Source organism: Rhamphochromis sp. 'chilingali', assembly GCF_963969265.1.
Source record: "Rhamphochromis sp. 'chilingali' genome assembly, chromosome: 4".
Taxonomy (NCBI): domain Eukaryota; kingdom Metazoa; phylum Chordata; class Actinopteri; order Cichliformes; family Cichlidae; genus Rhamphochromis; species Rhamphochromis sp. 'chilingali'.
The window spans coordinates 20,014,276-20,128,909 of record NC_137948.1 but is presented as its reverse complement, the minus strand read 5'-3'; the positions used below and the strand labels follow the sequence as shown (position 1 = coordinate 20,128,909).

Below are 114,634 nucleotides of genomic sequence, written 5' to 3'. Positions count from 1 at the left end.
ACACATAAATATAAGTACAGACATACTCTTGCTCCCTCCTTTTGTCCTTTGCAAAGTGGTGGTAGCCCCTCCTCTTATGCCCCCATGTTCCCCAGGGGAGGCCAAACCTGCTGTGCCATCAGAAGCTCATCCCATCCCTTTTCACCCCCCCCCCCATCCCTCCTCAGCCCTAATCTCATCATATCTCATGCACTTGTCTCCCCATCTCGCCTCTCCTCCCCACTGCCACACCACCAGGATTAGGAATATTAAAGGTATTCTCTTGATTTCAGGGCTGTGACCTTCCTCAGAAGTCCTCCCTTTTTCTTCAGACAGCCCTATTAATCCTTTTTCCTTCTTACTTCTCTCACTTTTTCCCACTGACTCCTCAGACGTGATGCTCGCTGTCCTGTCAGAAATTCTGCATAGGAATCAAGCTGGGTGTTTTTCGTGCCAAAGCGAGGTCATTTCAATGGCAATATTGCTGCCGGCGTCTTTATTTGGACAAGAACACTCTGTGAGATCTCGCATCTCCTGTTTCCTATTTCCTCTCCGTGTGGCTGTAGAGCATTTTGAAACACAAAGAAACACCAGTTTCAGATCAAACAAATACATTTCATTTGCAGCACTTCCACAGTTTACTGTCCATGAAAATAAATTGCATCCTGAATTTTGATCCCAGCTCCAAGTCAAATAAGAACCTGAAATAAATGCAAATGAGTTTTTTTCTCCTTTATTATGATTTCTTGCCGAGTGCGCACTGCCTGACTGTATCTCAATATGAATCCATGAAGAAGGCTACTGCCTTCCCAAAACCTGAGGGGAATTCAGCATCACATCTTGACAGCAATTAGTGGCACAATCTGTTTCATGCTTGCTGATATAACTAGGCTCTGGACAGATCTCATACTGAAGTGTTACAATGTTCTGTACATCTTAATATTATTCAACTGTGGAAGAGGAGTAATACACACGACTCAGCCTACAAAAATCAACTGTGCTTTTTAAGCAGATGTTTCAATCAAAAAAAAAGAAAAAAAGAAAAAAAGAATAGATACATAATTTTTCACCTTACTGTGGCCTTTCGTGTAACAATCTGGAGTTTTTTTTGTGTCCATGACTTCCTATCTGGGGTTTTGAAGAGATATTTATATCTGTGACATTTTGGTCCAAATAAAATAAAATAAAATATGAATTTAAATAAAATGAACAAACAAAAGACAAAAAGGCAAAAATTTAATTCGGGTCCAACGATTCAGTGTGTTCTATTCTTCAACATTAAAATGGGACAAAAAAGATAACATATCTGTAACATTCACCAAAGCCTGTGATGCCTGTTTTAAAGGACAAACTCTTGTACAAAAACCATATGAAATAGAAGAAAAAGAGTTACAAACACAAAAACGAAGACGAGAAATGCCTTCAAATATTCTAGAGGGGAGGATTAAAAAAAAAAAAAAGTAAAAAGAAATGCTTCTTTAAGAAAACCTGTATGTTTTTTATTCAATTTTCTAGTAGTTGCAAACAAAACTTGGTGTTTTTTCTCTTTGTGTGTTGTGTGTTGTCTTAATATTTGAATGTATTTTACTGCAGTGCGAATTTGCCAAAGATATCATATCACTTGATTTTTCTTCTTTTTATCTTTTCTTCACTTTTTGTTTGTTAGTTTATTTTGTTCCTGAACTGCGATCAGTTTTGTTCAGAAAACTGAAAGTAAATGGTGAATTTGATATTATGCTTATTTTTTATATTTTTATTGTTAATATTATTGTTATTTTATTTCATGGCTTTGAGTTTACTGTGAAATATTAAATTGCAGTTTGCTCGATGCATTTCTTCATACTCAGTCTGTGTACCTGTCCATCCGTCCACCTGAGTGACTGTTGTTGGTGAATTATTCCATTTATGTACCTGTAATGTGAAACTAAGAAGTAATTATTTGTAAATATTTGCCATAATTTTATTGGTCATTCAGAATAAAAATAATTTTTTGGAATTTAAAGCTTCTGAGTGAGTGTTTAGCTGCTCGTTTACTTGATTTTTGATACACAAACTCACACAAATTAAACAGTTGTTTCTGGCATAAATACCACATTCCTGTACATTCAGCCTCAGTCATGGACAGTAGACGCTGCTGACAGAGCTGGTGGCTGTTTGTGTCTCATTGTGACCCCACAGAGCTGCTTTCATCCTGGGGGACACACATCTCATCTCACCCCCTCCCTCTTCTCACCTCACCAATCTTAGTGAATGGAGTGTCCCAGTGCTGCAGTCTTGGCTGCTGGCCGAGTCCAGAAGGGGGCAGAGGTGTGTGTGTGTGTGTGCGTGTGTGTGTGTGTGTGAGAGAGAGAGGAGGAGAAAGGGGGAGAGGGGTGATAATAGGACACAAGCCACGACATGGCGACAACACGCCACACACACAGAAAACAGCACATACCCAGCTTGAGACACAGGCCAGGCTGTCCACAGTTTGGGTGTCTGCCCAGGACACCAGAACTGCAAGAAGTGTGTGTGTGTGTGTGTGTGTGTGTGTGTGTGTGTGTGTGTGTGTGTGTGTGTGTGTGTGTGTGTGTGTGTGTGTGTGTGTGTGTTTATTCTAGTTCCATGCCAACCAAAGGCAACCCTTTAATGTTGTGTAAAAATGCATCATACGGTAAAGGATTAACACTGGAGTGAAAGTTAACAAGCGCTGTTTTATTGCCGCTATCGAGGTTGGACGAATTCCTAGGCAAGATTAAATCTGGTGCTTCCATGTACATTTCTCCAGCCTTCATTTTTCTCTTCTATTCATCTGAATCCTAAAAGACCACTGAGGGCTTTTCTCACCTTCTTTTGGGTTTCTTTGCAGTTGTTTTTGTGGTATTCATATACAACCGTTGGCATTTTTCCTGGTGTATAGTAGCAGATAACCAGATATTCTCTGCAGATATTTGGGGGTTATTGCTCAGACTTAAAAATGCATTTGTGGTTGAATCTGTGATGGTATGGATATGGCTCAAAACTGTACGCTACAATACTGCTCCCACTGAAATTAGTCAAAAGAGCTCTGTTAAATTATAGACTGTATCTTAAAGATGGACATGGCATCTAGGGCTGAAAAATAAAGCCATTTATTCAATAAAACTTAATGTTTCTAATGAGCAGTGCTGTGGTTGGGAGAAAAAGCAGACTCTACAGAAGTCTACAAGAAAATATTCACTCGAGATTCTCTAAGTCTCTTTATTAATACACCGTGATGCGCTCTCTCTCTCTCTCTCTCTCTCTCTCTCTCTCTCTCTCTCGATATTGTCCTAGTTAGAAACAGGCAGTAAAGATGTTAAAGATGTTAGATGTCCTAGGTCATGGCTACCTTAAAGATACTTTCAAGCCCCTCCCTTATTCCCTGAGGAATTGCCACAGTGAAGGCCTTATGAAGCCAAGATGGTAAATGTCGAACTCGCCCAGAAGCCATGGCAGTCCATTTGTTTTAAGGTCTACGTGATCAACAGCACTGTGTGTTACTAAAGCAGCTCAGTAAGTTCAATGTAATATTCAGCCAGGAGTTTAGTGCTCTCACAGTTTCTGTGTGCAGTTAAGTGTTTCGCAGGTTTTAAGCTAATGTGTCACAGACACAATTCCAACAATGAATGCAAAGCCATGGCTACAGCAGCCATCCCAGCCTGTCTCAATCAGCTGTGACACAACTACGCACGGTGTGGAGCGGAGAAAATAACCAAAGCTTAGCTTGCTAAAACTACACAATTTAAATTGTACATACTCCACTACGTACTACAGTTTATTAATTGGTGATTGTGAGTAACAGAAAGACAGTAAAATCACATTGCCAATGAGCAATTTCACATTAGGAATTTAAAATCAGGAGACACAGATATTGGTGCTGCTGTTTGTCTGTGCATGTCTAAAAAATGTGCAGTTTCTGGATCTAAAAACTTGTATTAGCAAAAACTAGCCACATATAATTCTACTGTATCTGTTTTTCTTTAGTGAAGTGGCATCCTGAAAGATCTGATAACCTCTTAAGCCCAAAATTTTATTTGCAAATGAGCTAAAGAACAAACACTAGGAAAAATAAATAAATAAATGGGAGATTTATGTTTGCGTAGTCTGAAATCAGAATCAGAATCAGAATACTTTATTGATCCCTGGGGGAAATTATTTTTTGTTACAGTGCTCCATTTTAAACCAACATTAAGACAAGACAGACAATACGCTAACTAAGAATAGTACAATATATACATATATATACATACATACATACATAAGTCACTCATAAATAAATAGTTGGAAAAGAAACATGTGTAGTTGTAGCAGTAAACAGTGTGTTAAGTGGATGCGTTGTACAGGGAGATGGCCACAGGCAGGAATGATTTCCTGTGTCGTTCAGTGGTGCTTTTCGGTAATCTCAGTCTCTCACTGAACGAGCTCCTGTGACTGACCAACATGTCATGGAGTGGGTGGGAGGTGTTATCCAACATTGTCTTTATCTTGGACAGCATCCGCCAGTAGACTACAGATATCTGGGCAAACACTGCCAAACTGCCAGAAACGTTAGCCTGGCAGATAGAGAGCCGATGTGTGACCTGTCAGATCCATGTCTGCCTGCAAAATAAGGGTTTGACAGTACTTAGTTAGAAAGCAGTGCGACACTCCCTGCCTTCTTTACTCTCCTACTAGTGCTTCGGATTACATAACATGACATGTTCTACCTCTTCTTCTCCTCCTCTGGCTTCCTATGCAACGGCAGAAGACAGACAACAGTGGTACTTATGGAGGCCAAGAAGTCATGCAAATTAACGTCAGTCAGCATCGGTATATTTTGGCCCTCCAGAGCCCCTGTAGTGAGGTGGTGCGGGGCCAACTGAGTATAATTGGGCCTCAGATGATTAGTGAAGAGGGGCTCATGCATGAGAGAGGGGGGTTAGGAGAAGAGATGCTGAAGAGGTATTAGGAGTGAGAGAGCAGGGGATTTGAATCAAACAGGAGGAGAAGGCAGCAAGAATATGACAAAACATACAGAGGAAAAGGATGGAGCAGGGGGTGAGCTGTGTGCTGCATATTCATGACTTCTGCTGTGTTTGCATTCCCATCTCTATTTGCTTTCTTTCCATTCATGTCCAGGTGCATTCTCCTTGATTTTTCTGCTATGAGTTTACATCTTGAGACATCTTTGAGGATGGGGAATAGTTAATGCTATGCTATCTCCTGGTTTGTTTCAATTGCATCTTATTTCCATTGATTTGACCGTCTTTTCCAGCTGTGGTTGTGGTCTATCAGCAGGCAAGAACACTGGTGATGGAAAAGTCTGTTAAACACTGGATTGCTTTTAAATTGTCCCCTCCTCAGTAGCTGCAGATGACAATTAATTCAAGTAAGAGAATTGTTGAGGTTCAAGATAGCTCAGTGAAGAGTTAGGGAGACCATAGCATGAATATATAAATATGACTTAGTTGCAACAAATGAAGGAAATAAAGAAGTTTAAATCATCACCCCTCCACTGCCGTGCTTGGCAGTTGGCATCAGGTGTTCATGCTGAGTTTTGCAAACATGGTGCTATGCATTACGACTAAACAAATTTACTTAATCTACAAAGAACATTGTTCCAGAAGTCTTTTAATTTGATCAAATGAAACTTTGCAAATCTGAGCTGTGCACCCATGTTTTTTACGAGATATTAAGCTTTGTATTTAACATCTCAACTGAGGCCTGTAGAGACTGAAATGTGTTTCTCTGAATATTGGATGGTCTGACCCTAGGGTGAATTTGCATGGAAGTCCACTCCTGGGATGACTCTGATGTTGTGTTATCACACATCTGAATGGTGCAACAACACCTGGCTGCTACTTGGCCTCTTAATTCCTATGGAAGCATAAGGGTGTACTTTGTTTTTCACGTGATTGTATTCTAATATGATGGACTACTAGTGCCCGTCATACCTTCTAATTTCGTTTTTTTTTTTTCTATTTTTGAGAAAATAATTCAGTCCCAGCAAGATTACCGTATTTCCCGGACTACAAAGCGCACCTGAATATTAGCCGCACAAGCTAAAATCAGGGGGAAATCCTGTTTTGTACATACATTAGCCGCACCTGACTAAAAGCCGCAGGTGTTTCAATGTTGACTTATCATATGTAAGAGAATATGCACAAAGCGAATTGTCAGGAAAGAGATGGCTGTTTGTACCCATAACTTGAAAAACAAGTTATGGGTACATATTTGCACATGTAGTACATAACAGTAACCTACAGCACACCAGAAAAATAGATTCGGACTACCTTTTAGGCTCAGGTGCAGTGACACGGCTTTAACAAGAAGAAAAGTCAGTCATTCACCACCATCTTTCTCTTCTTCCTGCGCACTAAAACCACCAAAGTCCTCTTCTCCAGTGTCGGATACAAACAGGCTCAGGATGGCTTCGTCATCCACTCTCCGCTTCTCTCCTTCGTTGTCACTTTCAAAACCAAAGAAATCCTCATTGTCAGTGTCAGAGTCCTCCTCTCCATCATGCAGCAGTCCAGCCCTTCAAAATCCGGTGGTGATCGTGGATGTTTTCACACTTTTCCACGCTGTCAGAATCCACCGGTGGAGTTGAGCATAACTTGCTTTTCGCAAGTTTATCGCCGCTCATCATCCACGACTCCCGCTGAACGCGTAGCGCTACTTTGAAGTTTGTTTTTCGCGCTACTTGTACGGCACTACGTTGCCTGGCGGATGGACATGTGACTAACATACCACTCTTGAACCCCGATCCTTCCGCCAGGCAACGTAGTGCCGTACAACAGCGGAACAAACAAAACAAATCGTCTTACGATATGACAAAAATCATGGACAATCCATAGAAAAGCCGCACCTGACTAAAAGCCGCAGGGTTCAAAGCTTGTGCAAAAAGTAGCGGCTTATAGCCCGACAATTACGGTATATATAATGACTTCTGACTTAACCGGACATGCTTAAGCCCTAAATAATCCTGAATGAATCCTGGAAACATTTTTATCATGTCACCAGACACACCTTCATTATTAAAGGTCACAAGCTAAAAAGGTTGGGAGCAGTCGAGTCCAGGGATCCTTAAAGTGTTTGTCTTACTTGAACCTGTGTTACAAATGTCATACAAGCACTTTCTATGTGTACCTTTTATCGCTCGGTTTTATTACCGCCTAAGTCAAGCAAATCTCAAGAAGAAGAAGAAAGCTGCTCTGACTGCTGGCCCATCAAATCAGGAGAGAAGAGAAACTCTCTGACACACTTACAGTGGAAAAAATCTTGTTTGACCTTATCAAAGCAGACATTTGGACCTCTCACAATGAAGCTCTACATGTTTCTCTTTGCCCTTTACAACAGCGATCATGTTAACACACATACGCACGCGTCCGCTCACACACTGAAGTCTCAGAAATGCAATACACAGTGACACTGGTAAAAATGAGCAGGGTTGTAGAAAGTCTTTATATGCTGTGTTTTGCTCATTAAGGCTCTCCGGACACCAGAAATGACAGACACTCAGCTCCATGTAAAGTTTTTTTTTTCCACCCCCCACACTCAACCCGTCACTCACAATCACTCTCTCACAGATACTACATGTAACAAATGTCAGACGTGAGAATAGTGTGTGCGTGTGGCTGGATGTTGGACCACTGACAGGCATGGAAGCAGCTTGTTGAACTAATAGCCTAACTAATGTGTCTACATTCCCTCCCTCTTTACCTCCCTCACCCCCACTTCCCTTTGCAAAACTGACATCTACGTACCGAGCAGAGAGACGAGGGAGAGGGGGAAGTAAAGAGGGAGGGGGAAAAGAGGAGAGAAGTGGGTTGACAAGCGGCAGACCCTATCGCCCTCCCGTCTGACTCTGTCTATCTCCCCGTTGCTCCCTGAGGGTTTGTCTCTGAGGATAGTGCTATGATGAATAGGCCTGTCTAAGCAAACCTAGCGGAGACCAATTAGAGAGAGTGAGAAGAAAAAGAAGAACGATAGAAACAGAAAAACAATGAGAGAAATGGAAGCAAAGGGAGAGCGGGAGACAGAGAGGGAAGAGAAGGGCAGATGCATTAAAAGGAGGTAGGAGGACTGGGGTAAAGTGGAAAGTTTAAGGCAGTGCGTGTTGTCTGTGAGCGTGTGTGTGCCTCAGTGAGCTGTCAGTGCTGAGGGAGACGCCGTATGAGAGGGCCCGGCCTCCTAAGTCTTAACCTCGTCTGCTACTGCAGGAGAGGCTTTGACAGCAGAGACACACAAACAGGACTGACCCTCGCAAAAACATTTCCTCCTCCTCCTTTAGAAAAGCCTTTCAGTGCTATCCTACTTCCTCTGTGTTCCTCCTCCCTCCTTCATCCAACTAATTTTTCTCCAGTCGAGCAAGCATATTACGTTTATTCAGATTATGTTGACATCTTTTATGTGAATAAATGCCATTATTTTATTTTTTTTAATTGGGTTTTCACTGGATTTTATCTCAGGAAACTGGCAAATATTCACACTGTGATGGTCAGAGGTGTAGTCCACGTACAAGAACAGAAAAAGCTATAACAAAGCTACAAGTGCTAAAAACTAAAGAATCCAAATGAAGAACCTATTTCAGTGGGTCCTAATCCCGAACGCGCTGACCCTGTTGTGGAAAGCAGGTTCAGTAAAATCTGACTTGATTAACTCTGAGTTTCTAGATCATAATTTTCTCTTCAATCAAGCTATAATACCATAATTTACCATAGAAAAGGGCAAGAAAAGAGCAGAGCCTCCAATTTATTTCAGTAGTCTGAGGAATAAAAATGACATAGTGTGCATCTCATTATTCAACAATAATATGACAGGGACAAAATACAGGCAACAGTAACTGCAGGTTGAAGAATAAATCCAAGATAAGATAGTTTAGTAATGGACGTATAAATTATTAACTGATTTTGGTCATTTGCAGGGAAAAAAATTATGAGTTCAAGGTGCTCCAATTTGCTAATCAGAATTTGGTCATAGGGGGTTTTTTTTCACCTGTGAAATAAGCAAAGATTACTCACTGAAAGCTCGAGAGACTGTTTGTTTTTTCAGTCCCACCTTCATAACGTCTTTTCCCATCCTCCGCCTCAGCAGCTTTTTGGCTTTTGTAGTTTCTTTGCCATGTTCCTGTCATTCATCCATTTTCTTATGCTTATCAAATTCATGGCCTTTCATTGGGTGAGACACCGGGTACAACCTGGACGCCAATCTATCGAAGGGCTAAAAAATAAACATCTATGGTCAATTTAGAACATCAGTTTTAGACAAACAGTTTTAATTTAGACTGTTGGACTTACCTGACTTACACTTCTGTATGTTAGCCCTTAACATACAGAAGTGTCTGTCAAACAAAAGTATTTCGGACACTATCTTAAGTCTATTTTGCAATACAATCAGATTTAATCATTTGGATATGAACTATATTGTCTAGTATATCATTTCTGACCCCCATTTGCTCAATCATGTAATCCCCATATGAATCTGAAACATTTGTAAGTCTTAAACATGAAACATTTCTACTTTCTATAATGTGAGCACTGAATTATGTTGGAGATTTAAACAACTAGGAAAAAGCATCAGCTTGGCCTGGGATCAAATCCAACTAGCACTTCCTCGCCTGCGTCTGCCAAGCTAATTTTCCTCCTTCAAACAAACATTTGATAAATGGCTTCCCCACTCTCTTCTTACAAAACAGGATAACTCTCCTCGTCCTCTTCCTCTCGACGATCTCTGTCGTCCTTCCCCCTACACACACGCACACACACGAATCTCAGAGACAATTACAAACATCCTGCTTCCCATTTATCACCAACAATTAAACGGCACGGACGCTCGCTACTTCATAAGCAGAGAAGAGAGGGCAAGGAAAGCGGGAGGAGACGAATGCGAGCGGAATGAAGTAGAGTCAACAGTGAGAAAGAGAGAGGAAGGCTGACAGCACAATTAAGGTTTTTAATTCTCTGCTTGAGTGGGCCAGTCCAGTCTTTATGCTAATTAGGATGCCACGGCCATGTAATAAATCTCTATGATCCAGCCTCATTTCCCTTCTGTCTCTCTCTGTCTCTTTCTCGCACGCTTGTACAGACAACAGCACAGAAAGTTCACCGGTTACTTTTTAAACGGCTAAACCCTTCGGCTGCAGTGTTGATCATTTTGATAAGATTGTTATTTCTGTGCAGTTTTAATGCTTCACTGTGATCAGGGAGCCACAGTTTGTCTGCATACGCTGTTTACTTGGTTGGGCAAGCATTTGCCGCCTTGGCTCAACGCCTCCACCACATGCAGTTTCTCTCCCTGTTAACTCGCTTTATTAGTGTTTTTCAGGAATGTGGTTTGCATGTCCTGCACCGCTGGACTCCGCTGCATAAACGTTACGAATGCAGAACATTTTCGGTTCTTCTCATCTCCATTTGACAGACACGTCTAATGATAACATCTGCAGATGGGAAGCAAACAGCACAACAATCCGCAGATAATTGGGGGCCGTGTTTAAAGACGACGAGAGAAAATGAGAGAGACCGATAAGTGGACAACTGCAGGCTCTTTGTTAAAGTAGCAACGAGCAGATATATTTTCACCCTCATTTAGGGCACGAGGACTCACTAGTGCCCTCCTCCCTCCCCTTTTCTTTTTGCTTCCTTGTAAGGTTGTCCCAAACCCAGTAAAAGACAGAAACACAGAATCTATGTAAAAATCAACTAAAAGTTTACTTTCATTAAATAAACAAAGGTAAAAGCAATTAACTAAGGTGGATTTTTATTCACACATCATCATTTTACACAACTCAGCCTTGCTGGACAGCTCTTTTACCAATTATTAGCCTGCTTTTGGTTTGCTGCCCTTCTACGCTCTTCTGTAGGCTTAATACTTTCTCCCTGGGGGTGTCACCGTCAGCCATCTTGTGTTGCCTGACAGCCAAAATGGCTACCGCCCCAGCCACCAGCCCGAGGTGAAGTAGGTAGAGAGAAACATGGAGACCGGTCACCAGCAGAGAGAAGCAGACAGTGGCAACACACCAAGGCCCAGCCAGGATCAGCAGCAAGGAGTGATACCAGGAGCTGAAGACGAGAGCTGGGACGGACAGAAGGAACCTGAGCAACGTGGAGGTCATCCAGGAGTACAGAGACAGAGGCGATAAGAGGAGAGATACTGCTGCCTCACTCATCGATACTGCCTAAAAGATACAAAAGGTGGGCGTTAAATACACACACTATATATTTCTTTATAGCATTATTTATTTTTGTCAACCTACCTCACGAGCATTCATGTGCAAGGTGACACTAGATGTCTGAGTCTTGTGAAGCCCTGAAAAGTTAGCAACATACAGACACAACTTTACTTGGATAAGAGCAAAACACGACTGAATCAAACAAAGCTTTTAAACCTCATCAGTGATGGTTGCATTCTTTAAAAGACATCTACTTACATAGGAAGAGGAGAATGAGACTGACAGCCAGCAATAGCCTCATTTCTCCTACACAGCTTCACACTTACAATCCTGAAATCAACAAACAAAACAATTCAACAGCAACATTAAGCCTTCACTAAGGTTTAATGCCTACACTAGCCTTCACGAGCACTCGCACATGAATCTAGGACAGTGTCTGCATGGCTTAAAAACAACAGCAAGAGTTTAATTTCTCACCCAACACTGCTCCCACTGTGTATCAGCTCACTCCTGCTTCCTTCTGTCACACCGACCTTTATTCAGCAAAGTTTTCAGCTTTACTTAAGTAATCCTCTTGTGGAAGTTATGCAACATTCCCCCTTGTTGTGCCAGTTTTCCAACAAAAAAGAAAAGAAGCATGGCCTGAACCACTCCACACTGACTTTAGGGATGTCAGCGCCACCTGTTTGAGGGGAGGGGTGATATCAAGAATACTTTCACAGCTGAAAGATCACCTAGAGACTCTTTTCTCTGCATGTTTTGTGCATCTTTTGTCCTGTTTCCCACCTTCAACCAGTCACAGCAGATCGCTGCCCCTCCCTGAGCCTGGTTGTGGTTTCTTCCTGTTAAAAGGGAGTTTTTCCTTCCCACTGTCACCAAGTAACTGCACATAGGGGGTCATCTGATTGTTGGGGTTTTCTCTGTATTGTTGCAGTCTTTACCTTCCAATATAAAACACACTGAAGCAACTATAAAACTCAACTGAATTATATGAAACATCAAATTCATGCTTTTGTGCCAAAACACTTAAAAAAATGACTTGAGGCCAGCAGGAGGTATTTACCGTCACTGGAATGTCATAGTATGATGTGACGCTCTCCAACTCCAACCTTCACCCCTGTCTTTAAATGATCGTCCCACCCCCTACCCTCGCACTCCATTAAGGTTAAACCCCTCCTGTTATTATCAGCTCACCCCACCATTACCCTTCTCCTCCCCACTGAGACACCAAGGAGAACCTGCTACAAATAAATGCTGATCAGCTGTAATGTTGTCATGATTAAGTGGCATTCTGTCAGAGTAGGGGGAGAGGGAGGTTTACTCAAAGGGCCGAAGCGCACTAATAGTCTTTATGTTACCATTTAATGTCTTTCACCAGGGTTTGTTTATTTATTAGGTCTGTTCAAAATTGCAGGTAATGTTCATCATGACTTCAGCCTTTCACTTAGTACTAACAATCATGCTCTCACAGGCATTCCTGCCATAAAAATGATAAAAATCATGATACACCAGTTCAAGTTTTTTTTTATTATGTTAACCCAGTGATGCGTGGGCAGTATGTTTATACACCATGTTTTATCTGTGTACTGTACAATGATTACTAACGCTTAAAAATACTGGAAACTATTTTTTTGTTTTGTTTTTGCAGCTTGTAGTAAATGTCGGTTAAAACCACAAGTCTGTTCGCCAGTAGTCTTAAACTCAAAAGTATCTGAGGTGAGAAACGTTACAGACATTTGACACCTTTCACTGCTCATTTCATTTACGGTAGATGTTTAGAAAAACTCGCTAAGATAAACTATCACCATCAATCTTTCTACCAAAGTGAAGTGAAGCCTAGAGGACGAACAGAAGGCTGATGACAAGAGTGTAAAACACACCACTGCTCCATCAACTGCTGAATGAATAAACAACATTTGAAGTTAAGAAAGTAGCTGAATTCATCTCAATCATCTGTCTTCATGAATGCGAAAATCATTTATTTTTGCTGCTTTTGCATTTTCAGAAAAAACATACAGACACCATGTGACACAGAAACCAAGACAGAAAAAAGGACATTTAATATAACCACATAAAAACATGATGAAAGCTGTAAACATGTGTACAGAGAATTAGTCATTCTTTACACTTCATCCTATTCATAAAAATTTTGCATCTACAGGGGAGAACAACAAGAAGAAGACATAAATATGTTAATAAGAAGCTGGAAGGTATAGTGTAAGAAGTCCCGTTTCATTTCAGACACACACCTCAACTCACTTTACATCAATTACATAAAGCTTACTCATTATGAAAATGGAAATTAAAAATTGTTCTACATAAAACAAGACGCACTGTACAGACAGGATCCTGAGACGTGATGCTCATAAATTTAATGTAACATGTATTTTGGGAATTCCGGACTAGCCTACGGACAATATTCCAAACAACAATGAAGGACTGATCATTGTCCATGTATCTGCATCACTCATTGGTTAGTCAGTGGTATTTCTTCAGCAAAGAAAGCCAGTGCGAATTCACTTAGGACTAGTAGATACTGGTAAGAAAGTGCTTTTTTCCCCCCCTTCAAATACTGGATGTGGAGAGAATGTCCTCCACCAGATGCTTGTATACCCAAGCGTCTCCCTTCAGCCTCTGGCGGCGGACCCCAACAACTTCGGGCCTTTGCAGCAAGCACACCTCCAGTTCAAACGCCATCGTCACCTTCCCGAAGTCACCCCAGGTTTGACATTTCAGAGTATACCTGGAGGAAAGGCAATGGGAACAATGTGGAAACATTAACATTTGGTCCAAGAGTGAGCAAACCAGTCAGAAGACAGGGAGGTAACGGGAATTCTTACCCTTTCTGTGTGAAGTCGATGTTTTTCTCCGGCAGGATGGAGAGGATCTGGTTAAGCACCTGGTCTGGATTGGTCTGACTGGTCAGAGTCACGTTGTACTGTGCCTGGTGGAAAACACAGCCAAGCCACTGATCAGAATTTCTATCATTTTGCTGTAAATTAATTGTCTTTGAATTTTTATTTTACTGATGATGGATCTGCTTTGGGGGTTTTCGGCTTTCTATTACCTTAATCTTACGTGGACCATCCCGCAGAGCTCGTCGCTTGTTTGGCGTGAGCATGGTTATCACCTTATCCAGACCTCTCTCCAGGGAACCAAACATCTTTCCCCCTCGTTTCTTCTTCCCACTGTCTCCTGTGACAGCCAAGTCCAGTGACCTGGACCTTAAGAGCACAGAGGAAAAAAAAAAAAAAAAGCCTCACTTTAGCTCAGGAATCCTGAACTGCCCTTCCCATTGGCTTACATGTTACTGGTTTCAAGGACTCAAGAACACATTTATGACCCATTCTTATGACTAAAAGTAAAGAATAAATTCTGTTGAAGGGAAAGCACCATTTAGGGAACCTTTACTCACCTCCGCTCTGGGCTGAAGGCTATGATTTCTACATTTGCAGGATCCTTGTTCTCTGCTGCTCTCTTCTTGTGCTCTTTGGATGAGCCGTCTCCACCTACCAGAAAAAAGTGCATTAAGAAAGTTGAAAACTTACTACCTTGCAAACACAGAACTTCTATACATATTGGTGGATCTGACTGAGAAAGCAAGAAACACCGAATGCTCATTTGGTTGGCTAGCCTAAAGAATACTTTCTTTTATTTGTGTCACTAAGCACAATAAAGACCACAGTTCATGTTTTATTCAGTATGCCTTATCGATTATCGATTTAGGCCATAAACTCATCAGGACTGTCTTCAGTGCCTGCTGAAGTCATGCATCAAGTGAGCACTAGGATTGTTTCACCATAGATTTTACACAGACGTTGTCACCACCCTGTGATGGCTCTGAGAAGGAATCCAGGTTTAATCCAATTTAACAAGCGGCAGAATTTTATAGCAAAATAATTTAACTATAAATATGTGAGTATTTCATTAACCAATAAGGAAAAATCAAACTGAAAATTGATAACTCATGTGAAATTCAGTGTCAAATAAACCCCTCTTATAATACATTTTTGGCTATGACTGTTTTGGTCAGATCGTAGTGTTAGGGAAATAACCGTGAAGCTCCTGAGAAGTATAGTCAGCTTGGGGTTTGAATGTTTCACTCACTGTCACTCAGGAACTCTAGTTTAAATCAAGAGCTGATCAAAGACAACACAAAAAATAAAGCATACCGCTAACACAACATGGATAAAGGTTTGTTTTTTACCAACCCCAAGGTCACTCAACAGGGAGAAGTGTTTGGAATGAGAATAAATTTGAAAACGCTTAGGTAACAGCCCTGTGCTCTTATGCATCGAACTGGCTGGCTTTGACACTGGAGTTGTGAACACAAAGGAATAACGATTTTGACACACGCACACACAAGAGAGCTAGGCTTTAGTGGTAAGAGAACACATGTCACTACAGCCCACGTGGGACAGTGAGCAAAGGAAAGAGACAGCTACACCTGTCACAGCACACGCCTAGGGACAGACACGCATAGACCACTCTGTGTGTGTGTGTGTGTGTGTGTGTGTGTGTGTGTGTGTGTGTGTGTGTGTGTGTGTGTGAGTCAGAGAGAAATATGAGGACAAGTAAGTCACAGGTAGCACGTTTGCACTTTGCTGTAGTTTGCAGAGCAGGAGGCTGTAAAGAGAGCGGGTCTGAGCCGTATTCCGAGGATTCAACATCAACTAGGTCAGCTGCAGCGAGCTGGTGGCTGAATTTATAGAGGCATCTAATGAGGCTGGACATGTGAGCAGACAAGTCGCTATGACAAATAATTAAGACTTTAATGATTCTCCGTTCATATTAGTGTCCTTCATTCACAGATAAGTGAACAGAATTAGCTGCTTCTTGATAATAACCTCACCTTTGAGTTGACAGTGATAGATGTGTGTGTGTGTGTCCATTTTCAGTGGCAAAATGACAGCTAAATCACAGAAATATGAGTGGCTTTGGGATAAAAACAGACCCAATAAATGAGTTTATTACCAGAATACAATTTACTTGCAAATGTTTGGCATGTGGTTGTGGCACTTGTGATTATGAGAGCTGTGTAAGACCAAGCGAGGGATGGATAAATGAAGGGGGGGCAGGGGGTGAGTGGAGGAGAGGGGCAGCTGGTTAATGCGAATCTGATCTAATAGGCACTGCACTTCAAACCCTTGTTGAGAACAACAATTACAGTACAAATAAACTGTACGATGCCCAGAGCTCTGTACTGTCTGTACGGTACTCAATTTTCTGTCTTTGGTTGAGTGACCAAGAATCTATTAAGAAATGATTCTTACCTTTAGGTGTGGCCACACTGGGTTTGGGGCTGTTGATATTAGCATTTTGATTGGGTGTGGTCAACACATTCTTATTGAGGCGTGCATTCCTCTTACTGGATACAGGCGTTCGAGGTGGAGGCAAGGCAAAAATGTCAACGTCTCTGTCTTGGACATCATTATTCTCCTTGTTCTCGCTGGCCTGTTCTCGGTTCCTCTCTCTATGGTAGCGAGGTGTCGCTTTTCGCGCTCTCTCTGGGGTCGGGCTTGAAGGATGTCCTTTTTCCACCGATGGCGATACCAGCCTCTTTAAAAATACCAAAAGACAAATGATGATAATAATAATGGATTAGATTTATATAGCGCTTTTCAAGGCACCCAAAGCGCTTTACAATGCCACTATTCATTCTCTCTCGCATTCACTCACTGGTGGAGGCAAGCTATGGCTGTAGCCACAGCTGCCCTGGGGCAGACTGACAGAAGCGAGGCTGCCATATCACGCCATCAGCCCCTCTGGCCAACACCAGTAAGTGGCAGGGTGAAGTGTCTTGCCCAAGGACACAACGACCAGGAGAGAGAGCCCGGGGATCGAACTGGCAACCTTCCGGTTACAGATACGCTTCCCAACCCCCCTGAGCCACGGTCGCCCCCAAATGTGGTGTCTCAGAAAAAAAGCTGCATTTGGGATTTATCTGAACTGCATTTCAGATAGCCAGAAAGCACCCAAAACCTCATCCCCCTGCTTCTTTCAGGTATCAGCTGGAGAATTTCTTATTCATTCAGTATCTGTAACTTCCCGTTCAGACTGTACTTTCTGACATACGGCAGTAAGAGAGAAATCAGGGATTGGTTGCTCTCTGCTTCGGATTAATTAGGTGGTTATTTGGAATACTTTTCTATGTTTACCACCCTGGCGAGAAAAGTGGGTGTCCTTTCCATTTTTAAACATTTAAACATCTGCCTCCCCTTCCCCACAATGGCTGGTTTGTCACTCTGCCTTAAAGCGTGGCCACTTGGAACGACTAAACGCATCCAGCTTCTGACGTGGTTGGACAGCGTGTCTAAAGAGAAGGCTTTCAATCCGAGTTTACCTTTTTCTTCAGTCTACTCATTTAGACACATGAAAGAAAAGAGAAATCTATACTTATAGCAACTTCCACATACCGTGTCTTTTTTTATGATTCCATCTGGCTGACCTCTGACCCTCTGGGGTGTGTGCTGTGGAACTGAAACCCAGGGGCAATCATCGATGTAGTCTGAGCAAATGTCCAAGGAATCCACAATCAAAGCGTCTTCATCCTCACTGAAGTGCAGAGCTTTTCTGGTCTAACAGAGATAGAATAAAAAAATAAAATCCATAACAGCAAAATGTATCAGTATCAGCTGTAAGCAGCTTTAAAAGAGCAGAGCATCATGGAAGCTCTGGTCCTAAATCTGACCTGTAGTCCCTGATGCAGAGGCGAGCAGGAGTCCTCACAGACAGCTGGCTCAGGGCGCAAGCGGACAGGCTTTCCCCTCTGCTTCTTAGACAGCAGCAGCAGGTAGGTGGCTGTGATGTGGTCATATCGCCACTGTGGGAGATAATTTAAGATGTATTTAAGTAGATGTCTAACAGAAATTAAGTACAAGTTCTAGTATAATATGATAAATACAACATAATGATGCTGAAATATGCATATACAGACACACACCTCCTTCACCAGCGCTGTGGTGCTCTGTCTTGATCGCTTCATGTTTACTGCCATCTCAGTGATACAGTCTTCATCCATGTAGCCAAGCTACAAAAGACAAAACAAAGATTAAACTGTGAACACACAAAGCTACAAACAGACAAATTTTATTATCGTCACCAAGGAGGTTTTTCATTGATTCAGTTTGTTTGTTTGAAGGATTATTCAAAACAGCTGAAGAAGGTTTTGCATCAAAAATGTGTTCACAGAGGTTCAGGCTTGGCCTAATTTAGTACCAATTAACTTTTGGAGTTCATCTGGATCCAAGATTTTTGTTTTGAAGGATTCTTCAGGATTGCAGCAGAGGGCAAAACTGGTCATTTCCTCACAGATCCATATCACAGTCCTATCTTCACACATGCACATCACATAAAAATAAGAAAACTTGGACAAAATCTCAAGAATATATCACAAACTAATCTGGTTCCACATCATGTACAGTGTGGAATTTTCAGCCTTGGTGGAGATGTGCATTTGCAGACTGTTCTTGTTTCATACACTAATCCCGATGAAAAAAAGAAAGTGATGTTAAGGACTATGGTAATGTCACAGAACAATGACTTGTATGCTGACTGGACAATCTAAAAGAAGGGGGAAAAGCCTGAAAAAGGCTGTAAAAGCGATGTCACAGCAAACGCTACCATTTGCAATTATGAGTTTTCTTATGCAGTTTTTTTTTGTGTGTCTGTCCATACCGGCTGCCTGCTGTACCACTCCACAGGGCTGTTGTAGTCTTTCATCACCCAGGGATGGTCCAGCAGCTGTCTGACAGTCAGACGCCGCTTTGGGTCCACCTGCAGGACACATACAGAAACTACAACTCAACCTGCACAAAACTACATAGTCCACAATCTGTAGCAGAAACAGATTTGCCTTCAAATCTTGGAAAATGCTTTTAGGTTTACTGAGAGTAAGAGGTGTTCTGTTATAATAAATTTATGTGGCAAATGCATAATTGCATCTTACTGTAATTCAACCAAAAAAAGAAGATTTGCACCTCAGTTTTAATTAAAAAGAATCAAGTTTTCTAGAGAACAGTAAACAAATGATACATATCACAGGTTGAGAGGCTGACAGGTATACAAAGACAAGAGCAAATAAACTGACTGACCTGTAACATTTGGTTGAGGAGGAGGATACTACCTGGAGAGAGCCACTTTGGGTTATCATATGTACCCCTCTGAAAATAAAGAAGTCATCAAGAAACCCATTAAAAAATAATAATAATAATGATAAGACAACAGCTTGCTGTGAGTTTCCTTGAATGCCCACAAAAATTGAGGAGCAGCACCCAGAACTTAAGGGAAAGGTTTTAAAAATAAGAGTGCTCTTACTGTAATCTTCCTGTAGAGGATCATGCAGTTGTCATCATCAAAGGGCAGGTGTCCACAGAGCAGAGCGAACAGCAGTACTCCCATGCTCCATACATCAGCCTGGGAGGAGGGAGTTACACACCACACAGCGGTATTTCAGCTTCATGCGTTACAGATAACATTTCACAGCTCAGTTGCACTGAATTGCACGCCAGCAAATGTGATCACGACACCATGAAAAACTCGAACCGTGGAACAGGCAGGTATTCATAAATCTTGGTGAAAGCCAAATGCAAATACTGCGACTTCAGAAATTTTTGAATTAAAACCCCAGCATTTCTAAAAGTTGTATTTACCAAAGAACATGTCATACCTCTGATCCAATATACGCTTTTCCCTGGATAAGTTCAGGAGCAGCGTAAGCAGGGCTCCCACAGCAGGTCATCAGCTCATAGCCCAACCCTCCCTACAAGAGGCAACAACATGCTATTTAGGTCATGATTATACACAGCATCGAGTACAGCATGCATACACATGTCTAAGTTTTAGTTATGATGTGCTACACAACAGTGTTCCTTTTATGATTATTTTACTCCCCATGCTTCTGAAAAAATAAAATGGATGTTTGTCTGAGCTTTTTTTCCTCATTGCAACATCCATAAGTATCAGGATACACTAAAGCCTTATCCATAACTAACTACTACATTTTCCAAAGTAGCTAAAAAAAAAAAAAAAAATCCAAACTCACAAACAACCTTTCAGAAAGATATTTAGGACCCTGGGTGGTTTTTCTGTGTTCAATATGATTGGAAAAAAGATATGCCTGGTAATCAAATTTTACATAAGTGCTGCTTTGTCTCACGTCGTGCACCAGTGTAGTGTGTTATGCATGGAACTAGTTTGTACAATAGACTGAGGAGTACCTTGGTAAACAGCAAATGCCTTAAGAACGTTTTTCCCTCGCCCTGATGCTAAATATTTATAATACACACAAAGAGGGAAAAGGAATTTGGTAATATACCTTAGGTTTGGCACACAAGCCAAAGTCTATAAGCTTCAAGTTGTGGTCTCCATCAATCAATAAGTTTTCCTAGAGTTCAAAGAGAAAAACTTTAAGATTCATATTACAGCCACAACTGATCTATGACACTTTTTGGTGGTTGTTTTTGTTTGTTTGTTTTTTACCGGTTTTAGGTCTCTGTGTGCGTATCCTTGGCTGTGGACATAGGCCATTGCTGACACAATTTGCCTAAAAAAGACCCGGGTTTCCTCCTCAGACAGGCGGTCCTTAGCTATGATGTAGTCAAAGAGCTCCCCACCAGGGCAGTACTGAAAGTAAAATGAAAGATTGAGGGAAAGAAGAAAAAAGAATTCAGGATTTTTCTGGTTCAAAGCAGGTTTTGGGGATAATTATCTCAACTAGCCCACATATAGTTGCATCAAAAAAAACTGTGTTGCCTTACCGAAAAGAAATTTGTGGCTTTTCATGTTATTTTAGGTCATTTGATAAGCATAAAAGTCAATATCACTTAAAATAAGTTGATAATGATAACATAGTTTTATTTACCATTATTATTATTATTCAAATTAAATTCTGGGGGAGAGGAGAACCCCAGAAATTGATCTTAAGCTTATATTCATTCTCACATAACACATTGCTTATGCCCTTACCTCCAACACCATAAATATCTGGGTGGAGGTCTCTATGACCTGATACAGTCGACAGATATGTTGGTGACTCAGGTTCTTCATGGCTTCGATCTCCACCTTCACACGGGGTAGGTCATCCTAGGTGAAACACAGGGATTTCTTGTAAATTATTTATACATACAAATACTGTTTACTGCACTGTACACTTTCTTTCTTTTAAAAAAAAAAACAACATTATTCTTTGTTTGTTCTGCCTATTTGAAGACGAGCAAGAGCCGCGAATTGTGCTGAAGCGAAATACTGAGTTATTTCAGAAGAACCACTCCCATACTAATGTTTTCTGAAACCTCTTGTTCTAGACAAGGTCCGGTTTGCAGAGGAAAATGGGGTGTTAGAAAAGCTTCAGCATTACTTGGAAGGTAACAGGACAAATGCCAGGGCGTGACTTTTTCTCCCCAGATTAAAGGTTCAACTCAGGGCGAGGTCATCTTACTCTTATTGTAAACAAATGAATGCTTGAGCAAACATAACAGTTGAATCATTAGTCGGCCAAAAAGATTTGAATTGCAGTTCCAGCACATAGTTATTGAAAAGTGCCAAATGTCAGTTGTTGATTTTTATAAATGATGTGTCATGACTAATTGACCTGCATGCACCTAAACCAAAAGGCCAGTGAAACTGAGTTAACAGTTACAGACATTTAGGAACAAAAGTTAATAACAAATTTAATTCTGATAGAAACACAAATTTATTTTACTGCTTGGTGCGATTGGAAATCACCAGTTTGTTGTCAGACAAACATGAAACAAATTTTATTGGCTGAACAGCTGTTATTGCTGATAAATGGACAACAAATGCAACCAATAACTTTCTGATCTGTGTTCTAGTGGCTGAAATTGCATTAGTGTAAACTCTGAATTTAAGATAATCAGAATACTTTATTAATGCTAAGGACATTATGTGGTTAGTGTTGCTCCAAGACAACAAGAAGAATAACATACTGAACTAAATTAAATATCCAATACATTATCAAAGTTACAAAATAAAGCCAAGAGCTCCAATATATACAAATAGCTCAATCTCCAGAACATTACAGAAATTACATATGATTGACATTTTACTCTAAAATTATTTTTGTAGAGGATGTGGAAAAGGGTGTAACTATGGCAGTGTGTACTGTGCATTAGATGGAGGAGTTTTACAGCCAGGAATGATTCCCTCTGTAGTTCATAGCAGTTTTAATAGTAGTTTAACTGGTACATATTTGTAAATATTTAATCTTTTATTTGTTTACTGCTTGTCACTCCGTTTCACTATCAGATCTAAATAAAGACTGAACTGAACTCTTACAAGTATAGACTAATGGCACCAACATACAACTAGGCTGCCTCACTTTTGAATGCAACAACTTGTGATAATTGTTTCTGACATTTTATACTCTGAGCTATATTTTTGTGTTTGACCCTATTTTTCTATTGCCGGTTTCATTTCTTACCCCAAGATCCTTTTTATTCATGATTTTAATGGCAACCTTCTCTCCTGTCAAGATGTGTCGACCCAGCTTGACTTTAGCGAAACCTCCTGGGGAAAAAACAGAAAGAAAGAAAAAACACACACAGGGTTCAGAGAGGATACGATACAGATAGTAATTGTTTTCTTAAATGCATCAATTAACCCTTGCATTACCTGAGCCGATAGTCTCATAAACCTCATAATATCTTTGGAGCTCGTCCGCTCCGCGATGCTCCGTCCTTTCTATTGGCATCTTCCCTGCTCCGGCGCAAGATGGTAAACTTTCCTGGAGAGGAAAATGCTTAAAATTGGCAACAGACACGAAAAAACTACGTTTGGCACTCACTGGTTATCGGTTTGTGACCGTTCAGCTAGCTTAACGTCAATTACTGCATAACTGTAGCCAACATAAATCATTAATACCGCTTGCAGTTGGTAAAAGTAACTACAATAAACCTTAACTGAACCAAAACAGTACTCGATATTCTGCATTTACCTGAACGAAAACAGAGGAAGACGGCAGCGTCAGTTAACCACACGGTAAAGCCCGAGTCCGGCAGACCGATGTTTTGTTACAGAAGTTTGAATTTCGCACGTTGACGTGACTACATTTCCTGCTTCCGGTTTGCGCTTCGTGCTTCCCCCTGTGGTGAAAAAGAGTACTGCAGCTGTAAAACAAAAAGCACAGTTAGTGCAACTTTGTTTTCATTCTGCAGGCTGGTTCACAATCAGAATTACGTTAATTACCAAGTTGTTTTTTTTATACAAACGAGTCAGGGGTTAAAAAAAAAATCGAACATGGTATTTATATTTGGTGTTATATTTGGTTCACTTTACCAGTCAGAGACAACATTAAAACCCCTGACGGGTTAAATGAATATCATTTTCATCATCTTGTTACAATACATGTTCTGCTTGGAAACCTGTGCTTTATTATTTATGTGTATGTATGATCTATTTGCTAAATGCGTATGCATTTCTATTTTAACTTCCAAATAGGATATAAGAAGGTACAAAACAAACATATTTGCCCCTAAAACCCAGATTAGTAGTTTGACATATAGCTAAATACAGCTAAAGTAGCACAGTAATATATTCTAAATGCATACAAAAACTACAAATACTGGTTAAATATGGTTAAATATTGGAGTACATATAGGAAGGACTAATGGCACTAGTCTGGTCAGATATGTACAATGTGGGTTAATGCATTTCTGTTGGGTTTTACACGGTTCAGTAGTCCAACAAGCCACAAGTTAATACACACCTCCCAGCCAGTCAGAAATCATTTATTTGTTTTGGTATGCATACACTCATCCCTGTAACACTGAAATCTCTTTTTCCTACTACTGTGTAGGTCCCGCTTTTGCTGCCAAAACAGGCCTGACCTATTGAGGCATGCACTCCGCAAGTCCTCTGAAAGCATCCTGTGTTGTCAGGAACAAGATGTTAGTTAAAAAACTGCAAGATAGTGTCTCCACGGATGGTACTCAGACTGGATTTTAGGGAATTGAGGACAAGTCAACAACTTGAATTTGCTAGGTTGCCCAAACCATTCCTAAAGTAGTTTTTTTTTTTCCAGAGAGGCAGACAATAGTGTGGAAGGCTTCTGCAACAATGGAAGGGTCTACCACAATGTTTAAGTAGAGCCCACATAAATGTCAGGACCAGAACACTGTCCAGCGTATGGCACTATACTTCTGCCAGTTTGCCTTCATTTGCCAGTGGATTCTGGTAAAAGTGACACCTGGCTGTCCACATAATGTAGTATAATATAAACTATCACACCAAGCAACCTATTCCCATTGGTCAACCGTATACAAGCGTACACTGGGTAAGACACAGGGTCCACCATTTCCCAGCCCCAGTCAACGAACAGATTCAGACCCACAGACTAATTGCTGCAAGGTCAACGTTTTAACTACTGCATCACTATGCTGCCAGATTTGTTCATCTATTATTCCCATATGGAAAAAGAAATAGAAAAAAAACCTCCTGAGTTTCCCATTACCTCAAATAGTAAATATTTATATTTTATGTATAAGTATTTACACTTAAACCAATATACTGTGGACGAATGATGATACTGGTAATCATGCTTTCATATACAGGTATATTACGACCTGCAGGTAGGAAAGCCTTGTGTGTTTTTTGTAATGTGGAAAGTGTTCTGTTTTGACCCTATAGGTATGTGATTGCAGTGGCTGACCGAAGAGATGTATTTAAGGTGTCAGAAGAGGTGTCTTCAGCTGTGCCTGTCTGAAGTCTGTAATTAGAAACAGGTGAGAGGTGAACTATAAATGCATTTTAGCAGAACCCCATCTTCTGTCTACCACTTGTAATGCAAGCACTTTCACTGCAGATGATGTATAAAGTTATTTCCCCCCTGATTATTTTCCCTGATTATTTTAATTGTAAAGGGACAACCACAAAGCTACGGAGCTATTCAGTGATTAATCAGTGACCATCCTGTATGTCTCGTGGTTGTTAGGAAATGAGTCGGTTGTTAGGGAAGTAATCTGTGGTTAGGGGATGTCCAGGTGTCAGCAGGATGACAGAACCACTCATTTGGTCTGTGCGGCAGCTGGACGGGATGGGACAGAGGCACATCAAATAACCACAGCTGGAAGCAAACAGAGGAGAAAGTGAGTGTGAGGAGACGGGAGAGTGAAAAGAAGAAAAGAGAGCGGAGAGAGCAGCGGTGGAAAGTGGAAAACAGAGGAAAATGGAGACCAGTATGAGGTTTTAAAAAAACAAAATCTCGAACGTCACTATTTTGTCTTTGTGTCATTTGTACTTTGTGGTCAGCATACACACACACACATACACAATCACTTACACACCGACGAAAACATATTTTAAATAGTTACATACGGTTGATTGTCTGGAAAGCAATAGCCGTGTTTTTTTTAACAGATCTCAGCTAGTCTAAAATCTGCATGAGCTCATAGGTTTACTGCAGATTTAAACATATTTTGAATGTATTGTAACGTACTGCAAGGCACAGGGTGTTCCCCCCTCTGGGTCCTTTTATAAGATACAACTCAAAGAATTTAAAAAAAAAATGGTTATAATGCTGTTGAGAGCAAATTTTGTTACGGCAAATGGTTTTAACAGACAGCCCGGGACTGCCAAGGCCATGTCCAGCCAGCAAAGTTTCACATATAAGCATCAGTACATAATCATAACAGTCAGGCAACTAAATGTCATGAACAAAATCCTGGTGTAATTGCACGGAAACTTTTAAAAACAATAAGAAACATCATGTTAGCAGATGTGTGTAATATGCAGGTTGTGCATCCACGTCCTGCATTTGTTTTGGGATATATGCTGCTGTGTGCTGTCATTCAAGCAGATCTCTGCGTTAAGGAGCTGCTGTGTGAAGGTAAACATGTTGCAAAATGTAAGAGCTTGTAAAATGTAAGATTCTACAAGCTCTCACATTTTGCAAGATATTTACCTTCATACATATTTAGCTCCATACTGCTGTACCACCTCCAGCGAGTGTATAATGAGAGATCCTGTAGCAGCTATAAAGGTGTCACAACCAAAAACAGACATTGTGGTCCTAACAGCTTCTGTCTTGTACATCTAGTATCCTCTGACAGATTCTTGGAGGTTCCCAGAATGCCTGTGTCATTAGTCCATGGCTGCTGGGTGTTCACTGCAGGGGACTGGCGTCTTAGACCTGGATGGTTGCCAGAGAGGGTTGAAGTAAAGAAAAAGAGGGGCATGTATGTCCGTGTTTAGATGTACAACATGTGTATGTAGGTGCATGCTATCATAAAGGTTGTGCTGCACTTTGCCTCACTGTCTCCAGTCAGAGGGCTCGTGCTAAACACTCAATAGGAGAGATGTAAAGCTTTGCAGAATAACAGATTTTCGTTCTCACTCAACCTCTTTAAACAGTGGCCCGATTGGCTGTGTACAACAGACATTGCATCACTGCACTTTATCCACACATATGTGTCTCATATATCTTTTTAGAGTCCACACATAAACATGAGCGCATACACAATCACAAAGAAGGGGGCTCTCAGAGAAGTTGGGAAAGTTTTGATCCTGGCAATTTCACACCCATGTTGTGAACAGCTGCAGGGTCAATCGAAGGACAGTCTGTTGGGGGGAAAAAGGTTTTTCAGGTCTGAAATGTTGTCACTCCATTCAGCAACACAGGTAAGACATGTTTTTATCTGCCCCCTACCTCCCGAAGTGGCTCTGTGTCATAAGTTTTGATAGACCTGACTCTCATTGCTCCAATCTACGCAACATGAAACGGTGGAACTAGGCAAGCTTCACTACATTGTGTGTTTACAGGGCAAAAACAGTCCTCTTCCCAGAACTAAAACATTCAGCCAAGGTAATATATTACACCCATATGTGTTTGCACTCCTCCAAATCATTCATGTTCATCCAAAATATTAGCCAAAACTCTCAAACTGAAGACCTTGGGAGTGTGTGACAGTGGGGTTTTGAATGCAGGCCAGTGAATATACAGTAATGTTAAAAGCGATCTGATCATTAAAGGACAGAGCAACATGGTAGTAAACTGAGTCATGATAAGATGGCAAAATAATGCATGTGAATCATTTATTCAGGGAATTTAAATCACCAGGGAACAATGCCACTCAGAAATTCCCCCAAAGAATTTCTAAAGGTCTTTCCCATCATCACTAAAATATAATAAAAACAATAACTCAAAACATAACAAGCCTTATACAGCAAAAAACAAAAAGTGGGTGGAGAAGCAAGAAGTATGCCTCTCTAAAGCCCCACAATCCTGCATGATGATTCAAAGGGAGCAATATTGTCTTTGGACAAGCGTTAGGATACGCTACAGGAGTCTGTCCATTTTTCTCTCTCACAAACACACGCTCTCTGTGAGCTGTCACAGAATTCATACCAAAGAGTAAAGGAGGTGAAATCCACTTAAAAGGACACCTACATTTGTAACGTTCTCTCAGCACGTCTCTTTACATCCTTCCCAAACTGTCCTTTTCCCCTCCCACCCCATAAGCCAACCCCAACTCTCAAACGCACACTCCCCTCATTACAGATGTGCGTCTATGTGAGTGTGTGAGATTGTCCTCCTCTCTCAGTCTCTTCATGGCTGGATTGTGGCAGCAGCCCTGCTATCTGGGGCAGGGTCGAGTTCTGGCTCTGCTGCACTTGATCTGTCTTCTCTCCCCAGCCACAGGTGCTCTTCCTTGGGATAACACAGGTGGCTCGTCCCCTCTGGAGGTAAGACGCCCACACTTTCATTGGGGGGGGGGGGGGGGGGGGGGGGGGTATAGAGTATGAGCTACAAGGGGAAGGCATGGCATGCTAAGTTATATCCTTACTTTGTAATATAGATCGTGCTTGTTCTGATGCAAAATGCAAGTAACAATCTTTTAAGATTGGGGAGGCAGGAGTGGGACTGAGTTTGCCCTCGGGGAGGTGGGGGTGGGGGGGTGTCCTGTTTGTTTTAGATCATCTCTGTTTGTGCCACTCAGGCTGAGAGTAATCACTAACAGACTGAGTAATATCAGACTGTAAATAAAATTTCAAATGCGAAGAACCAGAGAAAATGTTAAAAGAGAGATGACAGGAACGGAGCAGATGAGCCAAACTCATTTGCAAAATAGAGATCTGCACTGTGGAAGATTGGAGAGGAAGACCAGAAAGATTCCCCAATTCAAACCAACTGTTGGACCGAGTGAGCTATGGGATTTCCAGGGAGAGGAGGGAGAGCAAGATACACGAGTGAAAATGAGAGAAAAAGAACAGTAATGTGATCCAGCGGAATCTGTGATTATACTGTTGAAAATAATTCGGGTGATGCTGAAACTATGGTAAAGAGAGTAAGCAGAAAGTGTCTGAACATGTACAAAGGTGCAGTGTTGTGGCTTTGTTTGCATAAAACATGTGCCAGTGTATCTGTTGGCAGCAGTTTGAGGTGGTGAAGGGGAATTTTTCTCGGACTTTCCTTCACGTTGGCTACCATAAGATTGCAGAGATTCCTGCAGGAGCATGCAACATCAGCATCCAGGAGACCAAAAAGAGCCCAAATTATCTGGGTACACACACACACACACACACACACACACACACACACACACACACACACACACACACACACACACACACACACACACACACACACACACATAACCATATCTAATAGCACAAGTATTTCCAGAATGACAAGCACCAATGCAGTAAACAATCGTGGGGATTTTCCAGCTCTGCTCAGCCAACGTGGTGTCTCCATCATCAACGGAAACTGGCTAATCAATAGACCCGGGATCTACGTTGCTCTGGGAACATATCTGACATATCGACGACCCAATGAGATCCGGTCTCGTAATGGAGAGTCCATCACTGCACCGGGGCCGCTGACTGAGGACCTGCACGTCTATGTGAGATGGAAAATGAAAAACACTGATCTGACAAAGTTGCCCATAAAAATTAAAAACAATTTGAGCTTCATTATGAGATACGAGGTTATAAAAGTGCAAATTTAGTTTCTTTACATGTCTGACAAATTATCAGAATTAAAAGTAGCAAATAAATATACCTTCCAAGGAGTCCTATTAAGATTTGCAAATACAAATAGTATAAAAAATACTACTTATTGGATGCCATTCATCTTTTTTTCTTTCTTTTTCACAGCTGATTTACCAACAACCATTTCCTACTGTGCAATATGAATACAGCATGCCTTTAAACCGATACCTAGCTCCTGAGCCCGGTACACCTTCTGCTGTTCTTCCCCTGGGTGAGTAAACTCACTAACATGCATAAGCACACAAGCTGTATTTGAGTTACTCAGTATGGCCACAGCGTCAGTATCTCATTATCAGGACTATGGTTTACCCTCAGACAGCATGTGCCCTTTTTTGGCTTCTCTTTGTGTTTGGTTAAGATCGCACTGCAGGGTGACACCGTTTCGTATCGTTTTCAGCAAAACTGTTCATTTGATCATTTGATTAGGGTTTAATTGACATTTTTGATACAGGTCAAACTTTCTCCTGGCAAAGAGCCCTTTGCCACACACTGAGACAAGATAAGCTGTCACTTATGCCAGATTTGGCCTCAGGCCTCACCTGGCCATGAAACCACTTCTCAGTCAAATGTGTAATATGTTTTGGATCCCCTGAAAATGTGACAGGGTATCAAAATGTCTGTAATTCCTGAACAGTTGATGCAATATTTTCTTAAACCCCGTGAACCAAAGCTGAAAGCCTACACTATTCACATCTTGTTTGATTTAAAACCCACTGTGGTGATGTACAGGGGCAAAATTATGAGCATTGTTTCATTTTATAAATATTTACAGTATGCAGTAAAGCCCCCTTGCACTTGTTGGTTTGACAGCTGTAACCAGATTAAAACTAAGAATAAGGTCATTTTCTGTATATTTTTCAAAATTTGGTTTTAGTTAGTTTTGCAACTACAGTCTTTTTACATCTTTTTCTAGCGTCCAGTTTTTGTTTTTATTTCAGTGAACTAAAGTGTTTCGTTCACACCCAGCTTTAGTTTTAGTCTAGTGTTTGTCCACTGTAATAGCCTACATACAAATTCACACAGTCCTTAAAACAGATCTTAGTAGCCATAATTAATAAAACCACCGGTGTGGCAGCCTTATGGTTGTACTTGTTACATTTTAAGTTATATTATATTTTAAGTTAGCCCACTTCTTCTCTGGCACATGGAACCTCTAAACTCTAACTTTCTTGTAGCTGAGACAGTAGATTTCTCCTATCCAGATGATGATGGCAAGACCAAACAAAGCATCATCAAGGAGGCATGGCATCCCAACCAGGTTCCCTCTTACCCTACTGTGAACTCTGAGTCTCATGTCACCTACACCTGGATGAAAAACGGGCACACAGAGTGCAGCACAACCTGTGGCACTGGTAAGAAGTTAGTTCATAGTTCTCAAATCTTAATCTGATAGTGCTAACAGTATCTACACCTGGGGCCATCGGGAATGGCAAGTTGTAAAGACAAGAAAAGCATATAATAATAGCTTACACAATCAAAGATGGCCACAGTGGGCAGCTCTGCATGTCTGATTTGGCAGATATTATCTCAGGGATTTGTATGTTCTCCCGGGATGAAACCAGGGGTCTCTCACTTGTTTGGTAAATATGTAAACTACTACACCATAGAGCCACTAAAATAAAGAAATCAAGTCGCTAGCTGAAACAGTCTCTAGGACAATGGGCTTCTACATTACTGTGCATAAGCACACATATATTTCACTCTCCTATTTAATTTTTCCCCCTGGGTGTTTGTCTGTGTTTTTGCCAGGCAAGCGTCAGGTGGTCCTGGAGTGTGTTGAGAAGGATTCCCAGACGGCTGTTCCCGCTGACTTTTGTCACCCTGCCATTGAAACAACAAAGTGGGAAGAAGACTGCAACATACAGCCCTGTCCTGCATAGTGAGCAACACCCACAGACACCTGATGTCCTATTCTGCTAGATGTGGCTAATGCACAGACTGAGCTGCATATAAACTACACATGACGCACACAGTATTACTTCCACATGGTGCTGTGACTCTCGGGGTGAACCCTGATCACTTGCACACGTCCTAGCCATAAGTCGGCCAGGAAGTCGCACTAAATCTCTTTGGTGTGGCTTCATTTTTCATGTCGTGCGGTAAATACCACTCTGCTTTACTGCTGCCAAGATGTTAGGACATTAACTTTATGTTTGGTTGTGGGTCTGTCAGATATTTTGCCCACAGTCTCAGTGATCCATGATTGCTGTCATCATGAAATATATGTTTATGTTTTTACTTGGAATGTGGCAGAAACAGAGGGCTATAAAACCAAGACATGAGTAGTAAGAAAAGTAAAGACTTCTGAATTTGTGCAGCACTTTTTGGGCTCCAGCGATAGCCTTTTGTATGATCTGTTTTTCTCTAAAAACAAACACTAACGAGTAACCTTTAAGATGGTGGGGAAGTGGTCACACAAAATTTTAATTTATACAGCGCTGAATCACAATAACAGTCCCCTCAAGGCACTTTATATATTGTAAGGTAAAAAATTTATAGTGACATGAGAGAAAACCCCAGCAATCAACTTCCTATGAGCAAGCACTTGGCAACAGTGGTAAGGAAAAACTCCCTGTTAACAGGAAGAAACCTCCAGCAGAACCAGGCTCATGGAGTGGCTGGTTGGGGGTAAAGGGGAGGAAGATACGCTGTGGAAAAGAGGAACTTAGTAGTTGTGGTCACCAAGAAGACAGAGCTAGGGCAAAGGCAATTTGGTGAAGGTCTTTAGTAAACTTATGCATCAACATTAAAGCACATCATGTCTCTATTCTCTTGGCTAACAGCTGGGACGTAGGTGAGTGGTCAGAGTGCAGTAGAAGGTGTGGACCTGGGACCCAGCATCGCCAGGTCATCTGCCGCCAAGTCACCGACGTTCACGCCAGTGGGACAGAAACTTCAGTTACTGTGAAGTCAGAGATGTGCGGTTCATCTGACATGCCAGTGACCCAGTCTACGTGCCAGCTGAAAATCTGCAGTCAGTGGGATATACGATCAGAGTGGAGCCCTGTGAGAAAACACACATTTCATGAATACTTATGAACAGCTGTAGTATGAGGAGTGTAATTTTATCAGTCGTGGGGGAAGTCTTAAGGTATTTAAGTAATCCAGACAAGTCTCCACTGCTGCTACGTCCTCAGCTCTCTAGAGGAAAAGCGGAGCAATGACAATCATCTAGTATGTGTGGCGAAGGCTGAGGCACAGTTAAAATGTTTTACAACACAAAACACCATAAAAAATGGAAAGAAACAGAAAAAAATGCCAGAACCAACCAAGTGTGGTACATGTGATGTTCGTTTTACTCTAGACTATAGCTAGCCCAGTCTCTAGAGTAGGAAAACCATCCAAAATGGTAATATAACAACTTACAGACCCCCCCCCCCCCAAAAAAAAAGAACAGGACTTCTTAAGGTACGTTTAATTTTAACACACATACCAGCCAACATATAACATGTTATTTTTGCAACAAACATAGAAAACTAGCCAGACAGCTAAAGTCACAGCTGCCTCTTTTAAGCCAGCTGTTGCAATTAGCTGGAGCCTGACTAGAGCACAGGACTGAAGCTTTGAATCAATCAGCAGTGGTGGTGGGCAGGCTGAAGAGCAGGTGCAGAGACCAATCAGGAGAAGTAGAGCATGTGAAACAATTAAATCATACAAGCTGTAAAGAGTGGAAGACCCAAAGGAGTAAAAATAAAAGCACTACCACTAACCAGCAAAGTATAACTAGCTGACAACATTGTGTGTAATGTGTATCTTGTGCCATTCATTTCAGCAATACAGCCATGAATGGGCATTTAGGAAGACAAACATGCATAACTCACAATCTATAGCTGCAGCAAAGGAATTTACATGTCACTGAATAAAAGGAACTCAGTAATTTTCATGAGAAACAAATCTAGATCTCTCATCTTCTCCTCTAGTGTTCAGTACCATGTGGAGTTGGCCAGCGCACCAGGGAGGTGGTGTGTGTGAGCAACCAGGGCGATGTGGATGATGATCAGGAGTGTAACATGAACCTGAAGCCAGACACTATAGAGAACTGTGACATGGGACTTTGTGCACGCAGCTGGTTCACCTCTATCTGGAGCCAGCGGGTAATATTGAAACTGTTTGTGTTAGATATTGTGTTTGAGGAGACTGTGACAGGACGTGCAAATAAAATAATGTTACATTTCAAAATGGGACCAAATAAAATGAAATGTGTGTGTGATGCTCCTTAGTGCTCTGCAGAGTGTGGTAGAGGCAGTCGAACCAGGTCTGTAGTATGCCTGATGGATCATGTGACAAATCTGCCTTTGGATAGCTGTGAAGGGGAACGCCCGCCAGAAGTGACATCATGTGATTCAGGGCCATGCCAAAATCGTCTGGAGTGGTACACAGGACCTTGGAGTCAGGTTATTCACACACACACACACACACACACACACACACACACACACACACACACACACACACACACACACACACACATCATTGCAAACTGTGCAAACAACATCCATTTGAAGACTCACTTATGTGTGTGGGTAATTTAAGTGTTCTGCAGAGTGTGGGAATGGCACACAGACCCGAAGTGTGGCTTGCATTTTAAACAGCGATGGTCAAATGGAAGTTGTGGACCAGTTAAAATGTTCCAGTCTTTCGAAGCCAATCACATCTCAGCCCTGCAGACTGAAGCCATGTGGTGTCCAGTGGTATGTTACGGAGTGGAGTGCGGTAAGTGTACCAAACGTCTAAATCAGTTCTGGCAGCTCCAGATTCAGCATCTTTTATCCAATATATCCACTATTCCTCCTCTGCACACATCCAAACCATCTCAGCCTTGTCTCTCTGACTTTGTCTCCAAACTGCTCAACATGACCTGCCCCTATTATATAATACTTTCTAATTCTGTCAATTCTGGTCACTCCCAATTAAAATCTCACCATCCTCAGTTATATCACCTAAACCTCGGCCTTCTGTCTTTTTGTCATTGCAGCTATCCTTTTGTCACAAATCATCCCTGACATTCATCTTTACCCACTCCACCCTGCCTGCCCTCTTTTCTTCACCTCTCTTATACTCTTTCCTTTGCATGGGATGTTTAATCTCATTTACGTTGACTAACTCTACTCCTTGCAGCTTCACTGTATCCCCTTTAATGTCTTTAAGTCATAGACCACTCTACATTTTTACTGAGACTTTTCCTCATTAAAGATCTGCAGTTATCCCAAGGACAAGATTTCTTTTTTTTAGTGCAACAGGAGACCATTAAAATGCATTTTTCAGTATCTAAAAACATGTGTTTTTTTTAAAAAACAAAACTGAACCAATTTGTGACAAACTGGTTAGTTTGTGTGTAATCTGTCTTCGTCCTATGACCTCAGTGTTCACGGACCTGTAATGCTGGCTTCCGTGTGCGCGAGGTCCGTTGTCTTGCTGACAACATCGTCCCAAGCGATCGCTGTGATCCCAGCTTTATCCTGGAGAGTCGAGAAGAATGCAACAAACAGCCTTGTGTAGCTGAAATAGGTAAGCATGCCAAGCAGTGTTGTACGACAGCAGTTCAGCTGCATACTGAACGGTCAGTGTTAGACCCCTTACATCACAGAGAGCTCAGACGATGAAGATGCTGATCCAGATCCAACTGCCTCAAACAAAAAGAACTCGAACTCGCTTAATGTGGTCCATATACAGTACATTTGATTCTTTTGTCTTGGCGTCTTGTAGGATGATTAAATTAGTCCCACCTCTTCTATCAAGGTTAGCCAGTTTAGTAGTTGCTCCAAGCAGATGACTGCACTAAACAACAGACAGAAAATACAATTATTTAAAATATCTTTACCCTTCCCCCCCCCCCCCCCCTCTTTTCCTTCACAGATCCATTATGCAGTGATAAGTATCATAACTGCATGGTGGTGGTTCAAGCCAGACTGTGTGTTTACTCATATTACAGAAGTGTCTGCTGTGCGTCCTGCTCTCGTGCCCAGGAAACACACCCCAACTCTTTTCAAAACAATCACATACGCAGGTGATGCTGCAGTGAAACTCAAGGAACAAAAAGCTCTGTGATGACATCAACTTACTGTTGAAGACAATGAAGCTTTAAAATTGGGATGCCTGAAACTTTTTTGTCCTCACAACAACACACAGACAAACACACATGCTCTTTCATAGGACGTTCACAATTTTTAAATCTGCAGTCCAAGTGTAACATTAAAGTGGACACATTCAGTGTTTACTTGTATATTTATTCTTAATAAAGTTTCTGTAACTTCTGGTATTCTACTGCTTTGTTCACTTTTTATTAAAGAAATATTACAAAATTAAAGAATATATTAAATAATATATAAAAGTTTAAAGAAACATTATTAAAAAAACTGATCAAATATACCTGCTTTCTATCAAATGTATTCACTTTGTAATAGCTGTTCCCGGTTTAGGTCTGTGACTGGTTGATATCATTAGAGTTAAGTTGTCTCGATAAATAAGGAGCCAGCTGTGACATGATCAGGTGTGAAATGAAGCGCCAGCATGAAAGGACCGCGCAGGCCATCGTTACCTTTTTTTTTTTTTTACTGATCTAATGCTGCTGCACGGCAAAATGTTTGTGCCCAATTCTGGAACCACTGACGAGTTTAGCCATTGAAGGGTCTATAGCAAGAAATTAATCTACAACTGGCAGATTTTGCTCAACATGATTTTCTTTTAACTAAAATGTCCTTAACGTCTGTTAGTAATACTACATAATAATGGCTACATTGAAACATGCTAAATTAGTGGTGGTAACTTTTCATTTTCATAAAGATGGGGTTCTTAATGGTGACGCTCTCTGTGCAAAAGGTTTTGGTAGTTGTACTTTATTTTTGCAGCATGTTGTAGTTCTTATATAGTTTTTTCCCCCTTGTGTTTTCTCCACATGCTTAGGTATCTAATTGACTATCTTAGTTGTCACATCGTCACCCATTCTTTATTTATGTCATACTGTTTTGAACTGGCAGTGTGAAGGGATCTAAACAGAATCCATCCATCCGTCCATCCATTCGCTTCCGCTTATCCTTTTCAGGGTCGCGGGGGGCGCTGGAGCCTATCCCAGCTGTCATAGGGCGTAAACAGAATCCTTAAAACCTAATCGTGATTCCAAAGCCTAACAGTGTGAAAATATTTAAACTGTAACACAGGATCTCAGATAACTTTGCAAGACCTCAGTTTAACTGGAAACTGTTATTTTAGATGGAGTAATGCCTAAGGTTTTTACCATGATGCATTAATGTGGAAGATAAGTAGGTTGAGGTGGACTTTTAATATAAAGTTATGCCTCATATTTTAGAATCTCAGTCTCAGTTACATGCCTTAATTAAAATATCTGCGCCACACCATAACCAATAAATAATGTGGAGTGAAAGTAATGGAGGTGTGAAGTAGAACTACGAGGGAACTCGAGTACATTACATTTGCACTAGAGTAACTAATACTTAAACTGTTACATTTCTGCACTAGTGCAAAGAGCAGACCACAGACTGTTAGCTGAATGCTTAATACTTCAAAGATCTCATCAACCCATTTCTGTATGTGAAAGCAATTTTGTAACTCCAATTTCAATGAAAGAGAAAAAGGTGGACATGTTCTTACTACACATTTAATCTTTGCAATACTCTTTTTCAGCCAAGAGATCACATTAGCTTTGTATCCATTTAAGATAGTAAGACCATTTCTTTAATGGGACAGCTGGGCTGACAGCATGTAAAAGGCTGTAATTCAATCGCATGAACTTCAAGCACAAAAAGAGACATTAAATGAACACTAGTGACAAATGCACATTGCATTCTCAGTTTCTTACAAAACAAATTAAATGTAGCACAGGGATCAAAACTCTTGCATACCCACTCTCCCACTTTTTTTTAGCTATACATATTTATTAGCAATGTTCCCAAGGTGCTCCAGGGTCTTTCGGTGTCCGTGGATGCAAGACTGCACCAGTAAGTCCATGCTTGCAGGCTGTTGAGGATGTGTGACAGGAAAACACTTTCAGATTGAGCCTAGGCCTTTGGCATTGAAGGATGCAAGGTCCACATTCACCAAAAAAAAAAAGTCTTTACTAAATTGCTCGGACACCAGTACCCCAAAAACATTCAAGGCTCTATCCATGCTGATAAACTTTATCCCATAATAATATATAGATATATATTTATATGAACAGAAATGTAGCCACATGTCCTTTTTTTTTTTTTTTTTTTTGCCATTTTCTGCTCTTAATAGGTTTTTTGTTTGTTTTTGCTTTGTCCTTGGCATAAGGGGACCAGACAGTTGGATGTTAACGTTACCGTTTCTATGATAAACTCTCTAAAAACACAAGTTAGCTTACCTGATCCCTACCCTACCTCACCCCCATCCCAACCCCTTATTGTCCAAAACTTGAACAATCACCATTTATACAAGTCAGTTCTGAAAATACTATGGCAAGTGACAGTTTCCACCTCAATGTCATTGTGAACAACAAAGAAAAATATATATAGTTCACTCCTCGTTCGATTTGTTCAGCTTATCAAATGCAATAACTGGTCTGTTATTCTTTGTTGCATCGTACCAACATTCACGGATTTTCAATAATGTAGAAGTTGTACAAAGACATAAATACAGTAGGATACAATACAGTAAAAAATACAAAATAAAGTTGATATAGATTTTTTTCCTTAAATGATAATTTACCAGAGGCAAACCCAGAAATGGATCTTTGACACTAGACAAAAACACCCCCTGAGGTCAAATGATAAAATAATAACCACGTCTCAAAGCTAACTCCCAGATAACTCACTACTTTGTCATTTATACATAGTGTGCTATGTACAGGACTTATAGGCAAAATGTGGGGGTCCTGTGTGGCACAAAGTTAACATGTTTTATGCAAGTGCACTAGTTTGGGTTTTACTTACTAGCGAGACATTAAGCTAAGGAAAACGTGAAGGCACAATTATCTGAGGGAGAGCATACCTCAGGAATCAAACAACAGTTGTGGTGTCAAGAGTCAGATTGAAAAAAAGGAGAACCACGGGAGGAAATAAAAGTGTACAGTTTAAAGGTATGGTTCAGGGTCTTAGAAGGACGAGGCAGTGAATCAAGTTAAGGCCAAATTACTTAAGATCGTCCAATCAGAACGCTCCAACAGTAAAGACGATGTTAGACCTGACAAATCAGAGATTTGAAATACAACATTAGTTTAAAACCAGAACTCTTCTATATTTTGTCATAGCCTGGCTCGCTACACAGGAATTCTTTCCTCAAAGTTAAGTCAATTATATTAAACAAGGCTTTTTTTGCTGTTATTTCAGAAATTGTTATTATGCACAATAATGTATAAATGTATGTTACAAGAATATACATGGGCTTCAGTCTATAATATCTCAGTAAGGAGTACATCCAAGCATTCAGATTGCGGACTTTGGCTTTTAAAAGTTAGTCTACATATGCACAAATATGAAACTCACATAGAAAATGCACCATAGAAAAAATTAACATGGGAACCCCCCCCCAAAACAACATGGAAATGGACTAAATGGCTCACACACTGATCTGTCACACAAACTCTCTCAAAGAGAACCAAGAAAAAACAAAAAGAAATGTTTTCAAGTTTCACCTTTTCATACCCCACACATTTTATCTGCAGTCACAGATTTGTTCAGAGTTGAGAAGAGACAAGAAATACAAAAAGGACCAAAGATTCGGGTTTGGAGGGCTTTTAGGGGTAAGGTTCAAGTTTGTCATTTCTCATGTGCAAGTCAATATAAAAATGCTACTCGTACACTGCTTTTGTCGACAACACAGGTTCGGGGCAGGCCAAACCCCCTGTAGTTTGCTAAATTTTTTAAAAAGGGGCTTGGAAATTGGCAGGCCAGCTTGCTCGTCAATGCAGTTTCCACTGCACTGAATTTTCTTCTCCAGCTCTTTGCCTTCTCAGTTTATCAACTCGTGGGAAGAAGGAAGAGCAACTGTGGGAGTCTGCCATCTTGTGCCTCTTCTCTGTTATGTCTGAAGAGTCATCTCCTTTATGTACTCAGAATCACCACTCCTCACTCTCATTCCTATGACTTCTGCTTAGATTGACTGTTCTGTTCATCTAATTACCCTCCGTATGTCTCTCACTCGCTGTCAGTCTCTAGCTCTGAGTCAGACCACTGCACTGGGCTCAGTTTCCCATTCCGCTGGGCATACTCAATGATTGCTGTGTAGCAGAAATAGTACTGATCCCAGGTCTGGATGCTGAAAGCCCTCTGTGTACGCATCCGCCGCACCGTCTGACAGACATCTACTGTGCCAACATCCTCCAGCTGGGACAGGCAGATGTCCAGTGTGCAGAATGTGCCTAAACAGCCATGAGGGATGAATATCGAGAAGTTACACTTAAAAGAACTCAATTAAAAAGGTTTTTGTTGGACACAAGACAACAGATTAAAACCTAAAAATAAATGCAAAAGTTAGGACTACAGCTCAGCAGAAGGGAAGAGGTAATTCAAGTAAAAGTCATTGTCTAAATAATACAAGGCAAAACGACCTGCATACACAATACCTTACATTTGTTTACCAGATTCACATTTGGTGGGATTTTAATTTTGTATATCAACTGCATGAATTACAATTAGGAAGGCAAGGCAGTGGCACTGATATATAAAGACACAAAAGTGGCTCACACACTGGTGAGGTACTTTTAAAATAACAGGCTGAAGATTGACCAACATGTCCTCCCACTTCAGCTGGCTGCAGGGATTTCCTTTAACTTAAAGAGAAGCCTTTTACACAGTATCAGCCCTCTGAGCTAAACAGGCACTGTAAAAAAATACTTAAGTGTTATGGGACAGATGCAGATTGCTTTACTGTCTTCTGTGCTTTAAACTTAATAACCAATTTCTTGGGCTATTTAAAGGTTAGCTACCATTTATTTAAAGTGGCACCGGCTCCAGGTTCAAATAGTAAAGTAAAACTCTCAGATGAGATTACTTTAAGATGCATAAGAGCGCTATAAATCTATATTTAAAGTATTTAAATCAGATGACGACATCTTTACTAGGATGTGTGCAACTATTCAACTACACAACTAATCATCCCTAGTGTTACTAGTCGGTACCAGACGTGCTAGTAGTGTAATCTAATTGTAAACATTTGAATTGATGCCCAGTGCTGGTAAATTGCTATGTACTAAATGTTATGCAGCCATCTGCCACCAGATGGAGCATCAATATTGAGAAAGACCATAAATATGTTGCTCTAGGTCTGATCTTTTGTTAACACTCTTATTCTTTTAAAAGCAAAAGAATGAGATTGTAGATACAAGCAGCAAAAATGATCTTTAAGGGTGGATGGGCTGTCCCTTAGCGATAGGGTGACGAGTTCAGTCATTCAGGAGGGGCTCAAATTAGAGCCGCAACTCTAACTTGAAAGGTTTATTTTCAGTGTTTTTCCCTCTTCCTTGTCTATTTGGAATACAATGTTCAATGTTGATAATGTTAGGTGCTGCACAGTTAAGCAAGATATATTATTGAAGAACGGGATTAATGATGTCAATGTTTTAATGGTTATCCATTGAAGGGTTCTCAGATTTAACTTGATATCTGAGTGTTTCTTAGTTTTAGATTAGTCAATTTTTTCCCCCTTAATTGGTCGATTAAGAAATTAGCTGCCAAGAGCATCCATAGTTTTTACCTGTACGGCCAATGCCAGCACTGCAATGCACAACCACAGGGGGGCCCCCTGGAGGCCCTCTCCAGGTGGATCCCAAGGTCTGGACTGCAGCTTCCCTCCTTTGCAGAACATGTTCACGGAAGTCCAACATAGCAGAAGCACTCTTGGGCACTCCGAAGTCCGGCCAGCTGACATAGAGGTAGTGGCACACTTCCCGCCTCTCTCCAGACTAAAAGGTCAGACGGTTTCACAGGAGAGCAGATAAAGAGAGAAGATAGTCACTTCTTTCTTGTGAGTTGGCATGTTTAAGCCGTTTTGGAAAATAAGATATGGTGATTTCTACAGTTTCTACTGACAAAGCATTCTCACAATTTAAAGAAACTCTTTAGAAACTCTTAATTGACAAATGAAACTCCTATCTCAGTTTTTCATCTCAAAAGACTTAAACTGAGTTAAAGAAATGTAAACTACACGTGTGCTCTACCTGTGTGTTGTACAGTTCAAGATGGGAAAGTTTGAAGTCCTGAAACACTTGGATGTGTGTATTCCTGACCAAGAAGTATCCATGCTGTTCAGTCCTGCCCTCCTCAAGAGGCCAGTATTGTCCACATTTGACACGTCCACGCTCCACCACCCTGAGAGACACAGTAAATCCATTTTCATCTCATTCACAACACATCAATAATGTGCCATCATTTGTAAAAATCCTTACATTAAAGTTTACATCAGCAATCCAAACTGGAGTCTCACCTGGTGGTCATTACAATGATAAGTACCATCTGTTCCCAAACCATCCTCCAGAAGTCAGCAAAGGTTTTTGGCAAAGGACCTGAGGGACACAAGATGATAATAACGACACATTTTATTTTAGGCGTCTTTCAAAACACTAAAGCTCAACTTACACAGAAGAGTTTAAAAAATGGTAACCAAGGAAGTATCAATGACAATAAAACTATTTTACAATATATAAGCTAATTAAGAACAGAGGGTTCATGTGACAGTTAAAGGTGAATATGCCAGTTTAAAGAAGAGAGTTTTGAGGGGAAATTTTAAAGTGGATTAATGCCAATATTACAGATGTCTGAGAGGGAGTCCAGAGGCACGGTGCAGGATCTGAGAGTAGAAGAGAGGTACTGCAAAGCAAGTTTATGGAACAGCTTAAAAGGCGAGGAGCAGAATCTTGATGAATAAAAGACAAAATTAAATGTGATTTTGTCAATGAAGTTTTACTAAATGACTTATGGAGGGAGTTCTGGTTATGATATGACCACTAGCAATTGGGACCAGATAACATTTGTGGATGGACTTGATAGAGAAACAAAAAAGAAAGACGTTACAGTAATCAATGAGGAACATAAACAAGGAATGATACTGGTTGTGAGCAGAGGGAAGTTTCAAACTAAAAAGGGAACGAAAGTGAGGGAAACGGGAGGAGGAAAATTACAGGAAGTGTTAGTGATCAGCTGCTGGTAAATCTAGTCTATTTTGACATTTTAAAAATAACATCAAAGAATTACAGTAAGAGGGTGGGTAAGGATGAGGCAGCAGAGCCAGGTTATTATGTTCCTGACCATTCAGAAAAGGGTCCTTTGCTCCCTTGACCTGAGCTGATTAGTAGGGGTGCAATGATACACAAAATTCACGGTTCGGTTCGGTTCGATACTTTGGTGTCACGGTTCGATATTTTTTCGATACAAAAAAAAATGTTCATGCCTTTTTAATTTGTCATTTATTAAAATTGTAAATATATATTTTAACACAAAAGTACAGTTTTTAAATTTAACCCTAACCCTTGTGCGTGTTGTTTTTTAGCTCGTCATATTGCAGCCACAGAAATTATTTTGTCCATGAAACCATAAAGCTGCACTTTCTTTTTGCCTTATAGTCTGATTTGTCATAACTTCTCCGTTTTGTGGTAAGCTTTTCTTTGGCTGTCACTTCTTCACCCTGACCTGTCTTATTTGGCTCAGCAGAACTAAAATATATATCTGTCTGTGAAGGTTCTCAATCATCCAGGTCATCGTAGTGAAATATATATCCTGCCGCACTCACATAAGCTCAGCGATTCTCTGCGTGATCAACCTCTCACATGTTTAAGCTGCGGGAGATTTCACTTGTCATGTTTGCATAGTAAGCTAACAATTAATAAGACGATGTCAGAGGAATTGGTGCACAAATTATCATCACTCACAGATCAGTGCTGTCGCTCTCTATACACAGTTCGCGCGATTGCAAAGTGAAAGCAAAAAAACAAGCGCAAATTCAAACACGATTTCAATATGTCACATATTGACAGTGGCTCACCCAATAACATAATTACCCAGCTACATTTCTGAAAGAATGCAAAAGCATTGACATATATTTTTCCTTCCTACAATAGCCCGACAGGCAGGGCAGAGATAGCCCCGGGACGTCGGGCTAGCGATATTGCGAGCCCTGTATCTGATTGAGGAATCACTCATCTTTGGAAAAGAGAGTTTATTACAGAGAAATGTCTCTTTCCAAAATAAAAGCTATACTATCCGCTTCTTCTGGGCTATATTCTCAGCAGCATATTAAACATATCAGGTCTCCATAAGGAGAATCCTGTGCTAACAGCTGTCTAAATGACTCGGCTAAAGTTTGTAGCATGCATGCTTGTTGTTTTTGTCTTTGCACTAGGATGATGTCGGTGTAAATGTGCAGTCATATTTGTTGTGTTCCCACTAGTGCTTTCAGGTTAATCTCGTTGAAATAACCTTAACGCCACAACACGGCAAATCTCCGTTAACGAGCTACCCTATACAGAGAGGGGCTAGACGGCCAACACGTTAACGAGCTAACTGCGCTAACACACTAGCTCCCACCCATGTAATTGAGCATTGCATGGCACATCCAACATACTGTTTTACTTTAGTCCATGACTCGCTTACCTTCAGGGTCATACGTCACATGAAAACCAAAATAATTCCAAATGCCAGATCTGAATGAGGGTGGGGAGGTCCACTTCTGTCTCGCTAGCTTGCCCTGCGCTCTTCCTTCTGACCATGCTGTCTGTGTTGAGCGCTCAGTGAATCTGCGTTCGACTACTCCGCCTAGGCTGCACTCTCGAGCCTAGGCGGAGTAGTCAAATGCAGATTCACTGAGCGCTCAACACAGACAGCATTGTCAGAAGGAAAGTTGATAAAATAAATTACAAATTTTGTATTGTTCTTTTTTTTTCTCCCCTTTGGTTTTCTTTCTTTCTCTCCCCCTCTTTCTTTCATTCTTTCCCCCTGTCCTATCCCACAGTCATGTCTGTCCCGTTTGCAACTGAAAATAAAATAAATTCATAATTATAATAAAGGTCAATCAACTGGACCAATATGATGATCCACTTAAAATAAATCCTCTTGGCATCTTTCTTGGCCTCAAGACAACAATTCTGATGGCTATAGATCCAAACGGGACACAAAAAAAAAAAAAAAAAAAAAATTGAAAAAAAAAAAATTGAAAAAAAATTGTATTGTTCATACATATGCGTACCGAACCGAAAGCACTGTATCGAACGGTTCAATATCGATACGAATATCGTTGCACCCCTACTGATTAGATCTGTGTACCAAGTAGATTTTTCTGTAGATAGCGTGCATCCTTCTAATGAAGAATGTGGTTATTGTACATTTCTTTGTGAACAACAAAATCCAACTCTTTTGTAGTGGTGTTCCAAGAGATAGGTTTTTTGCTACCACTTTGCATAATTCAGAAGTAAACCATGATGGGGAGAAAAACAACCTATGTTTTTAAAGCAAGAGCATCTAAAAGTCCAAGAAGACCATCGGGGGTAGGTTAAGAGTTTATGGTGGGAAGGCTGTCAATGACACCCGAAAGACTATTTAATGCCCTTAAAATGAAGTGACATGTTGAACATTTGTCTTGGATAGAGTTAAATAGCCATTAAAAGATAATCAGTCAAAAGCTATCTTAGTAAAATGTAAAGTCCAGCATGAGAACATTACCCATCCTCTTCTGCTTATCCTTATTGATATTGTATGATATTATCCATATGGAAATTTTACACTGACTACTGATAGAGACTGCTGTATTTTAATATACATACAGATAATATCCATACTAAAATCTCCCAGCAGTCAACGTGAAATTTCGCTGGGATGAATACATCTCTGACAGACAGACATACTTCCAGGTAGAAATGTAATAGCGACAGAGAGTCGGAAAGGTAAAACCACAGCTGTAGGAGCTAAGCGGCTATGTACTAAAGAACTGCTGTTGATGGATTAAGTATGACGGACTGGGAAGTCCGAGCAAGCACAAACCATACAAACAGCTTGGCAAGTCACATTATTGGTGGTGATGAAACAGAGTACGGCTCTAGACTAAAAGAGGTGAGAAGTGGGAGCAAAGCTGGCATATGTAAAAGATAAATCTGTCAATGCGGCCAGCTGAGATTCCAAAATAATGAAAGTCAGTAAAGTGAAAGACTGATCAGTTGCAGTCAGTAGAGATCAGACAAAACAATAAAAGAATAAAGAGAGCAACAGCGATAATAGCTCATGTACTATTTATAGTATTATCCATACTGTAGTTCTTTACACAGTATGGAGAACTACAGTATTGCTCAAAAGAGTTGAGGCACTTTGGATCTTCACACTCCATTCAATCTCACAATCCCATTAGAGGCATTTGACGTACATCACGACCAGAACATAATAAACAAATATCTGAAGGAGTCATGCAGTTTTCCAGTTAAAGCACTTAGAATTACATTCATTGAAAGATAAGAGCTGTTCAAGGAATCATCTCATTATATCATAAAAATATGCAAAACTACAAGCAATAAAGAGTAAAGCAGGAACTTATGTGAACAGCTTCTCACCCTGAGTAGCGATGTAGGCGTTGCTCCTCTTGTACCCATCCATGAAACTAGCATTAATGTAATCTGATGTCTGCAAAACACAGCAGAGCGATTCACCGTTCAGTTATTTTGCCTTGGATAAGAAGATGCTACACATTACAGTTAAAAAAAAAAAGTGTGCATAACCTTAATTGTAGTAAATAATTCTACACTTAGACCACTGTCTAAAAAAAGAACAAAACAAACAACAACAACAACAACAAAAACTGAAAGAAAAAAAAACACCCCAAAACACAGATACACCTGTATTCAAAACATTTTGAATACACAGACTGGGCCAACATTCAATGTCTTAAATTAATAAGATACTTTCAGCTGCCGATGATAAACATGAATTTCATCTCAGCTAAATGCTAATGCAATCTTCACTAATTCCCAGAGATAAACAATAATATTGTATTAGTATCGTACTTATAATTTATTGATTGAAATGTATCTACAGATGAATTATTACCTCATCCTCATCATTAGAGAGTGGGCACAGTCGCACTCGTGACTGGTCGAGGCAGAGAACATCACTGTACCTGTTCTTGACCTGATTGGACAATTTCCTGCAAAGATGAGTCTAATGTGAGGCTACATAACAAACTGAAGCTCTGGCTGATATTATACATTTAATTCAGACACACAAAATATAAGAGCTTGACAAGTCTTACTTAGAGTAGTCAAAGGTGCCTGCAGGAGGCTCCTTGCGGATCTCCTCATACTCTTGATAGATCCCTCTCTTCTTCTTCCTCTTCACATACTCCACCAGGTCATGCACCGTCATGGCTCCCTGCTCTGGCATGTGAACAGACACCTCCATGCAGTGGTTCTCATCATCAGGACCCCAAGATGAGGACAGCGGTGGGGATTTTGAGGAAGGCTGGTTGGGTGGACGAGGCTGAGATTTCTGAGGCAACGGAGGCACTCCTTCCTCCTCACCCTCCTCATACTCCTCCTCTATACCCTCACTGCCACTCACCACAGCCCCATCAGTTTTCTTTGAGAGGGGTGTATCAGGGGGAGTGTCTGATTGGGGAGGAGCTTGGCAGCCACTACCATTAATGTTAGCATTGGCGCTGGAGCCAATGACAGCCATGTTGGCTCCGCTCACTGCTGAGCCATTCCAGTGTTGGTGGTTCACTTGCGATTTGTCCACAGCAGAATTTGGACTATGTTGGTGCTGGCCTTGGCCTCGAGTCCTGCTCTCCACAACACAGTGGTTGTGTGGGTTTGCGTTGCTGTCATCATAGCAGTTAGAGTTAGCCACAGCTATCTCAGGACCTATTTGTGTATTTATATGGGCGTGGGACAGTGTTGCATCTACACTTGTGTTGCTATTCTCTAAGCTATAAGAGCGCAACAGGCTTCCCACGCAGTCATGTTCTTTTGTGTCACCCTGAACAATGTTTGTGTTTACATTAACACAGGATTGAATCCAAGCCACGTGGTTATACTGGGATGTCCCACCCAGGTGTTCAGGGAGGGAGGAAACTGGGATATGACTTGCCAACTCATGAGCTTTCACTGTGCAGACCTGGTGAGGAGAAAAACAAAAGTAAGTATTAAATAATGAACAACAAACATCTTATACATGATGCAAATTCTTGATGAAACTAAGAGACACACCCTTTCTCTCAGCTTCTCGCGTACAAAGAGGCGAAGAACCGCGAAAGGTGCTCGAAACCAAAGAGGTGAGGACACAATGAAGACACATTTTAGACGAGCTGGAAAGGCCCCCTGCAAAATGAAAATATTTTTATTATATATTATATAATATATAATTATTTTTCACTATAAAAATATAATGAAATATTAAAAAAAAAAAAAAAACAAGGCGAAAAGCATTTTTGAATTCCAAGATCATCAAACACAACGTGAGAAAAAAAAAAAGCTCCTTATATTTACCTTGAGCAAATTGAGAATCTTGACACAGAGCTCATAGTCAAAATTTCCATAACTGGAGTTGGTCATGTCGTAAATAAATATGAGCCCATCCCTTTGAGTTTGAACACTATAAAGAAATGAAGATCTTTACAGTTAAAGAGCAAAATAAATGTGCTTAAAAATACACTTTTATCTATTATAATTCCTGTGTTTCATTTAGTTATTTTATATTTCTAAAGGTACTTTCAACTGATCCTTTCAACTGATCCTTTATTCAAATCAATCACTAAAGCAAGAGATTTTTATGTTGGATGCTCTTCCTGACACAACCCTCCCATTTATGTGGGCTTAAGATCGGCATATGAAATAGACTAGCTTGTGACAGACTGTGTTTATACCTCCTCCTGGTCTTCAATCAGGGACTTTTCATGTTACGCTAATGATTAACCCATTTATCGATATTTCTATCTTTATGAATTAACATCAGAGCACAGGGGACGAACTGTTGTACCAGATCAAAATAACACGATAAAGTGTCATAGGAAACTGTTTATTTATGGTTCACGCTTTACCTCTCTATGGCTTTGTCTAGCTGGTAGATGATGGCCTGGAGAACAGCTTTATGGGTGGTGAGGTCTGGTCGATGAAGTCGAGCGGTGAAGAGTGCTACAGCAGCACCTTTTGCGTCTCGGCCAGGCTGGGAAAAATATTAACAGATCACCATGTTACACCACTGCAAATCAATTTATCGAAAATAAAAACTTTACTTCATTTCTATTCATAGAAATACAAAAATAAGCTTACATGAGCCCTGTGACATCCACATACAGAAACACACAAAACTCTTTTTTAACGACCAGCACCACCTTGCATAATTTTCTGTGTATTCTTGGGTGTTAATTCAAAATGATAAGCTACAGTTCCTTTTATGTTAAGTGACTTATCATTGCTTTATCACTCACCAGGACTGTAAATTTGCCACTCAGCAGCTCAGAGCGTAGGGGCTCCTCGTCAGGGTTGATATTGATTATGCCCTCTTTGATTCTTGTGTTCTAATTTTCATACATGAAGATAGACACAGGAGAGACAGGGGAAAGTCATAAGCTTATAGATGACTTAGTATGTATACAAACACTTAACAGTATTCAGTTGTTAGTCTGTGTATTACAAAAGCCAGTTTATTAACTTGCAACTCAAGGGTTGTTTTTGGTTTTTAAACAGAACTCAATTATTCCACTAAAGTGCTAGCATGTATTAGATTAACATACATTTTTATATACACTGTATTATACAAGTATGTTCAGGGCATTGTGATTCATAGGTGTGTGAGAAGTAAAAAGCATTTAAAGACATACAAAAAAGTGCAGTATGAATGTGTTAATTAGTGAATGCTGGTTATGGTGCAAAAGCTCTCTTAGCGCTCTGCTTGAGTGCGATACAAGTACCACTCCAGTTCATTTTTTTTTAACTTTAACAGATAATAGATAACTATTTAAGCGTCAATAATTACATGTTATAACTATAATTATATTTTAATGTTTAACATTGAGAGATGTAATAACCTGTGAACTAACTTGTGGTTTTTTCCCCCCCCAACAGAAACCCTGTCATTAGATATACTTATAGGGCATTAACACTATGCATTTTAAAGATTTCCTGCATTTACAAACAAGCCTATGATTATTTTTAAGGATTATTATATTTTATATCTAAACACCACTTAAGAAATCATTACAAATTCAATGTGTGATATTTACCTGAAAAATTGGAACTATTTTGCACAAATTAAGCCCGATGGGGTTCGCGTGACGACAGAAGGTAAACAGATGTTGCTGTCACTAGTTGAAACAATGCCATACCTTGTATGCTTGGAAAAGATCGATGGCTCTGGAGACGTCAAACTTGCGGGCCATAAGAAACTTAACAGCTGTAGGTTGAGAGACGAGCCCAGCGCTGTGAGGCTGCTCCCTGCTCCGCACCTCACTCAGGAACTCCTCTACAGCCTGAAAAGACACGGGAAAAGATGGGCACACGTTAAGAAAATAAAAAAGAGAGATTGTGTGTAAAACTTTATATGGCTTTGAAAGATATCCATAAAAAACAAAAGATAATATGGGAATGATTGCTGACATGACAAGAAAAGTACACAATTTTGTCAAAGATTAAATATTGTGAAGTGTGCGCTACTGGAAGATACTATCAACAAAAGCACTCATGTGCCAAGAGACAACAGTCAGCTTGTTTGCTCCAAGTACTCTGCATCCATCCTCCAAATTTGAATGCACCAGGAGAAAAGTATAAAAATGGGGACAACAATTAACTTTTCAGCTATACACAAAGAAGCTTTATATATGTGCACAAATAAGGACAAAGAAATGTACATCCATTGTAAACATGATTCAAAATACCGTGTTTCTCCACCGGGTGTTTTTTGGCAAACGTAACCCATCCAAATGCTTAAGCACCTTGTCTCATAATGAAATTTGTTATTAATTGTAGCCCTAAACAAAAGAGATGCTCATCCAACATGTGGCACTATCCATGTGAAAATGTCAGTGCAGGGTTTTCTTTGTTTTGTTTAAATGGCTCGTGGGATTTTGGAGAATGACTAAACACATGAGTCTGTTACATTATTTAATAGAAATGTATGCATTTTCCCTTTTTACAAAGAAAATAATTTGATAAAAATGTCTTTATTATACTTTTTTTATGAAACCATAAGTAACAAAACTGTTTTTTTCTGGTGTTTTTACTGCCTCTGTATATATCTTTTTCCTATGCAGAAAATAGATGAATTATAACAAATAACTATATAATTGATGCATACTGGAAATTAACCAGAATGCAGACTTTCATTTTTTCTAATCCAAGACTAATATTTGGAAAAATGTGTGCATTTCCTGGCACAGTCTTAATTATATGCCAAAAAGATGCAAGGTCTTGACTGGCAAAAAATATACTTATATACAAAGTATTAACACATCAAGAGAATTATCACTGTGGGCCTAAATTTTTAAGTGGGACAAAAACTATTGAAAAACTCATTATTTAGGGGGCATATTTAAATTACATGACCACATAATTAATCTAGTACCCAATAACGGTACATCAACACCAGGATGATCGCTTTCCCTTGGTTGAGATGTAATCCAAGACGACAAACACGAGCAGCCAAAATCTACAAACGTTAGTGGTGCGGGCAGTTAGTTGACAGACGTTACTGTGTGCGCGAAAGTGATTAGCTATCAACAGATAAGATCTGCAAATCTGGGGAGCATCCAAAGTATGCCCTTTAACTTTGCTCAATGATCCGTTAACCTTGTCATAAGTAGATGAAGATCAGGCCAGAAGCTGTAATATAATGCTGTAATCAGAAACGCAGAATGACATTTCATGTTTGTCATTTATCTCAGGCCCACCCCTTTTACTAGAAAGTGATTGCAACAACAATGCTACGAACCGGAGGATCATTTCTATGAATTGTCCACAGTAAATCCGTTAGACGAGATATTGCTAGTTCGTTGGCTCGTAGCAAAACACTCGTCCAAAGTCGCGGTTTTGGTCATTTTTAACCGTGTCATGGTATAAAATGACAATAAATAATAAAGACAACAATCGATTTATCTTTTTTAACCTTAATGCTCAGCCCGAAATCATTTATAAAGACTGGTAAGACTGCAGTCTAGGAAATTCCCTGCAAGTCAACAATAGCCACTGCCATTAGCTAGCGGCTAGGTTGCATGTGGTAGCTGGACGGCTAACGAAAGCCATTAAGTGACTACAAGCTCTATGAGTAGGGCCAACTGTAAAGAATTGTGGGTCGCTGGTTAATTTACTTTAGACTCATGAACATATCGATGTGGTCCGCATAATGCCTAGTTATCAGGAAGTGAGCATTCAAGGCAGACTGCCGGTAAAATGATACCTTCCACTACTAGCAAACGCCATCGCGCTAACACACATGCTAACTACTGTCAGTCACACCGGAGTCGGTCGACAGGAGGCTTGTGAACGGGCCGGGGCTGTTTACTACACCGCCCCGTTCCCAGAAATAACCGCACGACAGAATCTGATTTTTTTAAAAACCTCCTTTAGAGAAGAAACTGAGGGTGGCGACTGTACACAATGACTACTACAAGAAAACGAAAAAGGAAAAAAAAAAATCACGAAGAGACTCTTACCAGCTGCTCCTGAGTTGTCAGGGCTTCCGCCATGTTGAAGCCTCCGCAACGTCGCAGCGGGCGCGCCCACTAGCCGCTCGCTCACGCCATGCAGCCAGAGATAGACTTCTAAGCCCCGCCCACATCTCCCCCAGCTCAAACCGCTGGCGTTTCATTAACTGAATAACATGGTAGTGTTTTCCCCATGCTGCATCTTCCTTTTGCTGTCCAGTAACTCTAGAGCACAGTGTTCCAAACACAGTCAGTAAAAATAACTATAGACTATATTAAAGCAGAATAGTTAACATACAGGGAAATTTTTATGAGCCTAGAGGGAGAAAATCTGAACAGAGATGTAAAACAAAATCCAAGTGCAAGTAATTTTAGCAAGTATGGGATAATCATTGTTTCTATGATACAGTCATACATAGACTCGCCAATCAGCCACAAATGGTCTCTAAATCGTATGATATCTATCTCCTGCAATTTTTCACAAAGCAAATATTCACATTGAGCAATTTTTGCACAGAGGAAAATACATATTTTTCTTCATAACCATGACAAACATAACCGTGACTCTATATATGAGTTGTAAACAGTTCAGAGGATCTCGGCACTACTTCCTAAGTATTTCTCTGAACCACGGAAATAGCTCCTCCCAGAATTTCATATGCACTTACGGGAAAGAAAGAAGACTTGAGTAAAGGCCTATGCTATGACTGACAGATTTCACTTTCGTGGCAAACAGAGTAGATCATACTCATCTTAAGTTCGGAATTGACTATTCAGCTTTAAACATTATAAATGTTTACTGTCATATTTGGTCTATATTTTATTCCTCCCCGCTGAATAGGCAGACTTACTTTCACTGTAACAGGACCAGACTAAATAGATATAAAATATCCAACTTATAGTAAAAGAAGAGGACGATATTGTTCTACACATTATTTCCAGAAAAGAAATGGAAAGAAGTAGCACTTCATAAATTAACCCAGAAGGTATTGCGTCTCGCAATACCTTCTGGGTTAATTTTCGAAAATTTTACGATGTAGTAATTTTTCTGAATTTAAGGCATTATGTGTTTTTCAGTAAATACCCTGGAGCATAATTATTTTTACCAAAACATAAAACATCATAAAACATGTATTAAACAACATTTTATTTAATTTGTCAATTATCAGTATTAGTTTTATTTACACTACACATACATGGTATATTATACTAATGTGTATTCTTTGCGTCATCAGCATGTATACGGTATGGTCGGGGAAGAATAGCTAAATTGTGAAAAAGGGGAAAAAAGAAAAATAAACTGCTGTACAGTAAATGAAACCACGCAACAGTATATACAATTACTTCAATCACCTCTGCCCTGGGCATCTACAAATATGAAATACTTGCTTATTCATTTATAATAATTTGATAATAGACTATAACATAAAAGAATGGCTATGGAACCCATTTTATGTGTAATGGATAGTTTTACTTTTATATTGTAAGGTTCAGTAAGGTTTAGAATGTATTACTTTTACGTTTACGTAAGTGGTAAAGTAGAAAGTAAAAAGTACCACTGTAAATACACAATCATTTTTCACTACACAATCATTATTCACTACACAATCATTATTCACATCAATCATTATTAATAGTCAATGTAGAATAGATAGTAGTAGCAATAGTGATGCTAAATGGAACTTTGCTTAGGAACAGCTTGTATTCCGTCGGACAGTTTTAGCGAAACACCGGGGTGGCGCTCCGGCGGTCTTTTTGATTTGAGATTTGTTTATCAAACTAAAAGGTTTTTTTTATTGTTTTTTTTCGCTACTAAAATAATTACTTAAGAGGTTGACTATTGCTTTCTTTTGTTTTGTGAACATCAAATTGAGTTTATAAGCCTGTGTCGAGGGTAAATTTATGTCATGTTAATTCACATCCACTCACTCGGGCGTTCACTAAAACCTCTGCAGTTTGTTCAGCATGAACACCTCGGGTCCTCAGAAAAAAAGGAGCTACATGGGACAGCACCAGGTCAAAAAGAAAACAAGGTGAGTAACCTGTTTCACTTCATTTATCTGCAATGACATTTATGAACAGTCAGCTGTTGCTTGGAGACACCAATATTAATATAATTGCCAGTCGTACGTGTTGAAGTAATGAATGCACTTATTTCTGCGCACAGCTTCCAAGCTCATGATGAGCCACCAAACGGAGACAGACAGAAAACAAGCCTGTCAGACAAAACAAACGGATCACAGAACAGCAACAAAGACAACCACACGGTGAGTGGAACAGCTTATTTTACTCTCTCTGTCCTTCTTTGATTCAAATAAATCATAAGCATTGTTTTTTGTCTTAGAACGGAGGAGCTGTGTTTCTGCTGGGGGAGTCCACTTTAGCTCTCAGTGAAGAGGTCCTGCTGGCGCTAGACGTTGTGGACCCTGTGAAGCTCGCAGTAAACAGACATGCCCTGGAAAGACCATCATCAGCATCAACTCCCTCTGCCCCTTTACGCCCCCTTGCACTAGTTGCACAAAATGAAAAGGAGAGAGATTTGGTGCAGATCAGAGATGGAGCATCGTTTCACCCCTCAGACAAAAGATCCCGCAGACACCCTTGCCCTATTGATGGAGTCTGTGAGCCTAGAGGGGATAGCAAGCGAGCGAGATGGAGAGCTGACTGCAAAGAGCTTGCTCAAAAGCTTCTCTTCAGTGAGGACTCGGAGGAAGTGGAACATCCACAGAGCACTACTTCAAAGCTTGCTTCTGCCGTTGTCAACGTTGTAGCTTGCCAGAACACACAAAAGAGTCAGCAAGCAGGCACTTCCAGCATGTGTGTTTTAACTTGTCTAGCTTTTGTATAATTTCTTTAATGTCCTCCTGAACTGCTTCTGTCAACATATTCTCTCTTGCTCTGTTCCACAGCCAGAAGCTTGTGTCTAAAAGAAAGAGTTCTCCTTTTAGCGAAGACAAAAGTGGGTCAAGTAAGAATGGCCATCTATCCAGGGACTACATCTTGTTCAGCCCCACCCGTCTCGCAGCAGCTATGAAGAGGGCCAAACTCCAGCAATCGTTACAGAGTCAGTCTGCTTCTGTGCTCACAGTCCCCAGCGGCTTAGAGCTCAGCACTCTCAGTGACACATTGCCTCATCCAGGTAAAGTACACCAGGCACTGACATAAAACTGTCGAGCTAGATTAACCATTCAGCTGGCTGCTGGACGAAACACAGATGAACTATTGTGTGTGTTACTGCATACAGCTTAGGAATGTGCACAGAAATAATCAAGGTTGTAAAATTTGATATGATAAGTAAACCCTCTTCAGAGCATGGTTTCAATATCAACGTTCATAGCATACATATCAATAGCAACATTTCCAAGCTGCTTCCCCTTAGATGAGACATGAGGTAGGGGATTTTGTTTGTTTAGCACCAATCGCCAACAAAGCAGTTAAAACTATTTTACATAAGACAAGGAAAGGCATGAAGACGAGAAGAAAAAAGGCCCAAATAAAATAAAGTTGCCTCATATTGAATATAATCAAAGGCAGTGGTGCGACCACTGATCACAGTTTTGAGGCCCTGCAGCAGGTGGCTATTTTATCCTTTTAGTAAACCAGTTTTGCAGCTTGTATGAATGGCTTACTTGTTCATGTGTGCCCAGATTTGGACTGTTTCAATAAACTGTATTCATATTTGACATGTGTGTGACATGATCACATATCTGTTTTAAACAAAGCATTAAAGATTTTGATTCAATACTACGTGTAATAACTTGTGTCCTACTGTAGGTCCTGCCTTGTGTGTTCCTCCTGACCAAGCTGAAAAGCTGTTGCTCTCCAACTGGGGCTTACCAAAACCTGTGCTGGACCGATACCAGAAACATGGAGTGACTCGGATGTTTGAGTGGCAGGCTCAGTGCCTTGCTGTTGGACAGGTGCTGCAGGGAGGTAACCTGGTGTATTCTGGTAAGAATCTCAATGTTTTATGTTTTCTTTATTCTCTCCTCTATGATCTCAAGGTTTCTAAAGTGGGTCTTGGGGAGGGAGGAGCAACAGGCATATCAGTTGGGAAAATCTTTTCAATTATTATTTGTATTGCTGTTATTATTATTATTATTATTGTTTCGTTTTGTGTTTTTTTTTTTTTAATTTTATTTCAGCCCCTACTAGTGCTGGAAAAACTCTGGTGTCAGAGCTGTTGATGTTAAAGCGTGTGTTGGAGACAAAAAGAAAAGCTCTCTTCATCCTGCCATTTGTCTCTGTTGCAAAAGAGAAGATGCATTACCTTCAGGTGCGTGAGCAGTGAACAGAGAAATTCATGCATATGGTTATGGACAAAGTGTTTTCTGTGTATATGTCTCAGTCTAACACACTTGTGTATCTTATCTTGTAGAGCATATTTGAAGAGGCAGGAGTTCGGGTGGAGGGGTACATGGGCAGCACCTCTGCTGCTGGAGGGTTCACAGCTCTGGACGTAGCTGTTTGCACCATAGAAAAAGCCAACTCTCTTCTTAACAGACTCATTGAAGAGAATAGTATGACTCTTCTAGGTAATAAATTTGTTATAGGTGCTAGTACTGAAACAGTTGAACAACTGAGTCATCAATTGACGGTCATGTCAAACTTTTGCTTAACTGCAGCTTTTCAAGTTTAAGAAGTTCCTTCTTTTCTCACTTTTATCAGTGTAAACTGAACGCATTTGGGTTATTTGCAGGTATTTTATAAACTGAAATAAAAGAAGTAATTTACCAAAGTCAGTACACTACAGTAAATTACTAAATACAGAAATACTAAATTCTAAAAGATATTATTGCTTTGCAGTCCTAATTGTTTGCATTCATTGATATAATTAATAGAGAATGAGTTTTGTTATTTTTGTGCTTCAAGGTATGGTGGTAGTAGATGAGCTGCATATGGTTGGAGATTCTGGAAGAGGATACCTGCTGGAATTGCTCTTAACTAAAATCCGCTACATTGCACAGAAGCAGAACAGCATGGGGTCTGTGCCATTTATTTAATTTTTTTGGCCTGACCTTTTCTGAATTTGCAGTCTTTAAAAATCATGCTCCTCTGCCAAAAGTGTTAATTAGTCTTTCTGCAGGTCTCTTTCTGAGGGCATTCAAATAATCGGTATGAGTGCCACTTTGCCAAACCTCTCGCTCCTGGCTAGCTGGTTAGGTGCAGAGCTGTACCAGACAGACTATAGACCTGTACCCCTGCAGGAGCACCTCAAGGTGGGCTGCAACATCTATGACCAGAGTCTCTCTGTGGTCCGACATTTTACTCCTGCACTCCACGTTAAGGTAACTGAGTAAAGTCCAGAGATGAGACATAGTTTGTCATGAATAGTAGTATATTAACAGATTCTTTACGTCATAGGGTGATGATGACCACGTAGTAAGCTTGTGCTATGAGACAGCGAGAGAGGGCCACTGCGTGCTGCTATTCTGCCCTTCAAAGAACTGGTGTGAGAAACTGGCAGATACTATCGCGAGAGAGTTTTACAACCTCAGACATGCTGGTTTGTGAAGCTTAAATACTTATTTCAGAATGAGGTAGAACAATAGCCTGTTTTTGCAGCATGTTATGATATGCACATTCAGTTTTTTAATGAATTTATTATATTTGAGTCACAGAATTTTATCTCAAATCTTATGGTGTGTTGTGTTTGGTATGTTTTTTCTCAGAGCGTCAGAGCGAAGCTGAGCCTCAGACAGTGCGTCTGGATCAGGAGGGACTAGTGGATGTAATAGCTCAATTAAGACGAACTCCAGCTGGTTTGGACCCCATCCTGCAGCGCACTGTGCCATGGGGCGTGGCCTTCCACCATGCTGGTGAACACATTTATGCAATCCTTTTAACCACAGCTGAGTCTAGACTACTGGATATTAAACCTAATTTGATGCCCCCACATTCAACAACTATTGTCAATAGTTGTTGAATAATATAACTATATTGTTATATTAAATCAACTTAGTTTAATTTCTTATTGGTCACCTGGTTGGGGCCTGCCACGCAGTTTGAGAACCATTGTTCTAGACTAAATGCAATATTTTTTTGAGTATGTTTATATGAGTTAATGTTTGACTCTGCAGGATTAACATTCGATGAACGTGACGTGTTGGAGGGAGCTTTTCGCCAGGGCATGATCAGAGTCCTGGCTGCCACCTCGACCCTCTCATCAGGGGTTAATCTCCCAGCGCGCAGGGTCATCATTCGAACTCCCACATTCAACGGTCACTTGCTGGATCCGCTCACATACAAACAGATGGCAGGACGAGCAGGAAGAAAAGGAATTGACACTACAGGTGTGTGAAGTCTTTCATGAATGAATGAAGTTTATTTTGTTTGCAAAAAAAATTAAGTTTAGAGTTTTATTTTGTGTTTTATCATTTTGTTCTTTCCTTCTAGGTGAAAGTGTGCTGGTGTGTAAGGAGGCAGAGCGTCAGAAAGGTATCACTCTGCTTAAAGGTGCTCTTCAGCCAATCAGCAGCTGCCTGGTGAGAAGAGAGGGTGAAGGTGTTACCACTAGCATGCTACGAGCCATCCTGGAGGTATGATTATTATTCAAACTGGTAGGAATAGTAACAAGTTATGCTTAAAGTAGATTATTTCCTTCTTTTATAACAGCTATTGCGCTAGTTTAACTGATGTACGGTCAAGGTACTTTACCTAACCTCACAGTGACTAAACAAGCAGCTGCGTCAAGATGTCTGTAAATGTTTTGTCTTCCTTATTCCCCTCATTCTGACACACAGATAATCGTTGGAGGTGTAGCCAGCACTCCGCAAGATGTGAGATTGTATGCTTCGTGCTTACTTCTGGCTGCCAGCATGAAATGTCATGGCAAAAACGTCTCCAAAGAAGAGGCCAGTAAAGGCTCTATTGAGACCTGTGTTGAATGGTTGATGGAGAATGAATTTATTAACATTCAAAAAGATGGACAAGGTAATCCCACAGTTTTGATAATATCCTGCAGTATTCATCCTTTCATATCCTTTCATATCACTGCTAAACTGGCACATGATGAATAGGCCTTCAATAATATTATGTTCTGGTAGAAATGCATATTTCAAATAGTCATTTTCAACATTTAAAAAAAAATATTTTCACAGTTAATTGATAAAAGACTAATTTCACTGTGATTCCTTTACTTTCTTTGATCCTAGTATCATTTTCTTATCAGATTTTCAGTGAATTATATGCTCTCTGTCTCATGTCTTTGCATACCCAGACGAGCGGTACTGTCCAACTCAACTTGGCGCCGCCACCCTTTCTTCCTCCCTATCTCCTCCTGAGGCTCTAGGAATATTTGCAGACCTGCAGCGGGCCATGAAGGGTTTTGTCCTGGAAAATGATTTGCACATTTTGTACCTGGTACATATATTAAAACTTGCTGGAACATTTTCTGTTGGCTATATAATACCTCTTAAGGTTGTTGATACATGCCTAATGGTGCTTAAATCCTAACTTTCTTATAGGTAACAAAAATATTTTGAGAGGGCACGTCTCTTAAAATTCCACACTGCTGCTCCAAATCTAAATATTTGAAATACTGTGTCCAAATTCTCCTCAGATCACTCCACTGTACGCAGAGTGGACCACCATAGATTGGTATCAGTTCTTCTGTCTGTGGGAGCAGCTGTCATCATCGATGAAGAGAGTAGCAGAACTGGTTGGCGTCCAGGAAGGCTTTTTGGCACGATCTGTCGGCGGGAAACTTGTTGCCAAGACAGAAAAGCAGCACAGACAAATGGCTATTCATAAACGGTAAAACACATTTATTATAATTTGAAAGTCATGTGTATAACATATACTTACTGAATATCCTTTACATTTAGTTTTCAGTTCACATGTTCAGAAACCTCAAACTGCTGCAAACCTTGAAATGTTATTGATGAATCAGGGTTTAGTACTGGATTACATTATATTGTTCATTGTGTGCATAGTGATTCCTAACATTGCGGCCCTTGTTTAAAAGCTGACTCATATGAGAAGCACAGGGAAAAAACCCAACCCCCAAACAAATAAGGGATATATTTCATTACTGGAAAAAGTATATTCTTTTGTTTGACTGAATCCTTTGTAATTCCCATCTTCTTTTCTTTCACTTGCTCTCAGGTTTTTCACAACTCTTGTACTGCAGGATCTGGTGAATGAGGTGCCTTTGGGAACTGTTGCAAACAAATACAACTGCAGTCGTGGGCAGTTACAATCTCTGCAGCAGTCTGCTTCCACGTATGCAGGTAGATACTTCAGAGATTCAGACAAGTTGTTCCAGCGCCTCTGGAGGCTTGAGCGTAAAGCTTTTCTGAGGCTTGCAGCAGAGAACACGTTACACTTTAGAATACGCACCCTTTGAATTTGTGACAAAACTTTACCTTTAAACAGAACATTAACAAGAACATTAACTTAATGCAAGAGGCAGGAACACTTCTGAGTGGTAGATACGCAGGAGAGACTTACCTCCACTACAACTTAAATGTGTTTCTGCACCTATATACATAACTTATAGACATGTATCCATCATTCATAGTTGTCCATGTTTTTCAGTCAGGTTAGTATGAGATTTTCTAAGGTAATTCATGTTAACATATTTCGTTCCAGTGTGCATCAGGCGTTTCGCTGGATCAGAATGGATCTAAATGCTGTTGAATCAGTGATCAGTGTAACCACAACAAGAAACGAAAGAAAAACAGAACAAAAAGCAACATGTTGGTAACTAAGCATGTAAATGTGTTCCCTCAGGTATGGTAACTGTGTTCTGCAAGCGTCTTGGCTGGCACAACATGGAACTGCTTTTATCCCAGTACCAGACCAGGTTGAGCTTTGGAGTCCAGAGGGAGCTGGTCGACCTGGTCAGAGTTTCCCTTCTGAATGCAACTCGAGCCAGAGCGCTCTACACCCAAGGCCTCTGCACTGTCGCAGAGCTGGCCAGGGCCACCGCAGCTGATGTTGAGAAAGCCCTGCGGAATGCCATCCCATTTAAGAGGTAGGTGTGTATTTGTGTTAAAGATATGAAGTCCCTGATAGGTCACTGAAGAATGGCACTTATTTGGTTCTGCTGTCTAGGCAAATAATGGCATTGCTTTTTAAATTTTTAATCAGCAAATCTGATACAGTTTTTCAAATGTGCTACGTACTGCATAAAAGGTATTTAAGAATTAAATGGGAAAAAATGGGTGGGCGGAGCATCTTAGTGGTGCATAAGGCACATAAGACTGCTTCCATCAAGGCCAGTGCATTTTTCATTTTTTGCAATTTTAAAGAAAGCGACCTGGGTCTGCAGAAATATTTATTGGGTTTTTCCTTTGCCTGTGCTCCATTTCTCAAGAACTGTGACCTGGTAAATGTTGCAGAACGCTGCTGGAAAAACAGAAAAATAATATTGCAAAGAAATTAATCAGTGTATTATTAATTAATCCAGTTCAGATGAACTGGATTAATTTTTTTATTAATAACTTTTAAAGTTAATGCAACTGAAAAATCCTGATGTGCTTACAGGAGGAACATAATTATATGCACATCAGTCAAAAAAAAGGAATAACAATTGAACAACTGCACTGTGAATCAAACTAAAAAACAATTTAAACTACCCCCGTAATGTAGCTGGTGTGGTAAACCATCTAAACTCAAACTCAATTTCAAAAGGTATGCACTCAAGTTATAATCTCCTGAGAACTTTATAACCTATAACCAGTCTTGTACTGTCTGCCTTCATCAGCTCCAAGCGTGCAGTGGATGAGAGTGAAGTGGAGGCAGCTGAGAGACGAAGCCTCCGATGTGTCTGGGTGACTGGTGGACGAGCTCTCACAGAACAGGAGGCAGCTGTTGAGATAGTGTCTGAGGCAAGGCTCCTTCTTCAAGAAGACCTGGCCCAGTTAGGAATTCACTGGGATCCTACAAGTCTTCCTCCTGGGGCTCCTGCTGTAAACAGCCCTGATGATCACTCTGGGGATTCGGACACCTCGTCCTCCTCGTGTCTCAGTGTACAAGAACCAGAGACAAACAATGATCATGGAGAAGAGATTAGGGAAGGCTGTAAAAGTGATGAAAAGATGTCTGAAGTGAAAATGGAGGGAAGGAACAGCAGGGAAAAAGGGGAAGCAGGAAAAGAGCAGGGGAAGTTAGGAGTGATGGAATCAAAGAATATATTGGAAGATCCCAGAAAGGAAGGCAGATCTGACCCAGAAATCGGGGAAGCAAACAGAGAAAGAAAAAATGAAACATCAAAAGCAGTGACAAAGAAATCAATAACAAATGCTGCAGAAAATCAAGGTGAAAACGCAGAGAACATAGGGTCAGAGCAGGAAGAGAAGGAGTGCCACAAAGCAAAGCGAAAAGAAAGAGACGCAGATGGAGTCACGGTCTCAATCAGGCCAAAGAATTGTCAAGTAAATCAGCCTGTTCCTGAACAGAGCCTAACACAGGAGTTGGCTGAGATTATATCTAGCCCCCTGCCCGTGCCTGCACCGGGACCACAGCCTCAGGCCTCACCTTCTCCAATACTGCTTCCACGTTTTAGAGCGCCAATATCACGGGCAGAACAACAGCAAACGGTTTCCACAAGGACAGTGAAAGGAGACTGCACCACAGGACTCACTGTTTCACCTGTGCAACCTGGTATACTGAAGAGAGCCTTAAGAAAAGTCCTGCACTCCATACAGACTGACAAAAATCTGCAAGATAACGTTGAGACCGCAGAAACGTCACACTCGAAACCTGCAATAGTTTCTTCAGTCAAAAATTCAGCTCATTCAGGTCAGCTGCTAGTAACTATTCCTGCCCCTCACCGTATGCACGAAACCCCTCCTCGTACACCTACAAATCCAGACACATTAAACTCTCCCCTCTCGGACTCCTCTGCCACTGTTCCTGAGGCCAAGCGAAGACGGATGGATGGCAGAGAGAAGTTTTCATCTCCTGAGCTCTATGGAGGAGATAAGACAGATGATGAAATTGAGGGGGATGTTAAAACGGGAGAAGAGAGTTTTGGTGACAGCTTTGAACTGGACACTCAGACAGAGAGAATCATTGTTCAACAGACAGATGAGGTCGTCCGATGTATGGATCAGGAAGTTGAAACAAAAAAGAGAAGAGAAGATCAATTGTTGGAAGTAGCTGCAGGTCTGGAGGAAAATGGACATGAAAGAACAAATGGACTTAAAGGGCCAGACAAAGCACACCCCAGCTTCAATGTTTCTCTCTCAGATAGCCAGATGGAGCTCATCCTCAATACCAGCCATCAGGTAAGAGACTGAAACATATATTATGCTAGAATTGTGTGAATATGGTCGTCTTTATAAATACTTATTTGTTCCTTTCTCAAAGATTTCACCTGAGCCAGGAGGTGGTGATAACATGAATAAAGATGAAAATGAAGGTGCATTTAATGATGAGGCCCCGGATCCTAATCAGACCTCTTCTGTGAGTCTTAACAGAAGCAGTAGCTTCCTTTTTGACAGCTTATATCACAGCCCTCTGCTGGCGGATCTGAGCCCGCACCAGATCCCTGACCAATCAGATGAGGAGGAATCTATAAACCAGGAGGTGAAAGAAAAGCGTGCTTCATCGACCCAGGAGAGACGACGCAGTGAGCTTCTTGCCAACCAGGAAGCAGAGAAACAGGAGGCAATCCAATGGGGCGAGTCTTTCTTTAACCTGTCAGAGTGGGGTGACTCGCTGCTGATCGGTGAACACTATCTGGAAAGGCAGAGTTTGTTCAGACAAGCAGACGGTACTGAACAAGAGCATGAGCAAGTGAACCCAGAGCAGAATGTTCTGTGTGAAGGACAGATGCAGCCACAACTCACTACTACACCTCAAAATGAACATGATGAGAAAAATCTAAAAAACATTAAACAGTGTAGCACACAAGAAAGTGTTAACCCAGGAGGGAGACAGGAAATAGGTATTGAAGATGTTGAAAATGCAAAACATGTAGAGACTAAAGGAGAAGAGAAGGAAAAGAAAAAGAAAATGGATGCCATATTGTCACATAATACAGTTTTTAAACAACCCTTTCAGCAAAATGCTCCAGAAAGTGCATTTGATTGTAGCCCTGGTTTACAAGAGATCTTTGACCGCTGGCCTAGCATGTCTGACCAGCCCTTGCAAAACACAACAGAAGGCCTCACGGTCATTCAAACGCATGCTGCTGCTGCTGCAAACACAGCTGGTGCTCCACTGATACCAGAGTCTTCGAAGCAAGCAGGCAAAAAGAGGGAGAAGTTACAGCAATCTGCTGCTACAAGTAACTCTAAAGAAGGACGACCTTTAAGAAGTGACAGTGAAAATTTACTAGAAAGACCAGGCTCTGCTGGTGACCTCATTCCCCCAACTCAGGAAACACCACCTGTTACACCAAGAGTAAAGCTGACCACCTCATCCATCCAGTCACCACTGAACCAGTCGATTCCGTCAAGCCGCTTTCAAGAAAAATTGGCAATTGCAAAATGTCCTAAAACTCCCACAGGAAACCATAATCTTCGATCAGTAGTTTCTGCTTCTGACAATAAGAGTCTAGAATCAACAACTGATCACCACCAAAAATGTGGACAGGAACCACAGACGCTACCTAATCCTGAACTAACAACTGTTCTGCAGTCAAATTTGAAAACCACATCCACCAGCGAGACCCTCGGCCCTCCCCGACACTCTGTTCCTCCATCCCCACAGCCTCTCTCTGATACAGAGTCACCTGTGTTTCACGAAAGCTTCACGCTTCAGCTGTCCCAGGATGCGTCTGTCTGTTCCAGCAACTCCGGGACTTTCTCCATCATAGACGTGGCAAGCGACAGGCGCCTCTTTGAAACGTTCATTAAAGAGTGGAAAACAAAACAGCGCTACTCTCTGGCTTTGGCCTGTGAAAGGACAGAGCAGCCTGAGGGGGAAATAGGAGGGAAACACAAGAGAGGTAACTGAAGAGTCATTTAGGGTGAAGCAGTTCCAAGGCACTCAATATATTTGCATCATCTGACAAAATTTCTTTAGCACCTGTATTTTTTTCTCGTCAGCATAAGCACCACTAAATTAGCCTGTGATGAGATCAGTGACTTCATCCATTTATTTTCTGTGCAGAGTCAGCAGCTCAGCACAGGCTCAACACGCCTGTTGGATTTCCATTAAGGAACAGCGAAGGGCTTATTCTGATTGGATTGTCTGTATGCTGGGGAGGAAGAGACGCATACTATGTATCCCTGCAGGAAGAGCAGAGCAAAGGTAGCGATCGAAAAATACATGCAGGTTGACGTTACCAGCTCGCTCTTTAACAGTGTTTTCTCAGTTGACCTTGTTTGCATTTCCCTTAGGCCTGAGCGCCAGTCTGGCCCCTCCTCCACTGGATAATGACTTGCCAGTAAATGAGAGGCTGGAGCAGGTGAAAGCTTGTCTGAGCAGCCAATCAGCTGGTCATGAAGTGCGTGCGGTAGTTGTATATGACATCATACAGGTGTACAAGACACTTGTACTGAGCTGTGGAATCAGCTTGGAAGGAAACTGTGAAGACCCAAAGGTGAGAAAACAGAAAAACACTGAAGTCACGTGTGCAACCTGACACTTCTCCATTCAAGTGCAGTTCATATTAAACTATCATTTTTATCTCAACCTGTGAGATTTTGTGATTGCACCTTGGTAATATGTAAGGCTGACACTTTGAGACTTTTTGTATTTATTATAAACGATAAGAGATAATCCATCCATCCACCTCTTACTGCTTATCCGGGGTCGGATCGTGGGGGCAGCAGTCTGGGCAGAAAAGCCCAGACTTCTCTCTCATTTCGGACACATCTTCCAGCTCACCCAGGGGGATATCAAGTCTTTTCCAAGTCAGCCGAGAGATACAATCTTTCCCGTGAGCAATAAGAGATGATCTGCTTATACTTATCAACATATTTTCTCAGCAATATGTAAAAATAAATGTCCATTTCGTCTCAGATACACTAATAACATTATGGGTTAAATACAGCTGCCATGCTTGGAGGGAAAAAATTGTTAAAGAAAATAAATGTCATGCTGAAGTTGTGAATATCTATCACAGGTTGCGTGTTGGCTGCTGGACCCTGGCAGTGAGGAGAGGACTTTACCCAACATGGTCACTGTCTACTGTCCAGAAGAGTTACCGCTGCTGGACGGACTTGGAAATGCACATTCACACTGTCCCCGTGTTAGGGCGGCAACCACAAGCGTGCTCGTACACGCCGTCATGAACCATCTGACCGGCATGCTAGAGAAAGAGGGCACACTGGGTATAGAAACTCACACTCCATGTGTTCAGAAATATGTGTTTAGACATTTGTTTAACAATATTGTACATATATGTCAGATTTCTTCAGGAGCATAGAGATGCCTTCCCAGGTTTGTTTGGCCCTGCTGGAACTGAACGGAGTCGGCTTCAGTGTTGAAGAGTGTGAACGACAAAAACACGTCATGCAAGCCAAACTGTCTGTGCTGGAATCTGAAGCTTACGCTCTGGCTGGACACAGCTTCTCCCTCACCTGCGTCGATGACATTGCACAGGTCAGACACTTCTTCTCCATCCCAGCTACGTTTTTGAGTAAAATTGCCAATTAGTCTGCGCAAAGCGTAGTAAGACTTCTGAACTTGTGTGTGCTCACATGTATGCCGCAGGTGTTGTTCTTAGAACTCCACCTACCTCCAAATGGTGACGCAGGTGGATCAAAAAGTAAGAAAACTCTGGGATACACGAGGAGGGCAGGTGGCAGAGTGCGACTTGGGAAGCAGTTCAGCACCACAAAGGTGAAGCAATTTCACATTTCACCAAATTAATGTTGCTCCTGCACCTAATTGCTGTCAAGAAACGTATTTATTATATTATAAAACTGTAAATCATTATTTTGGCTTCATAACTCTAACATTTATTTCTCGAAGCAGGATGTTCTGGAGAAACTTCGCCCGCTGCACGCGTTGCCAGGTGTAATTCTGGAGTGGAGACGTATCACTAACGCCTTGACTAAAGTGGTCTACCCTCTGCAGAGGGAAAAACAATACCACCCCACACTGGAGATGGACAGGATATACCCCATCGCTCAAACACACACAGCCACAGGTAAAACACAAACACCAGCACACGAAGACTTCTGAGATTTCACTGCTGTCAAATACATTTTCCCTTTAGGTTAAATATGAAGCCTGTAGTGACTCGGCTCATTCTGTCCTCAGGTAGAGTGAGTTTCACCGAGCCAAACATACAGAACGTCCCCAAAGACTTTGAGATTCACATGCCCACCATGGTGGGTGAGAGCCCACCTTCACAAGATGGTTGTTACAGGACGACCAAAGCAGGGTAAGGTTAAACTTGATCAAAGTGTTTTGTTTTTAAAAGGGGAATTCATCAAGTTTTAATTATATAAATATGTTTTTTTTAATTTAGCATTTTCTATGTTACAAAGAAACAAACAGGAAAGCGAAAGAAACGAACAAGAGGTCATGAGATGCAAAGACAGTCAATAAAAAGAAAAGAAAATAAAAAAATGAAAAAAGACAACTGTATATGTAAATGAGAAAACACGTTTCTCACTAAATGAATTCAGTTTCAGATTTTCTTTAGAAATGAAGTTGGCAGCTGTTACTGTAGGCCTGACTGCAGTTTTTAAATTTATTTTACAGTACATGTAACTAGGGCTGCTCGATTATGGCAAAAATGATAATCACGATTATTTTCACTGAAATTGAGATCACGATTATTTGACGATATTTATTTAACCCTTTAAGACCTACCATAGAACCAAGTCCGCCAGAGCTTATATTATTTTTTTTTGTACATGCTGTAGTGCCATTTGTGGGAGCATTTCAAGTTGCTATACATCAATACAACTGTTATAGCCCATATTTTAATAATATGTATGCATTAAGTCCATAGTAACTACATTAATTGCAAACAAGTGCAATAAACTACAAAAAAATTGAAAATCGTTTTTGTTTTGTTTACATATATTTCTACTTGGAGAAATTTAAGAGGTTTATCCCTCAAAACTTTAAATACAAAAAAGTTGCAAAAAATAGTTTACAACAACAGGAAATTTATTTTGAGTGTCTTCATAGTTTTATTTTGGAGATACAGCAATTTTTATATACTGCAGGAAAAACAAAAAAAACAATCCTATGATGCAAATTTGCAAAGAAAACAGCACGTGCATCAAAATAAACTATTTCCAGCTGTGCAATTCGAGTTCTAAGCATCCCAGCAACTATTCAGAAAAGTATAGAGTCAAACATGACTTATAAAAACACTAGTATAAGTATAGTATAGTATAGTTTTTTTACTTAAGGCCTACAAGTAAAAAACTACATTTTCCGCAAAAATGACATCACTTCCGGTTTCGGGCAGGAAATGCGATAGTTCGAGTTGAGTCTTTTTCAAAGTGGGAAGTGTTAGGAACAGCTGATGGATCGGCAAAGCGTGTTTCTGGAATATTATGTTTTTGTTCCTGCAAGCGCTTTTTATGCAATTTTTGCAAAGCTTTATGTGGAAGGAAACCGTGACCGAGGACAAGCTGATGGCATAAGATGTAAGTACAACTCCTCCGGTTTCATATGCAAAACAAATTATTGCGCTAGCTTAACGGTTCAGGTTCTACAGGGATTTAAAACTAGTTACGCAAAACAGAGCATGCTGCTCTGACCGGCTTTAAAGGGTTAACAATAACAATGTATTGAATAATGACTTTAAAAAATAATATAAAATAGTGTGCAAATACTGATAACAGTGCAAATGTTTGCAATATAAGAAATAAATGAAAAATGTAAACATCTATGTTTAGTCAACTTTGCAGTGTTGCTCTGTGGTGCAGCTACTACATCGTAGCAAAGTTTACACACTGTCTACTTGATCCACGTCTAACTCCGCCAACCCATAATGTTTCCACACCACTGAAGTTTTTTTTTTTTTACCTCTTTTCAACCAACGGCAGTCACTCTCCTCTCCAAATAACTTCTGCTTAGCTTTCCGAGCTTCCCTCGGGTCCTCTTAATTGTTGTGACGCGTGTTCGAAATGGAGAGCGGTGCGCTTGACTTACCACACGGAGCAGCGCGAGAGTAAAGCACGAGGGAGGGTCTAATAATCGGCTCAGTCATTTTTAATGATCGTTGAAAGCCCAGATCGTAATCGTGATTAAAATTCGATTAATTGAGCAGCCCTACATGTAACTGTGTTAAAAATATGTGTTAAAATATGTAGTTTGTTTTATTTGCCTCCCGTTAAATGTGGCATATTACTTAATAATAACCTGTAAAGTATTTTCCAGTGGAAAAAGTCAATAAATTAAATGAAAAGTTTATTTGCCTGTGCTCATCTCTTTTATTATGCCGAATGTTCTGTTCATATTCATAGGTCTGTCTATGAAGTAGAAGTAGAAATAGGCCAACAACAGAGTAATAGTATTACATCCCTAAAATAATGCAAGAAGAATAATGGATTTTTTTTCCAAAACTAACCGCTTTAAAAGTTAAGTAGCTCGGCGTGATGTAGCAGGGTGGACTTGCTATAATGATTTTTTTACACTGTTGTTACAGAAAGAGGAGACGCTCTGTGGTATCTTCAGTCGCAGCTGGAACTTCAGAACAAGGCCCTGCCTTCTCTGTTAGCATGAGACATGCTTTCATTCCTTTTTCAGGTTAATATAATAATTCTCTAATAATAATACTACTGGTACATCCACGTATAGTTCATATTGATGAGTGGTTACCTGTCCTTCCTGTAGCTTTGCCTCGGGCGCTTCTATAAGCTTTGTACTGTTGTGTAGGTGGAATGATATTAGCAGCTGATTACTCCCAGCTGGAGTTGAGAGTGCTAGCTCATCTCTCAAAGGATCAGCGTCTCCTGCAGGTCAGTGAAATTTAAATCTGGTTAATGGAAAGAAAACAATATGTAAACTCAAATTGTGAACTTTGCATGTTCACCAGGTGCTGAATGGTGGAGCAGATGTGTTTCGCTGCATTGCAGCTGAGTGGAAGAATGTCGAGCCAGAGTCAGTGAATGACAGCCTCAGACAACAGGCAAAACAGGTACAACTAGGCTGGAAAGGGTAGACAGCAAGGACATGCACACATGCAAGGTCACCAGGGGAGTACATGCTTCTGTGTTTGCAGATTTGCTATGGCATCATCTACGGGATGGGAGCAAAGTCTTTGGGGGAGCAAATGGGAGTGGATGAGAATGATGCAGCATGCTACATTGAGAGTTTCAAAGCCAGATACAAAGGTATACACTGGGGCTTCCCCACTACACATGTCTCAATATTAGTAATATCACTAATATTAGCCGTGTATTTCCGGTTGTTGCCACGGTGTCTCTTACACCCACGCAGACTGCTGCACACACGCATAATGTAGCTGTTCCCATGTGACTTTTTCTTCATCCAATTTGAGTCCATCTGAAAGACGCATGCATATTCTCTGCACTGTTATGCATCACACAATGCTAAAAAACACAAATTCTGCATATGAGACAATCCAGTTCATGGGATGTGCTGCAGTATACAGGTTGGAATATTGAGGGGTTTATAGCTACAATGAGATAACAGGAAAAAATAAAAACATTAAATGGAAATTATGTGCCTGTACTTGAAAAAAAGAGACACAGCAAGATCTTGAATGTTTGTTTGGTTGTTTTTTTGTTTTTTTTTGGTAGTATGAAATGTTTTTTCTAATCTTATCAGTGTTGTGAAGATTAGACTTGTGTAAGTGTAAACTTCTTAACGTCGTTCAGTTATTATCAGTACTAAAACAAGCTGAGGAGCATAACAAGACCAAGAGTTGGATTGATAATCCAGTATAGCAGACCATGGTCAATTGTAGAGGGGGCTTGAACCACTGACATGTTTGCTTTAAACTGGTTAAACTTACTTCTACATTCTCATTTTAAAACATTTTCTTTCTGACATTTCAGGGATCAATGCTTTTCTTAAACAGACTGTGAGGAACTGTATAAAGGACGGCTATGTCCAGACGCTGATGGGTCGCAGAAGATATCTACCTGGAATAACCAGCAACAATGGACACATCAAAGCTCACGTGAGCACGAGTTCTTTGACAGAATTTAGATATGAAGCATGTCATTTAAAACGCATGCAGTGCTTCTTCCACTTTTTTCACCTTTTCCTTAAAACACAAAACTTTTTTAGGCAGAGCGGCAGGCAGTGAACACAACCGTACAGGGCTCTGCAGCTGATATTGTTAAACTTGCCACTGTCAACATCCAGAAACGGCTACGAAATACGTATCCTGCAGCTCCTCCGTCTCACCAGCACACAAATTCAGGTGACCTGAACACAAATTATCTCCTTTTTGGTTTTTTGCATTAATGTAATATGCAGGGAGCGATAACCCCTGCATCATGTTTAAGTCTGTAAATTAATCACGTCTGTAATCTCGTCAGTCCGTAATCATCGCAGAGCTGGAAGATCACAACTCAGAGGAGCTTACTTCATCCTGCAGCTGCATGATGAACTCATCTACGAAGCCACAGAAGAAGACCTCATACAGGTACATAAAGGAATTACTGTTTTGGTTGCACACAGCTGTGTGAAGTGTCTCTCACACGAACCTCTGCTTCTGTCAGGTTGCACAGATAGTCAAGAGAGAGATGGAGTCAGTAGTGAAACTCTATGTGAAGTTGAAGGCCAAAGTCAAAGTGGGACCCAGCTGGGGGAACCTGCAGGACCTCGATATATGAAATGTTACAGTTTGATATTTAAACCAGACACAATGCACTTTTCCTCAGTTATTACTATGTAGATACTGTGTTATGTTTTTAATCACTACAGTGGCAATGATGAAATGTAGCAGTCCCACTATGAGATCTGAATGAACTTTTGAATGTATTTATAATTTAATTTCCCAAGGTACTGTATCAAATTATATTTTTAGTTTGGAAAAAAACAAAAAACAAACCTCAGTTACATGTAATATTTTCTCTCTATAAATATCTGACGTAATAAATTCAAATCATAGTGTCTGTATTTGTTGTAAAGTTTGACTTCGAAGAACGAGTCAGCAGCTTCAATTTTGAAGACATCCTGAAATCTCACATTTTATTGGACCACTGGTTGAGCTTGTCTGTCACAAGAACATACATCAGTATCTGTAATTAACACTGCTTTGTTTTAAAATGATGAATTCACTGCACAAGAAGTGTTGTCATTATGGGTAGACATCTGCTGTAGAAAGGAAATTTCACCACCTCTGGTTTTGAGCAGAGAAACAAAGGAACACTGAGGAAGCATCTCGTTGTGGTGTTCAGCCAGAAGGTCCAAGACAGATGATAAGATGCGACTTAATCTTCAAGACAAAGTTCAATTTAACTGATTCCATTCAAAACTACACTGACGTTATTGCCACTGTAGGCACTACAGACTGATCGAAAGCCTTCTTTTTAACCTGGAACTTAATGAAAGGGAGAATTATAAACCTGGAGAAAGACTTTCTGGATGACTACTATTCATTATTGATTATTTAACCAGTGCACCATTACTTAGAGCTCATCAATACAGGCTCAGTCTGACCCAAACAAACAAAACAAAAAAAAAAAAAAAAAAAAAAAAAAAAGCATAACAAGTAAATAAATACATGTCACAGACATTCATGAACAAATACAACAAATCATGAACAGCAAAGATTTTCTTTTAAAACAAATGTGTTATAACACAGGAGTGTGATCCCAGATGTTTAATGTCTGTCAAAATAAGGCTTTTCTATGTGTGAAACAGTAAACTCACGTCAGTTTTTGTATTGTTAATGAAGAACATCTTGTTTGCTCAAACTAATGTCAGTGTAGTCATTACCCAAGTATTTATTAAGGTAGGTAAGACTAACAGCTACAATTTACTTTTTTTTTTTAAACCCATTTTTTGTTTTTAAGTGCACCACACACTGACGGTGTCATTTTACACCCGACTGACTGCAGAACAACTTCAGCTTAACCTTTAAGTAAAACAAAGCTTGTGTGTTGCTCTCAAATGCTGGGTGATATCCATGCCCCGTGTTTGAAACATGTTTTATAATGAGGCAGTCAAAGTGATGGAGGGAAAAAAAAAATAAAAACAAAAAAATCTGCAGACAAAATGATAATCACTATCTTTGGTGGTTTTGCCATTGTCCACTTAACTTCTCGCACCTTAAAATTATACAACAAATCTTGATTTTTTTAAATTTTATTTCTATAGAGGGAGACAGAAAATAATTGGCAAATTTGTGGTTGGCAATATTCTCAAAGAACTCAGAGGACGAAGATGTTGCGAGGCCTACCAACTACTTGTTTTTATTGTGCCAAAAGTTTAACTCACAAAAAGAAAAAAGTTGAACACAACAACTAAATGGGTCTGTGTGTCGGGAGTTTAAAGATTCCTGTAAACACAGATTTTAGTCAGACTCGCTGCCACAAACAGAAAAAAAAAGGTTAATAATCAATTAAGGCATCGACACAACCAGAGCTGTGCATTTCACCAGAGTAAAAAAAAAAAAAGAAAAAAGGAACAAAGTATATGTACACAGGTATAATTATAAGTGCTACTCCTTGTGTTCCACTGGCTAGATCTTAGGCAACAGGGGAAAACAACAACAAAAAAACAAAAACGGAACTGGGACCACGACTGGCTTTTCTTGCTCCATGAAGTACAAGAGGGGTTTGTGCTAAGGCAAGGAGTTTTGACTTTGTCAGGTAACATCCTGAGGGAAAACTCTTGGCCCATGCCAAAGCAATTGGGGTGTAACAATTTACATAAAAGAAGGGAAATAAGGACACAAGAGGCTTGAGGCTGACATTGAGGGAGGTGTCAGGGAGTCTCGCCATCGGGGCTGAAGTAGTACCTGACCGGAGGACCAGGGAGGTCCTCATCTCCATCTGCCTCGGGAGCAAATGACACAGTAAGGTCTACGTAGCGGCGGTCCACTGATGGCTTGATTAGTTTATGCATCCTGTGAAAAATCAGAGGCAAAGATAGACGAATAAATGCACTGTGAACATTTCAGCAAATTGAAAAAACAAAACAAAAAAACAACGATGTAATGAGCACATGTACAGGCACACACCTGGAAGTTTAGACCAGGAAAACACTATGTAGGCAGTGTGAGGGAAGTGTGAGTGTCTCTGCTTTAATCTCTTGTTTAAGAGTATCCACCCTCCCGATTCTGATGTGCCCTTAAGCAACACATTCATTGCCTACTCCCTTCAAAAACACTTATTATAAAAAGAAAGACGAAATAAGGAAAAGTTTGGAGGAAAACACATACGTCAATTTGAGCCTCTTGGAGTGTCCAGGCATCACAGGCACATAGAGCATCTTTACACCGTGGACGACCATAGTGGGTTCAATTCCATACTTTTCCTGTAAATAACAAAACAGCTCATTAACGAAAATATTCTCTGCAACAACAAGAATCTGAGGAAGAATACAATAATCTAACAGCTGCAAATCACTGGATAATGGGAGTAAATGCTTCATACCCTGACAGCATTCATGAAGTCAGAGAGAGTGAAGTCCTCGTGGCCAAAGACAGTCCAGCAGTCCCAGATGGTGTAGTAGATGTTGTTCCTGGAAGAGATGCAATGGAGCTGTTACTACATGACATTATAATAATAACAACATGGTAAATGTAATTTCCCCATGGATGCTGTGATAGTGCAACAGTAAGTGGTCACTAAGAGTGCAGGACTTGAAAGTTTCAGTACACAGAATCCAAAAACAGCAACATCTTCTTACAGAACAGTCCACTGGAAGTCGGAACTTCATAGCATCAGTTAAAAATCTGAGATCCCCTTATTTCACAAGAGGTCACTGCTGTGAATGGATCTGCATATTTGGCACAGACATTTACTCCGGATACAACTCTCCGAACCCTTCTTCCAGGCATTAGCACCGCACTGTCTTATGACTCCGTGAGGCTGGATTTGCGTTTCCCACTGGGATCTTTCGCGTGTGAGGCGAACATGTTAACAACTAAACCATGGAGCCACAACTGAGCTCATCATTGACTCAGGAGACACAAATGCCTTAGGAGGAGTTTCGGGAAGCGCATCCGGCATATTAAATTTTTTTTAAAAAAAAGTGACATGAAACGTGTAGAGCAACGCACTGTGGCGACCTCTTGTGCTGCATCACAATGTCTGGATGAAATCGTAATTTGTCGAAAGTCCCATTATTCTGTGGAGGTGTGATAAAGCGTGAATATGATGAGTGTACCTGATGAGTGTCTGTTTGACTGCAGCAGGCTCGGTAAGAACGACTACAGGAATGGCCAAGTTAAAGAAGCAGTTTTTGTGCGATTCAAACCCGAAGCCTCCAACCACCTTGATCAACTCCAGCGCCACCTGAGTGCATCACATTAATACACAAGGTTACCATACCATTAAATCAACATTTTAAAAACATATTGTACACCTTATTCTTCAATCAAAACATAACCTAATGGATGATGAGCATTATCTGCTGGATGCAATCCTTAAAAACCACACGAGTATCTCAAGGTCTGTGCTCACCAAACCAGCCACTGCAGCTGTTGCCGTGGCAATGGCGGGGATTATCTTCCCAGCAATGCGTTTGGTCTTAAGTCTGTCAGCTGGCTCAATGGAGTACATGATGGCTCTGAGAGAGGATGCTGATGCGACAAAGTCCATGTGACCGTTGCTGTCATCATCCTTTTCAAACTGAAGTGGACTCATCCGTAACCGTTCTGCACAATTTACAGGACACACACTCCAATCGTTAATCACAAATGTAACACTCCAGCTTTCACGTTTTCAATTTGTCAGTCAGCTTGTGTCTCCTTCAGACGTAAAAAAAAAGAAAAAGGATATGTTGAGTATTTGCATACCTGGTGTGACCCTGTCAGTAGCAATAGCCTGCTCCAAATGAGTGATGGCGTCCCTTTCCTCTTCACTGCTTAGAGGCATCTTTATCTGATCAGGCTTCCTTGCCGTCTCATCTGTTTCTATGCACTGGTAGGGACGGAGTCACATCAAAAAGATTAGGGTGGTTTGTTTTCTGGTTTTGTTTTGTTTTTTGTTTTTGTTTTGGGGGGGGGGGGGGGGGGGGGGGCTTGTTTGAAAGTGTAAAGTTCAGATCAACAGAACAGCTTACTTTTTCTGAGGGCCTGTACTCTGGAATCTTGACATCTGCAAGAATCCTGGTAATAGCCTCTTCAGAAAGATCCTGAAAAACACAATCGCACAGTCAGTAAGTCATTACGTATGTGTGTTGTGTATGTGTGCGATTAGATTTAAATGCTTGCCACCCACCCTTTCTGAATAAGGGATGTTATAAATCCCTGCGAAGAGCCGGGCAGTGCTCACAATGAAAGCAAAGTGCCTGATGGGAACAGAGGAGAGTTTAAAAGTGAATATCTGAGTATATTTAGCTTATCGGTTAGCAGAAGGGCATACTTACAAAGAGTCTTTCAAGTCAAATTCAAGAGGTGTTGGTGGTCTTTTTGGAGACTGCCAAAACAAACCTGAGGAATTGGGAGATTTTTCACTAAATACTTTTACGTGCCATTTATGAATTAGCTATACCCGTTAATTTGCTTGATAACTTGATTCTGGTTTCCATCTGATTATTTAACACTTACTTCCATCTTTTAACCTTGTGTCCAGGGGGAAAGAGTGCAGCAGCTGTAGGGCCTACATGAAAACAGCAGTAAAGTGAAAAAACCGAAAAGAAAAAAAACAAACAAAAACCAAACAAAACATAATCGTAAACCACACAGCCCCTTCGATAGGAATGTGTATTTTCATTACCTTTCTCTTGAAATATTTCTCAAATTTCAGACGAGCAACAGCAACGCATTGTTCCCACTGAGTGGGCTGTCTGCTCAGCAGCTTCATGACCTGGAATGACCCTTCCAGACTTTCCCCTGCCTGCATCCTCTACACAGACAAACACACACAATCAAAGTTGTTTTTATTGATTAAACAGCTGCACTGCTGGGGTGATTTTCATCAGTGAAAACTGCACTTGTGCTTTACCTGCAGCACCACCTCAGCCGAGGAATGGGTCTGCCAGAACGAGTTGTACATGGAGGGCTTGTGGACAAAGGCACTCTCAAACTAGAAAGCCAAAAATTTAAAAAATAAAAATTAGGAAGTACACTCAGACTTTCAAAACAATAATTTGCAGTGTGGAAAAAGAATACTGTTGGGTCTTTCAGCTGCCTGACCTTATCTCTGGCCCACTGGATGGTGTGCTCTATAACAGAAGGGAAAGACTTGAGAGTGCAGAATGGGATCTCCTCTTCTGGGGGGTCCCTCTGGGAGGCAGAAGAAAAGCGATTTTAGGTTGGTGACGGGACTGCACATGTCCAGCACAGAAAACCAATAACATGAGCCTCTTCCACAGACTCACATGGCTATTGTAAGACTCTGTCAAGTTTGGCACAATGATTTCGGTGTGCCCTTTAGTTCCCATGGTGCCAGAGTCTAGGAGAGGCCTCTGATTGGATACACAGCGGCTGAAAATACATAAGTTACAAAAAAGGAAAAACTCTTTTTAAATGACAACAAATACTTTATTAAACTGCAACTTCTAGATTCATGTCATGACAATGGTAATCATGAGGTCAGGGGTCACAATAATCACACATGGATTCTGCTTCACTTTGGTTCATTGAACATCGAATACTGAAGTGAATGAAGTGAAGCTGTTCATCGTTACAATGTCTTCACCAACCTGTCCACATATCTCCGTGCCTCTACGTTGTCCAGCGCAGTGACCACTATGTTTAATGAAGAGTAGAATGAGTCATTGTAGATGTTCTCAGTAGCCGGACACACCTTGTTGAGGTGAGCTTCCACCTGTAGGTCTGGGTTTATATCATGAGTAGCCTCTGCTGCTGTGGTACTTTTGGGTTTCTAAAGCAGAGAGGAAACAGACGGCTTAAATGCAGCAATGCGCTGACCAAGCCCGAGCCTGACCGGTGCAGAAATGCACGTCTATTCACCTGTATATGATGTGGCCTGAAGAGAAACTGCCTGTTGAGGTTAGACTTTTCTATGAGGTCTGGGTCTGTGATGCACACCTGAGAAGTTAAATATGCAAATGAAATTCCAGTAAACTTTTCACAGTGAGGTAAAACTTAGGTAAATGCATAAAGAATAAATACCCACCTCCCCTGAGCTCTTGGCCAATCCAATTCCAAGCAGGGCGAAGTTTTTCAGCATCTCACAGCCTATTGCTCCACAGCCAACCTATAAAATAATTTATTTTGGGGTAAACTAGCATGATTCAATAAAAACCTTAAACACATTGAGAACTTCTAAATCTTACCATAAAGACCCTTAGCTTGTGTAGTTGTAAACACAGTGAGTCACCAATGCAAGCTCGTAATCCATCATATCGATCACCCCTAGGGGAAAACTCCTCAGCAGAAAGAGGCTGAAGTGGCTTGACTACCTCAATAGCGTCAAGATAAAACTAAAAATGCGATAAAACAAAACAAAACAAAACTGGATAATAAAACATTTTCTTTCAGGGTTGGAAAACGGCTTACAGTGAGCTATAAAACCACAGCTTCAAATTTAGTGACCTACCCATTGCTGCAGGGGTGCAAACTTCCCTGTGATGGCCTTAAGAACTTCCTGACTGGCTAAACCTCCAACAGCTGCTGCTAATGGAGGGAGAGCACCCCTTGCTGTCCTTGAAAGGCAGCGTACTAGCTCAGTATTCACAGAAGCCTGGGAGGAAGGAGTCACAGAGGAGAGGAAAAGAGAGTATAATGTTATCACACCAGTGTGCATGCAGTCATTTGTCATTGAGTGGCTGCCTTTGCAGTGATGAAATGTGGAAAACAGTAAAGCTCACTTTGCTCTTGAGAGCTGCATTCACTTCCTCAGTCAGCTTTAGTAAAACCTCAGCATCCTGTAAACACCTGATGACATCAAAGAAAAGGCGCTCTTCAGTGCTTAGCAATCATATCGCACAGAGAAAGCAGAGCACAACATTAGACTGGAGGGTAAAAAGTACTGATCTGATATGGAAATTTTACTTACCCAGTGTTAGGAAGTCTACTGTGCTGCTCCTGGAAGGTGTCCAGTGCCAACATGCCAGCATGGATTTGAAGTGGGGCCTGAGAAGCAGATTTAAAACAGGAATGAAGAAATCGGCTTCTTAAACTCAAAGAAAAACAGGCATTTGTGAACTTGGCTAAGAAACACTGGGTCTACGTTAGTTTAACCTGTTTTGTAAACCTAGTTAAACATCAATGTGAAAGAAAGGGTATCTCTGCTCTGTACATGTTTCTATTGTTTAAACGTGAAGGCAGTATGTTTAAGCATGTGGGATACTGTCAGGAGAACCAACTGTGTAGCAAGAGAGCCATGGGAAAGTTTTGATCAGTTTCTAACTCACACTGTTCTTAGCCATGTGAGTCACGAAGCTGCAATAAAACGATGTTTAAATGTCACACTATTCCCCTCTGTAGGATATAAGTTTCTACCTAGTTTCCTCTTACCTCTGGTTTACTGAAGTCCGGAGTCAGGACCCGAGGTTCACACAGCTGTCGCTCTAATGTTTCCTGAAATAAATATTGTGAGTTATTGTTAGCATACACACAAGTGATGGTCATTTAAACATATCTGCATGTTTTTAAATCATAACTGGACAACACTGTTAATATGAAAACTAGTCTACTTACAAATCTGTACATTTTAGGGGTTTTCACCATGACAAAGAAACCTCCATGTGTGTATGGTTGTAGCTGAGATGTGTCTCCTATTGCAAAGCTGTGAGAAGAAAGGACTATAACCACACACACACACACACACACACACACACACACACACACACACACACACACACACACACACACACACACACACACACACACTTAATTAATATGAACATACATATAGAAAACAAGTCACCAAAGACATTGCCAGATACATTTTTGCATTTGCGTCCAGCAAAATAAATAAAAACACCAGTTTGAGTTTGTACAAATAATAACAATAATCTTGGAGACGCCGCTGTTATGCATTACAGTAATAAAATTGTAACCATAGTACCTGAAACCTGCCGAGATGTGCCGTTGAGCTCCACCATGCCACCGACCTCTCTGAAAACAACACTCTGCCCTGTCTGTAGGCCGTGGGGTTGGTTGTCCATGCAGGTTACCATCCCAGGATTATCCTAAAACAGTTTGCAGAAAAGTTCACCCAAAGTTCGCTCATTTACTGACTAAGCAGAAGATTAACAGGCAAACTTTACTGCAAATTGTAGGTGTTGAATTTTTTGAAGAAAAGCTGGAACAATTTATTTATCTGTCATTTTTTATTTTTTGTGGGGTGTGGTCGGGGGGAATACCTGAGTGATACTTTGAATGAAAACCTCCTTGGGCTCCTCTCCTGTGGGGTCGAACACCTCAAACTCTTCTCCAAAATCACAAAACACTCGTGCACAGATACCGTACACGTCACAGCTGATGAACTGAAGCAATACACACGCAACAGTTTTGGTTAATATTTACCCATCTGTGAGCTCTCGCAGTGCAACTGTAATGCATAAGCACAACAAGGAGAGCAGACTTACTCTGATAGGGGGTTGTTGTGAGTGGCAGAACTCATTTACTCTCTTCTGTAGGCTCAATCTGGCCTCAGTCAAAATCACACACTAGAGGAGGAAGCAGAGCAGACACTAAACATTACCTGGAGTCCATAGCAGACTATGCGGTAGAGAAGAAAAGCAGTTACGTACAAGCATTTTATTTTAAATTGAATGCCAGTTGGTGGCCAAATACATGATCGATATAAAAACGAGATCAACCCTTCGCGACTTGCTGTGCCGTTATGAAATGCCGACCTTCAGGTTCAACATCCCTTCAGACCAGGGGAGAAACATAACTAGAACATCTGTAAGAGGCAGCTGTGAAGTGAATCACACTGCTGGAGTAGCTTCATGAGTTTTATTGACATTCAGAAATGTTTCTCTATGATGAAATCTTTCTATTGGAAACTCTTGTTAAGCCACATTGGTCTTCAGGGAAGGGGCGGGTGTCTTCATACTTCTCTACACCTCATATTTTTAATCACTAGGGGGTTTCTGAGGGCGTGGGAGCAACCTATTAAAAAAAATGTCTGTCCTACTAACCATGGGTTAGCTTACAACCCGGAGTCTGAAAGGTAATGACTTACCTGGTACCTTCTGAGAAAACCGAGATCAGTGTTGTCGTCAAGAGCAGAGAAAGACATGTCAACGTGGACATAAGGGTTCAACTCTGCAACGTGAGGGCACACTGCCTCCACCCTGTGGGAGAAACACAAGGGAGTGGGTAAACATGAGAAAGTATCTGAGTTAGGATGCACCAGTCTCAATGTTTATACCACCTATCACTCTGATACCTACTCAGAGCTGTATCAGGTACGCACTGGTCAATCACAATTATATTCAGTTAAACTGAACTAAAATGTTATTCTTTATTTGGTACATACTAACAAGAAAGGATCGTCACTTTGGTGGCTTTCACTGTTTGTGACCTAATTGTGATTTAACAGAAACCAAACAGTGATCAGCTGAGCTGATGACAACAGCAGACAATGGTGCTGTCCCTGTCAGTGTCACCATTTCTGTATCGATGTGTAGTTTACACAATTACGGACTGCACTAATCAAGTTGTGCAGTTGTAAAGTTTTTACAACTGCACAACTTGATTAGTGCAGTCCGTAATTATCTTGTGCAAGCAAGGAGGGTATGGTTAAACAGACATACACAGTAACAAAGGGGAGCAGCAATAGCTTAAATGTATCAATTCAATTTAAGCACAGACCAAGATGAAAGGAAACAAGTTCAAATTAATTAGGTTTTGATCTTGTTATTTTGTCATTTTAATAATGACTGTTTCACATAAAAAGAGAATGGTTTGCAATGTATTTATTCAGCAATATTATCAGCCCGCTCCTTTAAGGCATCTTCATGAGGAATGAATAAGCTACACTGGTGCATGCCTATTTAAGAGCGTAAGGAGAGTCCTGCCCGTGGGGTTCATTACCTCCTCCTCTGGCTCAAAACATCCTCTTTGCGGATAAAGAAGTTGGAGCCAAGATCCCAGGTCTCACACTGTTTTGTGTCATGAAGCGTGACTGCCTGTACATACAGAGGACAAACAGGACAATAGGTTCGAACAATTATGACTACAAGACCTTTGGACTTGCAAGATGCTGAGAATGACACATTGCTGTAATATTAAGAGAGCGCGCCTACCTTTACACCAGCCAGGACAATATTTTTTGCTGCGAAACCAAACCCAAAAGATTTAGAGTCATGTTAGAGTTCCTTGCATGGCTCATACAAACACCAAACCATTAAATATTGCCTACCTATCTCTACTCCCATTCCTCCCATTCCACTGAGAAAGACTGAGGACTGGGCCATCTGGTGCATGGCACTGTCTCCAAGCACATATCGCTGGCGGCTAAAGAGTGAGAGAGAGATGAAGAGTCACTGTGAAGGAATGTGCTAGAAGGACGAATGGAAACACCACGAACAATAACGGCGCTGGTTGTAATATAAACCATTAAAAAGGCAAATTATAAGGATGGTGAGGCTTGCCTGTAAAGAGAGTCGTCAATCTCCATCGAGTCTGTAGCCATGGTGGGAGGGGAAGGGGGGGAGAGCAAGTGCCTCAAAGATAGAGATGCTTCCTGTTAAAAATATAAATAGAGTAATTAACCTTGTCTGATTGAGCGATATAGATTTAAAACCAACGCCCTGCTGTTAATGAGCCGCACAGCTAACTAACTGTTGATGCCAGTTAGCTGTCAGCAACATGGTTGACCCCACCAAGCTGAGCTGACCTGAACTGAATTAACCAAGCGGCTTAAAAAAAGCCCGACATTAAAGGGGTTAATACACGTGCCTTAATAAAGCTAGATGACTTATGAAGTTGCCGAAGCTCAACGCTAGCGGCTACAGCTAGCTAATGCTGCTGCCCGGTGCCGGTTACGGAGACACTTCTCATAAACTCATTAAAAGTGGCGACACAAACACGAGGCTACAAATAACTCCAGGGAGTAGACAAATGTTTAAGGAATAGTTGTTTCTATCAAGCAATATGTAAACACTGCTATAAATGTACTTAAAATTAGTCAGAATATCACACGCAGGTACCTGTCAGTAAGCCCAGCGAGCTGCAGCGAATGAATGGCTGTGACTGGTTAAAAAACTTGGAGTGTTTCCGGGTTAACGCACTCACGTGGCCAACGTCAACCAATCATTTCACGGAAACTTCTAGGACTATATTTGTGAATAAACGTTACTTATTTTGTGTTGTTGATAAAATAACACACATTTATGATGATTTACTAGATTTCGGGTGACATTTTTCTAAAGAATAAAATTTCACCATTTTGTTTTCAGAGGTGTAATCTTGAGTTACCACCCATTTCTTTTTGCTTGCTTTTTAAAAAACCTAACACTGATCCATGACTCATTCAATAGCTAAAAGGCACCAAATTCAAGGATCTAAACGTAACAGACAACTTAGAAAAATACCAATTTTAAATGGAATCTTTAGACACTTTGTTACAAGCAGAACCCCCCCCCCCCCCCCCCCCCCCCCTTCTCCCCCACAAAAACACAGGATTTATTTGCTGAAAACTTGGCATATCTGAACATGTTGTGCAGTGTGTCTTTAATAATATTGAAGAAACTGAGAAGTGGGAAAAAAAACAAAATAAGTAAATTAAATTAACAATTTTTAAAAAAATAAAACAGGTAAAGCATCTAACAAATATCTGACACAGGTCCTGGGAGATGCTTCTGACTCTTGATTTAATAAATCTACTGTTCACTGTTTCAGTGGCTGTTAAGAAGCCAGTCTAGTATTTACTGTCATATTCCCATATATCATTGTGATGTTGTTTATTCTATTACTCTTGTTCTCTTCTGCTTGCTTTCTTTTTTCTTTCTCAGCAGGTGATCCAGGTGATTGATATATGCATTTTTTTTTCGCTGCCCGTTCTGTTGGTTTTTGTCTTTTGCCCTTCTCCCCCGTCCCTCTTCTCAGCTGTTTCTCTTTCCCTCTTTCTTTCTCCCCTTCTTTCCCCCAGTCAAGTCTGTCCCGTATTCAGTAAGTGAAAATAAAATAAACAATAAAAGGTGAATCAAATGGACCATTACGGCAAGGCTGGGATGGTCAGTTTGGTAAAGTAAATCCGTTGGGCATCTTTCTTTGCCTTTAGACAACAATTCTGATGGCAAAAGAGCCAAACGGGACAGGCAAAAAAAAAGAAAAAAGAAAAAAAAAGAAGCCAGTCTTAAGGAGGGGAAGCAGGGAGAAAAGCTCATCAGTATGTGCAGAAGAGGTCGGAAGAGAGGTAGAACAGTTAGTGTCTAAGTCAGTGTTTACAAATTATAAGTGATGGTCTGTAAAACACAGTGGAGACTCTGTCATGGTTTCAATCTGCACTTCAGACAGTTGTGTTGGGGATTTTGTCAAAACAAATTGAATTATCAACACACATTTTGAACAACTACCAACAGAAAAGCTCATGATTGGCAATGGCTAATGCAGTAAAAGCATACCTGGTTAGAAAAACACACACTATCAGTCATGGACTGGCCTCCTCAGAGTCCGGACCACAACATTACCGAAGCAGTGTGGGATCATGTTGACAGAGAAGGGAAGAAAAGGAAGTCAACATTTCAAGAAGAGCTTTAAATGTCCTACAAGAAGCCTGGAGAACTATTCCTGAAGACTACACAATTAAAGAAATAAAGGTTAAGAGTGTCCAGGCTGTGTTAAAGAATAAATAACACACTGTTCTACCAATAATACTAAGTACTGACTTCCGAGCTCATTAGAATTGTACAAACTCTATTTTTTCCCCTTATATACTGTATTTCTATGTGTGTTTGCACATGTTTCAATAAGTTGCTGAGTCTATTTCGCGTTTTCCTATAAAAATATAAAGTGATTAAGAGTGTCTTAAGACTTTTCACCGTATAGATGTATATTGTATATGTGAATATGGTGACAACAATGCATTCTATTCATAAAAGAAAAAGATAGCACAAAAGTAATACCTGTAACACAATAATGATTTTAAGGTCCATCCAACTGAAAGCAGGACAGAAACAGCAGAAACATGTCAGAAAATATTGCCTTATCTTAAATCAACCTTGTCGATGATGAGTCTGCTTTATCGCTTTGGATTTGAGGTGTGACAATACCTCCTCCAGCCATTACGGGTTAGGGGTATTTTATTTTTCAGTTTGAGAAAAAATAAGCAATCAACCAAGCAACAACTTTTCTATTTTCATGACAACGCAGGCAGGCTCGTGTTGGAAAAAGCCAGATATAAAAACTGGTCGCAACCAGTGAAAGCAGAAGATAAAAAACAATGTTCAGGTCCCCCCCCCTCATTTAAAGAAACAAAGTTCACCAGCTAAGTGAAACATTTACACCACAACTCGATGGAAAACACAATTCTGGTACTGTCTTTGTCGCAGCGGGTAGTTATGCTTGTGCCTCTAGTTCCATAATCAGAGACAAAATTGGACCGATTTTTGCTTCTTTTTTTGGGGGGGGGGCTAGGGATAAGTATCTCTAACCTTCAGACCTTCAGACTATGCAATGGCCTTCAGACTCCCGCCCTTTTATCATATTGGTTAGTTCACAAAGGAGCCTCCCCCTTGATCTGCAGCCAGAATCACACACAAATCCCACAACAGTCTCCAGAGTCTACTCATCCTACACTGTGGACACTCTGCCCACACACTTACGCTGCAATGTGGTGCAGTCGCATGGCACTCCGTCGGCTCCAGAAGATCGCCGTTACTCCTTTGAACATTACCGGGGGTCTAACAAGCAACATCCAGAGGGAGATGTCAACCCTGCCACGCGTCTACGTCACACGACAGATCCCACCTGAGGGCCTGAAGATCCTCCGCAAATCCGGACAGTGAGTATTTTTTTTAGTATCCTGTTATGTCACTTAAAATAACAAATTTTTTAGCATTTTTATGTAACTACGCGATGTGTGCCGCAGGAGATTTGACAGTGATCACTTTAAGCAGTTTGAATGTCTGGTCTGAGGTTCATCATTTACTTTGAACAAACATGACTGCTAATGTTTGCCTTAAGGTCTTGTCAAATAAAGCACATAGTCTAAAGGGTATTCCCTGAGAAAGAGAACTGCACAAATGTTTCACTGCACCTTAAAATCCCAGGATTTCTATGAAAAGCACTTTGAGATTATGTATCTCTAAGAAGAACCATTATCTGTATATAAATGCGAAACCTGTGCTCATGCATTTGGGATTTTTTTTGTTTTTTTCAAAACTGGATTTGATTTAAATCTTCAGTCATGTGATTTCTGTTTCCCTAGGGTGCAGTTTGAGCTGTGGGACTCAGATGACATACCGGTGCCCAGGAAGGAGCTCCTTCAGAAGGTCAAAGGTGTAGATGGTCTGCTTTGCACGCTGACAGAAAAAATTGATGCGGAACTGTTGGACGCTGCAGGTCTGCCCTTTGCCTTTGACAAATAACCTAAATGCAACAAACAGCCTTGCATGTCTTTATATGTGTGATGTATTCCTGCAGGTCCAAACCTGAAGGTCCTCAGTACAATGTCAGTGGGATTCGATCATCTGTCTTTGGATGAGCTGAAGAAACGGTGAGTTCCCTCTTTCTGTTTTATTTTATTGTAACACGTGTGAATGCCGTTCATGGCTCTACTGAGAGTGATCTTCCCTTTATGAAAAAAGGTTCTTAACATGCAAATAGGCAGTGAAATATTCATGTAACGTTGTATGCAATGTTTATGTTCCCCTACAGAGGAATCCGTATAGGTTATACCCCTGAAGTCCTGACAGATGCTGTTGCTGAGTTGACAGTAGCTCTGCTGCTTGCGACCTCCAGGAGGCTCATAGAGGCCACACATGAGGCCAAGACGTACTGTCATATACAAAATAAGATCACACATGTGTGGAAAACTTACTAAAACATACATGCAAAAATGCAAACTGTGCAAAACAAATTCTCTCTTTCTCTCACTGATGCCAGTGGCGGCTGGGGCACGTGGAGAACGCTGTGGCTGTGTGGTTATGAGCTGGCCAACAGCACTGTCGGTATTCTCGGACTAGGCAGGATCGGTAAGCAGCACGTCACTAAGACAACCTTTACATCAGCGTATCGTCAAACTGCCATTTCTGTCAGTTATGAGCTTTTTACAGTGTGTGATTGTACTCAAAGGTGTGGCCATTGCTGAGCGTCTGGCACCTTTCAAAGTAAGGAAGTTTATCTACACAGATGTGGCCCCCAGGCCTGAGTTGGCGAGTGCCATCAATGCAGAATATGGTAAGGAAGACCCAGCAAGGACGTTACTCTATGATATGTGGACAAAAGATCCCCTGCCAACAGGGCAGATGAGAGGCAGGTTTAAGGGGCTAGTCAAAAGATAAGGCTACTTAAAACCTTTTGACTTTTATAAGTCTTTCTTGAAGTCCTAAGAGCCATCCACAAACCTAATATGATAAAAGTGATATTAGTGCATCTAGTTTAGTTTTCATCTGATTCCTACCAGCTAAAAAGGTTTGTTTTATTTTAGTTTTCAGTTTATTTTTAATAACCTTGCACTGTATCTTGTTCTAGTCTCTTTTGATGAGCTGGCAAAGCAGTCAGATTTCCTGGCTGTGTGCTGTGCTCTAACACCAGAGACAAAGGAGATCTGCAATAAGAACCTCTTCTCCAAGATGAAAAAGACTTCCATCTTCATCAACACGAGCAGGTATCCCTACCTGATACATGCATGACCCCAAGAGTGGTCTGTGAGTGTTGTGCTCATTAATTACTGATTAACCTGATGTTTAACAGGTTATTTTCCTTCACTGATCACCATTTAATACACAAAATGCAAGGTAGCGGTTTTAAGAAATGACCATTGTGTTTCCTCAAATCCAAATATTCACATTTGAGATATTAGAATTGCTCGCAGTTTCACAAAATGACCTCCACAGTTGACTAGTTCACTCACAGGAAATTAGAATGACTAATCATTTAACTTCTCGGTGACTTGCATCTGGAGAAATGGATATGTACTGTAGGCAATCAGCAGAGAGGATTCTGCCCTTTGAGTCTATAACTGACTTTGCTGTTGTGCAGAGGCGGGGTGGTGAACCAGGAAGACTTGTATGAAGCTCTGTCCACAGGGCAGATCGCAGGAGCTGGATTAGATGTCACTGTTCCTGAGCCGCTGCCAACCAACCACCCACTGTTTACGCTCAAAAACTGTGGTGGGCATTCTGCTACTTTGAACAGGTTTTTAAATCACACTTGGTCCTCTCTGCCTATCATTAGGTTTTAATATTTTCTCTTCCTGCAGTGATTCTACCCCATATTGCGAGTGCCTCCTATACTACCCGTGATGCTATGTCTTCCCTGGCGGCAAACAACCTCCTCCTGGGCCTGCGAGGGCAGCCGATGATCAAAGAGCTCAAGCTTTAAGAAGAAACAGCTTCCACTCTGAAAAAATGATCAAATAGTGGATGATTAGTTCTACTTACTGTTCAAAATATATTTTGCTGACTGAAGTAAATCCTTGCAACTGTCTCCTTTTTCTTTAGTCTTCAGTTTCACATTTTTTAGTTTGGGATTCTAGAGTGCTGTGAAAAAGTTTTTGCCCCCTTTCTGATTTTCAAATTATATGGAAAAAAAAGTGATTCAAACCTAGCAGGCCCTGGGTGAAAAAGTGATTGCTCCTATAAACCTACTGGTTTCCCACACTTTGGCAGCAAGAACTGCAAAAAGATTTTTACTCATCTCTGTGGAGGAATTTCGGCTCACTCCTCTTTGCAGAATTGTTATATTTCAGCCACATTGGAGGGTTGGCGCATGAACAACCTGGCTCAGATCATTGTACTGCTGCACAACTCAAGCGTGGGGAAAAGCTGATAGCCGGACATTCTCCTTCAGGATTCAGGATCAAGCCTAAGAAATGGCTCTGTAACTCTTTCCACTCTGATAGGTGTCAGTGACATTGCTTCTCAGCTGCTCATTGCATGTTGCGTTGCTTTTTGAGAACTTTTAGCCTAGTTAGCTTTGTCAGACAGCTTCTATGTTAGCAATTTCTTGAATCAACGGGTCTTGCAGTAATCAGGCCTGAGTGTGGATACGGAAATTGAACTCAGCTTTCCCCAAAAGTGTGGTTAATCACAGTTATCTCTTAATTTAACAAACAAAAAACAATTTTGTATTTACTCAGGTTATTTTGTCTTATGTTAGAATTAGTTTGATGATCTAACACACGTGTGATAAATATTTAAAAATACGAAATTAGGAAGGGGGCCAAGGCTTTTTCACAGCACTGTATATGATAAGAAAGTTGCACACAAACTGAATTTCATAGCATTTTTATTCAGCCTATACAACACCTGAACATACTATACAATCTTCAAAGTACTCAAGAGTAAAGAGACAAACATTTAGCCACCTCATTGTTACACTACGGACGTTATACAGAAAAAAACAAACAAAAACAAACTAACACCCCCCCCAAACCTTTCAATTTTGGCATATCAATAAAAGTCCGGCTTTACAAGCTAGAGGGCATAAGGCAGTGACTTTAATAATCAATTCAGACTTTTATACACATTTCTTTCTAAGAAATCAAACATCTTCATACAGAGGGTAGTTCAGTCAGTGCAGTTTTAATAATAATTTAATAATTAATACAACAGCTGTAGAAGACATCACCTAACCTGCTTGTGTGACATGTAAACAGTCAAACCTTTGCCTGATCCCATATCTACCTTTGTATTTTTCAAAAGCCTGCTACAGCTACCTCGCTTCATGACGAGAGAAGAAGCTGAATGTGAGTGAGAGTCAGAGCAACAGACTAAATTTTAGTCAGATTAAAGACTGAACCGTCACTGGTCATTTAAATGACTTTAATAGAGTTCTGAATTAAATTTACAGGGAAAATAACTTTAAATAACTTTTTTTTTCCTTTTTAAAAAGTGTCATTTTGTAAAGGGCTAACAGTGTGATGACTCTACAGTACAATAAGGTGCCAACTAGGATTGAAAGCAATGATCCTGTCTCACTGACAGCTCAAGTGTCACAATACACCAATCATTAAACTATACAAAAAGCAAACATGTTAATTAATGTGTTATTTTTTTCCATTCCAGTTCACTAAAACAGAACTCTACAACACAGCATGAATACTGTTTCAAAAAACATACTGCCATCCAAAGGCTGTTTTTCAACCTGCAGGATGTCTGCTAGCAGAAAACCTTCATGTGATATTATTTTTGTAAATCCTGTCTATATTTTTTTTTTAAGCGTACACATCCTCAGCTGTAACATAGTTGTCTTGTAACTTACAGCATTCCCCAACATTTATCAAGTTACATTAAAATACAGCTACATAAAACACAAAATTTCTTGTAATTAACAAAAAATGAAAACATTAAAATCTTGTTTTTTAAAATTACTTTCTCCATGTGAAATATTCCTTTAGTGATGTTACATTTTTCTAGACTAGTGGAACTTTGTTTTCATTTCCAGCACAACAGAATAACAAAGGAAGAAGGAAGATCATAAGAGCTGGGTGAGCCGGATGGTTGGATTACAATGAAGATGTCGTCACATAGTTCAACGTTCCAGTAAACATTATTAGCTGTAAAAAAAAAAGACTGATTTGTCTCAGTGTTTTTGTATCAGGCGCAACATTATATGTAAAGAGACACGTATAAAGCACTCATATCAAGTACAGTAGCAAACAGACACGCAATGTTTACATCTTTAGGAGTTGTTTTGTCTCCTCTCCAAAAGACTTACCAGAAATGTGCAATACAGTATTTACATGTCTAAATATTTTTTTTTTCCTCCAACACATGCCGAACTCGTCACTGAAACTTCGCCGTTCTTTCAATAAACGCACAACACCGAGGAGCTATGGCTGAAAGTCACGTAGTGCCATATCTTTTACAATCACAATAAACTGTTTTATGAATTTAGACAGAAAAATGCGTTTGTTTTTTTAAACTTTTCTCCTGATTGCCGTAATAGTTTTACGTCAGTAAACAATGAAACTTCACTCTAAGGTAAACAGTTGTGGTGGAAGGGTAATCAGGCTAATTCATAATTTTCCCCCTACAAGTATAAATGTTTTAAAGTGAGGCTGTTACTCTTGCAGACATATGCCACATGAAGGCCTCCATGAGTACATTTTGAATTATTTGGCCTTTAACCAAAAATATTTTCAACATTAAAATGAGCTCAGCAACAACGTCAGCGACAGACTGAAAATCAACCACAGACGACGATCATGTCACGTTAATTTGACTTGAATAAGTCCACTGCTCGATTCCTCATGATGACTATTAATTAACAAAGTACTGATGACATTTCACCGCATGACAGAATAAAAACACTGTTACAACACTACATACTCTGTCGCCTTCTCAGCTGGTTAAACTGTTAAAATGCTACAGATTTCAGCATTACCCAGGTCTCTCCCACACACTGGATTATCTCTACCTTTTTTGCTTGCATCTAATAAACCATTAGATTTTAGCACTTACACTCATAATGGCGACCAACGTGGATGAATGTGAATGGATGTGACTGCCCGTGCACAGAACAAGGCACAGTCAATAATGTCAGCTGCTACATGTTTTTACAATTATGCACCGAATATGAATTTAAATACAATATTTTACATGATGTCAGTCTTTAGTGCTGATGTTGCACAGCTGCCTCTGAGTGTTGCAATGACTGAATCTAATTTAATTCCAAGTGTACCACTAACAATGAATCGCCACTAAAGGATCACCTCATGCTCATCTTGAAGTTTCATAATGGGAGTTCACAAACCAAAGGGTGATGTCACAGCAGCTATGTCCATCTTTTATGCTGTGTTATGCTCACAAAATTGTTAAAATATGTTTTTTTCCTTTTTAAATTTTCACATATTGGCCATTATCAATGCCAAATGGTAATTTGCTGATATATCGGCCTGCAGACAAATCAGTCAGGCTCTAATACAGTAAAGTTTAAAGGGTGCACTTTGACACTTTGCAATTAATTAACATAAATAAATATGCTAATTTTGCATGTCCTACATCCCTAAAATCTTTCTATGGGGTTAATTTTTTAACAGAAACTTTATCAACTGGTCCTGGAGAAGATCACGTTATATATTTATATTAAGTTACATTTTCATCCCCATCTTTGGTCTGTGATCAGGATCAGTTAGTTTAGACAGAGCGGATAACAAAACTGGCCGTTCAGTCAGAGCTTCAGAAACATTTTTATAACAGCTTTGTGACTTTAAAGGCAGCTACACTGATTCCTAGTGTTTTAATCTCCACACTCTGCTCCTACAGCAAGCCATTGGACATGTTACTGTTCTGCCAGCGCAGACAGGTGGTCTTGGAATGCTTGTATAGGTGTGACGACTGGCTGAAGCGTTTTCCACACTTCAGACACGCGTAGGGTTTCTCTCCCGTGTGGACACGGATGTGTTTCTTGCAGTCAGTCAGGGTGAGGAAGGTTTTGCAGCAGATTTTGCAGGCGTATTTTCGTGCCCCTTCAACCACTAGGACATTGTGCTCTGAGAGAGCCTTTTTGCACTTGGACAGAACGTCTGCTGAGGCCCGGGTGAGCTGAGGGGGGAGGGAGGTGGGCCTGTTGCCACTCATCTCATACCCCCCGTTCTCATTGAGGAGCAGGGGACCCGCTAGACTTGAGGAAGAAGAGGCAGCATCCTGAAGAATCCCCCCGACTGCCTCTTCTCCTCCCATGCCAGTGGTCATTTTTGGAGCAATGCGTCTGTAGCCTGGATAACTCAGACCTGTGCCGCTGGCTCCTCCTGTCTCTCTTGAGGGCCGTCCCAGTGAATGAAGCCCCAAACTTGAGCGCTGGAATTCTAAATCAAAAGGATCCACTCCTCCACGTCCTCCTCTTGAATTTCCCCCATTTCCTCTGGGGCTTCCTAAACCATCATGCAGGGGGCGGAGGAACAGAGAATCGGCTTGCAGATTATCTCCAAAACTGCTTCTACTCTCACCACTGAGTGGACCTGATTGCAAAAGAGAGGAAGAAGCAGAGCTCGAAGTCCCAGCAGCTTCCTGCCTCAGCAGAAAGCGATGTGCTACTGCATCCCCAGTTGTTGTGTTCGGAAGGTCGTCCTCTCCGGCAACCATCCCCGAGCTGCCAGTCGCAAAATCCTTTTGGCTGAGGAAGCTGGAAATGCTGAAACCAGGTTTGCCACTCAGTCCATTATTACACCCAAAACCTCCGTTCGCACCTCCTCCTCCTATACTGCCCTTGAGGATGAGCTGAGAGCTGGGCTGGAGAAGAGAGTCGGAGCTGGGCTGGGGTTCAGAAGTGAAGCTGCGGTCGCTGCTTTCTGGGCTCAGCTCCACCTTCTCTTCGTCCTCCTGGCACCCAGGCTCGGGGCGATCACTGCCTTCGGCCTGCGATGTGACGTCGCTAATTTCATCAGCTGGCTCGGGCGAACTTAGCGGCTCACGTTTAACAACCACCTAAGAAAAGCAAGAAAAGGAAAGAAATGTTTCATCTAAGGCCAAGGGAGATAAGACCTCAAATTTTAATGTAAGAATTAATATTCACAACACTGGCTAAAGGTCTCACAGTTGGACAGAATTTTATTGTGGAAAGACTTCTCACAGAAACCTCAGAGCCAGCTCCCAAATGGGTAACACCAGATGCTCTAAAATAATCTCTTGAACAAGCCTGCTTTGCCTTACTAAGACGTTTTATTTTTTCTAGCATGTCCTTTCGAAATAAAGAATTAACATCCAACCATTTCCCCATTCTTCTGTCACAGTGCGTTGCTACTTTGTTGACCTGTGTCGTCTTAGCAGCTGTAACAGTAATTTGCAGGTTCAGGGTGGATTAAGCCATGGTGATAAATTACAGGGAGTGCAGAATTATTAGGCAAGTTGTATTTTTGAGGAATAATTTTATTATTGAACAACAACCATGTTCTCAATGAACCCAAAAAACTCATTAATATCAAAGCTGCATGTTTTTGGAAGTAGTTTTTAGTTTTAGCTATTTTAGGGGGATATCTGTGTGTGCAGGTGACTATTACTGTGCATAATTATTAGGCAACTTAACAAAAAACAAATATATACCCATTTCAATTATTTATTTTTACCAGTGACACCAATATAACATCTCCACATTCACAAATATACATTTCTGACATTCAAAAACAAAACAAAAACAAATCAGCGACCAATATAGCCACCTTTCTTTGCAAGGACACTCAAAAGCCTGCCATCCATGGATTCTGTCAGTGTTTTGATCTGTTCACCATCAACATTGCGTGCAGCAGCAACCACAGCCTCCCAGACACTGTTCAGAGAGGTGTACTGTTTTCCCTCCTTGTAAATCTCACATTTGATGATGGACCACAGGTTCTCAATGGGGTTCAGATCAGGTGAACAAGGAGGCCATGTCATTAGTTTTTCTTCTTTTATACCCTTTCTTGCCAGCCACGCTGTGGAGTACTTGGACGCGTGTGATGGAGCATTGTCCTGCATGAAAATCATGTTTTTCTTGAAGGATGCAGACTTCTTCCTGTACCACTGCTTGAAGAAGGTGTCTTCCAGAAACTGGCAGTAGGACTGGGAGTTGAGCTTGACTCCATCCTCAACCCGAAAAGGCCCCACAAGCTCATCTTTGATGATACCAGCCCAAACCAGTACTCCACCTCCACCTTGCTGGTGTCTGAGTCGGACTGGAGCTCTCTGCCCTTTACCAATCCAGCCACGGGCCCATCCATCTGGCCCATCAAGACTCACTCTCATTTCATCAGTCCATAAAACCTTAGAAAAAACAGTCTTGAGATATTTCTTGGCCCAGTCTTGACGTTTCAGCTTGTGTGTCTTGTTCAGTGGTGGTCGTCTTTCAGCCTTTCTTACCTTGGCCATGTCTCTGAGTATTGCACACCTTGTGCTTTTGGGCACTCCAGTGATGTTGCAGCTCTGAAATATGGCCAAACTGGTGGCAAGTGGCATCTTGGCAGCTGCACGCTTGACTTTTCTCAGTTCATGGGCAGTTATTTTGCGCCTTGGTTTTTCCACACGCTTCTTGCGACCCTGTTGACTATTTTGAATGAAACGCTTGATTGTTCGATGATCACGCTTCAGAAGCTTTGCAATTTTGAGACTGCTGCATCCCTCTGCAAGATATCTCACTATTTTTGGCTTTTCTGAGCCTGTCAAGTCCTTCTTTTCACCCATTTTGCCAAAGGAAAGGACGTTGCCTAATAATTATGCACACCTGATTTAGGGTGTTGATGTCATTAGACCACACCCCTTCTCATTACAGAGTTGCACATTACCTAATATGCTTAATTGGTAGTAGGCTTTTGAGCCTATACAGCTTGGAGTTAGACAACATGCATGAACAGGATGATGTGGACAAAATACTCATTTGCCTAATAATTCTGCACTCCCTGTATATAAGTTGTAAAACAAATAAAACCTCTAAAGTTAATCATAAATATTTTTTTCTAACTCTAGCCTATAAATGGAAACATTTAGTGGAAAATTAACATGTTAACTTTTGCAAGAAATGGCTTCCTTGCCATTACTGCTGCTGCTGCAGAGTGGGGGGGGGGGGGGGGGGGGGTCTATACTATACTGGACAGTCTTTTCAGGCTAAAGTAGGTACTCTGCAGTACTGTGGTACAGTTTACAGTAATGAAGTGCAGGATGGGTGTTCACGATCACTGTTAGGACTGGTTATGACAGCTGAAACTCGATGGCCGAGTTGTCCCACCTGTTATACCCCTTTGAAGTCTGCTTGAACTCTTCTGCCTGGGGTGTGTGTGTGTGTTTAGTTCATGGACTGTAATGTCAATTATCTGCACATTAGTTAACGAGACCACAAAAACACTGGTCAAATTTATGTCTCTTGGATCCAAGTCGATGAGAAAAATGTAATCAAGGCTTCAGGGTAACAGTCATTAGTTTGAATGTAAGTTGATGACATTCTTTACTACCCTTCACCTGCCAATCTCCACCTTTAGACATTACACCGCCCAAAGGTTGGAGAGTGGCCACGACAGCTCATGTAACATCTGCTAATATCTCGTAAATTGCAGCAAGCAAAACCCACAAAGAGCAGTGGACCTCAGAGTCAGCACAGGTCAGCTGTCACAGTCCGTCCGCAAGGAAATCAAATCCTCAGAACAGAAATTATGTGTGACTTATTTCTAAGTGAGTCATTTTCCCCAGCTGCACTGCTACACCCGATCTTATGACTTCCCTCTTCTGTCCAATCCCTTAACCCCTGGTTGCATTAATGACAATCAAACCAACGATTTCTGTTAAGTTTGTTTACTTCATACAGACAAGCCTGAGAGGTCTGGAGAGTTTTAACTATGAAAATATTCCTGCCCACTGAAGAGACAAACCTGTAGCTTTACCTTCTGCTCCTCTTCTTCGTTCTCCTCCTCCTCTGTTCCTGATTTTATTTTCACCCCTGCTCTGCTGTCCTGCTGATCCTGGTCATCCATGTCCTCTTCTTTGTTTACTCCTTGAATTCTCCCCAAGTTCTCCTCCTCGCAGCGTCCACTATCTGACTGACTCGGCATCTGAGGGTCATCTTGGGACGCAGCTGCTAACCCAGTGATTGGAGGGTCAAGTTTAGATTCGTCCCCCATCTTGTGGGAATCCGGGGAGAGAAGTGCTCCCTCCTCCCGCTCTGCGTTCACCCCTTCTTCTCCTAACAACCCGAGGTTAGGCGCCAAAGGACGCTGTCTCTGTCTGGGTCTCTCCTCTGAAATCCCCAGCGCCAGAGAGGGCTTCCGTTTGTGGAAGCGTCGGATTGGGAAGGAGGCCCTCTGGTCAACCACCCTACTGCCAACTACATTTCCCGCCCGGTCGTCTTCCATCCCACCCAAAGCAGAGCTCACCAAGCTGAGCCCCAGCTGCTGCAGTAAGAAGGAGCGCTGCAGCTTTGAAGTGGCAGCATTTGCTGCAAGGTTAGCATTAGCTGCTAACATCGGGTTCACTGCTAAATCAGCTACTTGCTGATGCTGCTGCTGTCTGTGCCTCTGCTGCTCCTGCTGTGGGTGGTGATGGGCAGCTCTGTCGGATGAGGGGGACATGGGCAGCGTGCGCGTCGTCAGGTAGTGTTTGCAAGCCTTGACCACATTGTTGAGGTGCAGATGCGAAGCTGCGAGGAGAACATCCATGACATTGCTCTCGCCGAGCATCAGTGTTGACGTGTACATCATGTCCACGAGAGCAGCGAAGGCCTCGGCCGTCACCACCTGCAGAACGCACACAGTGGTTTCAATCACCATTAGAATGACTAAAAACACTTTTTTCGCTTTTTTGACAGCATTTTCTTTCTAACCTCGCTGTCCAGCTGGATCATGTTCATGCTAGCATCTCCCTCTGCGACAGTGAACAGCGCTCTGAAGTGGGTGCTGCAGGCCGCCAGCACGGAGCGGTGGGCTTTAAAGTGTCGGCTGCCTACCACGATGACACAGTCGCAAAGCTGACCATGGACACGCTGATAGTTCAGCTGCTGGAAGATCTGCTCAAAATGGCCTGGGAAATCCATGGCCCTGCAGACAGAGGAGCAGAGGGTAGGTTAGTTATGCAGAACTACAGTCAGCAAAGATCAGGTGATCTACTGATGTCACTGCATCTGACCTATCAGCAGCGACCTGGAGCTTTTCAAGCTTCAGTGTTCTTCAACAAATTGGGAAATTCAGTTTACTGCCCCTACGTACTCTTACCCTTATCATCATAATGCCCAAACCAATAGTTCTAAGTTAATTGCTGTATTACAAGAAACAGACTGTATGTAGTTGCCAACTTGACATTATTGAGTAGCACACTGGTTGCAGCTTGCTTTTTTGACAATCCATTATGCATGAGAAAAAAAACAAAAATTAAATAAGATCAAGTTATCTTAATGGATAAAACAATTGGGGACAAAGTGATAAATCACAACATGTGTTACTACAACACTCATCACACTTCAAAATGTTAAAAAACGCTTATTTATCAAAGTAAGACAGGAGAGGATGGAGAGAGGTTAGATTTTAAAAGGTAAGGACTGCTCCGTGACATTTAACAGACTGGGAAGTTAAAGCTGAAACATAACATCCTCATTCATTTTAGACACTTTTGAACTAATACCAGATCTATACCTGATGTGTTGCTTATGTGAAGTGTATACTAACTTTTGCTATTCCAAGGTTGCATGAAAAGGCAGTGTATGGCAGGGTAATCCGGTTAATCTGTGGTACTGTGGGGATGTTTACAGTGCAGAACAGATGTGGCGTTTATGGTTACTGTAACAAGGAAACACGTAAATTTAAAGTTATGGAAAGGAGATTAATTCACTGAATTCTACCTTTATAGTGTGTAGGGGTGTCACAAATCTGCCCTGACAGCCAACAAGAGCAGAAACTCAGGTCAGCTGATCACAGCCCGAAAACAAAGAAAATTTCATTGTGCTTACAATAAAAATTACTTCCAAGTGATGCTGCACTACAAAACTAGAGATCTCACACCTACTCGAATCAAACTTGAACCCACGATTATGCTCATTTTTCTGCTTAGGTGTAGCTACATCAGCACATAGAGCGAGTTTGCATCTGAATTTGGGCTGACATAATGTTTGTACTCCCATAATATTATTTGATTTTTATATTATTAATGAAGTTAAGTTAGCTTTGCACAAAACAGCTGATAGAAATGTCCTCCAAATAGCTCATTTTCACTGCATTTCAGAGTCTGGATCCAGCACTTCAGTATTTTTTGAAACAAGTATGTTCACTTCTACTTGAGTGATGAAACTGTGCATTTTTGAGTACCTGTGGATGCAGTCTAGGATGTCTGAATGGTGATGGGGGTGAAGTTGGACCAGTTTTTGTATTTACTAGCGAACAGCCAGGATGCCGTGGTGCTGTCATTTTATTTTGGTTACTGATTACTGTGCACCAAATGTTGCGTTTTCCACTGTCTTTGCCTTCTTGCTATAAAGTCATATATTGACGAACAGGTCTAACTTTATTGAACACCGTCGTCTTTACACACAGTTAACGTCACAACTGCAATGGAACACAATAGCATGGGATGCGACTGGGTAAAATGGCACAAAAGAAGCACTCTGCTGGTGCTGTAAGTCAGAGCAGAGAGCCAGCGGTACTTTAGGTTACCTTGAAAGATCCGGAAAATGCAGGTATCGAGAGGGAGAACAGGGCCCCGATTAGCTAAAGTTAGCTGGCTTCAGCCCAACAAATAGCCCGTTAGCTAAAGTAAAAGCAGCGGCATGCGGTCACCGAGACTGGACAAAATGTCCCCTCAAGCCGAGCTGTGGATAGCTAACATTTCCGCTGCTACCTCCCGCGTCCCCCTGCGGTCGACTTCCTGACGGTTTGACCCCGAAGCGGCTTGTTTGGTTTTGGCCGTGGGAACGTAAAGCTGGCCGCGATGCACGGTGACGCGGTGTCCGTTGATCTCCAGCGGCTGCCAGGCTGAGCACACAGCCACGGCGCCAGAATAACCGTTAGAATAATATTAATGCCTCCTATCTATTGGTGAGTGGTAGCGTCATGCTGTGTTGTGTGTTCTAATATTTCCCCCGGCCGACAGACGGTTTTTCCAACCAGACTCACGGGGCGGCGCTGTACCTCTTTTTCGCCTCCATGACCTCACCCGAGGTGAAAAGCTGCAGCTTTACAGTTTCACCACAAGGCGTCGCTGCTGCACCCCCACACATAGCCAGTTAGCCAAAGATTATAAACAGCATCGAGATGGTAAATGCTTTGGCATTTTCATTTTGTTAAAGCCCGTATAAATGATAATCCAATGACCAAATACATAGCAGAAGGAACAGTGCAGGCAAAATAAAGAAAGGCACCAGGTAAAGTATCCACAACAAAACTGGAGAAATTAGAGCAGCGGCTTGGCGAAGCGAACACGGAAGTACAGAGGAGTAAACTCTTGCCCTGCATGAAAACTCATCATGACAACAGTCATGGCCGCCTCCTGCTCGTTTGTGTGCTGCGGAGAGGAGAAAGAAGCCGATAAAGCTGTCGTCGGTGAGTCGTCCTCATTTGTTTATTATGTAGAATTTTTCACGAGGATGATGATGATGACACATGACTCTGGGTTGGGCTTTGTAGAGTTTATATTTCTAAAGCATTTAGGTGCACACGTGGGCACTACTGTGTTGTTGTGTCCGAGGCTCTCACGTGTGTCACTCTACAATCACATCGGTCATTGAGGTTTGATCGCATTTGAGGTTTTGATTCCCGGTGTTTCTGTCTCAATCCCACAGTCCGCTTTTCCAACGGCAGCGTCCAAAATGAAGACAAGCTGGATTTCAGCATGTTTAAAAACACAGAGGAAAGTAACCCCAGGAAAAAGACCAGGCGGATACTGGTGAGGAAGATGAGGATCTATCGTGTGTCTGCACTCTCCGGGCTATGTTGCTATACTCTGTGTTCTTCCTGGTTTCTTTTATTTAGGTTGCAGAGTCAGACAGACTGTCCTATGTGGGGCAGAACTTTGGAGTGGGGTCAATGAAGTGCAATAATCTTTGCAAGTAGGTCTTTGCTGCACATTTTGGCATGTTATGGTCACCGAGGAGGAGATTGATAAGGAGGATGTTTGGCATCTTTTTAGATATTATGTGGGCGTGTTGAACAAGCAGACCATGACGATGGAGGTGCATGAAGCTCAGCTCTTCAACATGCAACCAGTTATACCAGGTAAGAGACCTATAACATATCTGTTGCTATTTCTAACTGCCCATAAAGACCAGAAGCTGTGGAAGGAATGCTTTGTGTGCCTTCTGAGAGTCACTTTTTCTGACTTTTGTCACCAGGAGAGACAACAGACAGTGCAAAACCCCAGGACACTACTCAGACCTACAGAGAAAAGGTGCATTTGCTGCTACTGTCTGTCCATTACAAGACATCTGTGCTTAATTATGTGTAATGTGAATATCTTGTTATTACCTTTAATGTTTCCCTTTCAGGTTGACTTACTGATTGAGGCCTTTGGTACCAACAAGCAGAAGAGAGCTCTGAGCTCTCGCAGGCTGAATCAGGTGGGCAGTGAAACCCTTCAGCAAGCAGTGGCAAAGGCTGCCAACACTGTGATTGGCGAGAAGGGTCTGGAAGGTAAGCTGCACAGTGGATGCCTCTCCTAGGAGAAATCTGGAAGTTGAATGTTTCTCTCTCCAGGTTTTTTTTTCTTAACCTTCCCTCTCTGCACAGCTTTGCAGCAAGAAGTGGCTGACGCAGAGTCGCAAGGAGACCTGGCTCTGCACCTTCCCCCCTGCAATGCAAACGCAGACAAACGAGAGGACGTCTATCCATTTGATGAGCGTATCTTTTATTCCTGTGCTGGAGGAGGAATGTGTTTATGGAAATAGGAAGGCAAGGAATCCATTTGAATCCCAGATATCAAGCTGGGGTACTAGCGTATGCATGTGTTTGCAGGTTTTTATCTAGAGCCGTACCAGACTTTGTTCAGGTGACCCTTAACCGAATATGTGCAGTCTTGAGCCCAGTGGAGTTTGGTGCTTTGGAGCAGGGTGGTGCCAAAATGGCAGCACTCACCCCCGAAGAGCTGAAAAAGATGAAAGATGATGGAAGGTAGAGGCAACCAAACCTTCAGAGACATTTTATTAATGTGTTCTTGCACTTGAGGTTGATCTTGTGGTTTTTATCTTTAACCTAAAGGTGCCTGAGTATTGTGAAGCATCTAGAGAATCTGCCAACTGAAAGTGAAAACCGAGACAAAACGGCACGCTGTGCTTTCTACCTCTCTCTGCTCCTCAAACTGGCTCGGGAGAGGAATGTCACCCGCAAGTGTGAGTGAATTTTGTTAGTGTTATGATGTGGAAAGTGGCATACAAACTTTCACCATTAGAGGGTTGTAGTAATTCATGTTTGCATGTACAGTTGGGCAAGAGGAAGGCTGCCCTCGCGTCATCCAGGGCAAACTGTTTAAAACGTTCACTGTGGAGACCTTCAACAATGGCAGGTATGGTGGTTAAACACATGTAGCTAGTGAAGAAAAATGTATCTGGAATTTGATTTTGTTTCACTAAATTAATAATTTCATTAGTAATTCAAAAATTTACCAAATGCTAAACCGAGACAGGGAAGCTAAATAATATATACAGTTGTAAGAAGTTTATATACACGAATCATGAGCATGAATGTCATGGTAATTTTGGGCTTTTAATGACTTCTTTGAACTGTTCTTTTCTCAGCGTGGAATGATTGTACAGCATACACCTTTAATGATTTTAAAAACCAAGAATTAGGTGCACAAGTTTCAATTTATTTAGGATTTTCTCTAATCCACACGGGGTCAAATGTATAGATACTCACTTAAATAATTTAGTAAGTGTTGTTAAAGGTTCTACAATGTATTTTAACAAAGTTAAGACCTATTAGCTTCTCGATAGTGATCGTGATTGACTACATCTTTTAGTTTCTCTTTGCAGCATAAGAAGGGATTGTTCGATAGCACCAACTGGATTGAATAATGCAAAAGTCCAAGAAACTAATTGAAGATCTAAGGAGATCTGTAGTTTCTTGGAGACCCTCGAAAGAACTACAGATTCCAACATCATCAGTTTAAACAGCTGATTTGTCATCACTTTGCCAAAAATGTCACCCTCATATGAGAGAAGGTGAGCTAGGATAGTCAGGAACAACCCAGAAACCACCATGGCTGAAGCCTGCCATGAACTGCAAACTGCTGGAACACCAGCATTACTGTCCACAGTGAAGCACCTTTTTCATTGCCATGGACTGAGAGGGTGGCAACCAACAAAGAAGCCCCAAACACACATTAAAACTGGTTTTAGCATGAATAAAGCAGGCTAACATTAAGCCTCTGGAATTGCCTTTTAAAAAACAAAAACCCAACTCAACCCTGTTTAAATTTGTTCAGTGTGCTTTAAAGCCAGGTCTATGCCAGGAAACTAACAAATTTAAGTGAACTTTACCATTTCTACCAAAAAGAGTGGTCAAATATTCAGCCAGAATTATGCCAGAAGCTTCTTGAGGGCTGCCAAAAATCTCATTAGTACAACTTGCTAAGGGACATTAACCAAATATTAGTGGGGATGTGTGTGTATATTTGAATCTGTATGCATACTTTTGACCTGTGTGGATTTCAGAAAATCCCAAATAAATTTAAACTTGTGCACCTAATTTTTGTTTAACTATAAGTTATTAAAGGTGCGTGCTTTACTATCATTTCACTCTGGAAAGGAGTTCAAATAAGTGTTTTTTGTTCTGTTTTTTGTTTTTTAAAAATCACCAAATTATTTATGGCAGACATTCATGGCCATGATGAGTTTATGTAAACATCTGACCACAAAAGTATAGTTGTTGCTGCACTGATTCTTTTCAAAAGACACACTTTCTTTACTTTTCTGTTTAGAATCCAGAACATGGTGTCGTCGTCAATGCGGGTCAAACTAGCAGCATACTGCTTAGCTCTGCTGCTGCATATGGGTAACATGACAGCTGACCTCACATTACTGCATCGTGACCTGGGAATCACTGAGGCAAGGTAAGCAGGGGAATAAAAAGGAAGCCTTTAAAAATCGTTTCTTACATTTCATACATTGTTTAAATAAAGAGTAAAATCATTAATGAAGTCAATAATGTGGACTTAACCACAGATACTACTATCCTCCTTCTTTACTCTGTAGTTTTTGTTTAAACTGTAAACTATTGTGATTCTTGTGCTCTCCTATAGGATGACTGAAGTCGCAAAGTCAATGAGACTGACCTTGGTGAAACCAGCCCGAGGCAAGGGTGATAACATTGAACTGCAAGATGACAGCAGACTGGCCGCCCTTGTTCTGCCTCTGATCAAATACGATCACTTCACTGAGAGACGGAAACGCAAAAAGATGCACTGAGGACGCGAAGGAGAACCGAGAACCGGACAGAAAGAAATGAATATCAAACAAATGGCTGCATTAAACAAGGCTTGTTTGTTAATGCTTTTGTAGACAAAGTGAACTTCAAGGCGTATGTGACACACTTACATTTAAAGATAGAAAAGAAAAAAAAAAAGACTAAAGAGCTGTAAACAAATTCTAGATGACAGAACATCTAGCAGGAACGTATAGGCACGTTTGTAGACATCACATGTTGCACACTACATATCTTCCCCTTCTCTGAGTGTGTGGACAGGATATCTGGATAACTGCCTCTCTCTTCTGTCTGCTGGTCTTTTTTTTGCTTTTGATTTATTTTTTACAAATGCAGACAAATTAAATAAGCTGTTACAAAAGCTAAACTGTCGTCAGACAATAGTGGATGGTTGTGAGATTATATTTCAGCAAATGCGAACCCTCTTCTGAAACCGAAACCTACTCAAATGTGATTGGTTGGTCGAACTTAAGTGCAGGTGGACTACAAATGGAACTATAAAGCTTAGACTACCAACAGTTTTTTTTGCATAATCATATGCAGACATCTGTTTAGTTTTCTGTGCAGCATGTTGACAGGATCTGAAATAATGAGATGTCTCAAAAGCTGAAGTGCATTAAGTTTTAAAAACCATAGAGGACATTACGCAAGAAGAGACCCGCCAACAAACAGGACAGAAAGAGACAGAATCTTAATTTTGGCTTAATTGCATAAAAGCCCTCACGCTATGAATACACCTTCCCTCGCTACAGCATCCCTTAAATAGTCAACCAAGGCACAGCTTTACTTTGACCCACTGTAAAAGCCACCATTTCTGAAGCCTTTGACTCCTGCTAGGATTTAGAAATGTGCACTTCCTAACCAGCGAGTCCCTATAAGCAAAAATAAGACTACCAAACAAGTCTGCAGTAAATGAGCTAATGATAAACTAGGCAAAGCTCTAGTCTCAAACAGATTCCAAAGAAGTATGAATGTCTTGTACTCCAGCTTCGGTTTTCAATAGCCCACGTTTTATGAGTACAGTAGCATTTTAATCGTAGAAGTACAAAAGTCTAATTTCAGATTTTCAAAATCTTCTTCCACCTTAATAAAAATGAGGGTGGATGGCTCCTTTAATGTTTCAGTTGCCGTCTCCAGCTACTTGGACAATTAACCGAACCCTTATTTTGACAGTCAGTGCCCCACGTGTATGGTTTACAGCAGTTAAGGTGCAACCCGATGCTGACCTCCTGACCCTGGCTATCATATTGGCTTGTAAGTTCTTGCCAGTATTCACAGGATGCTGCAAAACATGCTGCCGCTGTGGCAACCACTTTCCACAGTTGCGCTGATCCTGGTGGTCACGGAAATTCCAAGTCCAGAGGGATACTGGGATGAAGAGAGACCAGCAGGGGAGCTGGCCAGTGGGCGAGGAGGAGGGTTTTCCATAACCCAGGGGGGAACAGATGTACAGCTATGAAATGAAGAGAGAAAGGGTAAACAGCAATTGGGAGGTGCCCTTTAAGATTATTTTTCACCCCACCCCGATTTGTTTTTTTTTTAAACCATTTTCATCTTCAGCAGTTCCTGAGGGAAATAACCTTTAAGCTGCACACCATTTTTTATGTCACTAGCTAGCTGTCACTGACTGTTATACAATTCTGAGTAAACGGTGAATTTTTAGAGCTTTTTTTTCTCATAAAAACCTGCTTCATTCAAAAACGTTGCTATTAGAGTAAACTGTAGCAGTACATGTATGGGTCCAGCCCAGCAAAGCTAATAAATAGAGAGGGAATGTGATTAAGAAAAACAACCACTGCTCTCCACTGAGGTAATAAAACCAGTAAAAGAACTGCAGTGTGGTGGGACGCACTACCAACACGGTAAAGAACCAAGGACTAAAGCCTCTAAGGAGCCAAACCCCAAACACAGAACTCAAGTTAATAAGATGAGGCAGCAGCAACTGATTCAAGCGGTATCCTGATATTTAGATGGCCTGCCTTAGTACTTCTCCAAGTACACCATCTTCTAACCTCTGAGGTTGGGCTCTAGGTCTTGAACTGGGGGATCATTTCACATGTAAGGAAAATGTGATCACTACACCACGAAGCCACTGCTTTCCTACTAAAAGCAATGACCTCAAAAAGTTCTTTAAGTTAACCTGCAGATCTGAGTAATTTTTTACTCAGATCACTTACTATTTATTAGTAATTTATTAGACACTGCACAGACAGCAGAAGCGATAGAAAGTGACGACACTAATTCCACTGATGGTCTACTGCAGGGGTCTCCAACTCCAGGCCTCGAGGGCCGGTGTCCTGCAGGTTTTAGATGTGTCCTTGATCCAACACAGCTGATTCAAATGGCTAAATTACCTCCTCAGCTTGTGTTGAAGTTCTCCAGAGGCTGGTAATGAACTAATCATTTGATTCAGGTGTGTTGATCTAAAACCTGCAGGACACCGGCCCTTGAGGCCTGGAGTTGGAGACCCCTGGTCTACTGAATGTCTGCCAGTTTTTAATGGGCCTACTGATTACCTGTCATCATGCCTGAGAATGCTATTGTTCCGCAGCACACAGCTCTCATTGCCAGGATCCATATGTAGCAACGCTTTTCTGTTGTCACGGTGACCCTGGAACAAGATGTTGTCATGGACAACACCTTTAACTGGCCCTAGCACGGCAATCCCACAGCCTTGTGAGGGTTGGACACGATTGCGCATTACCTGAAGACAAAAAAATTATTAAAAACTCAAATGTAATAAAGTTATGGTTAATATAAAAGTAAACAGCTACAATATGCAGGTCTAATAGTAGGTTTGGAGATCTTCAGTCCATCCCACCTTGATATCGGCAGTTCCACAGACCTGGATTCCACATCCACGGTTCCCAACAACATCATTCTCCACAATCTGCCCATTACCACTGAAACTGACACCATAGCCACTGTTTTCATAGATGCCATTACCACGAAGCTCCACTCTGCAGTCTTTCTCCACCGCAACACCACCTCGACCATTTTCCAGAATGCAGTTTGTAGCAAGTCGGGTCAGCTGACTGCTTTGCAGCACGGCAATGCCAAGGCCACGGTTACAGTTTATCAGGTTAGCGAAAACATTCAGGGCCTCAGTGCTCTTCACATACAGACCAACTGCTATAGGAAGGGACAAACAGATGGAGAAATGACAAACAGTCTTTCATTCTCCCGTTCTATCGGCATTTGATGAAACAGATCAATTTAGTACCTCCATTGTAGCTCATGCAGTTGCTCTCCACCAGGGCCACGCTAATAGAGCGGCGAGCAGAGTGGCGCTCATCTTCACTGTCCAGGTCACTGTCCCAGGCAAACAGTTCACCTTCTTCATTAAAGTTCTCCTGCCCTTCACGTCCCTCTCCTTCTACACCCCTCCTGTCTGCACCGCCTCCTTCTCCAGCGATTCCTTCCTGCCCAGGCCAGTTTCCCTCCCTGACCTCAATGTTCTCTGGGTCCTTCCTGCAGAACACTGCCAGCCCATACATACAGTTATGGATGATGTAGTTGCTTAGGAGCTGTGGGAGGCTGGATGACATAACCCACACACCGCAGCCTTTGTTACCTGAAGGAGTCAGAGAAAGAGGGAACTGAAACTGTTCTGAGTCAGGGGTGTTGAAAATGAGCTATTAAACACAATGAAGCCTCTAAGAGATAAATAATACATACAAAAAACCTGGTTTCCCTCAATAAGTCCACGTCCTCTCTCTCCCACCACAACACCATCTGAGTAGCCGTAACAAATGTAGTTGTTCCGTAAGATAGGGTCGCCTCCTCTGCGGATATCCACACCGCCCCATTGGTTCTCTCGAATTACATTCTCTGGAATTAAAATTAGTTATTATCTGTGTACATTAGTGGAGAAACACAAAGAAGCCATTTGTCAATTTGTGTGTTCATCTGGATAAGACAATGGAGCAGATCCACTGACACACCTGTTATCGTTCCTCTGCCGTTCTCATTTATAGCAATCCCTGCAGCCTGGCCCTGGAAGATGTGATTCCCACTGAGAAAGAAAGAAAAAAAAGGGGGGGATAAAAGTTCCCACGGAGCAAATGATGAATAGGAGAACAGAAAAGTGGTGTCAAAAGAAAAAAAAAAAAAAAAGAAGCTAGCTCTGCTGTAGGCTTTCTACAAAAATCCAGATTTCTATCTTTTTAAACAATTCCAGTCTCAAGATAAACACGAACACAGTGAATAATATCCAAATTAATTGCTTGCAGACTCCAACCTACCTTACCACGGGATTTCCACTGAAGAGAATATATACCCCAGCTTCTTTGTTGTTGTAAATCTGATTGCTTCGAATTGAACCTTTTCCATTTCCAAGGACAACAACCCCAGAGCGCAAACCACTGTGTATTTTGTTGCACTGTGGATTAATAGTTGATAATGGATAAAAAGACTGAGGAAATTAGTTTCATCTGGAAAGCCTGAATAGATCATTTCTGGAAATCATAAATATTCATACTCTGGGTCTGTCTGTTTTATGCATCTTAAGCTCTTAAGTTGAGTAAGTTAGAAAAGTAATGAACAAAAATCTCCTCATCCATGATATCTGGGCATGCTGCTGAAAGGCTCTGGGACATGCTATCACAGGAAATTTTTTGTTTGCTTGCATCTTTAAAAAGTTGGAATCCAATCAGCAATTGTGTGGCATTTACCACAATGGTTGGGTTAGCCCCCTTTCGGATATCCAGCCCTGCCTCCCCGTTCGAGTGAATGTTGTTTTCTGCTATGAGGCCCTGAGCAGAGAGGCGCAGAAACACGCCTGACGCACGACATTCGCAGACCTCGTTTCTCAGCATTACGATCTGAAGCAGGAGAGATAGAAAAGGAAGGTGATCAAGTAGCAACTTGAATAGGACACTGATGCTAAATTACTAATGATACGAGCTACTTTAACTTGATATGTTTCCCAAATACACACAATACACAATCGCAGATGCATGCCATTTGTATGAAGCAAAGTTACTAGGAACATTATTAACTGTGGAGTTTTGGATGCAGCGCACGGCGTAGTTCAGGCTACGAAAAACATTCTCCTCCAGTCGAGCTTGTCCATAATTGGACAAATGCACACCGCCCTTCCCGTCCCTGAAGAGGCATCGTCTGAGGATGCAGCCAAGTGTCGATGCTGCCAACATGTGAGCCTCCGGGTCTCTGTCTAATTCCTGCTGTAGGGTGAGAGGGTCAGGGATCATAGAAGGGGGATCTGGGGAAGAGGAAAGTGGAAGAGAGCCATCTGGCCGGGGGTTGAGCAAATGTGATAGGCCATGATGGTCACATGGGATTTTGTACTCCAGTGTAAACTGCTTTTTGGTGTTGTTGGCCCCCCACTCGTCTCTGTTCTCCTCTCCCTCACTGCGCTCACCATCACTCCAGCCATCTTCAATCACTGTCCTCTGACATACCGCATCTACCCCTGTTCTCCTCTTCCAGTCACCTATGGTTATGCTCTCCTTTTTAACATTAGCACCTGGAGGTTGATGTCCACCAGTGGAGGCAGCCGGATGTCCTTTGGGAGAACCATTATGCTCAGATAGGCCACATGATGAGAACGTCCTAGCCAGAGCTGCCAAATGTTTACAAGCCCAGTTCCTTTCTGAGACCGGGGGACCTTCCACAGTCACTGAAGCTGTGTCACTTCCTGAGAAGTCACAGCTGTCAAATAAACTCAGGACAACTCCCAGCAAGTGTGCAGAGCTGCCCTGGGAGAAGGAGCAAAATCGAGCCTGGCAGGTTCCTGGCCCGCGGATTTGCAGCTGAGCCCCCTCAAAGTTGCAGTTATCTAGTTGGACATGTCCCCAGGATGTCTAGAGGAGAGCAAGACAGAAAGAAACAAAGAAATATAATTAGATTCTATTTTCTCTTGTGTTTATAGGAGTGTATAGACAAGGCCAATCTGACTCTGAGACTCTTAGGAAACAAGCTGCACCTTGTAGACAACCGTGGAGAACCAGGGTGGCATGAACACCAGATTACACAGCCTGGCAGTAGGGCACTGCTGTTCCATACACACTAGGAGGGCCACCTCGCCCAGTCGGCCTAACCCAACCAGCTCCACCGGTACTTTCAGCGCTACCTCAGCCTGCTCCTCATACACCCCTGGATGGAGCACCACTCGGTCGTAAGGCCCCACCACCCCAAGGGCTCCGCGCAGGGTCTCAAACTCACATCCCGGCCCCACGTGCCAAACCCTGCGATCTTTCCGACGACGGAAGAAGAGAAGGCAGGCGGAGGACTGGAGCTCTGGACCATTTTGAGTCCAGGTGCGGGTGGCAAGGGCATGTTGTTTCAGGGCCTCTCTCCACGAAGGGGGCTCCAGATGAGGTTGACTAGGCCAGTTGGGATGTCGGCACTCAGGGCAGCCCAGGCAGAGCTGTCTCCAGCGGGTGTTATCCAGAGAGAGGATGAGCTCTCGCCAGGCACGGCACACCTGGCAGCAGCGGCCCAGGTCAGGGAGAGGGAGATAGGCTAAGATAACCCTCCACAGCTCCACGGGGAGGCTGCCCACCTCCATGGCAGCAGAGACGCCGGCTGGTTAGCACCGCGATGGGAGGGATACCTGGAGACAGACACACGTGCACACGCACGCGCATTTCAAGGCAACAGGAAGCGCAAACCGTTACACAACAATATTACCCAACAGGATATTCAACTGCGTTTCGTTTTTAATATTCGCACATCAACACCAAATGGCGCCACGACCAGCGTTAATTTTAGCCGAAAAACAAAATACAGCGAAAACTAGATATGAATTATGTAATCTCACTGTTCATTTTGCGTAGCGGTAAACGATATCTCCACTAAGGGCCTGTAATATTGCCCTGAAAGTTTGCTACAGTTAAACGCGGTTAGCTAGCGGCGTAACTAACGCTAGCCCAAACGTCCTTACCTTTTACCAGTTTGCCATAGTCAACACATGTCGGCTCGACGTTTAGACAAGCCATCTATCCGGCGTTGCATGCCTGCGACACTGACTTTGTCCTCGCATCCTCCGGAGTTCACAGCTATCATAATTACTGCAGATGTACCATCGAAATAAATGGAGTTCAGACGATTGCTTACAGTTTACAGCAAGAAACCCAAGATCCCCATCTTCCGCTTCCCAAAAGTGGGCGTTTACTTCAGCTCCCCCTTGGTGCATCCAAGGGGAAGCTGAAGTATAGGGAAGAACGTTAACTAGTTAGACCCCAAATTCAGAGCCGGGCCAAGGTTTTATGGTGCCTTAAGTGGAATTTAATTTGGTGCCCCCCCCCGCTAATCCCACCTCAGCACCCCAATATTAACTATATATTATCAATTAAAAAAATCCTTTGTGCATTCTTCATTTACCAAAACTATTATCATTACTTTCTAGTGCACTGGAGAGAAATAACAACAAAAAAAAAAAAAAAAACCCAGCAACCTGACAGTGTATTTTTTTTTAAACATACTAACTGTTTTAATTGTTGTTGAAATGTGCAAAATGACAGAACAATCATAAGGAATTTAACATAGGCCTAAATATGATTATTTGTTATGCAACGATGCAAGTTTTAAAACAGAACAAATTAAACAGAAAGCTAGCAGTAGGTTACCAACCATAATGCCTGTGGTTTCCATTGCCTAAACTCAACACACCTGTAGCTAATTCTGTTACAGTATTGTCAGTGGGCCTCTTTAACAATAGGCCTATTCTGGCAGTCTGTGAGAAATATTGCTTTAGGTTTTATTATCAGTTATCAAAATAAATAGTGAAGCAAATGTGAGACTAAATGCGTTTTTCTTTCCTAAAACAGTAAAAGACAGCATTTATTAAGTTATCATTTGTTACCTAACCAGTTACATACTGGCTAATATATATAAAATTAGCAGTTATTGAGAAGAGGATGAAGAAATTTTCTTTTTTTTTTCTTTTTTCTTTGCGTTGTATACTGGTGTGAATGGCATATCATGTGACACGGGCATGATGTTTTACTTTGTTTGAGTCTGGAGTGTGGAGTTTTGGTCACTCTGAACTTGCATGGCTTCTCTGTTTATGAGATATTTGCACACTGAGCGGACAAAAACTGAACTGTTAACAAATAGGTTCTCTCTAATTAATGGATGTTTTTCTGGTAGCTTCTGGCTGCACAGAATGTGAGTAAAGGGTTAGCATGAGGATGAAAGGACTTAATACAGTAAGTACATTATTTATTTCCACTCAAAAGTAGAAAAACCTTTCATTTTTTCTTTCTGAATGTATAGGCAGTTTCTATTAATATAGGTTAATGAAAGTAAAGTTCTCTCTCTGTTGATGTAAGCCATTGTAGCTCATCCACCTGTCTCTTTCTCTCTCATGTGTTAGATGCTTTTTTTTATTTGATAAGTTACAGTTTGGACTGGTGTTTACATCACTGGATAGACTATCACAATACACAACCAAAATAACAGTGAAGCAGTCCATTGTCAATATCAAAATCCAGTGCCAATGCTATGGCAGAGAGGCCTGCAACTCTGCCACAAAAGCAGCACTTTCCTTCCCACAGCAGTGCTTTGTTGCTGATTAATGCACCATTCAAAATCCATTCCCTCCTAATTTAACAGTCCTTCACAGCTTATAGAATAAGTATTAGCATGGAAAAAACGGAAGTCCATTATATTCATGTAAGAGATCACATCCCGAAGAGGTGAGAGTCCAGTCTTGTCTGCACAATCACATGGCTTGCCCTACCTCATCTAGCCTGCAGATGTCACTGTTGAAACATTTTGATCAGAACCTCAACCACAAATAGACATTTTATTTAATAAATTATTCTGACATGTGGTAAATATTAATTTCAGTCAGTTACCCTGTTGACATTTAATATTGCTCTTGTCTTTAGAAAGATTACCACTTTTAATGCCCTTCCATCTGCCACCAATCTGTTACATCATTTACTGTCTTTCATTTCATAACTCTAAATCAATAATGTGGTTCTTATGTATACCCCAGAATCTCTTGCAAATCTCTTCACCTTTGTAAGCTATTAAATTCAGCTTCTTATCAGGATGATGGCTCCAGTCAAACTGTAAAGCATTCAGGACTCTGGGGCTTTTATTGTGAAAGATAAGGACATGAGCACATGGTAGCTTCATCGTGTTTCTCGGGTCTGCTTTGGCCCACTTATTAACCAATCAGCGTTCAGCCTATGCCAAACTATTCCTTGTTGGATTTCAAAAGAACGGCACGGGAGCACGCTTGTGTAAGCTGAATACCCGTCTCCATAGGCTCTACATACATATGGAAACGGACAAAACTGTGGTATCATAACATAAAACCTGAAAGAGAAAACATGACTTCACAGTGCACCTGCGGGGACCGGTTGCTATGACGACTAAAGCCACTGAGAGGAGTGTTAGGAAGGCAGACGTGAAGGTTTCAAAGAAAAGCTTATCAAGTGAAAAGTCGTATTAAAAAATAGTTTCAGCCTGAGTGGCAGCAACTTTCCTACTACAAAATATGAATTTTTCAGTTTTATTTATACAGCGCCAAATCACAACAACAGTTCCCTCAAGGCGCTTTATATTGTAACGTAGACCCTACAATAATACACATATTATTGTAGTATTGCGACCGTGGTTCAGGGGATTGGGAAGGTCATCTTGTAACTGGAAGGTTGCCGGTTTGATCCCTTCCTCTGTCTGTCTTGGTCGTTGTGTCCTTGAGCAAGACACTTCACCTACCACCTACTGGTGTTGGCCAGAGGGGCCGATGGCGTGATATGGCAGCCTTGCTTCTGCCAGTCTGCCCCAGGGTGTGGCTGCAACTTTAGCTTGCCTCCACCAGTGTGTGAATGTGAGAGTGAATGAATAGTGGAATTGTAAAGCGCTTTGAGGGTCTCGAAAAGCGCAATATAAATGTAATCCATTATTATTATATAGAGAAAAACCCAACAAGCATATGACTCCCTATGAGCAAGCACTTTGGTGACAGTGGGAAGGGAAAACTCTCTTTTAACAGGAAGAAACCTCCAGCAGAACCAGGCTCAGGAAGGGTCAGCAATCTGCTGCGACCGGTTGGGGTGAGAGAAGGAAGACAGGATAAAATACATGCTGTGGAAGAGAGACAGAGATTAATAACAAGTATGATTTAATGCAGAGATCTCTATTAACACATAGTGATTGAGAAAGATGACTGAAGAAGAAATGAATACATCATGGGAATTCCCCAGTTTTAAGCCTAATCTTAAAAGTAGAGCTAGTACTGCATCCAAACTGGAAGTCAAGTCAAGTCAAGTGGCTTTATTGTCATTTCAACCATGTGCAGAAGTAGAACAGAAGTACAATACGACAATACGACCACAATACAACCATGTGCAGTATGTACAACGTTCCTCCAAGACTGTGGTGCTACATATAACATGTAACAGACAATCAACACGGGGCTACATAGAGGGCAAGTGTGCAAAAATTGAAAAAAACAAAACAAGACAAAGACAGTGTAACACCAGAAAAAACAAAATGATACAGACACATGGCAGTGCAGACACAGAAAGTGTGACAATGCCAGTGGGTTGTGCAAAAGACTGAGCATTCTGCTAAAATTTGCTCCTCTGGGCTTCCTCACCAATATGTCATTCTGAGCATCAAACCGTGCGTTGTTCAGTGCATCTGTTAGCGAGGCGTCGCCATCAACCCCAGGTGTCTTCTTCTTGTAGTTGCTGATGGCCTTGATGCCCTGCTACATGCAACTGTCTAGGAAGTGGCCATGGATTCTTCTGCCGTGTACTTGCTTTGCTGCACTGATGTCTTGAGACAGTTTGGCCCTTGCTGTTCCCAGGGCAAACAAACAAAGGAACCACAAAGCTGTCAGTAAACCATTTTATGCCTTACCAAGCCAGGTGTATCCAGAAATCTTGGGAAAAGGTCCAGGACAGAAGAAGCTGTGGCTGGATCTTGAATCACTTTTTGCCTACGTTGAAATGTCACCTTCATTTTCTCTTTGACAGTTTCATGTCAGTTGAGTGCCTCATCACTGACATAGCTTCCT

General features: G+C 41.2%; 9 protein-coding genes and 2 long non-coding RNA genes across 15 annotated transcripts; 5 read left to right on the top strand and 6 right to left on the bottom strand.

The window, feature by feature from the left end:
• Positions 1–4,229: 4,229 nt before the first annotated feature.
• LOC308396059 lies at positions 4,230–11,740 on the bottom strand. The gene is made up of 5 exons (XR_013971497.1): positions 11,606–11,740; positions 11,387–11,458; positions 11,213–11,265; positions 8,982–11,134; positions 4,230–4,578 (listed from the first exon to the last, which is right to left on the bottom strand). It is a non-coding gene; the product is annotated as an uncharacterized lncRNA (long non-coding RNA).
• On the top strand, positions 11,015–25,416 carry LOC308396060. Its single transcript, XR_013971498.1, has 3 exons — positions 11,015–11,150; positions 24,773–24,867; positions 25,126–25,416. It is a non-coding gene; the product is annotated as an uncharacterized lncRNA (long non-coding RNA).
• On the bottom strand, positions 13,087–23,216 carry melk (maternal embryonic leucine zipper kinase). The gene is made up of 18 exons (XM_080881361.1): positions 23,082–23,216; positions 22,760–22,871; positions 22,569–22,654; positions 21,095–21,211; positions 20,609–20,752; positions 20,445–20,513; positions 19,797–19,889; positions 19,445–19,543; positions 19,222–19,290; positions 18,806–18,904; positions 18,072–18,158; positions 17,820–17,951; positions 17,545–17,706; positions 16,402–16,687; positions 14,544–14,637; positions 14,196–14,352; positions 13,969–14,072; positions 13,087–13,871 (listed from the first exon to the last, which is right to left on the bottom strand). Exons 2-18 carry the CDS (start codon positions 22,836–22,838, stop codon positions 13,694–13,696), a joined length of 2,055 nt encoding a protein of 684 aa, XP_080737487.1. The 5' UTR covers positions 22,839–22,871; positions 23,082–23,216; the 3' UTR covers positions 13,087–13,693.
• An 894-nt stretch (positions 25,417–26,310) lies between the features above and the next one.
• Positions 26,311–35,263, top strand: adamtsl7 (ADAMTS-like 7). Its single transcript, XM_080880747.1, has 12 exons — positions 26,311–27,826; positions 28,518–28,644; positions 28,811–28,986; positions 29,240–29,345; positions 30,310–30,486; positions 30,884–31,013; positions 31,918–32,140; positions 33,055–33,228; positions 33,355–33,528; positions 33,668–33,847; positions 34,498–34,642; positions 34,991–35,263. The coding sequence occupies exons 1-12, from the start codon at positions 27,692–27,694 to the stop codon at positions 35,143–35,145; spliced, it is 1,902 nt and encodes a 633-aa protein (XP_080736873.1). The 5' UTR covers positions 26,311–27,691; the 3' UTR covers positions 35,146–35,263.
• Positions 35,264–36,735: 1,472 nt separating this feature from the next.
• ptpn9b (protein tyrosine phosphatase non-receptor type 9b) lies at positions 36,736–51,846 on the bottom strand. Its single transcript, XM_080881627.1, has 13 exons — positions 51,728–51,846; positions 49,406–49,549; positions 48,509–48,598; positions 48,119–48,243; positions 47,568–47,673; positions 47,289–47,399; positions 46,334–47,196; positions 46,132–46,228; positions 45,639–45,708; positions 41,534–41,612; positions 41,268–41,418; positions 40,805–41,012; positions 36,736–39,470 (listed from the first exon to the last, which is right to left on the bottom strand). Exons 1-13 carry the CDS (start codon positions 51,758–51,760, stop codon positions 39,247–39,249), a joined length of 2,301 nt encoding a protein of 766 aa, XP_080737753.1. The 5' UTR covers positions 51,761–51,846; the 3' UTR covers positions 36,736–39,246.
• Positions 51,847–53,444: 1,598 nt separating this feature from the next.
• polq (polymerase (DNA directed), theta) lies at positions 53,445–71,614 on the top strand. 3 transcript variants are annotated; one of them, XM_080880229.1, is made up of 35 exons: positions 53,445–53,751; positions 53,886–53,985; positions 54,063–54,535; positions 54,628–54,857; positions 55,493–55,669; positions 55,864–55,994; positions 56,097–56,253; positions 56,591–56,702; positions 56,805–57,006; positions 57,083–57,224; positions 57,391–57,537; positions 57,799–58,011; positions 58,115–58,257; positions 58,462–58,651; positions 58,938–59,080; positions 59,280–59,473; positions 59,825–59,949; positions 60,452–60,695; positions 61,428–62,952; positions 63,035–64,619; positions 64,784–64,924; positions 65,014–65,216; positions 65,742–65,949; positions 66,027–66,220; positions 66,332–66,460; positions 66,596–66,770; positions 66,884–67,007; positions 69,237–69,337; positions 69,467–69,549; positions 69,627–69,728; positions 69,813–69,924; positions 70,612–70,736; positions 70,847–70,982; positions 71,101–71,207; positions 71,284–71,614. In XM_080880229.1, exons 1-35 carry the CDS (start codon positions 53,684–53,686, stop codon positions 71,395–71,397), a joined length of 8,355 nt encoding a protein of 2,784 aa, XP_080736355.1. In that variant the 5' UTR covers positions 53,445–53,683; the 3' UTR covers positions 71,398–71,614. The 3 variants fall into 3 exon arrangements, with proteins under 3 accessions (XP_080736355.1, XP_080736356.1, XP_080736357.1); XM_080880230.1 differs by lacking the exons at positions 56,591–56,702; positions 56,805–57,006; positions 57,083–57,224; XM_080880231.1 differs by lacking the exons at positions 69,627–69,728; positions 69,813–69,924; positions 70,612–70,736; ... (1 more) ...; positions 71,101–71,207; positions 71,284–71,614 and having other exon boundaries at positions 69,425–69,551.
• A 131-nt stretch (positions 71,615–71,745) lies between these two features.
• Positions 71,746–82,857, bottom strand: uba6 (ubiquitin like modifier activating enzyme 6). The gene is made up of 32 exons (XM_080880233.1): positions 82,814–82,857; positions 82,256–82,347; positions 82,024–82,118; positions 81,908–81,936; positions 81,696–81,790; positions 80,842–80,953; positions 80,240–80,320; positions 80,015–80,137; positions 79,717–79,840; positions 79,347–79,450; positions 79,164–79,226; positions 78,703–78,779; positions 78,515–78,581; positions 78,244–78,387; positions 77,981–78,127; positions 77,821–77,901; positions 77,655–77,732; positions 77,384–77,565; positions 77,060–77,165; positions 76,875–76,964; positions 76,684–76,764; positions 76,456–76,584; positions 76,287–76,338; positions 76,106–76,169; positions 75,958–76,027; positions 75,800–75,871; positions 75,534–75,657; positions 75,199–75,392; positions 74,903–75,030; positions 74,167–74,254; positions 73,953–74,047; positions 71,746–73,637 (listed from the first exon to the last, which is right to left on the bottom strand). Exons 2-32 carry the CDS (start codon positions 82,294–82,296, stop codon positions 73,496–73,498), a joined length of 3,078 nt encoding a protein of 1,025 aa, XP_080736359.1. The 5' UTR covers positions 82,297–82,347; positions 82,814–82,857; the 3' UTR covers positions 71,746–73,495.
• A 2,478-nt stretch (positions 82,858–85,335) lies between these two features.
• grhprb (glyoxylate reductase/hydroxypyruvate reductase b) lies at positions 85,336–88,244 on the top strand. The gene is made up of 9 exons (XM_080880378.1): positions 85,336–85,608; positions 86,035–86,168; positions 86,250–86,322; positions 86,484–86,600; positions 86,712–86,800; positions 86,901–87,005; positions 87,300–87,435; positions 87,810–87,940; positions 88,030–88,244. Exons 1-9 carry the CDS (start codon positions 85,436–85,438, stop codon positions 88,149–88,151), a joined length of 1,080 nt encoding a protein of 359 aa, XP_080736504.1. The 5' UTR covers positions 85,336–85,435; the 3' UTR covers positions 88,152–88,244.
• Positions 88,245–88,281: 37 nt separating this feature from the next.
• zbtb5 (zinc finger and BTB domain containing 5) lies at positions 88,282–99,389 on the bottom strand. Of its 3 annotated transcripts, none has more exons than XM_080879709.1 (4): positions 98,872–99,389; positions 97,053–97,266; positions 96,118–96,966; positions 88,282–93,199 (listed from the first exon to the last, which is right to left on the bottom strand). In XM_080879709.1, exons 2-4 carry the CDS (start codon positions 97,260–97,262, stop codon positions 92,033–92,035), a joined length of 2,226 nt encoding a protein of 741 aa, XP_080735835.1. In that variant the 5' UTR covers positions 97,263–97,266; positions 98,872–99,389; the 3' UTR covers positions 88,282–92,032. The 3 variants fall into 3 exon arrangements, with proteins under 3 accessions (XP_080735835.1, XP_080735833.1, XP_080735834.1); XM_080879707.1 differs by having other exon boundaries at positions 96,106–96,966; positions 98,872–99,306; XM_080879708.1 differs by lacking the exon at positions 98,872–99,389 and adding an exon at positions 97,891–98,021 and having other exon boundaries at positions 96,106–96,966.
• Positions 99,390–99,541: 152 nt separating this feature from the next.
• On the top strand, positions 99,542–103,996 carry polr1e (RNA polymerase I subunit E). The gene is made up of 12 exons (XM_080879710.1): positions 99,542–99,756; positions 99,996–100,099; positions 100,186–100,262; positions 100,343–100,428; positions 100,545–100,600; positions 100,698–100,842; positions 100,939–101,049; positions 101,223–101,319; positions 101,407–101,537; positions 101,629–101,710; positions 103,127–103,258; positions 103,448–103,996. The coding sequence occupies exons 1-12, from the start codon at positions 99,681–99,683 to the stop codon at positions 103,611–103,613; spliced, it is 1,263 nt and encodes a 420-aa protein (XP_080735836.1). The 5' UTR covers positions 99,542–99,680; the 3' UTR covers positions 103,614–103,996.
• A 152-nt stretch (positions 103,997–104,148) lies between these two features.
• On the bottom strand, positions 104,149–110,769 carry fbxo10 (F-box protein 10). The gene is made up of 11 exons (XM_080879706.1): positions 110,537–110,769; positions 109,577–110,206; positions 108,630–109,454; positions 108,303–108,452; positions 107,874–108,010; positions 107,574–107,644; positions 107,308–107,460; positions 106,853–107,203; positions 106,451–106,761; positions 106,146–106,333; positions 104,149–105,082 (listed from the first exon to the last, which is right to left on the bottom strand). Exons 2-11 carry the CDS (start codon positions 110,159–110,161, stop codon positions 104,902–104,904), a joined length of 2,952 nt encoding a protein of 983 aa, XP_080735832.1. The 5' UTR covers positions 110,162–110,206; positions 110,537–110,769; the 3' UTR covers positions 104,149–104,901.
• Positions 110,770–114,634: the final 3,865 nt, after the last annotated feature.

What these genes read in the sequence shown, in the direction of transcription:
- melk (XM_080881361.1), bottom strand. Translation starts at nt 22,838, where the DNA reads ATGCCAATAGAAAGGACGGAGCATCGCGGAGCGGACGAGCTCCAAAGA. An exon ending in CACACAGAGACCTAAAACCG is followed by an intron (nt 20,514 to 20,608) that starts GTAAAAAACAAA and finishes TTTGAACTCTAG; the next exon opens with GAAAACTTATTGATTGATGG. An exon ending in TCCTCAACCAAATGTTACAG is followed by an intron (nt 18,905 to 19,221) that starts GTCAGTCAGTTT and finishes TGTGTCCTGCAG; the next exon opens with GTGGACCCAAAGCGGCGTCT.
- adamtsl7 (XM_080880747.1), top strand. Translation starts at nt 27,692, where the DNA reads ATGGCTGGATTGTGGCAGCAGCCCTGCTATCTGGGGCAGGGTCGAGTT. An exon ending in AAAGAGCCCAAATTATCTGG is followed by an intron (nt 28,645 to 28,810) that starts GTACACACACAC and finishes GGGATTTTCCAG; the next exon opens with CTCTGCTCAGCCAACGTGGT. An exon ending in CTGAGGACCTGCACGTCTAT is followed by an intron (nt 28,987 to 29,239) that starts GTGAGATGGAAA and finishes TCTTTTTCACAG; the next exon opens with CTGATTTACCAACAACCATT.
- ptpn9b (XM_080881627.1), bottom strand. Translation starts at nt 51,760, where the DNA reads ATGGCGGAAGCCCTGACAACTCAGGAGCAGCTG. An exon ending in CTAGACAAAGCCATAGAGAG is followed by an intron (nt 47,674 to 48,118) that starts GTAAAGCGTGAA and finishes ATTTCTTTATAG; the next exon opens with TGTTCAAACTCAAAGGGATG. An exon ending in TCTCTAATGATGAGGATGAG is followed by an intron (nt 45,709 to 46,131) that starts GTAATAATTCAT and finishes TGTGTTTTGCAG; the next exon opens with ACATCAGATTACATTAATGC.
- polq (XM_080880229.1), top strand. Translation starts at nt 53,684, where the DNA reads ATGAACACCTCGGGTCCTCAGAAAAAAAGGAGCTACATGGGACAGCAC. An exon ending in GTCTGCTTCCACGTATGCAG is followed by an intron (nt 59,950 to 60,451) that starts GTAGATACTTCA and finishes GTGTTCCCTCAG; the next exon opens with GTATGGTAACTGTGTTCTGC. An exon ending in AATGCCATCCCATTTAAGAG is followed by an intron (nt 60,696 to 61,427) that starts GTAGGTGTGTAT and finishes TGCCTTCATCAG; the next exon opens with CTCCAAGCGTGCAGTGGATG.
- uba6 (XM_080880233.1), bottom strand. Translation starts at nt 82,296, where the DNA reads ATGGCTACAGACTCGATGGAGATTGACGACTCTCTTTACAG. An exon ending in ATGCAGCTCTCAAGAGCAAA is followed by an intron (nt 78,388 to 78,514) that starts GTGAGCTTTACT and finishes CCTTCCTCCCAG; the next exon opens with GCTTCTGTGAATACTGAGCT. An exon ending in TACTGACAGGGTCACACCAG is followed by an intron (nt 75,393 to 75,533) that starts GTATGCAAATAC and finishes TAAATTGTGCAG; the next exon opens with AACGGTTACGGATGAGTCCA.
- grhprb (XM_080880378.1), top strand. Translation starts at nt 85,436, where the DNA reads ATGTGGTGCAGTCGCATGGCACTCCGTCGGCTCCAGAAGATCGCCGTT. An exon ending in ATCCTCCGCAAATCCGGACA is followed by an intron (nt 85,609 to 86,034) that starts GTGAGTATTTTT and finishes CTGTTTCCCTAG; the next exon opens with GGTGCAGTTTGAGCTGTGGG. An exon ending in GCCACACATGAGGCCAAGAC is followed by an intron (nt 86,601 to 86,711) that starts GTACTGTCATAT and finishes CACTGATGCCAG; the next exon opens with TGGCGGCTGGGGCACGTGGA.
- zbtb5 (XM_080879707.1), bottom strand. Translation starts at nt 97,262, where the DNA reads ATGGATTTCCCAGGCCATTTTGAGCAGATCTTCCAGCAGCTGAACTAT. An exon ending in TGATCCAGCTGGACAGCGAG is followed by an intron (nt 96,967 to 97,052) that starts GTTAGAAAGAAA and finishes TGCGTTCTGCAG; the next exon opens with GTGGTGACGGCCGAGGCCTT. An exon ending in AGCAGAAGGTAAAGCTACAG is followed by an intron (nt 93,200 to 96,105) that starts GTTTGTCTCTTC and finishes TGCTTTTCTTAG; the next exon opens with GTGGTTGTTAAACGTGAGCC.
- polr1e (XM_080879710.1), top strand. Translation starts at nt 99,681, where the DNA reads ATGACAACAGTCATGGCCGCCTCCTGCTCGTTTGTGTGCTGCGGAGAG. An exon ending in AGCCGATAAAGCTGTCGTCG is followed by an intron (nt 99,757 to 99,995) that starts GTGAGTCGTCCT and finishes TCAATCCCACAG; the next exon opens with TCCGCTTTTCCAACGGCAGC. An exon ending in AAGTGCAATAATCTTTGCAA is followed by an intron (nt 100,263 to 100,342) that starts GTAGGTCTTTGC and finishes GCATCTTTTTAG; the next exon opens with ATATTATGTGGGCGTGTTGA.
- fbxo10 (XM_080879706.1), bottom strand. Translation starts at nt 110,161, where the DNA reads ATGGAGGTGGGCAGCCTCCCCGTGGAGCTGTGGAGGGTTATCTTAGCC. An exon ending in GGGCTAACCCAACCATTGTG is followed by an intron (nt 108,011 to 108,302) that starts GTAAATGCCACA and finishes ATTAATCCACAG; the next exon opens with TGCAACAAAATACACAGTGG. An exon ending in GTGGAACTGCCGATATCAAG is followed by an intron (nt 106,334 to 106,450) that starts GTGGGATGGACT and finishes TTTTGTCTTCAG; the next exon opens with GTAATGCGCAATCGTGTCCA.